This window comes from Mustela nivalis (assembly GCF_964662115.1).
Source record: "Mustela nivalis genome assembly, chromosome: 6".
NCBI classification, from domain to species: domain Eukaryota; kingdom Metazoa; phylum Chordata; class Mammalia; order Carnivora; family Mustelidae; genus Mustela; species Mustela nivalis.
Genome location: NC_139025.1, coordinates 123,355,878 through 123,500,056, shown reverse-complemented (window position 1 = coordinate 123,500,056; position 144,179 = coordinate 123,355,878). Strand labels below are relative to the sequence as shown.

Below are 144,179 nucleotides of genomic sequence, written 5' to 3'. Positions count from 1 at the left end.
AGAGGTGTTTTGCCTGGCCATGCAGGGCCTTGTGGCTGAGAGCAAGGGCGGTGGCGCTTGGCCCGGAATCCAAGCCCCTTCTCCTCTCACGAGGGCCTTGGAGCGGCGTCGGGCCAGCGCCCGATGTGCCAGGGCTTGCCGTTTCCGTGGGCGCCGGGATTTTGTCGGCGGTCGCCGAGGGTCTCTCTCCTGCGGTCACGCTGGGTGACGCTGGGGCAAGCGTCAGGGTGACAGAGTTCACATCGCTGTGGCCTCCGTCTCCTGCACCGGATGTGGCTAGCCAGAGCCGGCGTGCTCTGCGTTGCCAGGAGACCTTGGACACGCGTTCCGTCTGGCCTGATCCCGTCAGACCAAGGGGGTGACGAACGTGGCGCTCGAGGATTCCGTGGCACCAAACTTCCGGAGCAGCGTGCCAGGCCTGGAGGCCAGGGGTCCCTGTCCCGGGAGGTCTGTGAACGTGCGTGAGGCTCCCTCCAAGGGCGACCACCCCGTGGCCGCCCCGACTGCAGAAACGCGCCCACCCGCCACCGTCCTCCTACATGTCCACGTGTCCCACAAGGGCTCCTAGCCCCCACACGCCAGGGCCAAACGCAACCTTACACCATTTCCCCAAACAGGCTCACATGCGCACGCCCGTACACACACACACAAACAGACACACACACATATACACACACACACACACATACACACACACCCATCAACACACGCACGCACACTCTGCACACGCAGACTCACACCCGACCCCACGGAGACCCACGTGTCCGCGGCCTTGCCCGGCCGGCATGCGTGGCCTCCTGTCCGGCTGCCGCCAAGCCTGAGGGACAGAGGGTCCGCACCAGGCGGAGGCAAGGCTTCCCCCCAGGCTTGTTCTGAGAGGCATGGCGAGCGGTAACCCCTGGGTCCGTGGCTCACGCGTGCGTGCTACTTTTCCACACTTGTCAGGTGCGGTGGCCACGCCAGGCGGGCCCCCGGTCGGCCCAGAGAATATGGCCTTCCTGTCCTCGGATTGCGCGGAGCCTGGCCGGGTCTGTGGAAGACGTGCGGTCCAGCGCGTGCAGGCTGCGGACGGAACGGCGAGACGGTAAGCCTTTCCCTGTCTCAGGTGGAACTGGGGACGGCGGGATAGCTCGCGCCTGCCGCAGAGGCTGCCAGTGCGCGCCAGCCTTGCGGCTCCCGGCTCCCGGCTCCCGGTGCGAGGTTGCACCGTTCCTCTTGCTCAGGGGCGTGGGTCCGTACGGGCCGCTGCCGCAGGGCTCTGAGGCCAACGTCTTCCCCTCCGAGCCACCCTGCCTGGCCCGTTCCGTTGACCAGGCGGCCCCCTATGTGCTCGGATCGATGATGACTCCCTCATTCTGCATTCCTTGGAAAAGCTGAACAAAATGAGTGAGAACTCCCTACCGTCGTTCTCATCGAAACTGAGGTCCAGCACGTTTTCTCCCCCGGGGCAGAAGGTAGGAGCGAGGGACAGCTTCCCCTCGGTCACACGCCGGTAGCCACCACCACCACCACCACCAGCACTTCCACTACCAACACCAACACCACCACCTCCCCCACCGCCGCCGCAACCGCCGGCACCGCCAGCACCACCAACAGCCCCAGCTCTAACCCCCGAGGGACCTCGGCCAGAACAGCCGCGTGTGCGGCTCAGGGCCCGCGAGGCGTTTCCCCGCCTTAGCCGGTCGGAGGTCCTGGGAGGCGCAGCCGGGCTCTTGTGTCGAGTCGGAATGATGGTATCCCGTTCGTGGGAGTCCCCAAGGGAGGCGCTGGGTGAGGCCCTCTGAGCGCCTGTCACGGAGCAGCGTGGGCTGGGGTGGTGCTTCAGGCAGAGCTCCTGGGGGATCGTGAGGTAGCGGGTGCGGCGGCAGGCGCCTTGGGTTGCGAGGAGAGCCCCGGGGCCCGTCACCCTGTTGGCATCGTTGGTGTGCCCTATGTGCTTGTGGGTAGAGGGCAGAGGCCCTCGGCCAGGACGCTGTCCTTGACAGCCCCTGAAGTTAAGCCCCTGGAGGCCCAGTGGGGCCCCACAAGGCCCGTGCCGTGAGACCAGGGCGAACGTGGAGCCGCCGTGCAGGCTCTCGGCCGACCCAGAATAGGTTGGGACAGGGGAGGAAGGCAGGCGGGCTGCTGGCGGGGAGCTGCGTGGCCCGAGCCTCTGGCTGTAATCTGCCACAAGCGTTCAATGCTTTGGGGGCTGTGGGGGCCGTGCCCGACATCACCCGTCCCCAATGGGCAGCCACCTGGTGGCTCCGGGGACTGGCCCGGGGCACGTCGGGGCCGCGTTTCGGTCCCTTGTCGGAGTGGGCCCGGGGTCTCCGTCCGCGAGGAGCGGCGATCGGTGGGCGTCTCCAGGGACCCCAAGGAGTGCCATTGCGATGAACCCCAGCACGGAAGGGACGCTGTCCGCGGGCGCAAGCCACGGGAGCCGTGGAGGGCTTGCTCGCCACCGCCGGGCCTGGGCATGGGCAGCGTAGGTATTTCTGAGAGGGTCCCAGAGACTTGTGGCCCAGATGCCCCGATGCCCAGTGGGATGGGGAACGCTCGAGACCTGTCCTTGCTCGCCTGCGCCCTAGGCAGGATGGGGCAAGCCCCGCGAGCACGGTTCCCAGTCCAGCGCTATGGCCTGGCCGGACGTGGAGCTGGGCCAAGGTCAGCTGTGGTGGTGCTGGAGGAGAGGTGGCTTCCTTCCCTTGCTCCTCGCGCCTTACCGTGGGGTCGCAGCGGGTGAGCGATGACGCCAGGGCCAGAGTCCTCGGACGCACGCCGAGCGAGGGGCCCTGCCTGGCGTCCCGCCTGGTGTCTGACGGAAACGTCCACTGGGCTTGTGGCCGAGCGTTTCAAGATCCCTGCCTTGGAGGAGCGAGGCACGTGGGAGCTCAGGGTGGGCGGGACTTGCCGAGCCGGCGGAAGCCTGCGCACGTGGGGACCGAGCTGCGGGACGAGTGCTCGCTCCCTCAGGGGCGGGGCCCACGAAGACCACTGGTCGTGGACACACCCGTGCCCTGGGTGGGAATGGGCCCTGCTTTCAGTGGGAGGGTCAGCTGGCCCTCGGCGGGTCATGAGAACCGCTTGCCAAGAGGTGTGCTGCCTGGCCATGCAGGGCCTTGTGGCTGAGAGCAAGGGCGGTGGCGCTTGGCCCGGAATCCAAGCCCCTTCTCCTCTCACGAGGGCCTTGGAGCGGCGTCGGGCCAGCGCCCGATGTGCCAGGGCTTGCCGTTTCCGTGGGCGCCGGGATTTTGTCGGCGGTCGCCGAGGGTCTCTCTCCTGCGGTCACGCTGGGTGACGCTGGGGCAAGCGTCAGGGTGACAGAGTTCACATCGCTGTGGCCTCCGTCTCCTGCACCGGATGTGGCTAGCCAGAGCCGGCGTGCTCTGCGTTGCCAGGAGACCTTGGACACGCGTTCCGTCTGGCCTGATCCCGTCAGACCAAGGGGGTGACGAACGTGGCGCTCGAGGATTCCGTGGCACCAAACTTCCGGAGCAGCGTGCCAGGCCTGGAGGCCAGGGGTCCCTGTCCCGGGAGGGCTGTGAACGTGCGTGAGGCTCCCTCCAAGGGCGACCACCCCGTGGCCGCCCCGACTGCAGAAACGCGCCCACCCGCCACCGTCCTCCTACATGTCCACGTGTCCCACAAGGGCTCCTAGCCCCCACACGCCAGGGCCAAACGCAACCTTACACCATTTCCCCAAACAGGCTCACATGCGCACGCCCGTACACACACACACAAACAGACACACACACATATACACACACACACACACATACACACACACCCATCAACACACGCACGCACACTCTGCACACGCAGACTCACACCCGACCCCACGGAGACCCACGTGTCCGCGGCCTTGCCCGGCCGGCATGCGTGGCCTCCTGTCCGGCTGCCGCCAAGCCTGAGGGACAGAGGGTCCGCACCAGGCGGAGGCAAGGCTTCCCCCCAGGCTTGTTCTGAGAGGCATGGCGAGCGGTAACCCCTGGGTCCGTGGCTCACGCGTGCGTGCTACTTTTCCACACTTGTCAGGTGCGGTGGCCACGCCAGGCGGGCCCCCGGTCGGCCCAGAGAAGATGGCCTTCCTGTCCTCGGATTGCGCGGAGCCTGGCCGGGTCTGTGGAAGACGTGCGGTCTAGCGCGGGCAGGCTGCGGACGGATCGGCGAGACGGTAAGCCTTTCCCTGTCTCAGGTGGAACTGGGGACGGCGGGATAGCTCGCGCCTGCCGCAGAGGCTGCCAGTGCGCGCCAGCCTTGCGGCTCCCGGCTCCCGGCTCCCGGTGCGAGGTTGCACCGTTCCTCTTGCTCAGGGGCGTGGGTCCGTACGGGCCGCTGCCGCAGGGCTCTGAGGCCAACGTCTTCCCCTCCGAGCCACCCTGCCTGGCCCGTTCCGTTGACCAGGCGGCCCCCTATGTGCTCGGATCGATGATGACTCCCTCATTCTGCATTCCTTGGAAAAGCTGAACAAAATGAGTGAGAACTCCCTACCGTCGTTCTCATCGAAACTGAGGTCCAGCACGTTTTCTCCCCCGGGGCAGAAGGTAGGAGCGAGGGACAGCTTCCCCTCGGTCACACGCCGGTAGCCACCACCACCACCACCACCAGCACTTCCACTACCAACACCAACACCACCACCTCCCCCACCGCCGCCGCAACCGCCGGCACCGCCAGCACCACCAACAGCCCCAGCTCTAACCCCCGAGGGACCTCGGCCAGAACAGCCGCGTGTGCGGCTCAGGGCCCGCGAGGCGTTTCCCCGCCTTAGCCGGTCGGAGGTCCTGGGAGGCGCAGCCGGGCTCTTGTGTCGAGTCGGAATGATGGTATCCCGTTCGTGGGAGTCCCCAAGGGAGGCGCTGGGTGAGGCCCTCTGAGCGCCTGTCACGGAGCAGCGTGGGCTGGGGTGGTGCTTCAGGCAGAGCTCCTGGGGGATCGTGAGGTAGCGGGTGCGGCGGCAGGCGCCTTGGGTTGCGAGGAGAGCCCCGGGGCCCGTCACCCTGTTGGCATCGTTGGTGTGCCCTATGTGCTTGTGGGTAGAGGGCAGAGGCCCTCGGCCAGGACGCTGTCCTTGACAGCCCCTGAAGTTAAGCCCCTGGAGGCCCAGTGGGGCCCCACAAGGCCCGTGCCGTGAGACCAGGGCGAACGTGGAGCCGCCGTGCAGGCTCTCGGCCGACCCAGAATAGGTTGGGACAGGGGAGGAAGGCAGGCGGGCTGCTGGCGGGGAGCTGCGTGGCCCGAGCCTCTGGCTGTAATCTGCCACAAGCGTTCAATGCTTTGGGGGCTGTGGGGGCCGTGCCCGACATCACCCGTCCCCAATGGGCAGCCACCTGGTGGCTCCGGGGACTGGCCCGGGGCACGTCGGGGCCGCGTTTCGGTCCCTTGTCGGAGTGGGCCCGGGGTCTCCGTCCGCGAGGAGCGGCGATCGGTGGGCGTCTCCAGGGACCCCAAGGAGTGCCATTGCGATGAACCCCAGCACGGAAGGGACGCTGTCCGCGGGCGCAAGCCACGGGAGCCGTGGAGGGCTTGCTCGCCACCGCCGGGCCTGGGCATGGGCAGCGTAGGTATTTCTGAGAGGGTCCCAGAGACTTGTGGCCCAGATGCCCCGATGCCCAGTGGGATGGGGAACGCTCGAGACCTGTCCTTGCTCGCCTGCGCCCTAGGCAGGATGGGGCAAGCCCCGCGAGCACGGTTCCCAGTCCAGCGCTATGGCCTGGCCGGACGTGGAGCTGGGCCAAGGTCAGCTGTGGTGGTGCTGGAGGAGAGGTGGCTTCCTTCCCTTGCTCCTCGCGCCTTACCGTGGGGTCGCAGCGGGTGAGCGATGACGCCAGGGCCAGAGTCCTCGGACGCACGCCGAGCGAGGGGCCCTGCCTGGCGTCCCGCCTGGTGTCTGACGGAAACGTCCACTGGGCTTGTGGCCGAGCGTTTCAAGATCCCTGCCTTGGAGGAGCGAGGCACGTGGGAGCTCAGGGTGGGCGGGACTTGCCGAGCCGGCGGAAGCCTGCGCACGTGGGGACCGAGCTGCTGGACGAGTGCTCGCTCCCTCAGGGGCGGGGCCCACGAAGACCACTGGTCGTGGACACACCCGTGCCCTGGGTGGGAATGGGCCCTGCTTTCAGTGGGAGGGTCAGCTGGCCCTCGGCGGGTCATGAGAACCGCTTGCCAAGAGGTGTGCTGCCTGGCCATGCAGGGCCTTGTGGCTGAGAGCAAGGGCGGTGGCGCTTGGCCCGGAATCCAAGCCCCTTCTCCTCTCACGAGGGCCTTGGAGCGGCGTCGGGCCAGCGCCCGATGTGCCAGGGCTTGCCGTTTCCGTGGGCGCCGGGATTTTGTCGGCGGTCGCCGAGGGTCTCTCTCCTGCGGTCACGCTGGGTGACGCTGGGGCAAGCGTCAGGGTGACAGAGTTCACATCGCTGTGGCCTCCGTCTCCTGCACCGGATGTGGCTAGCCAGAGCCGGCGTGCTCTGCGTTGCCAGGAGACCTTGGACACGCGTTCCGTCTGGCCTGATCCCGTCAGACCAAGGGGGTGACGAACGTGGCGCTCGAGGATTCCGTGGCACCAAACTTCCGGAGCAGCGTGCCAGGCCTGGAGGCCAGGGGTCCCTGTCCCGGGAGGGCTGTGAACGTGCGTGAGGCTCCCTCCAAGGGCGACCACCCCGTGGCCGCCCCGACTGCAGAAACGCGCCCACCCGCCACCGTCCTCCTACATGTCCACGTGTCCCACAAGGGCTCCTAGCCCCCACACGCCAGGGCCAAACGCAACCTTACACCATTTCCCCAAACAGGCTCACATGCGCACGCCCGTACACACACACACAAACAGACACACACACATATACACACACACACACACATACACACACACCCATCAACACACGCACGCACACTCTGCACACGCAGACTCACACCCGACCCCACGGAGACCCACGTGTCCGCGGCCTTGCCCGGCCGGCATGCGTGGCCTCCTGTCCGGCTGCCGCCAAGCCTGAGGGACAGAGGGTCCGCACCAGGCGGAGGCAAGGCTTCCCCCCAGGCTTGTTCTGAGAGGCATGGCGAGCGGTAACCCCTGGGTCCGTGGCTCACGCGTGCGTGCTACTTTTCCACACTTGTCAGGTGCGGTGGCCACGCCAGGCGGGCCCCCGGTCGGCCCAGAGAATATGGCCTTCCTGTCCTCGGATTGCGCGGAGCCTGGCCGGGTCTGTGGAAGACGTGCGGTCTAGCGCGGGCAGGCTGCGGACGGATCGGCGAGACGGTAAGCCTTTCCCTGTCTCAGGTGGAACTGGGGACGGCGGGATAGCTCGCGCCTGCCGCAGAGGCTGCCAGTGCGCGCCAGCCTTGCGGCTCCCGGCTCCCGGCTCCCGGTGCGAGGTTGCACCGTTCCTCTTGCTCAGGGGCGTGGGTCCGTACGGGCCGCTGCCGCAGGGCTCTGAGGCCAACGTCTTCCCCTCCGAGCCACCCTGCCTGGCCCGTTCCGTTGACCAGGCGGCCCCCTATGTGCTCGGATCGATGATGACTCCCTCATTCTGCATTCCTTGGAAAAGCTGAACAAAATGAGTGAGAACTCCCTACCGTCGTTCTCATCGAAACTGAGGTCCAGCACGTTTTCTCCCCCGGGGCAGAAGGTAGGAGCGAGGGACAGCTTCCCCTCGGTCACACGCCGGTAGCCACCACCACCACCACCACCAGCACTTCCACTACCAACACCAACACCACCACCTCCCCCACCGCCGCCGCAACCGCCGGCACCGCCAGCACCACCAACAGCCCCAGCTCTAACCCCCGAGGGACCTCGGCCAGAACAGCCGCGTGTGCGGCTCAGGGCCCGCGAGGCGTTTCCCCGCCTTAGCCGGTCGGAGGTCCTGGGAGGCGCAGCCGGGCTCTTGTGTCGAGTCGGAATGATGGTATCCCGTTCGTGGGAGTCCCCAAGGGAGGCGCTGGGTGAGGCCCTCTGAGCGCCTGTCACGGAGCAGCGTGGGCTGGGGTGGTGCTTCAGGCAGAGCTCCTGGGGGATCGTGAGGTAGCGGGTGCGGCGGCAGGCGCCTTGGGTTGCGAGGAGAGCCCCGGGGCCCGTCACCCTGTTGGCATCGTTGGTGTGCCCTATGTGCTTGTGGGTAGAGGGCAGAGGCCCTCGGCCAGGACGCTGTCCTTGACAGCCCCTGAAGTTAAGCCCCTGGAGGCCCAGTGGGGCCCCACAAGGCCCGTGCCGTGAGACCAGGGCGAACGTGGAGCCGCCGTGCAGGCTCTCGGCCGACCCAGAATAGGTTGGGACAGGGGAGGAAGGCAGGCGGGCTGCTGGCGGGGAGCTGCGTGGCCCGAGCCTCTGGCTGTAATCTGCCACAAGCGTTCAATGCTTTGGGGGCTGTGGGGGCCGTGCCCGACATCACCCGTCCCCGCTGGGCAGCCACCTGGTGGCTCCGGGGACTGGCCCGGGGCACGTCGGGGCCGCGTTTCGGTCCCTTGTCGGAGTGGGCCCGGGGTCTCCGTCCGCGAGGAGAGGCGATCGGTGGGCGTCTCCAGGGACCCCAAGGAGTGCCATTGCGATGAACCCCAGCACGGAAGGGACGCTGTCCGCGGGCGCAAGCCACGGGAGCCGTGGAGGGCTTGCTCGCCACCGCCGGGCCTGGGCATGGGCAGCGTAGGTATTTCTGAGAGGGTCCCAGAGACTTGTGGCCCAGATGCCCCGATGCCCAGTGGGATGGGGAACGCTCGAGACCTGTCCTTGCTCGCCTGCGCCCTAGGCAGGATGGGGCAAGCCCCGCGAGCACGGTTCCCAGTCCAGCGCTATGGCCTGGCCGGACGTGGAGCTGGGCCAAGGTCAGCTGTGGTGGTGCTGGAGGAGAGGTGGCTTCCTTCCCTTGCTCCTCGCGCCTTACCGTGGGGTCGCAGCGGGTGAGCGATGACGCCAGGGCCAGATCCTCGGACGCACGTCGAGCGAGGGGCCCTGCCTGGCGACCCGCCTGGTGTCTGACGGAAACGTCCACGGGGCTTGTGGCCGAGCGTTTCAAGATGCCTGCCTTGGAGGAGCGAGGCACGTGGGAGCTCAGGGTGAGCGGGACTTGCCGAGCCGGCGGAAGCCTGCGCACGTGGGGACCGAGCTGCTGGACGAGTGCTCGCTCCCTCAGGGGCAGGGCCCACGAAGACCGCTGGTCGTGGACACACCCGTGCCCTGGGTGGGAATGGGCCCTGCTTTCAGTGGGAGGGTCAGCTGGCCCTCGGCGGGTCATGAGAACCGCTTGCCAAGAGGTGTGCTGCCTGGCCATGCAGGGCCTTGTGGCTGAGAGCAAGGGCGGAGGCGCTTGGCCCGGAATCCAAGCCCCTTCTCCTCTCACGAGGGCCTTGAGCGGCGTCGGGCCAGCGCCCGATGTGCCAGGGCTTGCCGTTTCCGTGGGCGCCGGGATTTTGTCGGCGGTCGCCGAGGGTCTCTCTCCTCGGTCACGCTGGGTGACGCTGGGGCAAGCGTCAGGGTGACAGAGTTCACATCGCTGTGGCCTCCGTCTCCTGCACCGGATGTGGCTAGCCAGAGCCGGCATGCTCTGCGTTGCCAGGAGACCTTGGACATGCGTTCCGTCTGGCCTGATCCCGTCAGACCAAGGGGGTGTCGAACGTGGCGCTCGAGGATTCCGTGGCACCAAACTTCCGGAGCAGCGTGCCAGGCCTGGAGGCCAGGGGTCCCTGTCCCGGGAGGGCTGTGAACGTGCGTGAGGCTCCCTCCAAGGGCGACCACCCCGTGGCCGCCCCGACTGCAGAAACGCGCCCACCCGCCACCGTCCTCCTACATGTCCACGTGTCCCACAAGGGCTCCTAGCCCCCACACGCCAGGGCCAAACGCAACCTTACACCATTTCCCCAAACAGGCTCACATGCGCACGCCCGTACACACACACACAAACAGACACACACACATATACACACACACACACACATACACACACACCCATCAACACACGCACGCACACTCGGCACACGCAGACTCACACCCGACCCCACGGAGACCCACGTGTCCGCGGCCTTGCCCGGCCGGCATGCGTGGCCTCCTGTCCGGCTGCCGCCAAGCCTGAGGGACAGAGGGTCCGCACCAGGCGGAGGCAAGGCTTCCCCCCAGGCTTGTTCTGAGAGGCATGGCGAGCGGTAACCCCTGGGTCCGTGGCTCACGCGTGCGTGCTACTTTTCCACACTTGTCAGGTGCGGTGGCCACGCCAGGCGGGCCCCCGGTCGGCCCAGAGAAGATGGCCTTCCTGTCCTCGGATTGCGCGGAGCCTGGCCGGGTCTATGGAAGACGTGCGGTCCAGCCCGGGCAGGCTGCGGAAGGATCGGCGAGACGGTAAGCCTTTCCCTGTCTCAGGTGGAACTGGGGACGGCGGGATAGCTCGCGCCTGCCGCAGAGGCTGCCAGTGCGCGCCAGCCTTGCGGCTCCCGGCTCCCGGCTCCCGGTGCGAGGTTGCACCGTTCCTCTTGCTCAGGGGCGTGGGTCCGTACGGGCCGCTGCCGCAGGGCTCTGAGGCCAACGGCTTCCCCTCCGAGCCACCCTGCCTGGCCCGTTCCGTTGAGCAGGCGGCCCCCTATGTGCTCGGATCGATGATGACTCCCTCATTCTGCATTCCTTGGAAAAGCTGAACAAAATGAGTGAGAACTCCCTACCGTCGTTCTCATCGAAACTGAGGTCCAGCACGTTTTCTCCCCCGGGGCAGAAGGTAGGAGCAAGGGACAGCTTCCCCTCGGTCACACGCCGGTAGCCACCACCACCACCACCACCAGCACTTCCACTACCAACACCAACACCACCACCTCCCCCACCGCCGCCGCAACCGCCGGCACCGCCAGCACCGCCAGCACCACCAGCAGCACCAGCTCTAACCCCCGAGGGACCTCGGCCAGAACAGCCGCGTGTGCGGCTCAGGGCCCGCGAGGCGTTTCCCCGCCTTAGCCGGTCGGTGGTCCTGGGAGGCGCAGCCGGGCTCTTGTGTCGAGTCGGAATGATGGTATCCCGTTCGTGGGAGTCCCCAAGGGAGGCGCTGGGTAGGCCCTCAGAGCGCCTGTCACGGAGCAGCGTGGGCTGGGGTGGTGCTTCAGGCAGAGCTCCTGGGGGATCGTGAGGTAGCGGGTGCGGCGGCAGGCGCCTTGGGTTGCGAGGAGAGCCCCGGGGCCCGTCACCCTGTTGGCATCGTTGGTGTGCCCTATGTGCTTGTGGGTAGAGGGCAGAGGCCCTCGGCCAGGACGCTGTCCTTGACAGCCCCTGAAGTTAATCCCCTGGAGGCCCAGTGGGGCCCCACAAGGCCCGTGCCGTGAGACCAGGGCGAACGTGGAGCCGCCGTTCAGGCTCTCGGCCGACCCAGAATAGGTTGGGACAGGGGAGGAAGGCAGGCGGGCTGCTGGCGGGGAGCTGCGTGGCCCGAGCCTCTGGCTGTAATCTGCCACTAGCGTTCAATGCTTTGGGGGCTGTGGGGGCCGTGCCCGACATCACCCGTCCCCGCTGGGCAGCCACCTGGTGGCTCCGGGGACTGGCCCGGGGCACGTTGGGGCCGCGTTTCGGTCCCTTGTCGGAGTGGGCCCGGGGTCTCCGTCCGCGAGGAGCGGCGATCGGTGGGCGTCTCCAGGGACCCCAAGGAGTGCCATTGCGATGAACCCCAGCACGGAAGGGACGCTGTCCGCGGGCGCAAGGCACGGGAGCCGTAGAGGGCTTGCTCCCCACCGCCGGGCCTGGGCATGGGCAGCGTAGGTATTTCTGAGAGGGTCCCAGAGACTTGTGGCCCAGATGCCCCGATGCTCAGTGGGATGGGGAACGCTCGAGACCTGTCCTTGCTCGCCTGCGCCCTAGGCAGGATGGGGCAAGCCCCACGAGCACGGTTCCCAGTCCAGCGCTATGGCCTGGCCGGACGTGGAGCTGGGCCAAGGTCAGCTGTGGTGGTGCTGGAGGAGAGGTGGCTTCCTTCCCTTGCTCCTCGCGCCTTACAGTGGGGTCGCAGCGGGTTAGCGATGACGCCAGGGCCAGAGTCCTCGGACTCACGCCATGCGAGGGGCCCTGCCTGGCGTCCCGCCTGGTGTCTGACGGAAACGTCCACTGGGCTTGTGGCCGAGCGTTTCAAGATCCCTGCCTTGGAGGAGCGAGGCACGTGGGAGCTCAGGGTGGGCGGGACTTGCCGAGCCGGCGGAAGCCTGCGCACGTGGGGACCGAGCTGCTGGACGAGTGCTCGCTCCCTCAGGGGCAGGGCCCACGAAGACCGCTGGTCGTGGACACACCCGAGCCCTGGGTCGGAATGGGCCCTGCTTTCAGTGGGAGGGTCAGCTGGCCCTCGGCGGGTCATGAGAACCGCTTGCCAAGAGGTGTGCTGCCTGGCCATGCAGGGCCTTGTGGCTGAGAGCAAGGGCGGTGGCGCTTGGCCCGGAATCCAAGCCCCTTCTCCTCTCACGAGGGCCTTGGAGCGGCGTCGGGCCAGCGCCCGATGTGCCAGGCTTGCCGTTTCCGTGGGCGCCGGGATTTTGTCGGCGGTCGCCGAGGGTCTCTCTCCTGCGGTCACGCTGGGTGACGCTGGGGCAAGCGTCAGGGTGACAGAGTTCACATCGCTGTGGCCTCCGTCTCCTGCACCGGATGTGGCTAGCCAGAGCCGGCGTGCTCTGCGTTGCCAGGAGACCTTGGACACGCGTTCCGTCTGGCCTGATCCCGTCAGACCAAGGGGGTGTCGAACGTGGCGCTCGAGGATTCCGTGGCACCAAACTTCCGGAGCAGCGTGCCAGGCCTGGAGGCCAGGGGTCCCTGTCCCGGGAGGGCTGTGAACGTGCGTGAGGCTCCCTCCAAGGGCGACCACCCCGTGGCCGCCCGGACTGCAGAAACGCGCCCACCCGCCACCGTCCTCCTACATGTCCACGTGTCCCACAAGGGCTCCTAGCCCCCACACGCCAGGGCCAAACGCAACCATTTCCCCAAACAGGCTCACATGCGCACGCCCGTACACACACACACAAACAGACACACACACATATACACACACACACACACATACACACACACCCATCAACACACGCACGCACACTCGGCACACGCAGACTCACACCCGACACCACGGAGACCCACGTGTCCGCGGCCTTGCCCGGCCGGCATGCGTGGCCTCCTGTCCGGCTGCCGCCAAGCCTGAGGGACAGAGGGTCCGCACCAGGCGGAGGCAAGGCTTCCCCCCAGGCTTGTTCTGAGAGGCATGGCGAGCGGTAACCCCTGGGTCCGTGGCTCACGCGTGCGTGCTACTTTTCCACACTTGTCAGGTGCGGTGGCCACGCCAGGCGGGCCCCCGGTCGGCCCAGAGAAGATGGCCTTCCTGTCCTCGGATTGCGCGGAGCCTGGCCGGGTCTGTGGAAGACGTGCGGTCCAGCGCGGGCAGGCTGCGGACGGATCGGCGAGACGGTAAGCCTTTCCCTGTCTCAGGTGGAACTGGGGACGGCGGGATAGCTCGCGCCTGCCGCAGAGGCTGCCAGTGCGCGCCAGCCTTGCGGCTCCCGGCTCCCGGCTCCCGGTGCGAGGTTGCACCGTTCCTCTTGCTCAGGGGCGTGGGTCCGTACGGGCCGCTGCCGCAGGGCTCTGAGGCCAACGGCTTCCCCTCCGAGCCACCCTGCCTGGCCCGTTCCGTTGGCCAGGCGGCCCCCTATGTGCTCGGATCGATGATGACTCCCTCATTCTGCATTTCTTGGAAAAGCTGAACAAAATGAGTGAGAACTCCCTACCGTCGTTCTCATCGAAACTGAGGTCCAGCACGTTTTCTCCCCCGGGGCAGAAGGTAGGAGCGAGGGACAGCTTCCCCTCGGTCACACGCCGGTAGCCACCACCACCACCACCACCAGCACTTCCACTACCAACACCAACACCACCACCTCCCCCACCGCCGCCGCAACCGCCGGCACCGCCAGCACCGCCAGCACCACCAGCAGCCCCAGCTCTAACCCCCGAGGGACCTCGGCCAGAACAGCCGCGTGTGCGGCTCAGGGCCCGCGAGGCGTTTCCCCGCCTTAGCCGGTCGGAGGTCCTGGGAGGCGCAGCCGGGCTCTTGTGTCGAGTCGGAATGATGGTATCCCGTTCGTGGGAGTCCCCAAGGGAGGCGCTGGGTGAGGCCCTCAGAGCGCCTGTCACGGAGCAGCGTGGGCTGGGGTGGTGCTTCAGGCAGAGCTCCTGGGGGATCGTGAGGTAGCGGGTGCGGCGGCAGGCGCCTTGGGTTGCGAGGAGAGCCCCGGGGCCCGTCACCCTGTTGGCATCGTTGGTGTGCCCTATGTGCTTGTGGGTAGAGGGCAGAGGCCCTCGGCCAGGACGCTGTCCTTGACAGCCCCTGAAGTTAAGCCCCTGGAGGCCCAGTGGGGCCCCACAAGGCCCGTGCCGTGAGACCAGGGCGAACGTGGAGCCGCCGTTCAGGCTCTCGGCCGACCCAGAATAGGTTGGGACAGGGGAGGAAGGCAGGCGGGCTGCTGGCGGGGAGCTGCGTGGCCCGAGCCTCTGGCTGTAATCTGCCACTAGCGTTCAATGCTTTGGGGGCTGTGGGGGCCGTGCCCGACATCACCCGTCCCCGCTGGGCAGCCACCTGGTGGCTCTGGGGACTGGCCCGGGGCACGTTGGGGCCGCGTTTCGGTCCCTTGTCGGAGTGGGCCCGGGGTCTCCGTCCGTGAGGAGCAGCGATCGGTGGGCGTCTCCAGGGACCCCAAGGAGTGCCATTGCGATGAACCCCAGCACGGAAGGGACGCTGTCCGCGGGCGCAAGGCACGGGAGCCGTAGAGGGCTTGCTCCCCACCGCCGGGCCTGGGCATGGGCAGCGTAGGTATTTCTGAGAGGGTCCCAGAGACTTGTGGCCCAGATGCCCCGATGCCCAGTGGGATGGGGAACGCTCGAGACCTGTCCTTGCTCGCCTGCGCCCTAGGCAGGATGGGGCAAGCCCCACGAGCACGGTTCCCAGTCCAGCGCTATGGCCTGGCCGGACGTGGAGCTGGGCCAAGGTCAGCTGTGGTGGTGCTGGAGGAGAGGTGGCTTCCTTCCCTTGCTCCTCGCGCCTTACCGTGGGGTCGCAGCGGGTTAGCGATGACGCCAGGGCCAGAGTCCTCGGACTCACGCCATGCGAGGGGCCCTGCCTGGCGTCCCGCCTGGTGTCTGACGGAAACGTCCACTGGGCTTGTGGCCGAGCGTTTCAAGATCCCTGCCATGGAGGAGCGAGGCACGTGGGAGCTCAGGGTGGGCGGGACTTGCAGAGCCGGCGGAAGCCTGCGCACGTGGGGACCGAGCTGCTGGACGAGTGCTCGCTCCCTCAGGGGCGGGGCCCACGAAGACCGCTGGTCGTGGACACACCCGTGCCCTGGGTGGGAATGGGCCCTGCTTTCAGTGGGAGGGTCAGCTGGCCCTCGGCGGGTCATGAGAACCGCTTGCCAAGAGGTGTGCTGCCTGGCCATGCAGGGCCTTGTGGCTGAGAGCAAGGGCGGTGGCGCTTGGCCCGGAATCCAAGCCCCTTCTCCTCTCACGAGGGCCTTGGAGCGGCGTCGGGCCAGCGCTCGATGTGCCAGGGCTTGCCGTTTCCGTGGGCGCCGGGATTTTGTCGGCGGTCGCCGAGGGTCTCTCTCCTGCGGTCACGCTGGGTGACGCTGGGGCAAGCGTCAGGGTGACAGAGTTCACATCGCTGTGGCCTCCGTCTCCTGCACCGGATGTGGCTAGCCAGAGCCGGCGTGCTCTGCGTTGCCAGGAGACCTTGGACACGCGTTCCGTCTGGCCTGATCCCGTCAGACCAAGGGGGTGTCGAACGTGGCGCTCGAGGATTCCGTGGCACCAAACTTCCGGAGCAGCGTGCCAGGCCTGGAGGCCAGGGGTCCCTGTCCCGGGAGGGATGTGAACGTCGTGAGGCTCCCTCAAGGGCGACCACCCCGTGGCCGCCCCGACTGCAGAAACGCGCCCACGCGCCACCGTCCTCCTACATGTCCACGTGTCCCACAAGGGCTCCTAGCCCCCACACGCCAGGGCCAAACGCAACCTTACACCATTTCCCCAAACAGGCTCACATGCGCACGCCCGTACACACACACACAAACAGACACACACACATATACACACACACACACACATACACACACACCCATCAACACACGCACGCACACTCTGCACACGCAGACTCACACCCGACCCCACGGAGACCCACGTGTCCGCGGCCTTGCCCGGCCGGCATGCGTGGCCTCCTGTCCGGCTGCCGCCAAGCCTGAGGGACAGAGGGTCCGCACCAGGCGGAGGCAAGGCTTTCCCCCAGGCTTGTTCTGAGAGGCATGGCGAGCGGTAACCCCTGGGTCCGTGGCTCACGCGTGCGTGCTACTTTTCCACACTTGTCAGGTGCGGTGGCCACGCCAGGCGGGCCCCCGGTCGGCCCAGAGAAGATGGCCTTCCTGTCCTCGGATTGCGGGGAGCCTGGCCGGGTCTGTGGAAGACGTGCGGTCCAGCCCGAGCAGGCTGCGGACTGATCGGCGAGACGGTAAGCCTTTCCCTGTCTCAGGTGGAACTGGGGACGGCGGGATAGCTCGCGCCTGCCGCAGAGACTGCCAGTGCGCGCTAGCCTTGCGGCTCCCGGCTCCCGGCTCCCGGCTCCCGGTGCGAGGTTGCACCGTTCCTCTTGCTCAGGGGCGTGGGTCCGTACGGGCCGCTGCCGCAGGGCTCTGAGGCCAACGTCTTCCCCTCCGAGCCACCCTGCCTGGCCCGTTCCGTTGACCAGGCGGCCCCCTATGTGCTCGGATCGATGATGACTCCCTCATTCTGCATTCCTTGGAAAAGCTGAACAAAATGAGTGAGAACTCCCTACCGTCGTTCTCATCGAAACTGAGGTCCAGCACGTTTTCTCCCCCGGGGCAGAAGGTAGGAGCGAGGGACAGCTTCCCCTCGGTCACACGCCGGTAGCCACCACCACCACCACCACCAGCACTTCCACTACCAACACCAACACCACCACCTCCCCCACCGCCGCCGCAACCGCCGGCACCGCCAGCACCACCAACAGCCCCAGCTCTAACCCCCAAAGGACCTCGGCCAGAACAGCCGCGTGTGCGGCTCAGGGCCCGCGAGGCGTTTCCCCGCCTTAGCCGGTCGGAGGTCCTGGGAGGCGCAGCCGGGCTCTTGTGTCGAGTCGGAATGATGGTATCCCGTTCGTGGGAGTCCCCAAGGGAGGCGCTGGGTGAGGCCCTCTGAGCGCCTGTCACGGAGCAGCGTGGGCAGGGGTGGTGCTTCAGGCAGAGCTCCTGGGGGATCGTGAGGTAGCGGGTGCGGCGGCAGGCGCCTTGGGTTGCGAGGAGAGCCCCGGGGCCCGTCACCCTGTTGGCATCGTTGGTGTGCCCTATGTGCTTGTGGGTAGAGGGCAGAGGCCCTCGGCCAGGACGCTGTCCTTGACAGCCCCTGAAGTTAAGCCCCTGGAGGCCCAGTGGGGCCCCACAAGGCCCGTGCCGTGAGACCAGGGCGAACGTGGAGCCGCCGTGCAGGCTCTCGGCCGACCCAGAATAGGTTGGGACAGGGGAGGAAGGCAGGCGGGCTGCTGGCGGGGAGCTGCGTGGACCGAGCCTCTGGCTGTAATCTGCCACAAGCGTTCAATGCTTTGGGGGCTATGGGGGCCGTGCCCGACATCACCCGTCCCCGCTGGGCAGCCACCTGGTGGCTCCGGGGACTGGCCCGGGGCACGTCGGGGCCGCGTTTCGGTCCCTTGTCGGAGTGGGCCCGGGGTCTCCGTCCGCGAGGAGCGGCGATCGGTGGGCGTCTCCAGGGACCCCAAGGAGTGCCATTGCGATGAACCCCAGCACGGAAGGGACGCTGTCCGCGGGCGCAAGGCACTGGAGCCGTGGAGGGCTTGCTCCCCACCGCCGGGCCTGGGCATGGGCAGCGTAGGTATTTCTGAGAGGGTCCCAGAGACTTGTGGCCCAGATGCCTCGATGCCCAGTGGGATGGGGAACGCTCGAGACCTGTCCTTGCTCGCCTGCGCCCTAGGCAGGATGGGGCAAGCCCCGCGAGCACGGTTCCCAGTCCAGCGCTATGGCCTGGCCGGACGTGGAGCTGGGCCAAGGTCAGCTGTGGTGGTGCTGGAGGAGAGGTGGCTTCCTTCCCTTGCTCCTCGCGCCTTACCGTGGGGTCGCAGCGGGTGAGCGATGACGCCAGGGCCAGAGTCCTCGGACGCACGCCGAGCGAGGGGCCCTGCCTGGCGTCCCGCCTGGTGTCTGACGGAAACGTCCACTGGGCTTGTGGCCGAGCGTTTCAAGATCCCTGCCTTGGAGGAGCGAGGCACGTGGGAGCTCAGGGTGGGCGGGACTTGCCGAGCCGGCGGAAGCCTGCGCACGTGGGGACCGAGCTGCTGGACGAGTGCTCGCTCCCTCAGGGGCGGGGCCCACGAAGACCGCTGGTCGTGGACACACCCGTGCCCTGGGTGGGAATGGGCCCTGCTTTCAGTGGGAGGGTCAGCTGGCCCTCGGCGGGTCATGAGAACCGCTTGCCAAGAGGTGTGCTGCCTGGCCATGCAGGGCCTTGTGGCTGAGAGCAAGGGCGGTGGCGCTTGGCCCGGAATCCAAGCCCCTTCTCCTCTCACGAGGGCCTTGGAGCGGCGTCGGGCCAGCGCCCGATGTGCCAGGGCTTGCCGTTTCCGTGGGCGCCGGGATTTTGTCGGCGGTCGCCGAGGGTCTCTCTCCTGCGGTCACGCTGGGTGACGCTGGGGCAAGCGTCAGGGTGACAGAGTTCACATCGCTGTGGCCTCCGTCTCCTGCACCGGATGTGGCTAGCCAGAGCCGGCGTGCTCTGCGTTGCCAGGAGACCTTGGACACGCGTTCCGTCTGGCCTGATCCCGTCAGACCAAGGGGGTGACGAACGTGGCGCTCGAGGATTCCGTGGCACCAAACTTCCGGAGCAGCGTGCCAGGCCTGGAGGCCAGGGGTCCCTGTCCCGGGAGGGCTGTGAACGTGCGTGAGGCTCCCTCCAAGGGCGACCACCCCGTGGCCGCCCCGACTGCAGAAACGCGCCCACCCGCCACCGTCCTCCTACATGTCCACGTGTCCCACAAGGGCTCCTAGCCCCCACACGCCAGGGCCAAACGCAACCTTACACCATTTCCCCAAACAGGCTCACATGCGCACGCCCGTACACACACACACAAACAGACACACATATACACACACACACACACATACACACACACCCATCAACACACGCACGCACACTCTGCACACGCAGACTCACACCCGACCCCACGGAGACCCACGTGTCCGCGGCCTTGCCCGGCCGGCATGCGTGGCCTCCTGTCCGGCTGCCGCCAAGCCTGAGGGACAGAGGGTCCGCACCAGGCGGAGGCAAGGCTTCCCCCCAGGCTTGTTCTGAGAGGCATGGCGAGCGGTAACCCCTGGGTCCGTGGCTCACGCGTGCGTGCTACTTTTCCACACTTGTCAGGTGCGGTGGCCACGCCAGGCGGGCCCCCGGTCGGCCCAGAGAATATGGCCTTCCTGTCCTCGGATTGCGCGGAGCCTGGCCGGGTCTGTGGAAGACGTGCGGTCTAGCGCGGGCAGGCTGCGGACGGAACGGCGAGACGGTAAGCCTTTCCCTGTCTCAGGTGGAACTGGGGACGGCGGGATAGCTCGCGCCTGCCGCAGAGGCTGCCAGTGCGCGCCAGCCTTGCGGCTCCCGGCTCCCGGCTCCCGGTGCGAGGTTGCACCGTTCCTCTTGCTCAGGGGCGTGGGTCCGTACGGGCCGCTGCCGCAGGGCTCTGAGGCCAACGTCTTCCCCTCCGAGCCACCCTGCCTGGCCCGTTCCGTTGACCAGGCGGCCCCCTATGTGCTCGGATCGATGATGACTCCCTCATTCTGCATTCCTTGGAAAAGCTGAACAAAATGAGTGAGAACTCCCTACCGTCGTTCTCATCGAAACTGAGGTCCAGCACGTTTTCTCCCCCGGGGCAGAAGGTAGGAGCGAGGGACAGCTTCCCCTCGGTCACACGCCGGTAGCCACCACCACCACCACCACCAGCACTACCACTACCAACACCAACACCACCACCCCCCCCCGCCGCCGCAACCGCCGGCACCGCCAGCACCACCAACAGCCCCAGCTCTAACCCCCGAGGGACCTCGGCCAGAACAGCCGCGTGTGCGGCTCAGGGCCCGCGAGGCGTTTCCCCGCCTTAGCCGGTCGGAGGTCCTGGGAGGCGCAGCCGGGCTCTTGTGTCGAGTCGGAATGATGGTATCCCGTTCGTGGGAGTCCCCAAGGGAGGCGCTGGGTGAGGCCCTCTGAGCGCCTGTCACGGAGCAGCGTGGGCTGGGGTGGTGCTTCAGGCAGAGCTCCTGGGGGATCGTGAGGTAGCGGGTGCGGCGGCAGGCGCCTTGGGTTGCGAGGAGAGCCCCGGGGCCCATCACCCTGTTGGCATCGTTGGTGTGCCCTATGTGCTTGTGGGTAGAGGGCAGAGGCCCTCGGCCAGGACGCTGTCCTTGACAGCCCCTGAAGTTAAGCCCCTGGAGGCCCAGTGGGGCCCCACAAGGCCCGTGCCGTGAGACCAGGGTGAACGTGGAGCCGCCGTGCAGGCTCTCGGCCGACCCAGAATAGGTTGGGACAGGGGAGGAAGGCAGGCGGGCTGCTGGCGGGGAGCTGCGTGGCCCGAGCCTCTGGCTGTAATCTGCCACAAGCGTTCAATGCTTTGGGGGCTGTGGGGGCCGTGCCCGACATCACCCGTCCCCGCTGGGCAGCCACCTGGTGGCTCCGGGGACTGGCCCGGGGCACGTCGGGGCCGCGTTTCGGTCCCTTGTCGGAGTGGGCCCGGGGTCTCCGTCCGCGAGGAGCGGCGATCGGTGGGCGTCTCCAGGGACCCCAAGGAGTGCCATTGCGATGAACCCCAGCACGGAAGGGACGCTGTCCGTGGGCGCAAGGCACTGGAGCCGTGGAGGGCTTGCTCCCCACCGCCGGGCCTGGGCATGGGCAGCGTAGGTATTTCTGAGAGGGTCCCAGAGACTTGTGGCCCAGATGCCTCGATGCCCAGTGGGATGGGGAACGCTCGAGACCTGTCCTTGCTCGCCTGCGCCCTAGGCAGGATGGGGCAAGCCCCGCGAGCACGGTTCCCAGTCCAGCGCTATGGCCTGGCCGGACGTGGAGCTGGGCCAAGGTCAGCTGTGGTGGTGCTGGAGGAGAGGTGGCTTCCTTCCCTTGCTCCTCGCGCCTTACCGTGGGGTCGCAGCGGGTGAGCGATGACGCCAGGGCCAGAGTCCTCGGACGCACGCCGAGCGAGGGGCCCTGCCTGGCGTCCCGCCTGGTGTCTGACGGAAACGTCCACTGGGCTTGTGGCCGAGCGTTTCAAGATCCCTGCCTTGGAGGAGCGAGGCACGTGGGAGCTCAGGGTGGGCGGGACTTGCCGAGCCGGCGGAAGCCTGCGCACGTGGGGACCGAGCTGCTGGACGAGTGCTCGCTCCCTCAGGGGCGGGGCCCACGAAGACCGCTGGTCGTGGACACACCCGTGCCCTGGGTGGGAATGGGCCCTGCTTTCAGTGGGAGGGTCAGCTGGCCCTCGGCGGGTCATGAGAACCGCTTGCCAAGAGGTGTGCTGCCTGGCCATGCAGGGCCTTGTGGCTGAGAGCAAGGGCGGTGGCGCTTGGCCCGGAATCCAAGCCCCTTCTCCTCTCACGAGGGCCTTGGAGCGGCGTCGGGCCAGCGCCCGATGTGCCAGGGCTTGCCGTTTCCGTGGGCGCCGGGATTTTGTCGGCGGTCGCCGAGGGTCTCTCTCCTGCGGTCACGCTGGGTGACGCTGGGGCAAGCGTCAGGGTGACAGAGTTCACATCGCTGTGGCCTCCGTCTCCTGCACCGGATGTGGCTAGCCAGAGCCGGCGTGCTCTGCGTTGCCAGGAGACCTTGGACACGCGTTCCGTCTGGCCTGATCCCGTCAGACCAAGGGGGTGACGAACGTGGCGCTCGAGGATTCCGTGGCACCAAACTTCCGGAGCAGCGTGCCAGGCCTGGAGGCCAGGGGTCCCTGTCCCGGGAGGTCTGTGAACGTGCGTGAGGCTCCCTCCAAGGGCGACCACCCCGTGGCCGCCCCGACTGCAGAAACGCGCCCACCCGCCACCGTCCTCCTACATGTCCACGTGTCCCACAAGGGCTCCTAGCCCCCACACGCCAGGGCCAAACGCAACCTTACACCATTTCCCCAAACAGGCTCACATGCGCACGCCCGTACACACACACACAAACAGACACACACACATATACACACACACACACACATACACACACACCCATCAACACACGCACGCACACTCTGCACACGCAGACTCACACCCGACCCCACGGAGACCCACGTGTCCGCGGCCTTGCCCGGCCGGCATGCGTGGCCTCCTGTCCGGCTGCCGCCAAGCCTGAGGGACAGAGGGTCCGCACCAGGCGGAGGCAAGGCTTCCCCCCAGGCTTGTTCTGAGAGGCATGGCGAGCGGTAACCCCTGGGTCCGTGGCTCACGCGTGCGTGCTACTTTTCCACACTTGTCAGGTGCGGTGGCCACGCCAGGCGGGCCCCCGGTCGGCCCAGAGAATATGGCCTTCCTGTCCTCGGATTGCGCGGAGCCTGGCCGGGTCTGTGGAAGACGTGCGGTCCAGCCCGGGCAGGCTGCGGACGGATCGGCGAGACGGTAAGCCTTTCCCTGTCTCAGGTGGAACTGGGGACGGCGGGATAGCTCGCGCCTGCCGCAGAGGCTGCCAGTGCGCGCCAGCCTTGCGGCTCCCGGCTCCCGGCTCCCGGTGCGAGGTTGCACCGTTCCTCTTGCTCAGGGGCGTGGGTCCGTACGGGCCGCTGCCGCAGGGCTCTGAGGCCAACGTCTTCCCCTCCGAGCCACCCTGCCTGGCCCGTTCCGTTGACCAGGCGGCCCCCTATGTGCTCGGATCGATGATGACTCCCTCATTCTGCATTCCTTGGAAAAGCTGAACAAAATGAGTGAGAACTCCCTACCGTCGTTCTCATCGAAACTGAGGTCCAGCACGTTTTCTCCCCCGGGGCAGAAGGTAGGAGCGAGGGACAGCTTCCCCTCGGTCACACGCCGGTAGCCACCACCACCACCACCACCAGCACTTCCACTACCAACACCAACACCACCACCTCCCCCACCGCCGCCGCAACCGCCGGCACCGCCAGCACCACCAACAGCCCCAGCTCTAACCCCCGAGGGACCTCGGCCAGAACAGCCGCGTGTGCGGCTCAGGGCCCGCGAGGCGTTTCCCCGCCTTAGCCGGTCGGAGGTCCTGGGAGGCGCAGCCGGGCTCTTGTGTCGAGTCGGAATGATGGTATCCCGTTCGTGGGAGTCCCCAAGGGAGGCGCTGGGTGAGGCCCTCTGAGCGCCTGTCACGGAGCAGCGTGGGCTGGGGTGGTGCTTCAGGCAGAGCTCCTGGGGGATCGTGAGGTAGCGGGTGCGGCGGCAGGCGCCTTGGGTTGCGAGGAGAGCCCCGGGGCCCGTCACCCTGTTGGCATCGTTGGTGTGCCCTATGTGCTTGTGGGTAGAGGGCAGAGGCCCTCGGCCAGGACGCTGTCCTTGACAGCCCCTGAAGTTAAGCCCCTGGAGGCCCAGTGGGGCCCCACAAGGCCCGTGCCGTGAGACCAGGGCGAACGTGGAGCCGCCGTGCAGGCTCTCGGCCGACCCAGAATAGGTTGGGACAGGGGAGGAAGGCAGGCGGGCTGCTGGCGGGGAGCTGCGTGGCCCGAGCCTCTGGCTGTAATCTGCCACAAGCGTTCAATGCTTTGGGGGCTGTGGGGGCCGTGCCCGACATCACCCGTCCCCGCTGGGCAGCCACCTGGTGGCTCCGGGGACTGGCCCGGGGCACGTCGGGGCCGCGTTTCGGTCCCTTGTCGGAGTGGGCCCGGGGTCTCCGTCCGCGAGGAGCGGCGATCGGTGGGCGTCTCCAGGGACCCCAAGGAGTGCCATTGCGATGAACCCCAGCACGGAAGGGACGCTGTCCGCGGGCGCAAGGCACTGGAGCCGTGGAGGGCTTGCTCCCCACCGCCGGGCCTGGGCATGGGCAGCGTAGGTATTTCTGAGAGGGTCCCAGAGACTTGTGGCCCAGATGCCTCGATGCCCAGTGGGATGGGGAACGCTCGAGACCTGTCCTTGCTCGCCTGCGCCCTAGGCAGGATGGGGCAAGCCCCGCGAGCACGGTTCCCAGTCCAGCGCTATGGCCTGGCCGGACGTGGAGCTGGGCCAAGGTCAGCTGTGGTGGTGCTGGAGGAGAGGTGGCTTCCTTCCCTTGCTCCTCGCGCCTTACCGTGGGGTCGCAGCGGGTGAGCGATGACGCCAGGGCCAGAGTCCTCGGACGCACGCCGAGCGAGGGGCCCTGCCTGGCGTCCCGCCTGGTGTCTGACGGAAACGTCCACTGGGCTTGTGGCCGAGCGTTTCAAGATCCCTGCCTTGGAGGAGCGAGGCACGTGGGAGCTCAGGGTGGGCGGGACTTGCTGAGCCGGCGGAAGCCTGCGCACGTGGGGACCAAGCTGCTGGACGAGTGCTCGCTCCCTCAGGGGCGGGGCCCACGAAGACCGCTGGTCGTGGACACACCCGTGCCCTGGGTGGGAATGGGCCCTGCTTTCAGTGGGAGGGTCAGCTGGCCCTCGGCGGGTCATGAGAACCGCTTGCCAAGAGGTGTTTTGCCTGGCCATGCAGGGCCTTGTGGCTGAGAGCAAGGGCGGTGGCGCTTGGCCCGGAATCCAAGCCCCTTCTCCTCTCACGAGGGCCTTGGAGCGGCGTCGGGCCAGCGCCCGATGTGCCAGGGCTTGCCGTTTCCGTGGGCGCCGGGATTTTGTCGGCGGTCGCCGAGGGTCTCTCTCCTGCGGTCACGCTGGGTGACGCTGGGGCAAGCGTCAGGGTGACAGAGTTCACATCGCTGTGGCCTCCGTCTCCTGCACCGGATGTGGCTAGCCAGAGCCGGCGTGCTCTGCGTTGCCAGGAGACCTTGGACACGCGTTCCGTCTGGCCTGATCCCGTCAGACCAAGGGGGTGACGAACGTGGCGCTCGAGGATTCCGTGGCACCAAACTTCCGGAGCAGCGTGCCAGGCCTGGAGGCCAGGGGTCCCTGTCCCGGGAGGTCTGTGAACGTGCGTGAGGCTCCCTCCAAGGGCGACCACCCCGTGGCCGCCCCGACTGCAGAAACGCGCCCACCCGCCACCGTCCTCCTACATGTCCACGTGTCCCACAAGGGCTCCTAGCCCCCACACGCCAGGGCCAAACGCAACCTTACACCATTTCCCCAAACAGGCTCACATGCGCACGCCCGTACACACACACACAAACAGACACACACACATATACACACACACACACACATACACACACACCCATCAACACACGCACGCACACTCTGCACACGCAGACTCACACCCGACCCCACGGAGACCCACGTGTCCGCGGCCTTGCCCGGCCGGCATGCGTGGCCTCCTGTCCGGCTGCCGCCAAGCCTGAGGGACAGAGGGTCCGCACCAGGCGGAGGCAAGGCTTCCCCCCAGGCTTGTTCTGAGAGGCATGGCGAGCGGTAACCCCTGGGTCCGTGGCTCACGCGTGCGTGCTACTTTTCCACACTTGTCAGGTGCGGTGGCCACGCCAGGCGGGCCCCCGGTCGGCCCAGAGAAGATAGCCTTCCTGTCCTCGGATTGCGCGGAGCCTGGCCGGGTCTGTGGAAGACGTGCGGTCCAGCGCGGGCAGGCTGCGGACGGATCGGCGAGACGGTAAGCCTTTCCCTGTCTCAGGTGGAACTGGGGACGGCGGGATAGCTCGCGCCTGCCGCAGAGGCTGCCAGTGCGCGCCAGCCTTGCGGCTCCCGGCTCCCGGCTCCCGGTGCGAGGTTGCACCGTTCCTCTTGCTCAGGGGCGTGGGTCCGTACGGGCCGCTGCCGCAGGGCTCTGAGGCCAACGTCTTCCCCTCCGAGCCACCCTGCCTGGCCCGTTCCGTTGACCAGGCGGCCCCCTATGTGCTCGGATCGATGATGACTCCCTCATTCTGCATTCCTTGGAAAAGCTGAACAAAATGAGTGAGAACTCCCTACCGTCGTTCTCATCGAAACTGAGGTCCAGCACGTTTTCTCCCCCGGGGCAGAAGGTAGGAGCGAGGGACAGCTTCCCCTCGGTCACACGCCGGTAGCCACCACCACCACCACCACCAGCACTTCCACTACCAACACCAACACCACCACCTCCCCCACCGCCGCCGCAACCGCCGGCACCGCCAGCACCACCAACAGCCCCAGCTCTAACCCCCGAGGGACCTCGGCCAGAACAGCCGCGTGTGCGGCTCAGGGCCCGCGAGGCGTTTCCCCGCCTTAGCCGGTCGGAGGTCCTGGGAGGCGCAGCCGGGCTCTTGTGTCGAGTCGGAATGATGGTATCCCGTTCGTGGGAGTCCCCAAGGGAGGCGCTGGGTGAGGCCCTCTGAGCGCCTGTCACGGAGCAGCGTGGGCTGGGGTGGTGCTTCAGGCAGAGCTCCTGGGGGATCGTGAGGTAGCGGGTGCGGCGGCAGGCGCCTTGGGTTGCGAGGAGAGCCCCGGGGCCCGTCACCCTGTTGGCATCGTTGGTGTGCCCTATGTGCTTGTGGGTAGAGGGCAGAGGCCCTCGGCCAGGACGCTGTCCTTGACAGCCCCTGAAGTTAAGCCCCTGGAGGCCCAGTGGGGCCCCACAAGGCCCGTGCCGTGAGACCAGGGCGAACGTGGAGCCGCCGTGCAGGCTCTCGGCCGACCCAGAATAGGTTGGGACAGGGGAGGAAGGCAGGCGGGCTGCTGGCGGGGAGCTGCGTGGCCCGAGCCTCTGGCTGTAATCTGCCACAAGCGTTCAATGCTTTGGGGGCTGTGGGGGCCGTGCCCGACATCACCCGTCCCCAATGGGCAGCCACCTGGTGGCTCCGGGGACTGGCCCGGGGCACGTCGGGGCCGCGTTTCGGTCCCTTGTCAGAGTGGGCCCGGGGTCTCCGTCCGCGAGGAGCGGCGATCGGTGGGCGTCTCCAGGGACCCCAAGGAGTGCCATTGCGATGAACCCCAGCACGGAAGGGACGCTGTCCGCGGGCGCAAGCCACGGGAGCCGTGGAGGGCTTGCTCGCCACCGCCGGGCCTGGGCATGGGCAGCGTAGGTATTTCTGAGAGGGTCCCAGAGACTTGTGGCCCAGATGCCCCGATGCCCAGTGGGATGGGGAACGCTCGAGACCTGTCCTTGCTCGCCTGCGCCCTAGGCAGGATGGGGCAAGCCCCGCGAGCACGGTTCCCAGTCCAGCGCTATGGCCTGGCCGGACGTGGAGCTGGGCCAAGGTCAGCTGTGGTGGTGCTGGAGGAGAGGTGGCTTCCTTCCCTTGCTCCTCGCGCCTTACCGTGGGGTCGCAGCGGGTGAGCGATGACGCCAGGGCCAGAGTCCTCGGACGCACGCCGAGCGAGGGGCCCTGCCTGGCGTCCCGCCTGGTGTCTGACGGAAACGTCCACTGGGCTTGTGGCCGAGCGTTTCAAGATCCCTGCCTTGGAGGAGCGAGGCACGTGGGAGCTCAGGGTGGGCGGGACTTGCCGAGCCGGCGGAAGCCTGCGCACGTGGGGACCGAGCTGCTGGACGAGTGCTCGCTCCCTCAGGGGCGGGGCCCACGAAGACCACTGGTCGTGGACACACCCGTGCCCTGGGTGGGAATGGGCCCTGCTTTCAGTGGGAGGGTCAGCTGGCCCTCGGCGGGTCATGAGAACCGCTTGCCAAGAGGTGTGCTGCCTGGCCATGCAGGGCCTTGTGGCTGAGAGCAAGGGCGGTGGCGCTTGGCCCGGAATCCAAGCCCCTTCTCCTCTCACGAGGGCCTTGGAGCGGCGTCGGGCCAGCGCCCGATGTGCCAGGGCTTGCCGTTTCCGTGGGCGCCGGGATTTTGTCGGCGGTCGCCGAGGGTCTCTCTCCTGCGGTCACGCTGGGTGACGCTGGGGCAAGCGTCAGGGTGACAGAGTTCACATCGCTGTGGCCTCCGTCTCCTGCACCGGATGTGGCTAGCCAGAGCCGGCGTGCTCTGCGTTGCCAGGAGACCTTGGACACGCGTTCCGTCTGGCCTGATCCCGTCAGACCAAGGGGGTGACGAACGTGGCGCTCGAGGATTCCGTGGCACCAAACTTCCGGAGCAGCGTGCCAGGCCTGGAGGCCAGGGGTCCCTGTCCCGGGAGGGCTGTGAACGTGCGTGAGGCTCCCTCCAAGGGCGACCACCCCGTGGCCGCCCCGACTGCAGAAACGCGCCCACCCGCCACCGTCCTCCTACATGTCCACGTGTCCCACAAGGGCTCCTAGCCCCCACACGCCAGGGCCAAACGCAACCTTACACCATTTCCCCAAACAGGCTCACATGCGCACGCCCGTACACACACACACAAACAGACACACACACATATACACACACACACACACATACACACACACCCATCAACACACGCACGCACACTCTGCACACGCAGACTCACACCCGACCCCACGGAGACCCACGTGTCCGCGGCCTTGCCCGGCCGGCATGCGTGGCCTCCTGTCCGGCTGCCGCCAAGCCTGAGGGACAGAGGGTCCGCACCAGGCGGAGGCAAGGCTTCCCCCCAGGCTTGTTCTGAGAGGCATGGCGAGCGGTAACCCCTGGGTCCGTGGCTCACGCGTGCGTGCTACTTTTCCACACTTGTCAGGTGCGGTGGCCACGCCAGGCGGGCCCCCGGTCGGCCCAGAGAATATGGCCTTCCTGTCCTCGGATTGCGCGGAGCCTGGCCGGGTCTGTGGAAGACGTGCGGTCTAGCGCGGGCAGGCTGCGGACGGAACGGCGAGACGGTAAGCCTTTCCCTGTCTCAGGTGGAACTGGGGACGGCGGGATAGCTCGCGCCTGCCGCAGAGGCTGCCAGTGCGCGCCAGCCTTGCGGCTCCCGGCTCCCGGCTCCCGGTGCGAGGTTGCACCGTTCCTCTTGCTCAGGGGCGTGGGTCCGTACGGGCCGCTGCCGCAGGGCTCTGAGGCCAACGTCTTCCCCTCCGAGCCACCCTGCCTGGCCCGTTCCGTTGACCAGGCGGCCCCCTATGTGCTCGGATCGATGATGACTCCCTCATTCTGCATTCCTTGGAAAAGCTGAACAAAATGAGTGAGAACTCCCTACCGTCGTTCTCATCGAAACTGAGGTCCAGCACGTTTTCTCCCCCGGGGCAGAAGGTAGGAGCGAGGGACAGCTTCCCCTCGGTCACACGCCGGTAGCCACCACCACCACCACCACCAGCACTTCCACTACCAACACCAACACCACCACCTCCCCCACCGCCGCCGCAACCGCCGGCACCGCCAGCACCACCAACAGCCCCAGCTCTAACCCCCGAGGGACCTCGGCCAGAACAGCCGCGTGTGCGGCTCAGGGCCCGCGAGGCGTTTCCCCGCCTTAGCCGGTCGGAGGTCCTGGGAGGCGCAGCCGGGCTCTTGTGTCGAGTCGGAATGATGGTATCCCGTTCGTGGGAGTCCCCAAGGGAGGCGCTGGGTGAGGCCCTCTGAGCGCCTGTCACGGAGCAGCGTGGGCTGGGGTGGTGCTTCAGGCAGAGCTCCTGGGGGATCGTGAGGTAGCGGGTGCGGCGGCAGGCGCCTTGGGTTGCGAGGAGAGCCCCGGGGCCCGTCACCCTGTTGGCATCGTTGGTGTGCCCTATGTGCTTGTGGGTAGAGGGCAGAGGCCCTCGGCCAGGACGCTGTCCTTGACAGCCCCTGAAGTTAAGCCCCTGGAGGCCCAGTGGGGCCCCACAAGGCCCGTGCCGTGAGACCAGGGCGAACGTGGAGCCGCCGTGCAGGCTCTCGGCCGACCCAGAATAGGTTGGGACAGGGGAGGAAGGCAGGCGGGCTGCTGGCGGGGAGCTGCGTGGCCCGAGCCTCTGGCTGTAATCTGCCACAAGCGTTCAATGCTTTGGGGGCTGTGGGGGCCGTGCCCGACATCACCCGTCCCCGCTGGGCAGCCACCTGGTGGCTCCGGGGACTGGCCCGGGGCACGTCGGGGCCGCGTTTCGGTCCCTTGTCGGAGTGGGCCCGGGGTCTCCGTCCGCGAGGAGAGGCGATCGGTGGGCGTCTCCAGGGACCCCAAGGAGTGCCATTGCGATGAACCCCAGCACGGAAGGGACGCTGTCCGCGGGCGCAAGCCACGGGAGCCGTGGAGGGCTTGCTCCCCACCGCCGGGCCTGGGCATGGGCAGCGTAGGTATTTCTGAGAGGGTCCCAGAGACTTGTGGCCCAGATGCCCCGATGCCCAGTGGGATGGGGAACGCTCGAGACCTGTCCTTGCTCGCCTGCGCCCTAGGCAGGATGGGGCAAGCCCCGCGAGCACGGTTCCCAGTCCAGCGCTATGGCCTGGCCGGACGTGGAGCTGGGCCAAGGTCAGCTGTGGTGGTGCTGGAGGAGAGGTGGCTTCCTTCCCTTGCTCCTCGCGCCTTACCGTGGGGTCGCAGCGGGTGAGCGATGACGCCAGGGCCAGATCCTCGGACGCACGTCGAGCGAGGGGCCCTGCCTGGCGACCCGCCTGGTGTCTGACGGAAACGTCCACGGGGCTTGTGGCCGAGCGTTTCAAGATGCCTGCCTTGGAGGAGCGAGGCACGTGGGAGCTCAGGGTGAGCGGGACTTGCCGAGCCGGCGGAAGCCTGCGCACGTGGGGACCGAGCTGCTGGACGAGTGCTCGCTCCCTCAGGGGCAGGGCCCACGAAGACCGCTGGTCGTGGACACACCCGTGCCCTGGGTGGGAATGGGCCCTGCTTTCAGTGGGAGGGTCAGCTGGCCCTCGGCGGGTCATGAGAACCGCTTGCCAAGAGGTGTGCTGCCTGGCCATGCAGGGCCTTGTGGCTGAGAGCAAGGGCGGAGGCGCTTGGCCCGGAATCCAAGCCCCTTCTCCTCTCACGAGGGCCTTGAGCGGCGTCGGGCCAGCGCCCGATGTGCCAGGGCTTGCCGTTTCCGTGGGCGCCGGGATTTTGTCGGCGGTCGCCGAGGGTCTCTCTCCTCGGTCACGCTGGGTGACGCTGGGGCAAGCGTCAGGGTGACAGAGTTCACATCGCTGTGGCCTCCGTCTCCTGCACCGGATGTGGCTAGCCAGAGCCGGCATGCTCTGCGTTGCCAGGAGACCTTGGACATGCGTTCCGTCTGGCCTGATCCCGTCAGACCAAGGGGGTGTCGAACGTGGCGCTCGAGGATTCCGTGGCACCAAACTTCCGGAGCAGCGTGCCAGGCCTGGAGGCCAGGGGTCCCTGTCCCGGGAGGGCTGTGAACGTGCGTGAGGCTCCCTCCAAGGGCGACCACCCCGTGGCCGCCCCGACTGCAGAAACGCGCCCACCCGCCACCGTCCTCCTACATGTCCACGTGTCCCACAAGGGCTCCTAGCCCCCACACGCCAGGGCCAAACGCAACCTTACACCATTTCCCCAAACAGGCTCACATGCGCACGCCCGTACACACACACACAAACAGACACACACACATATACACACACACACACACATACACACACACCCATCAACACACGCACGCACACTCGGCACACGCAGACTCACACCCGACCCCACGGAGACCCACGTGTCCGCGGCCTTGCCCGGCCGGCATGCGTGGCCTCCTGTCCGGCTGCCGCCAAGCCTGAGGGACAGAGGGTCCGCACCAGGCGGAGGCAAGGCTTCCCCCCAGGCTTGTTCTGAGAGGCATGGCGAGCGGTAACCCCTGGGTCCGTGGCTCACGCGTGCGTGCTACTTTTCCACACTTGTCAGGTGCGGTGGCCACGCCAGGCGGGCCCCCGGTCGGCCCAGAGAAGATGGCCTTCCTGTCCTCGGATTGCGCGGAGCCTGGCCGGGTCTATGGAAGACGTGCGGTCCAGCCCGGGCAGGCTGCGGAAGGATCGGCGAGACGGTAAGCCTTTCCCTGTCTCAGGTGGAACTGGGGACGGCGGGATAGCTCGCGCCTGCCGCAGAGGCTGCCAGTGCGCGCCAGCCTTGCGGCTCCCGGCTCCCGGCTCCCGGTGCGAGGTTGCACCGTTCCTCTTGCTCAGGGGCGTGGGTCCGTACGGGCCGCTGCCGCAGGGCTCTGAGGCCAACGGCTTCCCCTCCGAGCCACCCTGCCTGGCCCGTTCCGTTGAGCAGGCGGCCCCCTATGTGCTCGGATCGATGATGACTCCCTCATTCTGCATTCCTTGGAAAAGCTGAACAAAATGAGTGAGAACTCCCTACCGTCGTTCTCATCGAAACTGAGGTCCAGCACGTTTTCTCCCCCGGGGCAGAAGGTAGGAGCGAGGGACAGCTTCCCCTCGGTCACACGCCGGTAGCCACCACCACCACCACCACCAGCACTTCCACTACCAACACCAACACCACCACCTCCCCCACCGCCGCCACAACCGCCGGCACCGCCAGCACCGCCAGCACCACCAGCAGCCCCAGCTCTAACCCCCGAGGGACCTCGGCCAGAACAGCCGCGTGTGCGGCTCAGGGCCCGCGAGGCGTTTCCCCGCCTTAGCCGGTCGGAGGTCCTGGGAGGCGCAGCCGGGCTCTTGTGTCGAGTCGGAATGATGGTATCCCGTTCGTGGGAGTCCCCAAGGGAGGCGCTGGGTGAGGCCCTCTGAGCGCCTGTCACGGAGCAGCGTGGGCTGGGGTGGTGCTTCAGGCAGAGCTCCTGGGGGATCGTGAGGTAGCGGGTGCGGCGGCAGGCGCCTTGGGTTGCGAGGAGAGCCCCGGGGCCCGTCACCCTGTTGGCATCGTTGGTGTGCCCTATGTGCTTGTGGGTAGAGGGCAGAGGCCCTCGGCCAGGACGCTGTCCTTGACAGCCCCTGAAGTTAAGCCCCTGGAGGCCCAGTGGGGCCCCACAAGGCCCGTGCCTTGAGACCAGGGCGAACGTGGAGCCGCCGTGCAGGCTCTCGGCCGACCCAGAATAGGTTGGGACAGGGGAGGAAGGCAGGCGGGCTGCTGGCGGGGAGCTGCGTGGCCCGAGCCTCTGGCTGTAATCTGCCACAAGCGTTCAATGCTTTGGGGGCTGTGGGGGCCGTGCCCGACATCACCCGTCCCCGCTGGGCAGCCACATGGTGGCTCCGGGGACTGGCCCGGGGCACGTCGGGGCCGCGTTTCGGTCCCTTGTCGGAGTGGGCCCGGGGTCTCCGTCCACGAGGAGAGGCGATCGGTGGGCGTCTCCAGGGACTCCAAGGAGTGCCATTGCGATGAACCCCAGTACGGAAGGGACGCTGTCCGCGGGCGCAAGCCACGGGAGCCGTGGAGGGCTTGCTCCCCACCGCCGGGCCAGGGCATGGGCAGCGTAGGTATTTCTGAGAGGGTCCCAGAGACTTGTGGCCCAGATGCCCCGATGCCCAGTGGGATGGGGAACGCTCGAGACCTGTCCTTGCTCGCCTGCGCCCTAGGCAGGATGGGGCAAGCCCCGCGAGCACGGTTCCCAGTCCAGCGCTATGGCCTGGCCGGACGTGGAGCTGGGCCAAGGTCAGCTGTGGTGGTGCTGGAGGAGAGGTGGCTTCCTTCCCTTGCTCCTCGCGCCTTCCCGTGGGGTCGCAGCGGGTGAGCGATGACGCCAGGGCCAGAGTCCTCGGACGCACGCCGAGCGAGGGGCCCTGCCTCGCATCCCGCCTGGTGTCTGACGGAAACGTCCACTGGGCTTGTGGCCGAGCGTTTCAAGATCCCTGCCTTGGAGGAACGAGGCACGTGGGAGCTCAGGGTCGGCGGGACTTGCCGAGCCGGCGGAAGCCTGCGCACGTGGGGACCGAGCTGCTGGACGAGTGCTCGCTCCCTCAGGGGCGGGGCCCACGAAGACCGCTGGTCGTGGACACACCCGTGCCCTGGGTGGGAATGGGCCCTGCTTTCAGTGGGAGGGTCAGCTGGCCCTCGGCGGGTCATGAGAACCGCTTGCCAAGAGGTGTGCTGCCTGGCCATGCAGGGCCTTGTGGCTGAGAGCAAGGGCGGTGGCGCTTGGCCCGGAATCCAAGCCCCTTCTCCTCTCACGAGGGCCTTGGAGCGGCGTCGGGCCAGCGCCCGATGTGCCAGGGCTTGCCGTTTCCGTGGGCGCCGGGATTTTGTCGGCGGTCGCCGAGGGTCTCTCTCCTGCGGTCACGCTGGGTGACGCTGGGGCAAGCGTCAGGGTGACAGAGTTCACATCGCTGTGGCCTCCGTCTCCTGCACCGGATGTGGCTAGCCAGAGCCGGCGTGCTCTGCGTTGCCAGGAGACCTTGGACACGCGTTCCGTCTGGCCTGATCCCGTCAGACCAAGGGGGTGACGAACGTGGCGCTCGAGGATTCCGTGGCACCAAACTTCCGGAGCAGCGTGCCAGGCCTGGAGGCCAGGGGTCCCTGTCCCGGGAGGTCTGTGAACGTGCGTGAGGCTCCCTCCAAGGGCGACCACCCCGTGGCCGCCCCGACTGCAGAAACGCGCCCACCCGCCACCGTCCTCCTACATGTCCACGTGTCCCACAAGGGCTCCTAGCCCCCACACGCCAGGGCCAAACGCAACCTTACACCATTTCCCCAAACAGGCTCACATGCGCACGCCCGTACACACACACACAAACAGACACACACACATATACACACACACACACACATACACACACACCCATCAACACACGCACGCACACTCTGCACACGCAGACTCACACCCGACCCCACGGAGACCCACGTGTCCGCGGCCTTGCCCGGCCGGCATGCGTGGCCTCCTGTCCGGCTGCCGCCAAGCCTGAGGGACAGAGGGTCCGCACCAGGCGGAGGCAAGGCTTCCCCCAGGCTTGTTCTGAGAGGCATGGCGAGCGGTAACCCCTGGGTCCGTGGCTCACGCGTGCGTGCTACTTTTCCACACTTGTCAGGTGCGGTGGCCACGCCAGGCGGGCCCCCGGTCGGCCCAGAGAATATGGCCTTCCTGTCCTCGGATTGCGCGGAGCCTGGCCGGGTCTGTGGAAGACGTGCGGTCTAGCGCGGGCAGGCTGCGGACGGAACGGCGAGACGGTAAGCCTTTCCCTGTCTCAGGTGGAACTGGGGACGGCGGGATAGCTCGCGCCTGCCGCAGAGGCTGCCAGTGCGCGCCAGCCTTGCGGCTCCCGGCTCCCGGCTCCCGGTGCGAGGTTGCACCGTTCCTCTTGCTCAGGGGCGTGGGTCCGTACGGGCCGCTGCCGCAGGGCTCTGAGGCCAACGTCTTCCCCTCCGAGCCACCCTGCCTGGCCCGTTCCGTTGACCAGGCGGCCCCCTATGTGCTCGGATCGATGATGACTCCCTCATTCTGCATTCCTTGGAAAAGCTGAACAAAATGAGTGAGAACTCCCTACCGTCGTTCTCATCGAAACTGAGGTCCAGCACGTTTTCTCCCCCGGGGCAGAAGGTAGGAGCGAGGGACAGCTTCCCCTCGGTCACACGCCGGTAGCCACCACCACCACCACCACCAGCACTTCCACTACCAACACCAACACCACCACCTCCCCCACCGCCGCCGCAACCGCCGGCACCGCCAGCACCACCAACAGCCCCAGCTCTAACCCCCGAGGGACCTCGGCCAGAACAGCCGCGTGTGCGGCTCAGGGCCCGCGAGGCGTTTCCCCGCCTTAGCCGGTCGGAGGTCCTGGGAGGCGCAGCCGGGCTCTTGTGTCGAGTCGGAATGATGGTATCCCGTTCGTGGGAGTCCCCAAGGGAGGCGCTGGGTGAGGCCCTCTGAGCGCCTGTCACGGAGCAGCGTGGGCTGGGGTGGTGCTTCAGGCAGAGCTCCTGGGGGATCGTGAGGTAGCGGGTGCGGCGGCAGGCGCCTTGGGTTGCGAGGAGAGCCCCGGGGCCCGTCACCCTGTTGGCATCGTTGGTGTGCCCTATGTGCTTGTGGGTAGAGGGCAGAGGCCCTCGGCCAGGACGCTGTCCTTGACAGCCCCTGAAGTTAATCCCCTGGAGGCCCAGTGGGGCCCCACAAGGCCCGTGCCGTGAGACCAGGGCGAACGTGGAGCCGCCGTGCAGGCTCTCGGCCGACCCAGAATAGGTTGGGACAGGGGAGGAAGGCAGGCGGGCTGCTGGCGGGGAGCTGCGTGGCCCGAGCCTCTGGCTGTAATCTGCCACAAGCGTTCAATGCTTTGGGGGCTGTGGGGGCCGTGCCCGACATCACCCGTCCCCGCTGGGCAGCCACCTGGTGGCTCCGGGGACTGGCCCGGGGCACGTCGGGGCCGCGTTTCGGTCCCTTGTCGGAGTGGGCCCGGGGTCTCCGTCCGCGAGGAGAGGCGATCGGTGGGCGTCTCCAGGGACCCCAAGGAGTGCCATTGCGATGAACCCCAGCACGGAAGGGACGCTGTCCGCGGGCGCAAGCCACGGGAGCCGTGGAGGGCTTGCTCGCCACCGCCGGGCCTGGGCATGGGCAGCGTAGGTATTTCTGAGAGGGTCCCAGAGACTTGTGGCCCAGATGCCCCGATGCCCAGTGGGATGGGGAACGCTCGAGACCTGTCCTTGCTCGCCTGCGCCCTAGGCAGGATGGGGCAAGCCCCGCGAGCACGGTTCCCAGTCCAGCGCTATGGCCTGGCCGGACGTGGAGCTGGGCCAAGGTCAGCTGTGGTGGTGCTGGAGGAGAGGTGGCTTCCTTCCCTTGCTCCTCGCGCCTTACCGTGGGGTCGCAGCGGGTGAGCGATGACGCCAGGGCCAGAGTCCTCGGACGCACGCCGAGCGAGGGGCCCTGCCTGGCATCCCGTCTGGTGTCTGACGGAAACGTCCACTGGGCTTGTGGCCGAGCGTTTCAAGATCCCTGCCTTGGAGGAACGAGGCACGTGGGAGCTCAGGGTGGGCGGGACTTGCCGAGCCGGCGGAAGCCTGCGCACGTGGGGACCGAGCTGCTGGACGAGTGCTCGCTCCCTCAGGGGCGGGGCCCACGAAGACCGCTGGTCGTGGACACACCCGTGCCCTGGGTGGGAATGGGCCCTGCTTTCAGTGGGAGGGTCAGCTGGCCCTCGGCGGGTCATGAGAACCGCTTGCCAAGAGGTGTGCTGCCTGGCCATGCAGGGCCTTGTGGCTGAGAGCAAGGGCGGTGGCGCTTGGCCCGGAATCCAAGCCCCTTCTCCTCTCACGAGGGCCTTGGAGCGGCGTCGGGCCAGCGCCCGATGTGCCAGGGCTTGCCGTTTCCGTGGGCGCCGGGATTTTGTCGGCGGTCGCCGAGGGTCTCTCTCCTGCGGTCACGCTGGGTGACGCTGGGGCAAGCGTCAGGGTGACAGAGTTCACATCGCTGTGGCCTCCGTCTCCTGCACCGGATGTGGCTAGCCAGAGCCGGCGTGCTCTGCGTTGCCAGGAGACCTTGGACACGCGTTCCGTCTGGCCTGATCCCGTCAGACCAAGGGGGTGACGAACGTGGCGCTCGAGGATTCCGTGGCACCAAACTTCCGGAGCAGCGTGCCAGGCCTGGAGGCCAGGGGTCCCTGTCCCGGGAGGTCTGTGAACGTGCGTGAGGCTCCCTCCAAGGGCGACCACCCCGTGGCCGCCCCGACTGCAGAAACGCGCCCACCCGCCACCGTCCTCCTACATGTCCACGTGTCCCACAAGGGCTCCTAGCCCCCACACGCCAGGGCCAAACGCAACCTTACACCATTTCCCCAAACAGGCTCACATGCGCACGCCCGTACACACACACACAAACAGACACACACACATATACACACACACACACACATACACACACACCCATCAACACACGCACGCACACTCTGCACACGCAGACTCACACCCGACCCCACGGAGACCCACGTGTCCGCGGCCTTGCCCGGCCGGCATGCGTGGCCTCCTGTCCGGCTGCCGCCAAGCCTGAGGGACAGAGGGTCCGCACCAGGCGGAGGCAAGGCTTCCCCCCAGGCTTGTTCTGAGAGGCATGGCGAGCGGTAACCCCTGGGTCCGTGGCTCACGCGTGCGTGCTACTTTTCCACACTTGTCAGGTGCGGTGGCCACGCCAGGCGGGCCCCCGGTCGGCCCAGAGAAGATGGCCTTCCTGTCCTCGGATTGCGCGGAGCCTGGCCGGGTCTGTGGAAGACGTGCGGTCCAGCGCGGGCAGGCTGCGGACGGAACGGCGAGACGGTAAGCCTTTCCCTGTCTCAGGTGGAACTGGGGACGGCGGGATAGCTCGCGCCTGCCGCAGAGGCTGCCAGTGCGCGCCAGCCTTGCGGCTCCCGGCTCCCGGCTCCCGGTGCGAGGTTGCACCGTTCCTCTTGCTCAGGGGCGTGGGTCCGTACGGGCCGCTGCCGCAGGGCTCTGAGGCCAACGTCTTCCCCTCCGAGCCACCCTGCCTGGCCCGTTCCGTTGACCAGGCGGCCCCCTATGTGCTCGGATCGATGATGACTCCCTCATTCTGCATTCCTTGGAAAAGCTGAACAAAATGAGTGAGAACTCCCTACCGTCGTTCTCATCGAAACTGAGGTCCAGCACGTTTTCTCCCCCGGGGCAGAAGGTAGGAGCGAGGGACAGCTTCCCCTCGGTCACACGCCGGTAGCCACCACCACCACCACCACCAGCACTTCCACTACCAACACCAACACCACCACCTCCCCCACCGCCGCCGCAACCGCCGGCACCGCCAGCACCACCAACAGCCCCAGCTCTAACCCCCGAGGGACCTCGGCCAGAACAGCCGCGTGTGCGGCTCAGGGCCCGCGAGGCGTTTCCCCGCCTTAGCCGGTCGGAGGTCCTGGGAGGCGCAGCCGGGCTCTTGTGTCGAGTCGGAATGATGGTATCCCGTTCGTGGGAGTCCCCAAGGGAGGCGCTGGGTGAGGCCCTCTGAGCGCCTGTCACGGAGCAGCGTGGGCTGGGGTGGTGCTTCAGGCAGAGCTCCTGGGGGATTGTGAGGTAGCGGGTGCGGCGGCAGGCGCCTTGGGTTGCGAGGAGAGCCCCGGGGCCCGTCACCCTGTTGGCATCGTTGGTGTGCCCTATGTGCTTGTGGGTAGAGGGCAGAGGCCCTCGGCCAGGACGCTGTCCTTGACAGCCCCTGAAGTTAATCCCCTGGAGGCCCAGTGGGGCCCCACAAGGCCCGTGCCGTGAGACCAGGGCGAACGTGGAGCCGCCGTGCAGGCTCTCGGCCGACCCAGAATAGGTTGGGACAGGGGAGGAAGGCAGGCGGGCTGCTGGCGGGGAGCTGCGTGGCCCGAGCCTCTGGCTGTAATCTGCCACAAGCGTTCAATGCTTTGGGGGCTGTGGGGGCCGTGCCCGACATCACCCGTCCCCGCTGGGCAGCCACCTGGTGGCTCCGGGGACTGGCCCGGGGCACGTCGGGGCCGCGTTTCGGTCCCTTGTCGGAGTGGGCCCGGGGTCTCCGTCCGCGAGGAGAGGCGATCGGTGGGCGTCTCCAGGGACCCCAAGGAGTGCCATTGCGATGAACCCCAGCACGGAAGGGACGCTGTCTGAGGGCGCAAGCCACGGGAGCCGTGGAGGGCTTGCTCGCCACCGCCGGGCCTGGGCATGGGCAGCGTAGGTATTTCTGAGAGGGTCCCAGAGACTTGTGGCCCAGATGCCCCGATGCCCAGTGGGATGGGGAACGCTCGAGACCTGTCCTTGCTCGCCTGCGCCCTAGGCAGGATGGGGCAAGCCCCGCGAGCACGGTTCCCAGTCCAGCGCTATGGCCTGGCCGGACGTGGAGCTGGGCCAAGGTCAGCTGTGGTGGTGCTGGAGGAGAGGTGGCTTCCTTCCCTTGCTCCTCGCGCCTTACCGTTGGGTCGCAGCGGGTGAGCGATGACGCCAGGGCCAGAGTCCTCGGACGCACGCCGAGCGAGGGGCCCTGCCTGGCATCCCGTCTGGTGTCTGACGGAAACGTCCACTGGGCTTGTGGCCGAGCGTTTCAAGATCCCTGCCTTGGAGGAACGAGGCACGTGGGAGCTCAGGGTGGGCGGGACTTGCCGAGCCGGCGGAAGCCTGCGCACGTGGGGACCGAGCTGCTGGACGAGTGCTCGCTCCCTCAGGGGCGGGGCCCACGAAGACCGCTGGTCGTGGACACACCCGTGCCCTGGGTGGGAATGGGCCCTGCTTTCAGTGGGAGGGTCAGCTGGCCCTCGGCGGGTCATGAGAACCGCTTGCCAAGAGGTGTGCTGCCTGGCCATGCAGGGCCTTGTGGCTGAGAGCAAGGGCGGAGGCGCTTGGCCCGGAATCCAAGCCCCTTCTCCTCTCACGAGGGCCTTGGAGCGGCGTCGGGCCAGCGCCCGATGTGCCAGGGCTTGCCTTTTCCGTGGGCGCCGGGATTTTGTCGGCGGTCGCCGAGGGTCTCTCTCCTCGGTCACGCTGGGTGACGCTGGGGCAAGCGTCAGGGTGACAGAGTTCACATCGCTGTGGCCTCCGTCTCCTGCACCGGATGTGGCTAGCCAGAGCCGGCGTGCTCTGCGTTGCCAGGAGACCTTGGACACGCGTTCCGTCTGGCCTGATCCCGTTAGACCAAGGGGGTGTCGAACGTGGCGCTCGAGGATTCCGTGGCACCAAACTTCCGGAGCAGCGTGCCAGGCCTGGAGGCCAGGGGTCCCTGTCCCGGGAGGGCTGTGAACGTGCGTGAGGCTCCCTCCAAGGGCGACCACCCCGTGGCCGCCCCGACTGCAGAAACGCGCCCACCCGCCACCGTCCTCCTACATGTCCACGTGTCCCACAAGGGCTCCTAGCCCCCACACGCCAGGGCCAAACGCAACCTTACACCATTTCCCCAAACAGGCTCACATGCGCACGCCCGTACACACACACACAAACAGACACACACACATATACACACACACACACACATACACACACACCCATCAACACACGCACGCACACTCGGCACACGCAGACTCACACCCGACCCCACGGAGACCCACGTGTCCGCGGCCTTGCCCGGCCGGCATGCGTGGCCTCCTGTCCGGCTGCCGCCAAGCCTGAGGGACAGAGGGTCCGCACCAGGCGGAGGCAAGGCTTCCCCCCAGGCTTGTTCTGAGAGGCATGGCGAGCGGTAACCCCTGGGTCCGTGGCTCACGCGTGCGTGCTACTTTTCCACACTTGTCAGGTGCGGTGGCCACGCCAGGCGGGCCCCCGGTCGGCCCAGAGAAGATGGCCTTCCTGTCCTCGGATTGCGCGGAGCCTGGCCGGGTCTGTGGAAGACGTGCGGTCCAGCCCGGGCAGGCTGCGGAAGGATCGGCGAGACGGTAAGCCTTTCCCTGTCTCAGGTGGAACTGGGGATGGCGGGATAGCTCGCGCCTGCCGCAGAGGCTGCCAGTGCGCGCCAGCCTTGCGGCTCCCGGCTCCCTGCTCCCGGTGCGAGGTTGCACCGTTCCTCTTGCTCAGGGGCGTGGGTCCGTACGGGCCGCTGCCGCAGGGCTCTGAGGCCAACGGCTTCCCCTCCGAGTCACCCTGCCTGGCCCGTTCCGTTGGCCAGGCGGCCCCCTATGTACTCGGATCGATGATGACTCCCTCATTCTGCATTCCTTGGAAAAGCTGAACAAAATGAGTGAGAACTCCCTACCGTCGTTCTCATCGAAACTGAGGTCCAGCACGTTTTCTCCCCCGGGGCAGAAGGTAGGAGCGAGGGACAGCTTCCCCTCGGTCACACGCCGGTAGCCACCACCACCACCACCACCAGCACTTCCACTACCAACACCAACACCACCACCTCCCCCACCGCCGCCGCAACCGCCGGCACCGCCAGCACCGCCAGCACCACCAGCAGCCCCAGCTCTAACCCCCGAGGGACCTCGGCCAGAACAGCCGAGTGTGCGGCTCAGGGCCCGCGAGGCGTTTCCCCGCCTTAGCCGGTCGGAGGTCCTGGGAGGCGCAGCCGGGCTCTTGTGTCGAGTCGGAATGATGGTATCCCGTTCGTGGGAGTCCCCAAGGGAGGCGCTGGGTGAGGCCCTCTGAGCGCCTGTCACGGAGCAGCGTGGGCTGGGGTGGTGCTTCAGGCAGAGCTCCTGGGGGATCGTGAGGTAGCGGGTGCGGCGGCAGGCGCCTTGGGTTGCGAGGAGAGCCCCGGGGCCCGTCACCCTGTTGGCATCGTTGGTGTGCCCTATGTGCTTGTGGGTAGAGGGCAGAGGCCCTCGGCCAGGACGCTGTCCTTGACAGCCCCTGAAGTTAAGCCCCTGGAGGCCCAGTGGGGCCCCACAAGGCCCGTGCCTTGAGACCAGGGCGAACGTGGAGCCGCCGTGCAGGCTCTCGGCCGACCCAGAATAGGTTGGGACAGGGGAGGAAGGCAGGCGGGCTGCTGGCGGGGAGCTGCGTGGCCCGAGCCTCTGGCTGTAATCTGCCACAAGCGTTCAATGCTTTGGGGGCTGTGGGGGCCGTGCCCGACATCACCCGTCCCCGCTGGGCAGCCACCTGGTGGCTCCGGGGACTGGCCCGGGGCACGTCGGGGCCGCGTTTCGGTCCCTTGTCGGAGTGGGCCCGGGGTCTCCGTCCACGAGGAGAGGCGATCGGTGGGCGTCTCCAGGGACCCCAAGGAGTGCCATTGCGATGAACCCCAGCACGGAAGGGACGCTGTCCGCGGGCGCAAGCCACGGGAGCCGTGGAGGGCTTGCTCCCCACCGCCGGGCCAGGGCATGGGCAGCGTAGGTATTTCTGAGAGGGTCCCAGAGACTTGTGGCCCAGATGCCCCGATGCCCAGTGGGATGGGGAACGCTCGAGACCTGTCCTTGCTCGCCTGCGCCCTAGGCAGGATGGGGCAAGCCCCGCGAGCACGGTTCCCAGTCCAGCGCTATGGCCTGGCCGGACGTGGAGCTGGGCCAAGGTCAGCTGTGGTGGTGCTGGAGGAGAGGTGGCTTCCTTCCCTTGCTCCTCGCGCCTTACCGTGGGGTCGCAGCGGGTGAGCGATGACGCCAGGGCCAGAGTCCTCGGACGCACGCCGAGCGAGGGGCCCTGCCTCGCATCCCGCCTGGTGTCTGACGGAAACGTCCACTGGGCTTGTGGCCGAGCGTTTCAAGATCCCTGCCTTGGAGGAACGAGGCACGTGGGAGCTCAGGGTGGGCGGGACTTGCCGAGCCGGCGGAAGCCTGCGCACGTGGGGACCGAGCTGCTGGACGAGTGCTCGCTCCCTCAGGGGCGGGGCCCACGAAGACCACTGGTCGTGGACACACCCGTGCCCTGGGTGGGAATGGGCCCTGCTTTCAGTGGGAGGGTCAGCTGGCCCTCGGCGGGTCATGAGAACCGCTTGCCAAGAGGTGTGCTGCCTGGCCATGCAGGGCCTTGTGGCTGAGAGCAAGGGCGGTGGCGCTTGGCCCGGAATCCAAGCCCCTTCTCCTCTCACGAGGGCCTTGGAGCGGCGTCGGGCCAGCGCCCGATGTGCCAGGGCTTGCCGTTTCCGTGGGCGCCGGGATTTTGTCGGCGGTCGCCGAGGGTCTCTCTCCTGCGGTCACGCTGGGTGACGCTGGGGCAAGCGTCAGGGTGACAGAGTTCACATCGCTGTGGCCTCCGTCTCCTGCACCGGATGTGGCTAGCCAGAGCCGGCGTGCTCTGCGTTGCCAGGAGACCTTGGACACGCGTTCCGTCTGGCCTGATCCCGTCAGACCAAGGGGGTGACGAACGTGGCGCTCGAGGATTCCGTGGCACCAAACTTCCGGAGCAGCGTGCCAGGCCTGGAGGCCAGGGGTCCCTGTCCCGGGAGGGCTGTGAACGTGCGTGAGGCTCCCTCCAAGGGCGACCACCCCGTGGCCGCCCCGACTGCAGAAACGCGCCCACCCGCCACCGTCCTCCTACATGTCCACGTGTCCCACAAGGGCTCCTAGCCCCCACACGCCAGGGCCAAACGCAACCTTACACCATTTCCCCAAACAGGCTCACATGCGCACGCCCGTACACACACACACAAACAGACACACACACATATACACACACACACACACATACACACACACCCATCAACACACGCACGCACACTCGGCACACGCAGACTCACACCCGACCCCACGGAGACCCACGTGTCCGCGGCCTTGCCCGGCCGGCATGCGTGGCCTCCTGTCCGGCTGCCGCCAAGCCTGAGGGACAGAGGGTCCGCACCAGGCGGAGGCAAGGCTTCCCCCCAGGCTTGTTCTGAGAGGCATGGCGAGCGGTAACCCCTGGGTCCGTGGCTCACGCGTGCGTGCTACTTTTCCACACCTGTCAGGTGCGGTGGCCACGCCAGGCGGGCCCCCGGTCGGCCCAGAGAAGATGGCCTTCCTGTCCTCGGATTGCGCGGAGCCTGGCCGGGTCTGTGGAAGACGTGCGGTCCAGCCCGGGCAGGCTGCGGACGGATCGGCGAGACGGTAAGCCTTTCCCTGTCTCAGGTGGAACTGGGGACGGCGGGATAGCTCGCGCCTGCCGCAGAGGCTGCCAGTGCGCGCCAGCCTTGCGGCTCCCGGCTCCCGGCTCCCGGTGCGAGGTTGCACCGTTCCTCTTGCTCAGGGGCGTGGGTCCGTACGGGCCGCTGCCGCAGGGCTCTGAGGCCAACGGCTTCCCCTCCGAGTCACCCTGCCTGGCCCGTTCCGTTGGCCAGGCGGCCCCCTATGTACTCGGATCGATGATGACTCCCTCATTCTGCATTCCTTGGAAAAGCTGAACAAAATGAGTGAGAACTCCCTACCGTCGTTCTCATCGAAACTGAGGTCCAGCACGTTTTCTCCCCCGGGGCAGAAGGTAGGAGCGAGGGACAGCTTCCCCTCGGTCACACGCCGGTAGCCACCACCACCACCACCACCAGCACTTCCACTACCAACACCAACACCACCACCTCCCCCACCGCCGCCGCAACCGCCGGCACCTCCAGCACCACCAACAGCCCCAGCTCTAACCCCCGAGGGACCTCGGCCAGAACAGCCGCGTGTGCGGCTCAGGGCCCGCGAGGCGTTTCCCCGCCTTAGCCGGTCGGAGGTCCTGGGAGGCGCAGCCGGGCTCTTGTGTCGAGTCGGAATGATGGTATCCCGTTCGTGGGAGTCCCCAAGGGAGGCGCTGGGTGAGGCCCTCTGAGCGCCTGTCACGGAGCAGCGTGGGCTGGGGTGGTGCTTCAGGCAGAGCTCCTGGGGGATCGTGAGGTCGCGGGTGCGGCGGCAGGCGCCTTGGGTTGCGAGGAGAGCCCCGGGGCCCGTCACCCTGTTGGCATCGTTGGTGTGCCCTATGTGCTTGTGGGTAGAGGGCAGAGGCCCTCGGCCAGGACGCTGTCCTTGACAGCCCCTGAAGTTAAGCCCCTGGAGGCCCAGTGGGGCCCCACAAGGCCCGTGCCGTGAGACCAGGGCGAACGTGGAGCCACTGTGCAGGCTCTCGGCCGACCCAGAATAGGTTGGGACAGGGGAGGAAGGCAGGCGGGCTGCTGGCGTGGAGCTGCGTGGCCCGAGCCTCTGGCTGTAATCTGCCACAAGCGTTCAATGCTTTGGGGGCTGTGGGGGTCGTGCCCGACATCACCCGTCCCCGCTGGGTAGCCACCTGGTGGCTCCGGGGACTGGCCCGGGGCACGTCGGGTCCGCGTTTCGGTCCCTTGTCGGAGTGGGCCCGGGGTCTCCGTCCGTGAGGAGCGGCGATCGGTGGGCGTCCCAGGGACCCCAAGGAGTGCCATTGCGATGAACCCCAGCACGGAAGGGACGCTGTCCGCGGGCGCAAGCCACGGGAGCCATGGAGGGCTTGCACCCCACCGCCGGGCCTGGGCATGGGCAGCGTAGGTATTTCTGAGAGGGTCCCAGAGACTTGTGGCCCAGATGCCCCGATGCCCAGTGGGATGGGGAACGCTCGAGACCTGTCCTTGCTCGCCTGCGCCCTAGGCAGGATGGGGCAAGCCCCGCGAGCACGGTTCCCAGTCCAGCGCTATGGCCTGGCCGGACGTGGAGCTGGGCCAAGGTCAGCTGTGGTGGTACTGGAGGAGAGGTGGCTTCCTTCCCTTGCTCCTCGCGCCTTACCGTGGGGTCGCAGCGGGTGAGCGATGACGCCAGGGCCAGAGTCCTCGGACGCACGCCGAGCGATGGTCCCTGCCTGGCGTCCCGCCTGGTGTCTGACGGAAACGTCCACTGGGCTTGTGGCCGAGCATTTCAAGATCCCTGCCTTGGAGGAGCGAGGCACGTGGGAGCTCAGGGTGGGCGGGACTTGCCGAGCCGGCGGAGGCCTGCGCACGTGGGGACCGAGCTGCTGGACGAGTGCTCGCTCCCTCAGGGGCGGGGCCCACGAAGACCGCTGGTCGTGGACACACCCGTGCCCTGGGTGGGAATGGGCCCTGCTTTCAGTGGGAGGGTCAGCTGGCCCTCGGCGGGTCATGAGAACCGCTTGCCAAGAGGTGTGCTGCCTGGCCATTCAGGGCCTTGTGGCTGAGAGCAAGGGCGGTGGCGCTTGGCCCGGAATCCAAGCCCCTTCTCCTCTCACGAGCGCCTTGGAGCGGCGTCGGGCCAGCGCCCGATGTGCCAGGGCTTGCCGTTTTCGTGGGCGCCGGGATTTTGTCGGCGGTCGCCGAGGGTCTCTCTCCTGCGGTCACGCTGGGTGACGCTGGGGCAAGCGTCAGGGTGACAGAGTTCACATCGCTGTGGCCTCCGTCTCCTGCACCGGATGTGGCTAGCCAGAGCCGGCGTGCTCTGCGTTGCCAGGAGACCTTGGACACGCGTTCCGTCTGGCCTGATTCCGTCAGACCAAGGGGTGTCGAACGTGGCGCTCGAGGATTCCGTGGCACCAAACTTCCGGAGCAGCGTGCCAGGCCTGGAGGCCAGGGGTCCCTGTCCCGGGAGGGCTGTGAACGTGCGTGAGGCTCCCTCCAAGGGCGACCACCCCGTGGCCGCCCCGCCTGCAGAAACGCGCCCACCCGCCACCGTCCTCCTACATGTCCACGTGTCCCACAAGGGCTCCTAGCCCCCACACGCCAGGGCCAAACGGAACCTTACACCATTTCCCCAAATGGCTCACATGCGCACGCCCCTACACACACACACAAACAGACACACACACATATATACACACACACACACACATACACACACACCCATCAACACACGCACGCACACTCGGCACACGCAGACTCACACCCGACCCCACGGAGACCCACGTGTCCGCGGCCTTGCCCGGCCGGCATGCGTGGCCTCCTGTCCGGCTGCCGCCAATCCTGAGGGACAGAGGGTCCGCACCAGGCGAGGCAAGGCTTCCCCCCAGGCTTGTTCTGAGAGGCATGGCGAGCGGTAACCCCTGGGTCCGTGGCTCACGCGTGCGTGCTACTTTTCCACACTTGTCAGGTGCGGTGGCCACGCCAGGCGGGCCCCCGGTCAGCCCAGAGAAGATGGCCTTCCTGTCCTCGGATTGCACGGAGCCTGGCCGGGTCTGTGGAAGACGTGCGGTCCAGCGCGGGCAGGCTGCGGACGGATCGGTGAGACGGTAAGCCTTTCCCTGTCTCAGGTGGAACTGGGGACGGCGGGATAGCCCGCGCCTGCTGCAGAGGTTGCCAGTGCGCGCCAGCCTTTCGGCGAGCAGGTCCCGAATCCCGGTGCGAGGAGGCACCGTTCCAATTGCTCAGGGGCGTGGGTCCGGACTGGCCGGGCTGCCGCAGGGTTCTGTGGCCATTGGCCTCCCCTCTGAGCCACGCTGTCTGGCCCATTTGTTGGCCAGGTGGCCCCCAATGTGCTCGGAATGATGATGACTCCCTCATTGTGCATTCCTTGGAAAAGCTGAACAAAATGAGTGAGAACTCTTTACCGTCGTTCTCATCGAAACTGAGGTCCAGCACGTTGTCTCTCCCGCGGCAGAAGGTAGGAGCGAGGGACAGCTTCCCCTCAGTCACACGTCTGAAGCCACTACTGCCAACCGAACTACTTCCCCTTCCATAAACAACACTACCAGAACCACCAGCATCTATAGTCCTCGCAAATGACTGCCTCCTTCTCATTATTCCATGTTTCCAGTTGGATTTCCGCAGGCTGGATCCGCATGGGACCATGGTATGAGATTTGCTCTTTGACAGGACGCAGTCGAGATTGCAGAATGTGGTGGCTTGCTGACAATCGTTGCTGCCTGCTTGTCCAAGTCACATATGGTTCAACAGTGGCTTGCATTTTCGATAGATTTAGGGACGAGAGGCCTGTAGACAGAGGAGTTCTATTTTATGTTTGCAGTGCACCTGGTCAGAGGCTCAGCCTCCTGTGCCACCGAAGACCTGGGCATGCTTCACCACCCTGCGGGCATTTGCGGTCCACGTCCCAGTTCCCCAGCGGTTCTGGCTGCGCCATCATCCAAGTGTGCCAATTGGAGGCGGGGGACAGGCGGGTGGTATGGGAACTTGAGATAACCACTTCACGCAGCTTGCTTCTGAGCAGGCAGGAATGAGGGGGACATGACCTCCTGCGGGATGGGTTTGTCGTAGCCCCACAGGAACTGGGATATCTTGAGGATGGGGCAGGTTTCCTGTATGCCAGAATGGAGGACTCCGGTCCATGGCAGGGAGGGCAGCAGCTTTGGGGCCCACCTAGGGGAAGACATTTTCCCCCTACCTGAACACAGGCCCGTGTCTTTTCAGAGGCCTCCTTGGCCGAGAACAGCCCCCTTGGCAAACCGGTGGCCTGGAGCTGGGTGTTCACAAGGGCCGACGAGTCTGAGCTCAGAGGCCGTGCCTGGCTAGAGCCGGCCCTTTGAATGCTCCGTGTCCTGAGACGTGCTCGGATCGATGATGACTCCCTACAAATGCATTCCTTGGAAATCTGAACAAAATGAGTGACAATCCCTACCGTCGTCCTCATCGGAACTGAGGTCCAGCACGTGGTTCCCCGCCAGCAAATCCCAGAGAGAGATTCAGGACACCCGATATCCTTACCTCAAACTCGGAGTGCTTGGCACGTGGGAATGTCACTCCTCGGGCCGGGGAACTGCTCCGTGGCAGAGGGAGTATGCCCCCTCCTGTAGCAGATGGCCAGCGGGAACCAGGGCTCTCTGGGGCCAAAGGTCTGGCTGCTTCCAGAGAGGCCAGGGAGGTCGTGCGTGCCAGAGGTCCACCGCCCACGTGGTCCAGAGGCCCGGAGGGCCTCCCTGCCACTCACCGCTCACCGCCAGCAGCACCGCTGTCCTCGCCGCGGTCCCTGGCCTTTGTGCCTCCAACTCCCTTGTGCCTTGTCCACTGAGGGCAGAGAGGTTTTAGACACGGAATGGGAAGAGGATGCTGGGCCAGGAGTGGAACATACTTCATCTGCAACGGCTCCACGTCGGAGGGCTTGAGGCCCACCGTGGCGGCTGGGCATCCTCAGGGAGTTCCGGGACTGGGTAGGACGGTGACTCCGATGACATCGCCTGTGCCAGAGGGTCCATCTTTTGGCCCCGGCCACCATGGAGTTTTACATGGGGGCGGGAGGGAGGCTACAGGGATGCGGACATGGGGGCTGGGAGGAAGCCCTGGGCAGAGACCAAGGCAGGTAGAAGTGTCGTTCCGGTAAAGACTGGGCCACGTGATGCTGGGATGGGAGGCGGCGGCACCCCCGCCGCAGGCCATTTCTCCCTGTGCAGAGGTTCACATTGATTAAGGCTTCCCAGGTGACTGTGAGCCACGAGTGTGCGTGGAGTCTAACCATGGGGTGTGATGGGTTTCTCACGGTTGGAGGCGGCAGCACCTGCGCACCCAAGTGGCGCCCAGCTAGGTTCGGTGGGGCAGGTCATATCTGGAAAGTGACGCCCTTTGCTACGCCTTGTGCTGACTTGGCAGTGGAAGCATTCGTGGAGAGGCTCCTTCAGGGTGGGTTGCCGGCACCTGCCTGCTTCCCACAAGTCTGTGTTGCCAGATGGACTGCAGCAGGCAGAATCCGGGTGGGGACCTGGGCACGAGAATGGCTCTCATACGGTTGGCAGGCGAGGCTGCGGGATATGGGAGTGTGCCGACAAGGCCTTGCTGCCTGCTGGTCCCAGTCTCATGTGGTTCTGCAGTGGCCTGCATTTGCGTTAGATTTAGGGACCCCGGGCCCGGAGACACTGGGTCCTGTGGCAGGCCAGGCAGTGCTCCGGGTCATAGGCTCACCCTCCTGTGCCACCGAAGACCAGGGGCGTGCTGCCCCGACCCATGGGCAATTTCGGGCCACGTCCCAGAGCCCCAGAGCTGCTGGCTGCGCCAGCTACCAGGGTGCTAATGGGAGGCGGGGGGTCGTGCGGGTGGCATGAGCGCACGGGGTCACCGCCTCTCGCGGTTTGCCCCAGAGCCCACAGGAAGGATGTGGACGTGACTTTCTGCGGGGTGGGTGTGTGGTCACCCCCTCGGGATCTGGGGTTTCTTAGAGCTGGCATGGGTTTTCTCTATGGAGGAAGAGAGGGGATCGGGCAATGGCACGGGGGGCCGTCGGGCCCCACCTGTGGGAGTCCACTTACTCCCATCCCGAACCCGGGGCTCATTGCTCCTAAGGTGATTGCACTGGAGCCAAGGGGATTTCCGTCGGGTTGGTTCACTGATGCCGCATCGTGTTGCTAGGTCGTGCATCTACTTGTTGGGCTGAGTAGGTGCTGGTTGCGTGGTGGGTACCAACGTTGGGATGCGGCTGGTTGGGGAGACGCTCGCTCTGGGCTTATACCCCTCTGGGTAAGGCGAGGTCACACGGATGCCCCTGGTGCTCGCTGGGGATGCGCCACACGCCGGCCATTTGTTCCACCGATGGAGAAGTCAGGTGTTGCCGTATGTGGTCTAGGGATTCGTTTCCATTAAAGGACACAGTGTGCGTGCTGTCCCTCGTCTCAAACCCACTGTGCGCACCTCCCCCCAACACTCTCTCCCCTTCCTGCCACCCTGCCCTCCATTTTCCCCCGCCCGGCCCCGTGCCTGCATACTTGGATGCTTCCATGTGTAGACATTGGTCCTCAGGCACGGGACCAAGCACTGCCCATCGTAGGGAGTGGTAGAGCAGAGTGTCCCCACTGGGTAGAACCTGCATGGAGCCCCACAGACGTATCCCTGGGCTATGGCGCACCTGTCACTTCTCCCCATGTCCCAGGTGGAGTTGGCTGCACGGGCGTGTCGGTGACTGTTGGCGACTCCCATTTTCCTGATCCGCGATGCCCTACCTGTGAGGAGAAGACGCACCTGGAGAGGCACAGTGTGTAGGCTGTGGTCAGCTGGGAGTCGCCCACATCTGCAGTAAGTGTCTCACCTTTGCCACCACATGCTCGGGTCTTCCCCTGGGCCTCCTTGGCCTAGAATGGCCCGCTGGGCAACCCCATGGCCTGGGGCTGGGTGTTCACAAGGGCCGACGAGTCTGAGCTCAGTGGCCGTGCCAGGCTAGAGCCGGCCCTTTGAATGCTCCGTGTCCGGAGACGTGCTCGGATCGATGATGACTCACTTCAAATGCATTCCTTGGAAATCTGAACAAAATGAGTGACAATCCCTACCGTCGTCCTCATCGGAACTGAGGTCCAGCACGTGGTTCCCCGCCAGCAAATCCCAGAGAGAGATTCAGGACACCCGATATCCTTACCTCAAACTCGGAGAGCTTGGCACGTGAAAATGTCACTCCTCGGGCCAGGGAACTGCTCCGTTGCAGAGGGAGTATGCCCCCTCCTGTAGCAGATGGCCAGCGGGAACCAGGGCTCTCTGGGGCCAAAGGTCTGGCTGCTTCCAGAGAGGCCAGGGAGGTCGTGCGTGCCAGAGGTCCACCGCCCACGTGGTCCAGAGGCCCGGAGGGCCTCCCTGCCACTCACCGCTCACCGCCAGCAGCACCGCTGTCCTCGCCGCGGTCCCTGGCCTTTGTGCCTCCAACTCCCTTGTGCCTTGTCCACTGAGGGCAGAGAGGTTTTAGACACGGAATGGGAAGAGGATGCTGGGCCAGGAGTGGAACATACTTCATCTGCAACGGCTCCACGTCAGAGGGCTTGAGGCCCACCGTGGCGGCTGGGCATCCTCAGGGAGTTCCGGGACTGGGTAGGACGGTGACTCCGATGACATCGCCTGTGCCAGAGGGTCCATCTTTTGGCCCCGGCCACCATGGAGTTTTACATGGGGGCGGGAGGGAGGCTACAGGGATGCGGACATGGGGGCTGGGAGGAAGCCCTGGGCAGAGACCAAGGCAGGTAGAAGTGTCGTTCCGGTAAAGACTGGGCCACGTGATGCTGGGATGGGAGGCGGCGGCACCCCCGCCGCAGGCCATTTCTCCCTGTGCAGAGGTTCACATTGATTAAGGCTTCCCAGGTGACTGTGAGCCACGAGTGTGCGTGGAGTCTAACCATGGGGTGTGATGGGTTTCTCACGGTTGGAGGCGGCAGCACCTGCGCACCCAAGTGGCGCCCAGCTAGGTTCGGTGGGGCAGGTCATATCTGGAAAGTGACGCCCTTTGCTACGCCTTGTGCTGACTTGGCAGTGGAAGCATTCGTGGAGAGGCTCCTTCAGGGTGGGTTGCCGGCACCTGCCTGCTTCCCACAAGTCTGTGTTGCCAGATGGACTGCAGCAGGCAGAATCCGGGTGGGGACCTGGGCACGAGAATGGCTCTCATACGGTTGGCAGGCGAGGCTGCGGGATATGGGAGTGTGCCGACAAGGCCTTGCTGCCTGCTGGTCCCAGTCTCATGTGGCTCTGCAGTGGCCTGCATTTGCGTTAGATTTAGGGACCCCGGGCCCGGAGACACTGGGTCCTGTGGCAGGCCAGGCAGTGTTCTGGGTCATAGGCTCACTCTCCGGTGCCACCGAAGACCAGGGGCGTGCTGCCCCGACCCATGGGCAATTTCGGGCCACGTCCCAGAGCCCCAGAGCTGCTGGCTGCGCCAGCTACCAGGGTGCTAATGGGAGGCGGGGGGTCGTGCGGGTGGCATGAGCGCACGGGGTCACCGCCTCTCGTGGTTTGCCCCAGAGCCCACAGGAAGGATGTGGACGTGACTTTCTGCGGGGTGGGTGTGTGGTCACCCCCTCGGGATCTGGGGTTTCTTAGAGCTGGCATGGGTTTTCTCTATGGAGGAAGAGAGGGGATCGGGCAATGGCACGGGGGGCCGTCGGGCCCCACCTGTGGGAGTCCACTTACTCCCACCCCGAACCCGGGGCTCATTGCTCCTAAGGTGATTGCACTGGAGCCAAGGGGATTTCCGTCGGGTTGGTTCACTGATGCCGCATCGTGTTGCTAGGTCGTGCATCTACTTGTTGGGCTGAGTAGGTGCTGGTTGCGTGGTGGGTACCAACGTTGGGATGCGGCTGGTTGGGGAGACGCTCGCTCTGGGCTTATACCCCTCTGGGTAAGGCGAGGTCACACGGATGCCCCTGGTGCTCGCTGGGGATGCGCCACACGCTGGCCATTTGTTCCACCGATGGAGAAGTCAGGTGTTGCCGTATGTGGTCTAGGGACTCGTTTCCATTAAAGGACACAGTGTGCGTGCTGTCCCTCGTCTCAAACCCACTGTTCGCACCTCCCCCCAACACTCTCTCCCCTTCCTTCCACCCTGCCCTCCATTTTCCCCCGGCCGGCCCCGTGCCTGCATACTTGGATGCTTCCATGTGTAGACATTGGTCCTCAGGCACGGGACCAAGCACTGCCCATCGTAGGGAGTGGTAGAGCAGAGTGTCCCCACTGCGTGGAACCTGCATGGAGCCCCACAGACGTATCCCTGGGCTATCGCGCACCTGTCACTTCTCCCCATGTCCCAGGTGGAGTTGGCTGCACGGGCGTGTCGGTGACTGTTGGCGACTCCCATTTTCCTGATCCGCGATGCCCTACCTGTGAGGAGAAGACGCCCCTGGAGAGGCACAGTGTGTAGGCTGTGGTCAGCTGGGAGTCGCCCACATCTGCAGTAAGTGTCTCACCTTTGCCACCACATGCCCGGGTCTTCCCCTGGGCCTCCTTGGCCTAGAATGGCCCGCTGGGCAACCCCATGGCCTGGGGCTGGGTGTTCACAAGGGCCGACGAGTCTGAGCTCAGTGGCCGTGCCAGGCTAGAGCCGGCCCTTTGAATGCTCCGTGTCCGGAGACGTGCTCGGATCGATGATGACTCACTTCAAATGCATTCCTTGGAAATCTGAACAAAATGAGTGACAATCCCTACCGTCGTCCTCATCGGAACTGAGGTCCAGCACGTGGTTCCCCGCCAGGAAATCCCAGAGAGAGATTCAGGCCACCCGATATCCTTAAGTTAACTCGGAGTGCTTGGCACGTGGGAATGTCGCTCCTCGGGCCGGGGAACTGCTCCGTGGCAGAGGGAGTATGCCCCATCCTGTAGCAGATGGCCAGCGGGAACCAGGGCCCTCTGGGGCCAAAGGTCTGGCTGGTTCCAGAGAGGCCAGGGAGGTCATGCGTGCCAGAGTTCCACCGCCCACGTGGTCCAGAGGCCCGGAGGGCCTACCGCCACTCACTGCTCACCGCCAGCAGCACCGCTGTCCTCGCCGCGGTCCCTGGCCTTTGTGCCTCCAACTCCCTTGTGCCTTGTCCACTGAGGGCAGAGAGGTTTTAGACACGGAAGGGGAAGAGGATGCTGGGCCAGGAGTGGAACATACTTCATCTGCAACAGCTCCACGACGGAGGGCTTGAAGCCGACCGTGGCGGCTGGGCATCCTCAGGGAGATCAGGGAATGGGCAGGACGGTGACTCCGATGACATCGCCTGTGCCAGAGGGTCCATCCTTTTGGCCCCGGCCACCATGGAGTTTTACATGGGGGCGGGAGGGAGGCTACAGGGATGCGGACATGGGGGCTGGGAGGAAGCCCTGGGCAGAGACCAAGGCAGCTAGAAGTGTCGTCCCGGGAAAGACTTGGCCACGCGATGCTGGGATGGGAGGCGGCGGCACCCCCGCCGCAGGCCATTTCTCCCTGTGCAGAGGTTCACATTGATTAAGCCTCCCAGGTGACTTGAGCCACGAGTGTGCGTGGAGTCTAACCATGGCGGGTGTGATGAGTTTCTCGTGGTTGGAGGCGGCCGCACCTGGGGACCCTAGTGGCGCCCAGCTAGGTTCGGTGGGGCAGGTCATATCTGGAGGGTGACGCCCTTTGCATCGCCTTGTGCTGACTTGGCAGTGGAAGCATTCGTGGAGAGGCTCCTTCAGGGTGGGTTGCTGGCCCCTGCCTGCTTCCCACAAGTCTGTGTTGCCAGATGGACTGCAGCAGGCAGAATCCGGGTGGGGACCTGGGCACGAGAATGGCTCTCATACGGTTGGCAGGCGAGGCTGCGGGATATGGGAGTGTGCCGACAAGGCCTTGCTGCCTGCTGGTCCCAGTCTCATGTGGTTCTGCAGTGGCCTGCATTTGCGTTAGATTTAGGGACCCCGGGCCCGGAGACACTGGGTCCTGTGGCAGGCCAGGCAATGCTCCGGATCAGAGGCTCAGCCTCCTGTGCCACCGAAGACCAGGAGCGTCCTGCCCCAATCCATGGGCAATTTCAGGCCACGTCCCAGAGCCCCAGAGATGCTGGCTGCCCCAGCTACCAGGGTGCTAATGGGAGGCGGGGGGTCGTGCGGGTCGCATGAGCGCACGGGTCACCGCCTCTCGCGGTTCGCCACAGAGCCCACAGGAAGGATGTGGACGTGACTTTCTGCGGGGTGGATGTGTGGTCACCCCCTCGGGACCTGGGGTTTCTTAGAGCTGGCATGGGTTTTCTCTATGGAGGAAGAGAGGGGATCGGGCAATGGCACGGGGGGGTGTCGGGCCCCACCTGTGGGAGGCCACTTACTCCCACCCCGAACCCGGGGCTCATTGCTCCTAAGGTGATTGCCCTGGAGCCAAGGGGATTTCCCTCGGGTTGGTTCACTGATGCCGCATCGTGTTGCTAGGTCTCCTTGTTGGGCCGAGTAGGTGCTGGTTGCGTGGTGGGTACCAACGTTGGGATGCGGCTGGTTGGGGAGACGCTCGCTCTGGGCTTATACCCCTCTGGGTAAGGCGAGGTCACACGGATGCCCCTGGTGCTCGCTGGGGATGCGCCACACGCCGGCCATTTGTTCCACCGATGGAGAAGTCAGGTGTTGCCGTATGTGGTCTAGGGACTCGTTTCCATTAAAGGACACAGTGTGCGTGCTGTCCCTCGTCTCAAACCCACTGTGCGCACCTCCCCCCAACACTCTCTCCCCTTCCTGCCACCCTGCCCTCCATTTTCCCCCTCCCGGCCCCGTGCCTGCATACTTGGATGCTTCCATGTGTAGACATTGGTCCTCAGGCACGGGACCAAGCACTGCCCATCGTAGGGAGTGGTAGAGCAGAGTGTCCCCACTGCGTGGAACCTGCATGGAGCCCCACAGACGTATCCCTGGGCTATGGCGCACCTGTCACTTCTCCCCATGTCCCAGGTGGAGTTGGCTGCACGGGCGTGTCGGTGACTGTTGGCGACTCCCATTTTCCTGATCCGCGATGCCCTACCTGTGAGGAGAAGACGCCCCTGGAGAGGCACAGTGTGTAGGCTGTGGTCAGCTGGGAGTCGCCCACATCTGCAGTAAGTGTCTCACCTTTGCCACCACATGCCCGGGTCTTCCCCTGGGCCTCCTTGGCCTAGAATGGCCCGCTGGGCAACCCCATGGCCTGGGGCTGGGTGTTCACAAGGGCCGACGAGTCTGAGCTCAGTGGCCGTGCCAGGCTAGAGCCGGCCCTTTGAATGCTCCGTGTCCGGAGACGTACTCGGATCGATGATGACTCCCTACAAGTGCATTCCTTGGAAATCTGAACAAAATGAGTGACAATCCCTACCGTCGTCCTCATCGGAACTGAGGTCCAGCACGTGGTTCCCCGCCAGGAAATCCCAGAGAGAGATTCAGGCCACCCGATATCCTTACCGCTTACTCGGAGTGCTTGTCACGTGGAAATGTCGCTCCTCGGGCCGGGGAACTGCTCCGTGGCAGAGGGAGTATGCCCCCTCCTGTAGCAGATGGCCAGCTGGAACCAGGGCCCCCTGGGGCCAAAGGTCTGGCTGCTTCCAGAGAGGCCAGGGAGGTCGTGCGTGCCAGAGGTCCACCTCCCACGTGTTCCAGAGGCCCGGAGGGCCTCCCCGCCACTCACCGCTCAACGCAAGCAACACCGCTGTTCGCCGGGGTCCCTGGCCTTTGTGCCTCCAACTCCCTTGTGCCTTGTCCACTGAGGGCAGAGAGGTTTTAGACACGGAATGGGAAGAGGATGCTGGGCCAGGAGTGGAACATACTTCATCTGCAACGGCTCCAAGTCGGAGGGCTTGAGGCCGACCGTGGCGGCTGGGCATCCTCAGGGAGATCAGGGAATGGGCAGGACGGTGACTCCGATGACATCGCCTGTGCCAGAGTGTCCATCATTTTGGCCCCGGCCACCATGGAGTTTTACATGGGGGCGGGATGGAGGCTACAGGGCTGCGGACATGGGGGCTGGGAGGAAGCCCTGGGCAGAGACCAAGGCAGCTAGAAGTGTCGTCCCGGGAAAGACTTGGCCACGCGATGCTGGGATGGGAGGCGGCGGCACCCCCGCCGCAGGCCATTTCTCCCTGTGCAGAGGTTCACATTGATTAAGGCTTCCCAGGTGACTGTGATCCACGAGTGTGCGTGGAGTCTAACCATGGCGGGTGTGATGAGTTTCTCGTGGTTGGAGGCGGCCGCACCTGGGCACCCTAGTGGCGCCCAGCTAGGTTCGGTGGGGCAGGTCATATCTGGAGGGTGACGCCCTTTGCAACGCCTTGTGCTGACTTGGCAGTGGAAGCTTTCGTGGAGAGGCTCCTTCAGGGTGGGTTGCCGGCCCCTGCCTGCTTCCCACAAGTCTGTGTTGCCAGATGGACTGCAGCAGGCAGAATCCGGGTGGGGACCTGGGCACGAGAATGGCTCTCATACGGTTGGCAGGCGAGGCTGCGGGCTATGGGAGTGTGCCGACAAGGCCTTGCTGCCTGCTGGTCCCAGTCTCATGTGGCTCTGCAGTGGCCTGCATTTGCGTTAGATTTAGGGACCCCAGGCCCGGAGACACTGGGTCCTGTGGCAGGCCAGGCAATGCTCCGGGTCAGAGGCTCAGCCTCCTGTGCCACCGAAAACCAGGGGCGTGCTGCCCCAATCCATGGGCAATTTCAGGCCACGTCCCAGAGCCCCAGAGATGCTGGCTGCCCCAGCTACCAGGGTGCTAATGGGAGGCGGGGGGTCGTGCGGGTCGCATGAGCGCACAGGTCACCGCCTCTCGCGGTTTGCCCCAGAGCCCACAGGAAGGATGTGGACGTGACTTTCTGCGGGGTGGATGTGTGTCACCCCCTCGGGACCTGGGGTTTCTTAGAGCTGGCATGGGTTTTCTCTATGGAGGAAGAGAGGGGATCGGGAAATGGCACGGGGGGCCGTCAGGCCCCACCTGTGGGAGGCCACTTACTCCCACCCCGAACCCCGGGCTCATTGCTCCTAAGGTGATTGCCCTGGAGCCAAGGGGATTTCCCTCGGGTTGGTTCACTGATGCCGCATCGGGTTGCTAGGTCTCCTTGTTGGGCCGAGTAGGTGCTGGTTGCGTGGTGGGTACCAACGTTGGGATGCGGCTGGTTGGGGAGACGCTCGCTCTGGGCTTATACCCCTCTGGGTAAGGCGAGGTCACACGGATGCCCCTGGTGCTCGCTGGGGATCGCCACACGCCGGCCATTTGTTCCACCGATGGAGAAGTCAGGTGTTGCCGTATGTGGTCTAGGGACTCGTTTCCATTAAAGGACACAGTGTGCGTGCTGTCCCTCGTCTCAAACCCACTGTGCGCACCTCCCCCCAACACTCTCTCCCCTTCCTGCCACCCTGCCCTCCATTTTCCCCCGCCCGGCCCCGTGCCTGCATACTTGGATGCTTCCATGTGTAGACATTGGTCCTCAGGCACGGGACCAGGCACTGCCCATCGTAGGGAGTGGTAGAGCAGAGTGTCCCCACTGCGTGGAACCTGCATGGAGCCCCACAGACGTATCCCTGGGCTATGGCGCACCTGTCACTTCTCCCCATGTCCCAGGTGGAGTTGGCTGCACGGGCGTGTCGGTGACTGTTGGCGACTCCCATTTTCCTGATCCGCGATGCCCTACCTGTGAGGAGAAGACGCCCCTGGAGAGGCACGGTGTGTAGGCTGTGGTCAGCTGGGAGTCGCCCACATCTGCAGTAAGTGTCTCACCTTTGCCACCACATGCCCGGGTCTTCCCCTGGGCCTCCTTGGCCTAGAATGGCCCCCTGGGCAGCCCCGTGGCCTGGGGCTGGGTGTTCACAAGGGCCGACGAGTCTGAGCTCAGTGGCCGTGCCAGGCTAGAGCCGGCCCTTTGAATGCTCCGTGTCCGGAGACGTGCTCGGATCGATGATGACTCACTTCAAATGCATTCCTTGGAAATCTGAACAAAATGAGTGACAATCCCTACCGTCGTCCTCATCGGAACTGAGGTCCAGCACGTGGTTCCCCGTCAGGAAATCCCAGAGAGAGATTCAGGCCACCCGAGATCCTTACCGCTAACTCGGAGTGCTTGGCACGTGGGAATGTCTCTCCTCGGGCCGGGGAACTGCTCCGTGGCAGAGGGAGTATGCCCCCTCCTGTAGCAGATTGCCAGCGGGAACCAGGGCCCTCTGGGGCCAAAGGTCTGGTTGGTTCCAGAGAGGCCAGGGAGGTCGTGCGTGCCAGAGGTCCACCGCCCACGTGGTCCAGAGGCCCGGAGGGCCTCCCCGCCACTCACCGCTCACCGCCAGCAGCACCGCTGTCCTCGCCGCGGTCCCTGGCCTTTGTGCCTCCAACTCCCTTGTGCCTTGTCCACTGAGGGCAGAGAGGTTTTAGACACGGAATGGGAAGAGGATGCTGGGCCAGGAGTGGAACATTCTTCATCTGCAACGGCTCCAAGTCGGAGGGCTTGAGGCCGACCATGGCGGCTGGGCATCCTCAGGGAGTTCCGGGACTGGGTAGGACGGTGACTCCGATGACATCGCCTGTGCCAGAGGGTCCATCCTTTTGGCCCCGGCCACCATGGAGTTTTACATGGGGGCGGGAGGGAGGCTACAGGGCTGCGGACATGGGGGCTGGGAGGAAGCCCTGGGCAGAGACCAAGGCAGCTAGAAGTGTCGTCCCGGGAAAGACTTGGCCACGCGATGCTGGGATGGGAGGCGGCGGCACCCCCGCCGCAGGCCATTTCTCCCTGTGCAGAGGTTCACATTGATTAAGGCTTCCCAGGTGACTGTGAGCCACGAGTGTGCGTGGAGTCTAACCATGGCGGGTGTGATGAGTTTCTCGTGGTTGGAGGCGGCCGCACCTGGGCACCCTAGTGGCGCCCAGCTAGGTTCGGTGGGGCAGGTCATATCTGGAGGGTGACGCCCTTTGCAACGCCTTGTGCTGACTTGGCAGTGGAAGCTTTCGTGGAGAGGCTCCTTCAGGGTGGGTTGCCGGCCCCTGCCTGCTTCCCACAAGTCTGTGTTGCCAAATGGACTGCAGCAGGCAGAATCCGGGTGGGGACCTGGGCACGAGAATGGCTCTCATACGGTTGGCAGGCGAGGCTGCGGGATTTGGGAGTGTGCCGACAAGGCCTTGCTGCCTGCTGGTCCCAGTCTCATGTGGCTCTGCAGTGGCCTGCATTTGCGTTAGATTTAGGGACCCCGGGTCCGGAGACACTGGGTCCTGTGGCAGGCCAGGCAATGCTCCGGGTCAGAGGCTCAGCCTCCTGTGCCACCGAAGACCAGGAGCGTGCTGCCCCAATCCATGGGCAATTTCAGGCCACGTCCCAGAGCCCCAGAGATGCTGGCTGCACCAGCTACCAGGGTGCTAATGGGAGGCGGGGGGTCGTGCGGGTCGCATGAGCGCACGGGTCACCGCCTCTCGCGGTTTGCCCCAGAGCCCACAGGAAGGATGTGGACGTGACTTTTTCTGCGGGGTGGGTGTGTGGTCACCCCCTTGGGACCTGGGGTTTCTTAGAGCTGGCATGGGTTTTCTCTATGGAGGAAGAGAGGGGATCGGGCAATGGCACGGGGGGCCGTCGGTCCCCACCTGTGGGAGTCCACTTACTCCCACCCCGAACCCGGGGCTCATTGCTCCTAAGGTGATTGCCCTGGAGCCAAGGGGATTTCCCTCGGGTTGGTTCACTGATGCCGCATCGTGTTGCTAGGTCTCCTTGTTGGGCCGAGTAGGTGCTGGTTGCGTGGTGGGTACCAACGTTGGGATGCGGCTGGTTGGGGAGATGCTCGCTCTGGGCTTATACCCGTCTGGGTAAGGCGAGGTCGCACGGATGCCCCTGGTGCTCGCTGGGTATGCGCCACACGCCGGCCATTTGTTCCACCGATGGAGAAGTCAGGTGTTGCCGTATGTGGTCTAGAGACTCGTTTCCATTAAAGGACACACTGTGCATGCTGTCCCTCGTCTCATACCCACTGCGCACCTCCCACCAACACTCTCTCCCCTTCCTTCCACCCTGCCCTCCATTTTTGCCCGCCCGGCCCCGTGCCCGCCTACTTGGATACTTCCATGTGTAGACATTGGTCCTCAGGTACGGGACCAGGGACTGCCCATCGTAGGGAGTGGTAGAGCAGAGTGTCACAGACGTGTCCCTGGGCTGTGGCGCACCTGTCACTTCTCCCCATGTCCCAGGTGGAGTTGGCTGCACGGGCGTGTCGGTGACTGTTGGCGAATCCCATTTTCCTGATCCGCGATGCCCTACCTGTGAGGAGAAACGTCCCTGGAGAGGCACGGTGTGTAGGCTGTGGTCAGCTGGGAGTCGCCCACATCTGCAGTAAGTGTCTCACCTTTGCCACCACATGCCCGGGTCTTCCCCTGGGCCTCCTTGGCCTAGAATGGCCCCCTGGGCAGCCCCGTGGCCTGGGGCTGGGTGTTCACAAGGGCCGACGAGTCTGAGCTCAGTGGCCGTGCCTGGCTAGAGCCGGCCCTTTGAATGCTCCGTGTCCTGAGACGTGCTCGGATCGATGATGACTCCCTACAAATGCATTCCTTGGAAATCTGAACAAAATGAGTGACAATCCCTACCGTCGTCCTCATCGGAACTGAGGTCCAGCACGTGGTTCCCCGCCAGGAAATCCCAGAGAGAGATTCAGGCCACCCGATATCCTTACCGCTTACTCGGAGTGCTTGTCACGTGGAAATGTCACTCCTCGGGCCGGGGAACTGCTCCGTGGCAGAGGGAATATGCCCCCTCCTGTATAGATGGCCAGCTGGAACCAGGGCCCCCTGGGGCCAAAGGTCTGGCTGCTTCCAGAGCGGCCAGGGAGGTCGTGCGTGCCAGAGGTCCACCGCCCACGTGGTCCAGAGGCCCGGAGGGCCTCCCCGCCACTCACCGCTCACCGCCAGCAGCACCGCTGTCCTCGCCGCGGTCCCTGGCCTTTGTGCCTCCAACTCCCTTGTGCCTTGTCCACTGAGGGCAGAGAGGTTTTAGACACGGAATGGGAAGAGGATGCTGGGCCAGGAGTGGAACATACTTCATCTGCAAAGGCTCCACGACGGAGGGCTTGAGGCCCACCGTGACGGCTGGGCATCCTCAGGGAGTTCCGGGACTGGGCAGGACGGTGACTCCGATGACATCGCCTGTGCCAGAGGGTCCATCCTTTTGGCCCCGGCCACCATGGAGTTTTACATGGGGGCGGGAGGGAGGCTACAGGGCTGCGGACATGGGGGCTGGGAGGAAGCCCTGGGCAGAGACCAAGGCAGCTAGAAGTGTCGTCCCGGGAAAGACTTGGCCATGCGATGCTGGGATGGGAGGCGGCGGCACCCCCGCCGCAGGCCATTTCTCTCTGTGCAGAGGTTCACATTGATTAAGGCTTCCCAGGTGACTGTGAGCCACGAGTGTGCGTGGAGTCTAACCATGGCGGGTGTGATGAGTTTCTCGTGATTGGAGGCGGCCGCACCTGGGCACCCTAGTAGCGCCCAGCTAGGTTCGGTGGGGCAGGTCATATCTGGAGGGTGACGCCGTTTGCAACGCCTTGTGCTGACTTGGCAGTGGAAGCTTTCGTGGAGAGGCTCCTTCAGGGTGGGTTGCCGGCCCCTGCCTGCTTCCCACAAGTCTGTGTTGCCAGATGGACTGCAGCAGGCAGAATCCGGGTGGGGACCTGGGCACGAGAATGGCTCTCATACGGTTGGCAGGCGAGGCTGCGGGATTTGGGAGTGTGCCGACAAGGCCTTGCTGCCTGCTGGTCCCAGTCTCATGTGGCTCTGCAGTGGCCTGCATTTGCGTTAGATTTAGGGACCCCGGGTCCGGAGACACTGGGTCCTGTGGCAGGCCAGGCAATGCTCCGGGTCAGAGGCTCAGCCTCCTGTGCCACCGAAGACCAGGAGCGTGCTGCCCCAATCCATGGGCAATTTCAGGCCACGTCCCAGAGCCCCAGAGATGCTGGCTGCACCAGCTACCAGGGTGCTAATGGGAGGCGGGGGGTCGTGCGGGTCGCATGAGCGCACGGGTCACCGCCTCTCGCGGTTTGCCCCAGAGCCCACAGGAAGGATGTGGACGTGACTTTTTCTGCGGGGTGGGTGTGTGGTCACCCCCTCGGGACCTGGGGTTTCTTAGAGCTGGCATGGGTTTTCTCTATGGAGGAAGAGAGGGGATCGGGCAATGGCACGGGGGGCCGTCGGTCCCCACCTGTGGGAGTCCACTTACTCCCACCCCGAACCCGGGGCTCATTGCTCCTAAGGTGATTGTCCTGGAGCCAAGGGGATTTCCCTCGGGTTGGTTCACTGATGCCGCATCGTGTTGCTAGGTCTCCTTGTTGGGCCGAGTAGGTGCTGGTTGCGTGGTGGGTACCAACGTTGGGATGCGGCTGGTTGGGGAGATGCTCGCTCTGGGCTTATACCCGTCTGGGTAAGGCGAGGTCGCACGGATGCCCCTGGTGCTCGCTGGGTATGCGCCACACGCCGGCCATTTGTTCCACCGATGGAGAAGTCAGGTGTTGCCGTATGTGGTCTAGAGACTCGTTTCCATTAAAGGACACACTGTGCATGCTGTCCCTCGTCTCATACCCACTGCGCACCTCCCACCAACACTCTCTCCCCTTCCTTCCACCCTGCCCTCCATTTTTGCCCGCCCGGCCCCGTGCCCGCCTACTTGGATACTTCCATGTGTAGACATTGGTCCTCAGGTACGGGACCAGGCACTGCCCATCGTAGGGAGTGGTAGAGCAGAGTGTCACAGACGTGTCCCTGGGCTGTGGCGCACCTGTCACTTCTCCCCATGTCCCAGGTGGAGTTGGCTGCACGGGCGTGTCGGTGACTGTTGGCGAATCCCATTTTCCTGATCCGCGATGCCCTACCTGTGAGGAGAAACGTCCCTGGAGAGGCACGGTGTGTAGGCTGTGGTCAGCTGGGAGTCGCCCACATCTGCAGTAAGTGTCTCACCTTTGCCACCACATGCCCGGGTCTTCCCCTGGGCCTCCTTGGCCTAGAATGGCCCCCTGGGCAGCCCCGTGGCCTGGGGCTGGGTGTTCACAAGGGCCGACGAGTCTGAGCTCAGTGGCCGTGCCTGGCTAGAGCCGGCCCTTTGAATGCTCCGTGTCCTGAGACGTGCTCGGATCGATGATGACTCCCTACAAATGCATTCCTTGGAAATCTGAACAAAATGAGTGACAATCCCTACCGTCGTCCTCATCGGAACTGAGGTCCAGCACGTGGTTCCCCGCCAGGAAATCCCAGAGAGAGATTCAGGCCACCCGATATCCTTACCGCTTACTCGGAGTGCTTGTCACGTGGAAATGTCACTCCTCGGGCCGGGGAACTGCTCCGTGGCAGAGGGAATATGCCCCCTCCTGTAGCAGATGGCCAGCTGGAACCAGGGCCCCCTGGGGCCAAAGGTCTGGCTGCTTCCAGAGCGGCCAGGGAGGTCGTGCGTGCCAGAGGTCCACCGCCCACGTGGTCCAGAGGCCCGGAGGGCCTCCCCGCCACTCACCGCTCACCGCCAGCAGCACCGCTGTCCTCGCCGCGGTCCCTGGCCTTTGTGCCTCCAACTCCCTTGTGCCTTGTCCACTGAGGGCAGAGAGGTTTTAGACACGGAATGGGAAGAGGATGCTGGGCCAGGAGTGGAACATACTTCATCTGCAAAGGCTCCACGACGGAGGGCTTGAGGCCCACCGTGACGGCTGGGCATCCTCAGGGAGTTCTGGGACTGGGCAGGACGGTGACTCCGATGACATCGCCTGTGCCAGAGGGTCCATCCTTTTGGCCCCGGCCACCATGGAGTTTTACATGGGGGCGGGAGGGAGGCTACAGGGCTGCGGACATGGGGGCTGGGAGGAAGCCCTGGGCAGAGACCAAGGCAGCTAGAAGTGTCGTCCCGGGAAAGACTTGGCCATGCGATGCTGGGATGAGAGGCGGCGGCACCCCCGCCGCAGGCCATTTCTCTCTGTGCAGAGGTTCACATTGATTAAGGCTTCCCAGGTGACTGTGAGCCACGAGTGTGCGTGGAGTCTAACCATGGCGGGTGTGATGAGTTTCTCGTGATTGGAGGCGGCCGCACCTGGGCACCCTAGTAGCGCCCAGCTAGGTTCGGTGGGGCAGGTCATATCTGGAGGGTGACGCCGTTTGCAACGCCTTGTGCTGACTTGGCAGTGGAAGCATTCGTGGAGAGGCTCCTTCAGGGTGGGTTGCCGGCCCCTGCCTGCTTCCCACAAGTCTGTGTTGCCAGATGGACTGCAGCAGGCAGAATCCGGGTGGGGACCTGGGCACGAGAATGGCTCTCATACGGTTGGCAGGCGAGGCTGCGGGATATGGGAGTGTGCCGACAAGGCCTTGCTGCCTGCTGGTCCCAGTCTCATGTGGCTCTGCAGTGGCCTGCATTTGCGTTAGATTTAGGGACCCCGGGCCCGGAGACACTGGGTCCTTTGGCAGGCCAGGCAGTGCTCCGGGTCAGAGGCTCAGCCTCCTGTGCCACCGAAGACCAGGGGCGTGCTGCCCCGATCCATGGGCAATTTCAGGCCACGTCCCAGAGCCCCAGAGATGCTAGCTGCGCCAGCTACCAGGGTGCTAATGGGAGGCGGGGGGTCGTGCGGGTCGCATGAGCGCACGGGTCACCGCCTCTCGCGGTTTGCCCCAGAGCCCACAGGAAGGATGTGGACGTGACTTTCTGCGGGGTGGGTGTGTGGTCACCCCCTCGGGACCTGGGGTTTCTTAGAGCTGGCATGGGTTTTCTCTATGGAGGAAGAGAGGGGATCGGGCAATGGCACGGGGGGCCGTCGGGCCCCACCTGTGGAAGGCCACTTACTCCCACCCCGAACCCGGGGCTCATTGCTCCTAAGGTGATTGCCCTGGAGCCAAGGGGATTTCCCTCGGGTTGGTTCACTGATGCCGCATCGTGTTGCTAGGTCTCCTTGTTGGGCCGAGTAGGTGCTGGTTGCGTGGTGGGTACCAACGTTGGGATGCGGCTGGTTGGGGAGATGCTCGCTCTGGGCTTATACCCGTCTGGGTAAGGCGAGGTCGCACGGATGCCCCTGGTGCTCGCTGGGTATGCGCCACACGCCGGCCATTTGTTCCACCGATGGAGAAGTCAGGTGTTGCCGTATGTGGTCTAGAGACTCGTTTCCATTAAAGGACACACTGTGCGTGCTGTCCCTCGTCTCATACCCACTGCGCACCTCCCACCAACACTCTCTCCCCTTCCTTCCACCCTGCCCTCCATTTTTGCCCGCCCGGCCCCGTGCCCACCTACTTGGATACTTCCATGTGTAGACATTGGTCCTCAGGTACGGGACCAGGCACTGCCCATCGTAGGGAGTGGTAGAGCAGAGTGTCACAGACGTGTCCCTGGGCTGTGGCGCACCTGTCACTTCTCCCCATGTCCCAGGTGGAGTTGGCTGCACGGGCGTGTCGGTGACTGTTGGCGAATCCCATTTTCCTGATCCGCGATGCCCTACCTGTGAGGAGAAACGTCCCTGGAGAGGCACGGTGTGTAGGCTGTGGTCAGCTGGGAGTCGCCCACATCTGCAGTAAGTGTCTCACCTTTGCCACCACATGCCCGGGTCTTCCCCTGGGCCTCCTTGGCCTAGAATGGCCACCTGGGCAGCCCCGTGGCCTGGGGCTGGGTGTTCACAAGGGCCGACGAGTCTGAGCTCAGTGGCCGTGCCTGGCTAGAGCCGGCCCTTTGAATGCTCCGTGTCCTGAGACGTGCTCGGATCGATGATGACTCCCTACAAATGCATTCCTTGGAAATCTGAACAAAATGAGTGACAATCCCTACCGTCGTCCTCATCGGAACTGAGGTCCAGCACGTGGTTCCCCGCCAGGAAATCCCAGAGAGAGATTCAGGCCACCCGATATCCTTACCGCTTACTCGGAGTGCTTGTCACGTGGAAATGTCACTCCTCGGGCCGGGGAACTGCTCCGTGGCAGAGGGAGTATGCCCCCTCCTGTAGCAGATGGCCAGCTGGAACCATGGCCCCCTGGGGCCAAAGGTCTGGCTGCTTCCAGAGCGGCCAGGGAGGTCGTGCGTGCCAGCGGTCCACCTCCCACGTGGTCCAGAGGCCCGGAGGGTCTCCCCGCCACTCACCGCTCACCGCCAGCAGCACCGCTGTCCTCGCCGCGGTCCCTGGCCTTTGTGCCTCCAACTCCCTTGTGCCTTGTCCACTGAGGGCAGAGAGGTTTTAGACACGGAAGGGGAAGAGGATGCTGGGCCAGGAGTGGAACATACTTCATCTGCAACGGCTCCACGACGGAGGTCTTGAGGCCCTCCGTGGCGGCTGGGCATCCTCAGGGAGTTCCGGGACTGGGCAGGACGGTGACTCCGATGACATCGCCTGTGCCAGAGGGTCCATCCTTTTGGCCCCGGCCACCATGGAGTTTTACATGGGGGCGGGAGGGAGGCTACAGGGATGCGGACATGGGGGCTGGGAGGAAGCCCTGGGCAGAGACCAAGGCAGCTAGAAGTGTCGTTCCGGTAAAGACTGGGTCACGCGATGCTGGGATGGGAGGCGGCGGCACCCCCGCCGCAGGCCATTTCTCCCTGTGCAGAGGTTCACATTGATTAAGGCTTCCCACGTGACTGTGAGCCACGAGTGTGCGTGGAGTCTAACCATGGGGTGTGATGGGTTTCTCACGGTTGGAGGCGGCAGCACCTGGGCACCCTAGTGGCGCCCAGCTAGGTTCGGTGGGGCAGGTCATATCTGGAGGGTGACGCCCTTTGCAACGCCTTGTGCTGACTTGGTAGTGGAAGCATTCGTGGAGAGGCTCCTTCAGGGTGGGTTGCCGGCACCTGCCTGCTTCCCACAAGTCTGTGTTGGCAGATGGACTGCAGCAGGCAGAATCCGGGTGGGGACCTGGGCACGAGAATGGCTCTCATACGGGTGGCAGGCGAGGCTGCGGGATATGGGAGTGTGCCGACAAGGCCTTGCTGCCTGCTGGTCCCAGTCTCATGTGGTTCTGCAGTGGCCTGCATTTGCGTTAGATTTAGGGACCCCGGGCCCGGAGTCACTGGGTCCTGTGGAAGGCCAGGCAGTGCTCCGGGTCAGAGGCTCAGCCTCCTGTGCCACCGAAGACCAGGGGCGTGCTGCGCCGACCCATGGGCAATTTCGGGCCACGTCCCAGAGCCCCAGAGCTGCTGGCTGCGCCAGCTACCAGGGTGCTAATGGGAGGCGGGGGGTCGTGCGGGTGGCATGAGCGCACGGGTTCACCGCCTCTCGCGGTTTGCCCCAGAGCCCACAGGAAGGATGTGGACGTGACTTTCTGCGGGGTGGATGTGTGGTCACCCCCTCGGGACCTGGGGTTTCTTAGAGCTGGCATGGGTTTTCTCTATGGAGGAAGAGAGGGGATCGGGCAATGGCACGGGGGGCCTTTGGGCCCCACCTGTGGGAGGCCACTTACTCCCATCCCGAACCCGGGGCTCATTGCTCCTAAGGTGATTGCCCTGTAGCCAATGGGATTTCCCTCGGGTTGGTTCACTGATGCCGCATCGGGTTGCTAGGTCGTGCATCTCCTTGTTGTGCCGAGTAGGTGCTGGTTGCGTGGTGGGTACCAACGTCGGGATGCGGCTGGTTGGGGAGACGCTCGCTCTGGGCTTATACCCCTCTGGGTAGGGCGAGGTCGCATGGATGCCCCTGGTGCTCGCTGGGGATGGGCCACACGCCGGCCATTTGTTCCACCGATGGAGAAGTCAGGTGTTGCCGTATGTGGTCTAGGGACTCGTTTCCATTAAATGACACAGTGTGCGTGCTGTCCCTCGTCTCAAACCCACTGTGCGCACCTCCCCCCAACACTCTCTCCCCTTCCTGCCACCCTGCCCTCCATTTTCCCCTGCCCGGCCCCGTGCCTGCATACTTGGATGCTTCCATGTGTAGACATTAGTCCTCAGGCACGGGACCAGGCACTGCCCATCGTAGGGAGTGGTAGAGCAGAGTGTCCCCACTGCGTGGAACCTGCATGGAGCCCCACAGACGTATCCCTGGGCTGTGGCGCACCTGTCACTTCTCCCCATGTCCCAGGTGGAGTTGGCTGCACGGGCGTGTCGGTGACTGTTGGCGAATCCCATTTTCCTGATCCGCGATGCCCTACCTGTGAGGGGAAGACGCCCCTGGAGAGGCACGGTGTGTAGGCTGTGGTCAGCTGGGAGTCGCCCACATCTGCAGTAAGTGTCTCACCTTTGCCACCACATGCCCGGGTCTTCCCCTGGGCCTCCTTGGCCTAGAATGGCCCCCTGGGCAACCCCGTGGCCTGGGGCTGGGTGTTCACAAGGGCCGACGAGTCTGAGCTCAGTGGCCGTGCCAGGCTAGGGCCGGCCCTTTGAATGCTCCGTGTCCTGAGACGTGCTCGGATCGATGATGACTCCCTACAAATGCATTCCTTGGAAATCTGAACAAAATGAGTGACAATCCCTACCGTCGTCCTCATCGGAACTGAGGTCCAGCACGTGGTTCCCCGCCAGGATGTCCGAGTGAGGGAGTTTGGCCTCCTGATATCATTACCGTGAATTCGGATTGCTCCGCACGCGTGGATGTCACCCCTCTGCCTGGGTCATTGCTTTTTTTTGGAGGGAGATCGCTCCCTCCTGTAGCAGATACCAGCGGGGACCATGGTCCTGATCCACTGAATCCTCCTTATGTAGGCATCGGTCCTCAGTCCCTGCACCGGTCCCCCGTTGTAGGGTTAGGTGGAACAGATTTTCCCCACTTCTGTCTGTGACTTGGTTCTCCACAGACGTGTCCACCTTGCTGTGGCGCTCCTGTCACTTCTTCCCATGCCCCAGGTGGTGTTGTATATATCAGTGAGTCCCATTTGCCTGATTCTCGATATCTGGCCTGCCTGGAGAGGATAGCCCTTTAGAGTCATGAGGTGTGGTTTTCGGTTATCTTAGAGTAGCCTGTGTCTGCAGTAAGTGGCTTGCCCCTTTCACCTCCTGCCCTGGTCATTCCTGCGGCCTTCTGTACCAAGGATCACTCCCCTGGCCATGCTTTGGCCTAGCCATTTGTTTTCATGAGGGCCGACATGCCTGAACTCAGTGGCTGTCCCAGGCTTTAGCCCTACCCTTTTCATGTACCATGTTTTTAGATGATCTCAGATTGGTGATGACTCCCTACAAATGCATTCCTTAGAAATCTGAACAAAATGAGTACCAATCTGTACTGTCATCCTCACTGGAAATGAGTTCCAGCACGTGGTTCTGCACCCAGGCCACCTGAGAATTTTGCTGGAGCTAGTAGTGCTTGGCACATTGAGATGGCACCTGGGAACATCTCCATGGCAAAGGAAGACCTGTCCCCTCCTGTAGTGGAGGGGGCCTCTGCCCCTCCCTTGCCCTTTTGCCTTGTCTTTTCCAGGGCTGTGAGGTTTTGGATACAGGATGGGAGGAGGGCCCTGGGCCAGGCATGGCTGCTCTGCATCAGAGTTCACACAGCCCACCATGCTTGCTGTGTAGGCTCAGGGGGTTCTGGGCCTGGGCAAGGTCGGTGACTCTGATTGCATCCCCTGGGCGAGTGCGTCCACCCCATAGACTTTGGCCAGTGTGAAGGTTTACAGGGACGTGGGAGGGATGTCACAGGGCTGTGGCACATGGGGGCCCTGAGGAAGCCCTGGGTAGAGGCTGAGGCAGCTAGAACCAAGAGCAACCTGGCCTTGTGAAATCAATATTTGTGTCTTGTGGATTCCCCGTGCTTGGGTTTTGGATAGGAGCCTGGAGGACTATCCAAGGCTAGGGGTGGGGCAGGCTTCTTCATCTGTTGTGTGGCAGAGGGCACATGATATGCTGTTATGTTTCCTTGTGGTTGTCTAGTATATTTAGTGTCATTTGGGTCTTGATCTTTTTGCATTTCTGTCTACCCTGCCTGGGATATACCATCTTTTTAGAGTGTGTTTTTTTGCCTCTTATTTCATTTTCCCCTTTAAATGCGTATCTTCTTTTTTTCAGTCTGCCTGTCATCTTCACTTGCTTAGGTAGGATCACAGTATAAATGATTATTTTCAACTTTTTACTTACTAGATGTGTTATAGTATTTGTGTGATTTTTCTTTCTCTCATCTTCACACTTTGTACTGCAAAATTTTTTGTCTTTTTTTAATTTTCTGTGTTTCCATATATGCTGTTTATTTTTTTCACTTTTAGAAATCATGAATTTTTAAAATTTATTTTTATTTATTTTCAGCATAACAGTATTCATTATTTTTGCACCACACCTAGTGCTCCATGCAATCTGTGCCCTCTATAATACCCACCACCTGGTACCCCAACCTCCCACACCCCCGCCACTTCAAACCACTCAGATTGTTTTTCAGAGTCCATAGTCTCTCATGATTCACCTCCCCTTCCAATTTCCCCCAACTCCCTTCTCCTCTCCATCTCCCTATGTCCTCCATTCTATTTGTTATGCTCCACAAATAAGTGAAACCATATGATAATTGACTCTCTCTGCTTGACTTATTTCACTCAGCATAATCTCTTCCAGTCCCATCCATGTTGCTACAAAAGTTGGGTATTCGTCCTTTCTGATGGAGGCATAATACTCCATAGTGTATTTGGACCACATCTTCCTTATCCATTCTTCCGTTGAAGGGCATCTTTGTTCTTTCCACAGTTTGGCGACCAAGGCCATTGCTGCTATAAACATTGGGGTACAGATGGCCCTTCTTTTCACGACATCTGTATCTTTGGGGTAAATACCCAGTAGTGCAATAGCAGAGTCATAGGGAAGCTCTATTTTTAATTTCTTGAGGAATCTCCACACTGTTCTCCAATGAGGCTGCACCAACTTGCATTCCCCCCAACAGTGGGAGAGGGTTCCCCTTTCTCCACATCTCCTCCAACACATGTTGTTTCCTGTCTTGCTAATTTTGGCCATTCAAACTGGTGTAAGGTGATATCTCAATGTGGTTTTGATTTGAATCTTCCTGAGGGCTAGTGATGATGAACATTTTTTGCATGTGTCTGATAGCCATTTGTATGTCTTCATGGGAGAAGTGTCTGTTCAAATCTTCTGTCCATTTTCGATATGATTATCTGTTTTTTTGTGTGTTGAGTTTGAGAAGTTCTTTATAGATCCTGGATATCAACCTTTTGTCTGTACTGTCATTTGCAAATATCTTCTCCCATTCCGTGGGTTGCCTCTTTGTTTTGTTGACTGTTTTCTTTGCTGTGCAGAAGCTTTTGATTCTGATGAAGTCCCAAAAGAAATCATGAATTTTTTAGTGACGGACTTTTTTTGTTTCATTTGGCATTTCTCCTTAAGTTATTTTTATTTTTATGTGTGTATTTCTGCTTTATTTTTACATCGTATTATTGATCTCCAATAATTATAACTGTGAATCTTTAGCCAAATGATTTACTTTTATGAAATATTTATTTTCCTAAATATCTTGGTGTTGATATTTCCCAGTCCTTTTTGTATTTGTTTTTTCCAGTGGAGTATACTGCACTGTGTTTGTCCTATTAACTGTGCTTTTAAATGTTTTTTGTACAGTTCAGGTAGCCATGTTCCTTCAGTTGCTAGTGTTCTTGCAGGGTCACTTTTGATGATGACAATCTCATGGTTTTGTGGTCTTGTTCTTTCAAGTGTAGTTGTTTTGAATGTTACCTGAGGCTCTCGGTCCACATTTTATCAAATTTATATTTGGAACAATATATTCAGTAACATTTTTAGTTTCCATGGAAGGTAGTAGATTTTATTGAAGTCTATCTCTATCTTTTTTAAAGATTTTATTTATTTAACACAGAGACACACAGAGAGAGAGGGTATACAAGCAGTGGGAGATGGAGAGGGAGAAGCAGGCCTCCTGACAAGCAGGGAACATGATGCAGGGCATGATCACAGGACCCTAGGATCATGACTGGAGCCAAAGCAGACACTTAACCAACGGACCCACCCAGGTGCCCCTGTAGTTTATCTCTTATATTTAGGTCATACAATGTGTCATGATTCACATTCCCATATGTTAGATATTAATATTCAGATATATGGTTACTTATTGTGAATTCAGGAAGCTTTATATAACCAATATATTATACTTTGATTAATTTCACTCATATTTAACTTTCTACATATATACGTATCTATCCATTACTTTCTATAGTCAATTATTTATAAAATGTTAATGGAATTGAACTTTTCTCATTTGTTTTCCAAATATCCTTTTTTTACTGAAATGTCAGATGAATAATTTTTGTTTTTGTTAGTGAAATCATATTTTTAGGTTTATATTACCAATGTAGTTTTCTGTTTGACTTTCATCATATTACCATATTTCTAATGATGTCATATTGAGAATCTTAATTTATCATGTTATTTTTGTGAATGTTTTTAGGTTAAGTTCTTTTTCCCATGATTAGATAAAATCCATTGATTCATACTAAATTCTTTTAATATTTTCCTGTTTTGTCTACATGAATAATGAGCCCATCTGGTGAGAATTTTATATCATTTAAAGTTTCTTTCTTTTTTTTCTTTTCTTTTCTTTCTTTCTTTTTTTTTTTTTTTTTTACAAATTCTCCTTGTTGTCTGAAGTTAACTTTATTTTGTTTCTATAGATCTTGTGATTACAAAATAAATGTTTATCATCACAAATTTAAAATCTTTGTGAGACTACTACATCATGATTTTTAATCTTTTTTTGGCATCTGCTGATTTTCTCTTCTCTTTCTATTGTACTGTGAAGACATTATAATCTATTCATGCTCTCTTTTTTAAAATTTCCAGTATTTTTGCTCTTTTCTTCTTAAAATATTTAAAAATATCATAGTAAGTTAATTTATATAGTTAAATTTAATTGTATATATGCAGTGGATTTTACTGTCTTTTGCTTGGTTGACAAAATGTATGATATGTATATTTTACTATAGTTCAAGGTGGACAGAAGTGGGTTTCATAAGTTTATCCTTTGTTGTATTACATAAAGGAGCTCTTCATGTATAGTTCTGCCAAAATATCTTCAAATGCCAATGGAAATTCTCATGTCAGTAAGCATTTTGTCCTGAAAACACTGACATTTCTCTCAGGGCATTGTGGCACTTTAATGGCAATGAGACTCTGGCTATTCTAATCAGTAAGATTAGATCTGGATCATCAGTGATTCTGGTCTCCATGATCAAGTTAGTATGGATCAAGGTCTCCTAGGGTAAGAAAATCCTGAGTGCTAAGTGTCACCATGTATCTCATTCTGATGGTTGCTTCTATAAATTTTCATGGATAAATTATGACTCCACAGATGGATCTTGTTGAAATATGAATGCAGTGAGTAACAAAAATAACTTCTATAAGTGAAGGCATTCCAACCCATAGATCATGCTAAACAAAAATGTGAAGGGAAGTTTAATTTGGTCCGCAAGTATTACCAAAAAAAAAAAAAAAATGTACTGTGGTATTTGAAAAATAACATGCTGGCATGTGCTAGAGGAAATGAACTGTAGAAAGGTCTATATAACCAATTGCAAAATGTTACTATAACTTTTGGCTGCCAGTACCTACAAGTCTACAAGACAAGTATCTATAAGTCATAAATAGATCCTGTGGGATCACCACTTAAATGATAAATTCTGTGAGAAATATCTGTGACTACCTTTGATCTATTTATATGTTTGACTTGCCAGAATCTTCTGAGTCATGATCAGTGTCTCTAGTGTGACTGGATTATTAAAATCCAAAGATACTATTAAATTTTATTTATCATTTTCTATTAAGTGGAACAATTGTATTTAAATTGAAAAGTAGGTACCCTATGTACAATCTTCATATTTTAATTTGCTTGTCATCCCAGTCACTAGGGATGATTGGAACAGTTGTTTACATATGTTTTATTTTTTTCTATAACCTGAGCAAGAAATTTCATATACTTTCAAGTGATGGCTTCAACTACATGCTAGGTTAAACATTTTTAGATGTGAGATGATTATATTTAAAATTATTGGATTCTTACATGAATTTCATTGGCCACTTTCATATATCATCAGTGGGTTTCTAATGTGTTTATAGAGACACTCTAGTTATAATACATGATTTTGTATGAGCGTGCTGGGAAATTTTTGAGAAAAATATCTTAGAAGCAATTATTTTTGTACTACTTTGATCAAAATTTCTTGTCATCAGATGGTCAAATGACTATCCATTATGAATTCTTATAACTTTTTATACTAAATATTCCACTAGGAAAATTTTGTTTTGCAATTTCTCTATTTTCCTATGTAATTTGTAGACTGAGTGTAGTATTAGAATTCCATGGACTTTCATCACTGCACCAATGAAGTGCTTATTTTGAAATGCTCCCTTATCTGGAAAGGAAAGAAACAATTGACCCCTGATACAACACACAGTTTATAGTAAATTTATGTATCTCTCTTATTATTTTTTAAGTAATCAAAAATTTAATTGAGTTAGTGGACAGTTAATACAAACTATTATTAGCATCAATAATCCATTGGGTTATGTGAAGCTTCAGTCTCCCTTATTTTCCATATTTGATTCTTTCCCCTACATCAAATAATCAGAAACATCCTACAGGTATAATAAATTAGTATATTTTTACATAAAGGTACATAGTAAGTCTTGTCTTTTGCCATTTTGGCAGATGGTCATATAATACCTTTTAGATTTCCACATTTATACTTTTACCACAGGCAAGTGTGGACCAAACACTGAGTTCCATATAGATGGTTTATTCCTTCTCCTTGATGTATGACATGAAGAAAAGTATTGAGAATAATTCTTCCTCCCATCCTTAAGGGCCATTGGGAATTTTAACATCAGTAAGCATTTTGTCCTGAAAGTGCTGACATCCCTCTTAGTGAATCGTAACAATCCAATAAGACTGGCTATGCTAGTCAGCCATGATGCCGGGTCAGCATTTCCCAGGTTGATAGAATCCTGATTGCTCTAGTATCTATCACAGCTCTCATTCTAAATATCTATTTTATAAATGTGCTTCTATCAGTAAAGTCTTCGAAAATGGGTCTTGTAGAAATCTTAACAAAATGAGTAACAAATCACTTCTATAAGCTGAACTCCAGGATAGGGACCATGCAAGGCATAAACTCTGGAAAATTCAGTTGATGAGATAGTAGTACCAACAGGGTATTTGAAAGCTAACCAGAATGCATAAATTAAGGGAACGTAATTCTATAGTTGTCTACAAGTATCTAATTGTTGGGGAAAATGGCACCATTTTATTTGCCTCATGGGTAGCATCTATGTACTCATAGTAAACAGACCATGGATAACCAACTCATGAATAATGAACTCAGTGGAAAATGGCTGTACATACCCTTAAGTCATTCATGCTATTTTCTTAGATGACTCTTCTGAATGAGGAGCAGTATATTGAGATCTATTAGAGAACCTATTTGAAAGAACTTATGAGTCTCATTTGTCCTTTATCTCAAGTAAAACAAATGAATGATGATTTTCGAGTTGATTTTATTCCTGTGAATGTTTTAGAATGCATTTTAATTAGATTGGTTATATAGTCATGGGAAGTGGAATAGCTTTTGTTTCTTCTTCTTCTTATCATCCAAGGGGCAATTTTCTAGACGTTAGAGTAAAGGGTTCAGGTAGATAGTACATGAAACATTTTTTAAATAATTAAATAAATAAATTTCTTATTCTTGGTATTCAGATATATTTCACTGGCTGATATTTCTTCAGATGATTTTATAAGTATTTAAAGCTGGATTATAGTCATAATGGATGACACTAAGGGGGATAATTGGGGAAATTTTGATACCAGTGTCTTCTAAATAAAAGATGACGTTCTATGCTACTCTCTTTCAAGGAGTGAATATAATTTTCTTGTCAGGTAGGTTGTCTCATGCATATCTATATATTTAATTCCTTGGAACCTGTTAATTACAGATATTTAATTAGGAAGGTTTTCTTTTCAATGCTTCCCCCAAGCATTATTGTTTGGAAGTGACTTTGAAATTGCCTGAAATTGTTCTTTCTACACCACAGGAAATGTTGTTACTTTTACAAATACCCCTTTCTAGAAATGACCAGAACACTGATTTCCAAAGATAACATTACAACTTTTTTTGGCTTTTTTGAAAAACTTAATTTCTTTTCAGTGTAACAGATTTCATTGTTTATGCACAACACCCAGTGCTCCATGCAATACGTGCCCTCCATAATACTACCACCACCAGGCTCATCCAACCTCCCATCCCCCTCCCTTTCAAAACCCTCAGATTGTTTTTCAGAGTCCATAGTCTCTCATGGTTCACCTCCCCCTCCAATTTCCCTCAACTCCCTTCTTCTCTCCATCTCCCCATGTCCTCCATGTTATCCCTTATGCTCCACAAATAAGTGAAACCATATGATAATTGACTCTCTCTGCTTGACTTATTTCTCGCAGCATAATCTCTTCCAGTCCCATCCATGTTGCTACAAAAGTTGGGTATTCATCCTTTCTGATGGAAGCATAATACTCCATAGTGTATATGGACCACATCTTCTTTATCCATTCATCTGTTGAAGGGCATCTTGGTTCTTTCCACAGTTTGGCGATCGTGGCCATTGCTGCTATGAACATTGGGGTACAGATGCCCTTCTTTTCACCACATCTGTTTCTTTGGGGCAAATACCCAGGAGTGAAATTGCAGGGTCATAGGGAAGCTCTATTTTTAATTTCTTGAGGAATCTCCACACTGTTCTCCAAAGTGGCTGCACCAACTTGTATTCCCACCAAAAGTGTAAGAGGGTTCCCCTTTCTCCACATCCTCTCCAACATATGTTGTTTCCTGTCTTGCTAATTTTGGCTATTCTAACTGGTGTAAGGTGGTATCCCAATGTGGTTTTGATTTGAATCTCCCTCATGGCTAGTAATGAAGAACATTTTTTCGTGAGTCTGATAGCCATTTGTATGTCTTCATTGGAGAAGTGTCTGTTCATATCTTCTGCCCATTTTTTGATATGATTATCTGTTTTGTGTGTTTTGAGTTTGAGAAGTTCTTTATAGATCCTGGATATCAACCTTGTGTCTGTATTGTCATTTGCAAATATCTTCTCCCATTCCGTGGGTTGCCTCTTTGTTTTGCTGATTGTTTTCTTTGCTGTGCAGAAGCTTTTGATCTTGATGAAGTCCCAAAAGTTCATTTTCACTTTTGTTTCCTTTGCCTTTGGAGACCTATCTTGAAAGAAGTTTCTGTGTCTGATATCAAAGAGGTTACTGCCTATGTTTCTTTTGAGACATGAAATGAAGGAAAGTTTGGGAGGAATTCTGCATCCCATCCTCAAGGGCCAGTGGGAATTTTTATGCTGGTAAGCATTTCTTTTTCTGAAGGTATTGTCATTCCTCTCAGGAAATTATAACCTCTACTGATACAATTTTGACAAAGCTCATCAGTCATGAGGCTAGATCCTTGACTGTAGTGGAAAGTCTCCATAACTGAATAGTATGGTTCAGTGTGTCCTAGGGAAACAGAATCCTGAGTATTCAGTGTCTGCCATATATCTCAGGATTAAAATCACTTTTGCAAATGTGCTTAGAAGAATGATGGCTTCACAAATTGGTCTTGTTGAAATCTGAATAAAATGAGTGACAAAAATCAGTTCTATAAGCTGAGGAGCATGGTACTAAGCAAAAAATGTGAAAGAGAATTCAATTTGGTCAGCAAGTGGTACCAAATAAAAAGGATTATGGCATTGGAAAGCTAGCATGATATCAAATGCTGGAGGACATGAATGGTACATAAATAACCACTGCAGAATGACATAGCAACTCTGAGTGCTTGCCTGATAGCCTTCATACACCCACAGTAGGCAATGTATGCAAAAACATGAGTAGTGAATACTGGGAAATGGCTGTGTCTAGTCTTGAGCCATTTATACCATTTTCTCAATCACAGTAATTTGTGAGAATCAACGTATTTAGGTCTTATTAGATAGAAATAAATTATTCATGTTTTTGCTTGCCATTTATCTCTTAAATATAATATGAGAAAGTTGAAGAGTAAGCATATCATGTTTATTGGATGATCTTACTATGTTTTAATTTGCTTTTTAGGCTAGTTTCAAGAATAGAGCTTCTTTTTTCTTTTTTCTCACTCAGGGAGAAATTTTCTAGATATTTGATGGCAGATTAAATGAGATATTTCACTGAACATTTTAACATAAAAAGATTAAATTTCCAAATCTTGGAATTTTATGGTGACATCATTGCCTAACATTCATATTCCATCAGTGGGTTTATGTGTATAAAGATAAGTTATAATTTTAGTTAGTAATGCTTGGGAGATGGGCTTTGGGTCAGCTTTGAGACCGAAGTTTTAGAAAATTTGATTTTCTATACTACATTTTTCCTGAGGAAAGAATAATTTTTCTAGTTATGTAGATGGTCAAGGGAACATCTTTGATTCCTTAATTATCTATTATCAGTAAACATTCAACTGGGAAGAGTTTGTTTCACAAATTTTTAAATTTCCTGTGTTTTTGTGGAATGTGATTTTTTAATGACATAGAATACTCATCACCATAACAAAGAAGTGCTGATTGTGTCATTTTTATCAGTTTCTTTTCTGAGATGGACCAAAACAATGGATTCCAAGGGTAACAACCAATTTTAAATAAGTATACTTTTATGGCTTATTTTAAAAATATTTTTCTGTAGTCAAGTAGATAATTGGTTTTGTGAAGTATCTGTTAATCCAGGCAATGTGAGTTATTATTTATCTGGTGAAATGTGAAATATTTTGTCTCTTTTATTTCCAGGATTTTTATGACTTCTCTCTTTGAATAATAGCAGAAACATCCTAGTAAAGTAATATGAGTTCATTTGATATGAGGGTATATTATAATCTCTTCTGTATTACGCATGTTTGACAAATGGACTTCACATGTTTCCATATTTTACTCTATTTTAACAGGTTGACATGAACCATTATATGGGTCTCATATAATTTATTCCTTCTTCCTGAGAGAATTCCATTGGGGGGGGGTGTCCCTGGATGGCTCAGTTATGCTTCTGTGTTTGGCTCAGGTCATGATCCTGGAGTCCCAGGTTCAATCATGTCCCACATCAGGATCCTTGCTCAGTGGGGAATCTGCTTCTTCCCTTCCCTCTGCCCCTCACCATGCTGCTTCTCTTTCTCTCACTCTCTCTTTCTATCAAATAAATAAATAAAATCTTTTTAAAAAGAGAATTACATCAGTAAACATTTTGTCCTGAAAATACTGGCATTCCTCTTGGGATACTCAAACATTCATATGATAGTAAAATTCTGACTGTACTAATCAGTTGTTAGGCTGTCATTGACTGTGATGACTAGTCTCCATGATTAAGTAGTAGGGGTGAGTGTGTCGCAGGGAGAGAGAATCTGGAGTGCTTAGTGTTTGTCACATATCTTAGGATCAGTATCCTTTTTTAAATGTTTGGTTTTTTTTTTTTTTTATTTGTTTGTGTGAGAGAGAGAGAGAGAGCATGCGCGCAAGTACAAGCAGACAGAGTGGCAGGCTAGAGGCAGAGGGAGAAGCAGGCTCCCTGCCGAGCAAGGAGCCCGATGTGGGACTCGATCCCAGGATGCTGGGATCATGACCTGAGCTGAAGGCAGCCACTTAACCAACTGAGCCACCCAGGCATCCCTGGATCAGTATCCTTTTTATAAATGTGACTGGATCAATGATGAATTAAAAAGTGGATTTCATTAAAATCTGAAAAAAAATGAGTGACAGAAACAATTCTGTGAGCTGAGGTCTGCCAAAGGACCATATAATGCAAAAAATTATGGATAAAGTTCAGTTAATGAGGTAATAGTAACAGCTAGGTCTGTGGTATTTTAAACCTAAACTTATTGCATACATTAGGAGAAAAAGATTATACAGAGATCTATAAATATCTGATTTGGAAATGACATGGTAATTCTTTGAGTGCTTGGCTGGCAGCATGCATACACTCATAATAACCAGACACTGGGGAACCTGCACATGAGTATTGAGACTGATGAGTCACATTTTTGTCTACCCTTAAGCCATACATATGATTTCCTAAGATGCTGCAGTCTTGTGAGTGAGGCATAGTCCATTGTGGTCAAATAGATAATTAAAAAGATATTATAATTAATTAGTTGTCAATTATTTTTTAGATAAAGAAAATATAATAGAAGCTGAACAATGGTTTGTATTTATGGGAATAACTCAGTGTTTTAATTTGCTTGTTAACCCAGTCACAATAATTCATACAGAATTTTTTCTTGTCACTCAAAGAGAAATTTTCTAGACATTTGAGTGATGGATTCAAGTATATATTGTATTAATTTTTTTTTTTTAGAAGAGAGGGAGTGGGGGGTAGGCTAGCCAGGTGATGGGTATTAAGGAGAGACATGTTATGATGAGCACTGGGTGTTATACACAACTAATGAATCATTGAACACTACATCAAAAACTAATATTGTACTATCTGTTGGCTAACTGAACAAAATTAAAGAAATAAAAAATAAATATTTATAACTGTGAAATGATTGCCAGTTATTTCCAAATCTTGGAATTTTATTGGTTAATATTGATATTCCTTCAGTTTTTTTCCTTCTGTTTAAAGGAAGGTCCTTGGAGAAACTTTGACTAGGTTTTAAAACAAATTACTTTCTATACCATTCTATTCCATGGAGCAGGGTACTTTTTATTCTTGTCATATAGGTGATCATTGAAAGTATATAATTAATTGCTTATAAGCTCTTGTCAATAAACTTTGAATTTGAAAGTTTTTCTTCCTTAGCTTCTCTGATTGTCCCTGTGGTTTGTAGGTTGGAAGTAAGATGGCAGTTGCATGGAATTCTTGCCACTTCACCAAAGAATACTTGATTTTGTCACTTTTACCAACTCCCTTATCTGAGAACAATGATGCACTCTTAAGGTAATACCCAAATTTTTATGAACTTTTTCCTGGGTTATTTTTTATTATTTGTTTAAGTAATCAAGAATTAATTAATGTTGTATAGAGTCAATTTAAACACTGTGAGGCTTTAATAATCTAGATTCTTCAAGATTTTTGTTTATTTTTTCCAGAATTTTTGCAGTTTCTCAGTCTTTCCATTAATGCCTAATAATTCCTGTTAGGCACAGAAATGATGGCAAGATTTTTTCTCACCAGTGTAGCAGTGTTCATGCCAAAAAGTGTGCTTACCCAAATGCCATTAGTACTTAGCAGTGTATCTTTGTGAACACCACACTAAAAATAGAATGAGAAGTATTTTAATTAAGAGGGTTCAGTGTCTGAGTTTTCGGGGGTATTGCTCAGTGGTAGAGCATTTGACTGCAGTGTCTGAGATTTCTGTATACTCTGAACCCCTCTAGTCATGTGTCATATGTATTATGCCTGTGTGAGCCCTGCATGCATTGCTGTGACCACACTGTGGAATTAGGTGTAGCATAACCCTATGTGTCCTCTGAAAATTGCCATGTTCCTGAGCTCAAGAAGATTAAGTGCTGTAAGTAATTTTTAAACAACTGGCCTTTATTTCTCTATAATATCTTTTTGTGATTTCCTCCTCTCCAAATCACTGGATTATCTTTGAGGATAAAATAATTCTGAGGTTGAGTTACTGGAGATATATGTGCATCTTTGTGATTGAAATTTTCACCAGACCAACATTTTCTTGGAACTTTAAGCATACTCAGATACTCTGGTTGCTCATTTAATTTGTATAGCAGAAAATGTTGGACAAAATTTGCTCTGATGGAGGCTATAAATTAACAAAATTAATGTATTTTTGGAATATCATTGGAAACATCCTAAGATAGCAGTATATTAGGTTATTCAATAAGAGGTACATTATTGAACCCTCCTACCTTGTGCCTCTGGCAGGCTAATGAACATATTTATTACTCATCTTTCTACGTATTTACTCTATCCCCACAGGTCAATGAAGATAAAGCTCAGGTTTCACACAAAAATGTTTTTTCCTTACCCTTGAGATATGACACCATCCTCAAGGGCCAGTAGGAATGCTCAATAATTTTTAGTTAGCATTTGTCCCTAAAATATTGATCTTTCTTTTAGTGATTATGTGATACTTCAGTTATCATAAGGTACTCTATGATAGTCAGCTAGAAAACATGAATCATTAATGTTGGGGCTGGTCTCCATGACTGAATAGGGACTATTTCCCAGGGTAATGAATTTCAGAGTACTCAGTTTCTTTTGTTTTCTGAGGTACACAATATCCTATTTTAGGAACTTGTATGTATCAGTGGTGACTGTAATTGAGGTCATTGAAAAATCTGAACAAAATAAGTTATGCAATTGTTTCTGTGAAATTGAGGTCCATCACAGATATCCATTGTAGAGAAAATATGTACAAGGAGGAGATTTGTGTTTTCATTTGTGTGGTATCAGCAATAACTGCAGTATTAGAAAACCATGGTATTGATTTTTTAAAAGATTTCATTTATTTATTTGACAGATGTGAGAGAGGGAATGCAAGCAGGGAGAGTGGGAGAATAAGAAGCAGGCTTCCCACTGAGCTGTGAGCCTGGTACAAGGCTTGATGCCAGGGCCCTGGGATCATGACCTGAGCCAAAGGCAGACACTTAATTCCTAAGCTATGCAGGTGCCCCAAAAGCTGCTGAATTCTTAAGATGGTGAAGTAGTAGGGGGATTATATTCTTGCTTCATTCTTCAAATGCAGCTAGATAGATATCAATCAATCTGAATACCCAATAAATTCATCTGAGGACTGAGAATAAAACTGCATACATAGAGGAGGAAAAATAGCCACATTGTGGAAGGTAGGTGCTGTGGAGAGTTGATTTGGGGGAGAAAAGAATTGCAGGTGCTGCAGAAGTGATGGAGCCCTGATCACAGAGAGAAGGGAGAGAGAGAGAGAAAGAGAGGAAGAAAGAGTGAGCACAGTATACAGGGAGTTGCACAAGAAAAACTCTTCCCGAAAACCATTTACTGAGAAAAGGAGAAGAGCTGACTGTCAGAAGATTTTATAAGCAGTGGAGCTGAAAGTCTGAAGCTTTAGAAGTCTCTGCTATCACCAGGGTCATGCCTGACAGGCTTAGGAGTGCTCCTATGGGGAAGGAAGGCAGAAAGCCAAGAGGAGACAGCATCTATGGATCCCCTAAGACACAGTAAAAGAGGCAGTGCATTTGGGAAATATAGCCCTCTCTCGGGACAAAAAAGATGGCAGGCGTGATTAAGCAAATCTTTAATTAGCATACCAGCAGAGGCATCTCCTGAAGGCAGCTAACCTGGAAACCATCTTTTTGCTATGCTTTACCATAAACTCTGAGCCCCTGTGTGGTCATGTGGCTACTTTTCTGGGACAAATGGTACCAACCACACCACAGCAAAACCATAATTCAGAGGACCAGTGTGGGTATGAGTTGTGCCGGGTCCCTAGAATTTGGAGTTTTGAAACCCCGCCATGTGACTGAGATAAAACACAGAAGCACTGTGCTGCCACACAGACAGTTAGCTCAGACGCACACAGGGTGAGGGCAGGGTTCTGATGGAAACCAGGACACAGGAGGGGAAAGAATTTGCTCTTCTGTGAGGGCTCCCTAAATAGCTGCAGGTGTGAACTCCCCTCTCTGGGGACACGAGAGTGGGATGACACCCTTTCCTCCAAAACCTATCAGTAAAGACATATTTCAGTGAACAGCATAGCACCCCCAGTGGAGATTAGAGCTATTTAAACCAATGCTCATCTCACTGTGCCCTGTGGATGCATCTTTTTTTTTTTAATTTTAATTTTATTTTATGTTTTATTTTATGTTTAAAACATAAAATGTTTTAATTCATAAAAACATAAAATGGGATGGGATGAAGGGCAGAAGGAGAAGGAGAAGGAGAGAGAGAATCTTAAGCAGATCCAGCACAGAGCCAAAGCAGGGCTTGACCTCATGACCATGAAATCGTGACTGGAGCCAAAATCAAGAGTTGGTTGCTTAACCATATGAGCCACCAATATGACCCTGCAGGCCAATCCTTACTAGGTCAAGTCTGCCTGAGAATCAGAACAGTAGGTCCATCCCCCAGAAGACCTGCACAGCACAACCCTCTAGACATACACACATGCGTGCATGCGCACACACACACACACACACACACACACATATCAATTCTACTGGTCATGAAGTGCAGCAAATCTTCAGCTATAGGCAAAGTAGAATTAGCCTTTTCTAACAAGCAGACCAAAACATACCTAATTAAAACTTACCACACAGTGGACCAGGTCCAAACACACCCCACTGAAGGCAACTTCCTGAAGCACAAGGCCCTAGACAGAATATGACCTCCTCTTAATATAGCCATTACTTTCAAGAGCATGAAACATAACAAGTTTACTTAACATACAGAAGAAGGAGGTCTAGGCAAAAATGCCAGATGGAGGAATTTATCCCAAAATAAAGAACAAGAAGCAATCACAGCCAGTGTCTAATCAAAACAGAAGGAAGTAATATATGTGAATGATAATTTAAAAAAACAATAATAAGGATTGTAGCTGGGATAGAAAAAACATAGAAGACTCTAGGAAGTCTTACTGCAGAGATAAAGGAACTAAAAACTAGTCAGGCCAAAATAAAAAATGTTATAACTGAGATGCAAAACCAACTGAATATATTGGCAAGGATGGGAGAAGCAGAGAAATTAGTCAGTTATATAGAAGATAAAATTATGGAAAAAATGAAGCTGAAAGGAAGAAAGAAAAATATTGCATCATGAATGTAGACTTAAGGAACTCGATAAGTCCATAAAGAGTAATGACATTCATATCACAGGAGTCCCAGAAGAGGGAAAAAGAGGGGCAGAAGGTTTATTTGAACAAATTATAGCTAAAAACTTCCCTAATCTGGGGACAGAAACAGAGAATTCCCATCAAATTCAACAAAAGCCAGCCATCAAGACAAATCACAGTAAAATTGGCAAAATACACAGAAAAGGAAAGAATCCTGAAAGCAGCAAGGGGAAATTGTCTTTAACCTACAAGGGTAGACAAATGAGGTTTGCAGCATATCTGTCCACAGAAACTTGGCAAACCAGAGAAAAGTGACATGATACATTCAATGAGCTGAATAAGAAAAATATGGAGCCAAGAATACTTTATCCAGCAATGCTGACATTCAGAATAGAAAGAGAGATAGACTATTAGCTATAGAGAATTAAGTGAGGATTGGTGGTGGGAAGGTGTGTGGGGAAATGGGTTAATTGGGTAATGGGCATTAAGGAAAATGGTTAAAATGAATGCTAAGTCTTACACATAATGATGAATCACTGGATTCTACTCCTGAAACTAATACTACACTGTGTGTTAACCAACTTAAATTTAAATACAAACTTGGGAAAATGAACATACAGAAAAAGAAGGAGAGATAAAGAGTTTCCCAGACAAATAAAAACTAAAGTAGTTCCCAGACCAATAAACCAGCCCTGCAAGAAATATTAAAGGGGACCTTTCAAATGTGAAAGAAAGATCAAAAGCAACAAAGAAAGGAACAGAGAAAATCTCCAGAAACACCAATGTTACAGATAATACAATTGGACTAAGTACGTGTCTATCACTAATCATCCTAAATGTAAATGAACTAAATACTCCAAAAATGGATGGAGTATTCTGAATGGATAAAAGGATAAGACTCATCTATATATTGCATACCTCATCTATATATTGCTTACAAGAGACTCACTTTAAACCTAAAGAAACCTCCAGATTGAAAGTGAGAGTATGTAGAACCATCTATCATGCCAAAGGACATCAAAAGAAAGCCAGAGAAGCAATACTTACATTCGATAAACTAGATTTTAAACCAAGGAATGTAATAAGAGATGAAGAAGGACACTATATCATAATTAAGGGGTATATCCAACAAGAAGTTCTAGCAATTGTAAATATTAATGCTCCCAATTTAGGAGTACCCAGATATATAAATCAATTAATAATAAATGTAAAGAAACTCGATGACTTATTATGGTAATACTCGGGGACTGTAACACCCCACTTACAGCAATGGACAGATCATTTAAGCAGAATACCAACAATGAAGCAAAGGTACTTAATGGATATATCCAGAACATGTTATCCTAAAGCAGCTTTTGTAGGTCACATGCTACATTCTCCAGAGTAGATCACGTACTGGGTCAAGTAAAAAAGGATGTATAAGTAAAATAAGATTGAGGTCATACCATGCATATTTTCAGACCACAATGCTATGAAACTTGAAATCAATCCTCTCCCCCACACACACACCAAAAAATAAAGTTGGAAATACACAAAAACATGGAGGTTAAAGAATATCCTACTAAAGAATGAACAGGTTAACCAGGAAATTAAGGAAGTAATAAAAAATACATAGAAGCAAATGACAATGAAAACATGATAGTCCAAATTCTTTGGAATTCAAAGGGACATATATAGCAATACAGGACTAACTGGTGGCCAGTTGGTTGAGCATCTGCCTTTGGCTCAGGTCATGATCCTAGGGTCCTGGGATCAAGTCCTACATTGGGCTTCATGCTTAGCAGGCTGCTGGCTTCACCCTCTGCCTGTTCTGCCTGCAGCTGTCTGTGCTTCTGCTCTCTCTCTATGACAAATAAATAAATCTTAAACAAACAAGCAAAAAAGTCTCAGATATACAACCTAACCTTACAACAGAGGGAACTAGAAGAGGAAGAGCAAATAAAACATAAAGGCAATAGAAGAAGGAAAATAATAAAGATTAGAGCAGAAATAAATGACATAGAAACAAACAAAAAAGCTGGAGAACAGATCAACAAAACTAAGATCTTGGTCTTTGAAAGAATTAACAAAATTGATAAACTCCTAGCCACTTACCAAAAAGCAAAGAGAAGGGAACAAAATAAATATAATAATTACTTTAGGAGAGATCATAACTAATACCATAGAAATACAAACAATTATAAGAGAATTTTATGAATAATCATATGCCCATAAACTGTAGGCAATCTGGAAGAAAAGGATAAATTGTTAGAAACATGCAAGCTACCAAAGCTGAAACAGGAAGGAACAAAAAATTTGAACAGACCCATAACCAGCAAAAAATTGAATCAGTTATCAAAAGTTTCCCAACAAACAAAAGTCCAGGAGCAGATGATTTCCCAGGGGAATTCTACCAGACATGTAAAGATGAGTTAATACAGTTTCTTCTCAATCTGTCCCAAAAAATTGAACTGGAAGGAAAACTTCCACACTCATTCTACAAGCTAGCATTACCTTGATTCCAAAACCCACAAGAACCCCCACTAAAAAGGAGAATTACAGACCAATATCCCTGATGAACACAGATTTAAAAATTCCCATTGAGATATGAGCAGATCTAATACAACAGTACATTAAAAGAATTATTCACCATGGTCAAGTGAGATTTATTTCTGTGCTTCAGGAGTGGTTCAATATCTGCAAATCAATCAGTGTTATACACCACATTAATAAAAGAATAAGAACCTTATGGTCATCTCAAAAGATGCATAAAATCATTTGATAAAATATAGCATCCATTCTTGATTAAAATCATCAACAAAGTAGGGATAGAGGTAACATACCTTAGCATCATAAAGGCCTTGTATGAAAAAAACACAGCTAATATCCTCACTGGGGAAATCTGAGAGCTTTTGTTCTAAGGTCAGATAGAAGAGAGAGATGTCCTATTTAACATAGTACTGGAAGTACTGGCCTCAGCAAAAAAGACAACAAAAAGAAATAAAAAGCATTCAAATTAGTAAGGCAAAAGTAAAACGTTCACTATTCACAGAGGACATAATACTCTATGTAGAAAACCTGAGAACTGATACAAAACTTCAGCTAAGTCTCAGGATATAAAATCAGTGTACAGAATTCAGTTGCATTTCTATACAGCAATAATGAAGCAGCAGAAATAAAACTCAGGGAAGCAATCCCCAAAACCAAAAGATACCTAGGAATAAACCTAGACAAAGAGGTAAAACTCTGTAAACCATATAAAACATATGAAAGAAATTGAAGATAACACAAAGAAATGGAAAAACATCTCATGCTTATGGATTGGAAAAATAAATATTGTTAAAATGTCTATAATATCCAAAGCAATCTACACATTTAATGCAGTCCCTTTCAAAATACCACCAGCATTTTTCACAGAACAAGAACAAAAAAATCTTAAAATTTGTGTGGAGCCACAGAAAAATCCTGAAGATCATTCTTAAAAAAGAAAAATTCTGGGACGCCTGGGTGGCTCAGTTGGTTAAGCAGCTGCCTTTGGCTCAGGTCATGATCCCATCGTCCTGGGATCGAGTCCCACATCAGGCTCCTTGCTCCGCAGGGAGCCTGCCTCTCCCTCTGACTCTGCCTGCCACTCTGTCTGCCTGTGCTCGCTCTCTCTCTCTGACAAATAAATAAATAAAATCTTTAAAAAAAAAAAAGAAAAATTCTATAACTTGCAGCTATATTACAAAGCTGTAGTCATCAAGATAATATGGCACAGACACAAAAACAGATACACAGATCAATGGAACAGAAGAGAAAACCCAGAAATGAGCCCACACCTGTATGATCAATAATCTTTGACAAAGCAGGAAAGGATATCCAATGGAAAAATAGTCTTGAATAAATGTTGGAAAAACTGGACTGCAGCATGCAGAACAATGAAATTGGACCACTTTCTTACAACATACACAAAAATAAATTTAAAATGGTTGAGAGTCCTAAATGTGATAAAGTAAACCATCAAAATACTTAAGGATATCACCGGCAGCAACCTCTTTGATCTAGGTTGTAGCAAATTATTAGTAGACATACCTTGGGAGACAAGGAAAACAAAATTGAAATGAACCATTGGGACTTCATCAAGACAAAAAGCTTCTGCACAACAAAGAAAACAATCAACAAATGTAAAAAACAGCCTATGGAGTGGAGTAAGATATTTGCGAATGACATATCAGATAAAGAATTTATCATACTCAATACCATAAATAAATCCAGTTGGGAAATGGGCCAAAGACACGAATAGACACATTTCCAAAGAAGGCATCAAAATGGCCAAGAGACACATGAAATGTTGCTTAACATCACTGAGCATCAGGGGAATATACAAATCAAAACCACAATGAGATACCACCTCATACCTGTCAGAATGGCTAAAATTAACAGCATAGGAAACAGCATAGGTGCTGGCAAAGATATAGAGAAAGAGGAAACCTCTTACAATCCATTGTATAAATGCAAAATGGTGCAGTCACTTTGTTCAAAATATTCAAAACAGAAGTACCCTATTGCCCTCTAATTGCACTGCTAGCTATTCACTCAAAGGTTTAAAAAAAATACTGGTTTGAAGGAGGATATGTCTCCTGATGTTCATAGCAGGATTATAAACAATAGCCAAATCATGCAACGAGCCCAAATGTCCATCAACTGATGAACAGATAAAGAAGAGATTATATATATACATATATATATGTATATATATACAATGGAGCAGTCATGAAAAGTCATCAGTCATCAAAAAAAATTAAATCTTGCCATTTGCAACAACATGAATAGAGCTTGTGTGTTAAACAAAATATATCAGTTCAGAGAAAGATACCATATGATTTCAGTCACATATGGAATTTAAAGAACAAAGGAGACAAACACAGGAGTAGGGGGAGAAAGAGAAGCCAACCATAAATGACTTTTTAAAATTTAAATTCAGTTACTTAAAATAAAGAATATTTTTGATTCAGATATAGTGTTCAGTGATTCATCAGTCGTGTATAAAACCCAGTACTCATCACATCACATGCCCTCCTTAATGCCCATTACTCAATTACCAACTCAAAATAGATGAAAGACCTAAATGTGGGACAAGAATCCACCAAAATCCTAGAGGAGAAACTAGGCAGGAGCCTCTTTGACCACAGCCACAGCAACTTCTCACTTGACACGTCTCCAAAGGCAAGAGTAAAATGAGCTAAAGTAAAAATGAGCTATTGGGACTTCATCAAGATAAAAAGCTTCTACTCAACAAAGGAAACAGTCAACAAGACTAAAAGGCAACTTACAAAATGGGGAAAAGATATTTGCAAATGACAATACAGATAAAGGGCTAATATCTAAGATCTATAAAGAACTCATGAAGCTCAAGAGCCAAAAAAACCAAATAATCCAGTCAAGAAATGGGAAGAAGACATGAACAGATATTTCTTGATGGTATTTTCATTGGAATTTCATGAATGTGTAGATTGCTATGTGTAGCATAGACATTTTAACAGTATTTATTCTTCTAGTCCCTGAGCATGGAATGTTTTTCCATCCCTTTGTATCATTTTCAATTTCTTTCATAAGTATTCTATAGTTTTTAGAGTACAGATTCTTTATCTCTTTGATTAGGTTTATTCCTAGGTATCATATGGTTTTTGATGCAATTATAAATAGGATTGATTCCCCAATTTCTCTGTCTTCAGTCACACTATTAGTGTATAGAAATGCCACTGATTTCTGTGCATTGATTTTATATCCTGACATGTTGCTGAATTCCTATATGAATTCTAGAAATATTGGTGTTGAGTCTTTTGGGTTTCCACATAAAGTATCATGTCATCTGCAAAGGGTGAGAGAATTACTTCTTCTTTACCCATTTGAATGCATTTATTTCTTTTTGCTATGTGTGTGCTGAGGCTACGACTTCTAGTACTATGTTGAACAACAGTGATGAGAGTGGATATCCCTGTCTTGTTCCTGACCTCAGGAATAAGCTCTCAGGCTTTCCACATTGAGAATGATATTCACTGTGGGCTTTTTATATATGGCTTTTATGATTTTGAAGTATGTTACCTCTATGTGGAGAATTTTAATTAAGAAAGAATGTTATATTTTATTAAATGCTTTTCTGCATCAATTGAGAGGATCATATTATTCTTGTCCTTTATTTTATTGTGATGTATCAAGTTGATTGATTTGTGAATGTTGAACCAACCTTTCAGCCCAGTAATAAATCCCACTTGGTTGTGGTAAATAATCCTTTTAAAATACTTTTGGAACCTATTGGCTAATATCTTGGTAAGAATTTTTGCATCCATGTTCATCATGATATTGATCTATAATTCTCCTTTTTGGTGGGGGTCTTTAATTTGGGGATCAAGGTAATGCTGGCTTCATAGAACAAGTATGGAAGTTTTTCTTCCTTTTCTGTTTTCAAACAGCTTCAGAAGAATAGGCATTATTATTATTTTTTAAAGTTTGGTAGAAATCCCATTGACAGCCATCTGACCCTGGACTCTTGTTTTTTTGGAGATTTTTTAAATTACTGCTTCAATTTCCTTGATGGTCATGGGTCTGTTCAGGCTTTCTATTTCTTCCTATTTCAGTTTTGGTAGTTTGCATGTTTCCAGGAATGTGTCCATTTCTTCCAGACTGCCTAATTTGTTGGCATAGAGTTGCTCAGGTTTTCTTAAAATTATTTGTATTTCGTTGTCGTCAATTGTGATCTTTCCTCTTTCATTCATGATTTTATTAATTTAGGTCCTTTCTCTTCTCTTTGATAAGTCTGGCTAGGGGGGTTATCAATCTCATTAATTATTTCAAAGTATTAGCTCCTAATTTCATTGATCTGTTCTAATTTTCTTTTGGTTTCTATTTCATTGATTTTTGCTCTGACATTTATTATTGCTCTTGTCCTGCTTGATTTAGGCTTTATTTGCTGTTCTTTCTCCAGCTCCTTTAGGTGTACTTTAAGATTGTTTATTTGAGGCTTTTCTTGTTTCTTGGGACAGGCTTATGTTACTATGTATTTCCTTCTCAAGACTGCCTTTGCTGCATCTAAAATGATTTGAACATTTGTGTTTTCATTTTCATTTGTTTCCATGAATTTTACAATTCTTTTTAAGTTTCCTTATTTACCCATTCATTCTTTAGTAGGATGCTCTTGGACCTCCTAGTGTTCGAGTTTCTTCAAAAGTTCCTCTTATGTGGCTGATATGGAAGAGATTACTGCCTATGTTCTCCTCTAGGATTCTGATGGATTCCTGTCTCACGTTGAGGTCTTTTATCCATTTGGAGTTTATCTTTGTGTACGGTGTAAGAGAATGGTCGAGTTTCATTCTTCTACATATAGCTTCCCAGTTTTCCCAGCACCATTTATTGAAGAGACTGTCTTTTTCCACTGTATATTTTTTCCTGCTTTGTCAAAGATTATTTGTCCATAGAGTTGAGGGTTTATATCTGGGCTCTCTACTCTGTTCCACTAGTCTATATGTCTGTTTTTATGCCAGTACCATGCTGTCTTGGTGATCACAGCTTTGTAATAAAGCTTGAAATCAGGTAACGTGATGCCCCCAGTTTTATGTTTGTTTTTCAACATTTCCTTAGCAATTCGGGGTCTCTTCTGATTCCATACAAATTTTTGGATTATTTGCTTCAGCTCTTTGAGGAATATCAGTAGAATTTTGATCAGAATGGCATTAAAAGTGTAGATTGCTCTAGGCAGTATAGACATTTTAACAATGTTTATTCTTCCAGTCCAAGAGCATGGAATGGTCTTCCATCTTTTTGTGTCTTCTTCAATTTTTTTCATGAGTGTTTTGTAGTTCCTTAAGTACAGATCCTTTACCTCTTTGGTTAGGTTTATTCCCAGGTATCTTATGGTTCTTGGTGCTATAGTAAATGGAATTGATTCTCTAATTTCCCTTTCTGTATTTTCATTGTTAGTGTGTAAGAAAGCCACTGATTTCTGTACATTGACTTTGTATCCTGCCACATTGTTGAATTGCTGTATGAGTTCCAGTAGTTTGGGTGTGGAGTCTTTGGGGTTTTCCATATAAAGAATCATGTCATCAGCGAAAAGAGAGAGTTTTACTTCTTCATTACCAATTTGGATACCTTTTATTTCTCTTTGTTATCTGATTATTGTTGCTAGGACTTCTAATACTATGTTGAACAAGAGTGGTGAGAGTGGGCATCTTTGTTGTGTTCCTGATCTCAATGGGAAGACTGCAAACATTTTCCCATTGAGGATGCTATTTGCTGTGGTTCTTTCATAGGTGGATTTTATGAAGTTCATGAATGTTCCCTCTATTCCTATACTTTGAAGCGTTTTAATCAGGAATGGATGCTGGATTTTGTCAAATGCTTTTTCTGCATTGATTGAGAGGACCATGTGGTTCTTCTCTCTTCTCATATTAATTTGTTCTATGGGCCACAGCAACTTCTTTCAAGATATATCTCCAAGGCAAAGGAAACAAAAGCAAAAATAAACTTTTGCACAGCAAAGGAAACAGTCAAAAAAACAAAGAGGCAACCCATGGAATGGGAGAAGATATTTCCAAATGACAGTACAGACAAAAGGTTGAAATCCAGGATCTATAATGAACTCCTCAAACTCAACACACACAAACAGACAATCATATCAAAAAATGGACAGAAGATATGAACAGACTTCTCCAATGAAGACATACAAATGGCTATCAGACACATGAAAAAATGTTCATCATTACTAGCCATCAGGGAGATTCAAATTAAAACCACATTGAGATATCACCTTACACCGGTTAGAATGGCTAAAATTAACAAGACAGGAAACAACATGTGTTGGAGGGGATGTGGAGAAAGGGGAACCCTCTTAGACTGTTGGTGGAAATGCAAGTTGGTGCAGCTACTTTGGAGAACAGTGTGAAGATTCCTCAATAAATTAAAAATAGAGCTTTCCTATGACCCTGCAATTGCACTCCTGGGTATTTACCCAAAAGATACAGATGTAGTGAAAAGAAGCAGCAATGGCCATGGTCACCAAACTGGAAAGAACCAAGACGCCCTTCAACAGACGAATGGATAAGGAAGATGTGGTCCATGTACACTATGGGGTATTATGCCTCCATCAGAAAGGATGAATACCCAACTTTTGTAGCAACATGGATGGAACTGGAAGAGATTATGTTGAGTGAAATAAGTCAAGCAGAGAGAGTTAATTATCATATGGTTTCACTTATTTGTGGAGTATAACAAATAGCATGGAAGACATGGGGAGTTAGAGAGGAGAAGGGAGTTGAGGGAAATTGGAAGGGGAGGTGAATGATGAGAGACTATGGACTCTAAAAAACAATCTGAGGGGTTTGAATTGGAGGGTGTGTTGGAGGTTGGGGTACCAGGTGGTGGGTATTATAGAGGGCACGGATTGCATGGAGCACTGGGTGTGGTGAAAAAATAATGAATACTGTTATGCCAAAAATAAATTAAAAAATAAATTTAAAAAAGAGAAAATCTTAATAAAATAAACTGAAATGTAAAAAAAAAAAAAAGTTCCTCTTATGATTGAGGTTAAGTTTTAAAGCACTGTGGTCTGAAAACATGCCGGCAATAATCCCGGTCTTTTGGTACTGTTTGAGAATTGATTTGTGACCCAGTATGTGATCTATTCTGGAGAATGGTCCATGTGCACTTGAGAAGAATGTGTATTCTGTTGCTTTAGGATGGAATGTTTTGCATATATCTGTGAAGTCCATCTAGTCCAGTGTTTCATTCAAAGCCCTTGTTTCCTTGTTTATATTCTGCTTAGATGATCTGTCCATTGCTGTGAGTGAGGTGTTAAAATCCTCTAGTATTTTTGTATTATTATCAATGTGTTTCTTTAATTTTGTTAATAATTGGATTATATAATTGGCTACTTCTAAGTTAGGAGCATGAATAATTATAACTTTTAGACCTTCTTCTTGGGTGGATCTTTTAAGTATTATATAGTGTCCCCCTCCTTCCCTTACTATAGTATTTTGTTTAAAGTCTCATTTATCTCATAGGATTGCTATCTCAACTTTTTTAAAATGTCTATTAGCATGATAAATGGTTCTTTGGGTCTAAAATGAATCTCTTGTAGACAGTGTATGGTTGGGCCTTGCATTTTTATCCAGTCTGACACCCTGTGTCTTTTGATTAGAGCATTTAGCCCATTTACATTGAGAGTCATTATTGAAAGATATGAATTTAGTGTCATTGTATTACCTGTAAAATCACTCTCTGTATTTTTTCTGTGATCCTGTCTGGCCTGTATTGCTTTTGGTCTCTCTTTAACTTACAGGATCCCCCTTAAATATTTCTGCAGGTCTGGTTAAATGATCACAAGTTCTTTTAGATTCTGTTTATCCTGAAAGCTCTTTATATCTTCTTCCATTCTGAATCACAGTCCTGCTGGATAAAGTATTCTTGGCTGCATGTTTTTTCTCATTTATTACCCTGAATATATCATGCCAGCTGTTTCTGTCCTGGCAGGTCTCTGTGGATAGATCTGATGCCAGTCTACTGTTTCCATCCTTGTAGGTTAAGGAACTTTTATCTTGAGCTGCTTTCAGGATTTTCTCTCTATCTCTGAAATTTGCAAGGCTCACTACAATATGTCTGGGTGTTGATCTATATTTACTGATTCTGCGGAGGGTTCTTCTTGTCTTCTGGACACGAATGTTTGTTTCCTTCCCCGGATTAGGCAACTTCTCAGCTATTATTTGCTCACATATACCTCTCTCCCTTTCTCTTTCCTCTTCCCCTGGGACCCCAATTATTCTAATATTGTTTCACTTCATGGTGTTGCTCATTTCTTGAAGCCTCCATTCATGATCCAGTAGTTGTTTATCTCTTTTTCTCAGCCTCCTTACTTTCTGTCATTTGTCTTCTGTGCCATTGACTCTGTTCTGTCTCATTTACCCTAGCCATTAGAGTGTCCATTTAGACTGCATCTCAGTTAAAGAAATTTTTTGACTGATTATATCTTAGTTCTTTTATTTCTGCACTAAGGGGTTCTATAGTGTTTTATATGCTTTTAAAAAAATCTATCTAGTATCTTTGTAATCATTCTGAATTCTAGGTCTGATATCTTACTTATATCTACGATTAAATCTATAACAGATAGTATTACCTCTGGTTCTTTCCTTTGATTCCAGAGAAATGTACACTAGACAAATCTGAAGAGATTAGAAACCATAAAAGAAAAGAAAAAAGGAAAAAGAGATTAGAAACCAGAAAAGAAAAGGAAAAAGGAAAAAGACCTATCTAATAGGTGGATAAAAACACTTGGTCCTGGATGTATTCTAGTCTGTGTGTTAGAAGACACTAGGTCCCAAAATTGTAATTAAACTCAGATATGTAAATACAGAAGAAAAAAATGTGTACAGTGAAAGGAAGCCAAAATGAAGAATATATCTATAAATGGTAAAAGTAAAAATAAAAATTAAAAAAGTAATTTAACAAAGATTTGATAAGTTTAAAAAAACTAGTTGAAAGTAAAATAAAAGATAAAAAGAGAAGAAGAAAATTTTAAACTGAAAGACTAAGGAATCATGAGAAAAACCCCTCAAATTCTATATACTGCTTCACCCAGTGTAGGAGTTTTTCAGTTCTCTGTGATCCATAAACTTGGCATTAGCCTAATGTTCCTGCTGGTCTTTTGTGGGAGGAGCCTGTTCCATTGATCCTCAGGTGTCTTCTCCTGGGTGGAGTTGCAGAACCCCTTGTTAATTGGCCAGGCTCAGTTTAATTTGAACTGGGTTGCTCTATGTGGCTTTTGTTCCCTGGAGGCTTTTCTTGCCTCTTGAGAGAATAAAGAAAATAATAAATAAAATAAAAATGGTGGCACCCTGATTTCCAGCCCTGAAACTGGAAGATCATGGCTTGCACTCTTCACTTTACCCTCTGGCAAGAGCAGTTAGTTACTTTTATGTGCCCCAAAGTCTGCAGAGTTCTATAGTGCACACCCCCATTTATCTTCCCAGGGGAATGAGGAAGGTCTTACTGATGTCCTGCCTCTTGTTGGGTCCCTGCTCAGATAGCAGCTGCCCAACTGTGCCATGGTTCATGGTGTGACAACACTGATTCGAGAGCCCACTCCTGGGATTAGTGAACATAGCTGGCTTCCTCATTCCAATGACTGGAAATTCTGCCACACTCAGACACCTCTGTTATTTCTGTGACCCCAGGGACCTGAGTCCACACTGGTCCACTTAGGATTCTGCCCCACATCACCATGTGAACACATTTCTGGTATGGATGTCCCTAACAGGTGCAGACTTCTAAAAGTTCTGATTTTGCACACCACTGCTATACCTCTTTCTGGTAGCGAGTTTATGCAGGCTCACACCCCATGGTGATTTATCATCCAATATATCCCCTCCAACTCACTTATCCACACCTCCTACCTTGCAAAAGTGGTTGCTTTTCTATTTGTAGAATTACATAAATTCTTTTCTTAGATCTCAGGTTGAATTCACAGGTGGTCAGAATAATTGGATAGCTATCTTGCTGAATTCAAGGGACCAGATGAAACGAGGGTCCCCTATTCTTCCACCATATTCCCTGCACATCAAGATCTCAAGATACTCCTTATCATACAGAAGAATCTGAGGGCTGATGGAGGGGAGGTAACTGGGGGATGGGCAAAATGGGCAATGGGTATTAAGGGAGACATTTGTTGTATTTAGAACTGGGTGTTATTTGTAAGTGATGAATCACTAAATTCTATTCCTGAAACTGATATGAAACTACATGTTAACCCAATAGAATTTAAATATTTGTAAATAAAAAAAGGAAGGCTAAGCCATTTATATGCATTAGAGGGATTAAATTATACTGTGATCTATACATATCCAATTCATGGGTGAAGCTATTTATTTGAGTGCATAGATGGCAGCCTAAATATACTTGTAGTAAAGAGACCTGGGGAATTATCACATGAACACTGAAAATTTGAGAAATAGTTCTGTCTACATGTGAGCCATTTACACATTTGTCTGTGCTGATGGAAACTTCTCAGTGTTCATTGGTCTTTGGGGGACTGTTGGTCAAAATCCAAAAAGATTATAGATTTATTTTTCTCTAGTAAGTGAAACAAATATATGAAAATTAAAGAGTAGGTATGCATTTTGTTCCAAGAATACTGATATTTTTCCAGGGAATTATAATGCTCCAAATTGCAGTAAGCTTCTGCTTACATTGGCTAGCCATTGATTGTATTTGCTATTCTCCCTGACTTCAAGATGTGATCCTAGTGTCCAATGATCACAAAATCCTTAACGTTTAGTGTCTGTCACTTATCTCAGATGGTCAGCCACTTACAAACATGCCTGGGTCAATGACGACATCAATAATTTGTTGGAAAACCTGAATGGCAAAAACATTTCTCTGAAACTGAGTTCAAGACATATAAAGACCACATAACAGAGTTAGTGTTGACCTGAAATAGATAGCGGTAACTTAAAATCTATTTTATTGGATAAAATAGATATCAGGAAAATAAAGGCACAGGATAAATACCAAGTAATAACACAAAATTACTACAGGGAGGGTGTCTGGTTGGCTCAGTTAGTTGATCATCCAACTCTTGATTTCAGCTCAGCTTTTGATCTCAGGGTCATGAGTTCAAGCCCCACATTGGGCTCCATTCTGGGCGTGGAGCCTACTTAAATATATATAATTACAAAATGATCCCTAAATGATTTAAATAGTACAATAGCAAAGTACCCATTTAATAAAAAAAAAGAAAGCAGCTAAGAATGAATAGCAGGGCCAAAATGATGCAAGATATATAGAAGAAAGAAGAAGGGGGAACATAAATCCAACCATATGACTATTAAGTTTAAAAGACAGAAAGTGGGAGATCCATCAAAAATTAAACAGCTATACTCACAGTCTTCCCGTTGAGATTGGGAACATGACAAGGAAGCCAACTCTCAGCACTCTTGTTCAACATAATATGAGAAGTCCTAGCAATAGCAACCAGACAACAAAGAGAAATAAGTATCCAAATTGGCAATGAAGAAGTCAAACTCTCTCTTTTCACAGATGACATGATACTTTATATGGAAAACCCAAAAGACTCCACCCACAAACTCCTAGAACTCATACAGCAATTCAGTAACGTGGCAGGATACAAAGTCAATGTACAGAAATCAGTGGCTTTCTTATACATTTAACAATGAAAATACAGAAAGGGAAATTAGAGAATTGATTCCATTTATAAGTACCTGGGAATAAACCTACACAAAGAGGTAAAGGATCTGTACTCGAGGAACTACAGAACACTCATGAATGAAACTGAAGAAGACACAAAAAATGGAAGAACATTCCATGCTTATAGATCAGAAAAATAAACATTGTAATAATGCCTAAACTCACTAGAACAATCTATAATTTCATTGCCATTCTGATCAAAATTCCACCAGCACTTTTCAAAGAGCTGGAGCAAACAATCCAAAATTTATATGGAATCAGAAGAGACTGTGAATTGCTAAGGAAATGGTGAAAAAGAAAAACAAAACTAGGGGCATCACGTTGCCTGATTTCAAGCTTTACTACAAAGCTGTGATCTAACAGCATGGTACTGGCATAAAAACAGACACATAGACTAGTGGAACAGAGTAGAGAGCCCAGATATGGACCCTCAACTCTATGGGCAAATAATCTTTGACAAAGCAGGAAAAAATATACAATGGAAAAAAGACAGTCTCTACAATAATTGGTGCTGGGAAAATTGGAGAGCTGTATGTAGAAGAATGAAACTCGAACATTCTCTTACACAGTACACAAAGATTAACTCAAAATGGATAAAAGACCTCAATATGAGACAGGAATCCATCAGAATCCTAGAGGAGAACATAGGCAGTAACCTTTTTGATATCAGCCACAGCAACTTCTTTCAAGATATGTCTCCAAAAGCAAAGGAAACAAAAGTGAAAATGAACTTTTGGGACTTCATCAAGATCAAGTGCTTCTGCACAGCAAAGGAAACAGTCAAAAAAACAAAGAGGCAACCCAAAGAATGGGAGAAGATATTTGTAAATGACAGGACAGACAAAAGTCTGATATCCAGGATCTATAAAGAACTTCTCAAACTCAACACACAAAAAAACAGATAATAATGTCAAAAAATGGGCAGAAGATGTGAACAGACACTTCTCCAATGAAGACATACAAATGGTTAACAGACACATGTAAAAAATCACTAGCCATCAGGGAGATTCGAATTAAAACCACAATGAGATATCACCTTATACCAGTTAGAATGGCCAAAATTAACAAGACAGATAACAACATGTGTTGGAGGCATGTGGAGAAAGGGGAACCCTCTTACACTGTTGGTGGGAATGCAAGTTGGTGCAGCCACTTTGGAGAACAATGTGAAGATTCTGCAAGTAATTAAAAATAGAGCTTCCCTATGACCCTGCAATTGCACTCCTGGGTATTTACCCAAAAGATACAGATGTCGTGAAAAGAAGGGCCATCTGTACCCCAATGTTTATAGCAGCAATGGCCATGGTCGCCAAACTGTGGAAAGAACAAAGATGCCCTTCAACGGACGAATGGATAAGGAAGATGTGGTCCATATACACTATGGAGTATTATGCCTCCATCAGAAAGGATGAATACCCAACTTTTGTAGCAACATGGATGGGACTGGAAGAGATTATGCTGAGTGAAATAAGTCAAGCAGAGAGAGTCAATTATCATATGGTCTCATTTATTTGTGGAGCATAACAAATAGCATGGAGGACATGGGGAGATGGAGAGAAGAAGGGAGTTGAGTGAAATTGGAAGGGGGGATGAACCATGACAGACTATGGACTCTGAAAAACAATCTGAGGGTTTTGAAGGGGCTGGGGATGGGAGGTTGGGGGTCCAGGTGGTGGGTATAATGGAGGGCACATAAGACATGGAGCACTGGGTGTGGTGCATAAACAATGAATTCTGTTATGCTGAAAAGAAATTAATTTAAAAATTAAGCAACTATACATTATTTTTGAAAAAGACAATTTAGAATAAAATACACAAATTGTTTGAAAGTTAATGGTGGGTAAAGCTATATTATGCAAGGGATATCCAGAAGAGAACTGGAGTTTCTATTCTGATATAGAAAACAGGCCTTAAGTTAAAATATTATTAGAAACGAAAACATATATTATATAATGATAGATGGCTAAATCTGTTTTTTAAATTTAACTTTATTTTTTCAGTGTTCCAAGATTCATTGTTTATGCACCACACCCACTGTTCCATGCAATATGTGCCCTCCTTAATTCCCACTACCAGGTTCACCTACTCCCTTCCAAAACCCCAGTTTGTTTCTCAGACTCCACAGTCTCTCTTGTTTTATTTTTGTGTATGTTATAAGAGAATGGTCAAGTTTCCCTCTTCTGTACATAGCTGTTCAATTTTTCCAGCACCATTTCTTGAAGAGACTTTGTTTCTTTCACTGGATATTTTCCCCTGCTTTGTTGAACATTATTTGGCCATGGAGTTGTGGGTCCATTTCTGGACCCGCTACTCTCTTTAACTGGTTCATGTGTTTTTGTGCCAATACCACGCTGCCTTTAGGACATGAGCATTGGTTCCATTCCCCAGATTGGGGAAAATTTTTATCCAGAATTTTTTCAACTTTATCTTCTAGTCTTCTCTCTCTCTCTCTCCACTCCATCAGGGATCCCAATAATTCTGACATTGGAACATTTCATGGCATCATTTATTTCCTTAATTCGGTTTTCATGTTTTCTAAGCTGTTTCTTACATGCCTCCTCCTGATCCTTTTTCTCTATCACTTTGTTCCCTAGACCACTAATTCTATATTCTGCCTCAGTTACCCTAGCTGTTAGAGTATTTAGATTAGATTGGATCTCATTGATAGCATTTTTAAGTTCTCCCCAGGCAGCTTTCACTTCTTCCCTTAGAGGTTCTATGTTGTCACTAATGGTTTTCTCCAACCTAGCCATTGCCTGGATAACTGTTACCCTGTTTTCCCTTTCCAACATACTGTTTATATCCAATAGTTCTGATGGAGAGGGCACAGTCTCTGAATTTTTCCTCTGTTGGGTGTTCCTCCTTCTAGTCATTTTGGGGAGAGGTGGATGAGAGAATGTATAGCTGAATGTAACAACTGTGATCCAGGCAAGGTGCACCCTGGAACATTTTGGAGCAATCAGAGGTCACCACCAAAAAGAAAGAAGAAAGAAAAAAAGAGAGAGAAAGAGAACCACAACAACAACAAAATAAAACCCAGCCAAAATGTGCCCGAAAAGTAAGATTTATAAGGTATATAAACAAAAACTAACAAACAAAAGGACCGACAAAATAAAGGACAGGGAAAAAAAGAAGAGCCCAGCCAAAATGAATCCCAAGAATATGATTTATATGATCTCAGAACAAAACAAATACACAGAAACACTAACAGAAGAAGAAGATAGGAGGATGGTTATAAATCCTTGATATGGGTGAGGAACGTTATTTTGTTTTTTTCTGGGTGTATCTTGATATCTTTGTTAAAGGATTCAATAGCCAGAGATACAGGGAGATAAAACTGGTTTATATATAAGGGTAGTATTGAATAGGGAAAAAAGATTACCTTAAGCTTATATCTATATGTATATTTAAAAAAAGAAAAGAAACAGAAACACAGGTTTATGTATGAAAAAAGTTCAAATTAAAAAGTCAGTCATCATATGACTTCACTTATTTGTGGAGCATAACAAATAGCATGGAGGACATGGGGAATTAGAGAGGAGAAGGGAGTTGGGGGAAATTGGAAGGGGAGGTGAACCATGAGAGACTGAGCTCTGAAAAACAATCTGAGGGTTTTGAATGGGTGGAGGGTGGGAGGTTGGGGTACCAGGTGATGTATTATAGACAGCAAAGATTGCATGGAGCACTGGATGTGGTGAAAAATAATGAATACTGTTATGCCGAAAATAAATAAAAAAATAAATAAATAAACAACAACAACAAAAGTTATTATGGGTTGACCTGGGTGTCTCAGTGGATTAGGCCTTTGCCTTTGGCTCAGGTCATGGTCTTGGGGTCCTGGAATCAAGCCCACATCAGGGTCTCTGCTCAGCAGGGAACCTGCTTCCCCTCTCTCTCTGCCTGCCTCTCTGCCGACTTGTGATATCTGTCAAATAAATAAATAAGATTTTTTAAAAAAGTTATTATGGAATATGTTGCATTAAACCTCTAGTTGTAATGGTAAGTAGATTTTAAAAAATTAAAAGAACAAGAATCATGAGTACAAATTTTTTAAAAATTATCTATGAAATATGCAGGTTTTTAAAAATTTATTTATTTTTTTCAGCGTAAGAGTATTCATTGTTTTTGCACCACACCCAGTGCTCCATGCAATCCATGCCCTCTATAATACCCACCACCTGGTACCCCGACCTCCCACCCCCTGCCCCTTCAAAACACTCAGATTGTTTTTCAGAGTCCATAGTGTCTCATGGTTCACCTTCCCTTCCAATTTCCCCCAACTCCCTTCTCCTCTCCATCTCCCCATGTCCTCCATGCTATTTGTTATGCTCCACAAATAAGTGAAACCATATGATAATTGACTCTCTCTGCTTGACTTATTTCACTCAACATAATCTCTTCCACAAAAGTTGGGCATTCATCCTTTCTGATGGAGGCATAATACTCCATAGTGTACATGGACCACATCTTCCTTATCCATTCGTCCGTTGAAGGGCATCTTGGTTCTTTCCACAGTTCGGCTACCATGGCCATTGCTGCTATAAATATTGAGATACAGATGGCCCTTCTTTTCACATCTGTATCTTTGGGGTAAATACCCAGGAGTGCAATTGCAGGGTCATAGGGAAGCTCTATTTTTAATTTCTTGAGGAATCTCCACACTGTTCTCCAAAGTGGCTGCACCAACTTGCATTCCCACCAACAGTGTAAGAGGGTTCCCCTTTCTCCACATCCTCTCCAACACATGTTGTTATCTGTCTTGTTAATTTTGGCCATTCTAACTGGTGTAAGGTGGTATCTCATTGTGGTTTTAGTTTGAATCTCCCTGATGGCTAGTGATGATGAACATTTTTTGCATGTGTCTGATCTTCCACCCATTTTTTTTATATGATTTTCTGTTTTGTGTGTGTTGAGTTTGAGAAGTTCTTTATAGATTCTGGATATCAGACTTTTTTCTATACTGTCATTTGCAAATATCTTCTCCCATTCCTTGGGTTGCCTCTTTGTTTTGTTGACTGTTTTAGGGGAATACCATGAGCTTAATATATTGTTTTCCCCTGGTGTTAGGGTTTTACAGTTTTATGAGGACCCTGTTTTGTTTTGGCTTCTCTGGGTGGGGGAGTGCTGCTGCATTGTTCTCCTGTCAGTCTTGCTTGGGTTGAATTGCCCTGTAGGTTATCAAGGGGTTGGGCTCTGTGGAAACCAGTTTTTCAGGCTTTTGTTCCCTGGAGGTTTTTGTTCTTTGGTGGTTTTTGTGGATTTTTGGAGGGTCAGAGCAAAGAAAGTATCTGTCTGCACCCAGACCTCTGCCTCAGAGAAAAGCCTCAGACTGTTCCCCTCTGGGTGGTCCACAGCACACACACAAACTTCCTCTCTCTAAACCACTGAAAAGTGCAACCACCCATAGGCTGTGTGTACCCCAAGTCACCATCCCAGTGGTCACCTGAGGCCCCTTCTTTATTCTGCACCCCCATTCCACTAAAACTGTGAGAGATAGTGGTCTAGGGAGCTGTCTAGGTGGCTGCCTTTGCCGGGACTGCTGTCTGGAGTCTAGGGCCATACCAGGTGTGCTCAGACCCATTGGTCATGCAGGTCATGGAGGGCTGCCTGCTGAGGGATTCTGACCTGAGGTTGCACTGGCTTCTCTCAGGCATGGGCTGGGAGCGTCTGGTCCTGTGGCTGGTTGTGGAAGTCTGCAGTCCTAGAGAACACTGGCTGGCGCCCACATCTGGTTCTCTCAGGTACGAGCGGGAGTGTGTTCAGCCTGAATTGTGGCGCAAGCAGCAGAAAGCCATGGGCTCAGGGACCATGGACCGGAGGCCCCGCTTGACCCCGCTGGACTCTCCGGCCTGGGTAGTCACCAGCAGTGACTGTCCTGGGAATGTGGGCTTTGGCCTATGCCCATGACTGCCTGATTCCACCAGTTGCCCCTTAAGATGTTTTGCTCTTTTTGAGTGCTTTTAACCAGACTCCAAGTTAATGATGGTCCCCAATCACAGGGCACTTTTTTTTTTAAAAGATTTTATTTATTTATTGGGGGGTGGGGAGAGAAAGAGCACAGGCAGACAGAATGGCAGGCAGAGGCAGAGGGAGAAGCAGACTCCCTGCTGAGCAAGGAGCCCGATGTGGGACTCGATCCCAGAATGCTGGGATCATGACCTGAGCCGAAGGCAGCTGCTTAACCAACTGAGTCACCCAGGCGTCCCACAGGGCACTTTTTTATTGGGTATTTCTTTCCAATGGGTCACTTCTGGTGGCTTGCTCCCCTTCTGATTATCCTCCCACATCAGTCCAAGCATTTCCACTGTGTTTTACCTCTCCATTGATGTCTTCTGTCCCCAAAGAGATCCAGAAGTGTATAATCTTATATCTCGGGCTGATTTTGTAGGTGTTCAGAGTGTTCTGGTAGACATTCAGCTCACTTTAGGGGACCAGTTGAAACAAGATCTCCTAATTCTCCACCATCTTGCCCATTACCCAAGATTTATAGTTTTAAATGACTATGAGAAAAGAGTAAATATATCAAATAAATAATCTAAACTCTTATCTTAAGATACAAGAAAAAGACTCAACTAGAAAATCAAGTGTAGGAGTAAATAAATATTTGAACAAAGTCAATGAAATACAAATAAAACCTCCAAAAAACTGTAAAGAAAACCCATGAGACCAAAAGTTACATTTCTTCAAAGGTTAATAAAACTCTAAAATCTAAAAAGACTTTAATTAGACTGAACAAGAAACCAAAAAAGTTAGGAATGAAAGAGGGGCATTGCTAATGACCTCTAGATTCCATCAGAAATATTATTTACCTCTCTATCTCCCCATGTCCTCCATGCTATTGAAGAGAGTTGGGGGAAATTGGAAGGGGAGGTGAGCCATGAGAGACTATGGATTCTGAAAAACAATCTGAGGGTTTTGAAGGGGCGGGGGCTGGGAGGTCGGGGTACCAGGTGGTGGGTATTATAGAGGGCACGGATTGCATGGAGCACTGGGTGTGGTGCAAAAATGATGAATACTGTTATGCTAAAAATAAAAAATAAATTAAAAAAAAGAAATATTATTTACCTTGTGTTTTCTTGAGGGGAGATGGATATGGAGGAATCCAAGGTATAGTTTCACTTAAGACTCAACAATGTGCCACTGATTAGATTCCAATCAATATCAGTGCTTATCTCTGTGAAACTTCCAGAAGGTCCCTTGACACTATCGTATAACCCATTCATATTTATCTATGTTTCTAGCCAATGTCTGTTTTAATTAGTCAATAACTTAATTTTAGGAGACCTTTCATAATCTCAACTTTAGATGCATACATTAATGATATTGTGAGTCCTCCATATTTTCCATTCCTATGGATTCTAGGATTTGGGGCATTTTTGTATTTAGACCAAAGCATAAAAGCATAGTTTTTTTCAGTCAAGAAGATGACATTGGACAAAGTAAGGTATGTGATTGAGAGAACATCCCTGAGCCCTCAATAGTGTGTCCTGTTGGGTACAAGCATTAGAAAAGAATAAAAAACTACTGTAAACACATTTCATGACAAGCTGGAAGACTGTATGCACTCCCAACCTGTTTAGTTATTTTCCTCAATTTACTGTACACCTTGGCTCTCAAAAGAGTTGATGTCATATTTCTGAGGTGAAAATTAGTTCTTGGGAGCAAAAGAAATCTCAAATATTAAGTGCATCATGGCCCTCCAGACAGCCACCATACATGAGTGATATAAAATGTATCTATGGTATTAAAGTTTAAGGGTATGAAAACTAGGGGGAGATGTCTAAAAAAGATATCCATGAAGGTGATAATAATTTTTTTAAATGTTGAGAAACACTATCATACAAGTCTAAAGAAAATCTATTTCTGCCATCTAACTGTAAGAATCAGATGTGATGGAAGCTAGAGCAGTTGCTACAGTTGGTCAAGATTTCCTCAGTAGTAGCAGTTTTTTCAGTGACAGTGGTTCTTTTCCCATTTAGATTCATTTAATATCTTTTTCTTCCAGGATATATTATTCTAACTTAGATCTTAAATATTTTCTGAAGAACTGTATCTGTGTGGTTCCTTTGAAAGGAAAGGCTTTTGTCTTTCATTGGGACTTTGAGAAAACCCCAAGGTCCACATCTATTTATTTGCTAATAGCAATTTTCAGAATCAAATTTACTCTGAGACCAGAGAATTATATATGCACAATGTTATCCCATTATTTTGGCCCCTGAGATTTATAAACTTTTGTTCAGCAGGAGCCAAACTTCTGTTGGAAATAAATTATCTAGAACTACTCTCATATATGCCAATACATTATTAAATATATGGATCTTATAAAAATAACTCTTTAAAATATCTGTTGTTAAAATATTTACTAAGATAATTTTGGTGAAAATATATTTGAAAATATAATTATAAGATACCACATAATGATAAATATCTCTAAATTTGTCAGTAGACAGGAACTGAAATAAAGAAGACAGTGGTATTGTATCAATATGTTTATATTCAGAAGACAAATACACTTTGTAACAATTATGGGTTTTTTTGCTTAGTTTTTCTTTAATAAAAAGGTTAACATTTTATACCTCTACATAAATTTAGTACTTCAAGATATTTTAATGGTTTACATGTTAAAAGAAGAAAATCTAAATATATTTGATTAACTTTGTGATATGATGTTCTACAGATGACTTCAGAAAGACATTTTAGGACATTGCTTTAAGATAGACATAGTTCTAGTTCACTGAGTAATCAGTAAATTTGAGATTTAAGAAAATAACTTTGTTTTGTGGCAAATATTAGACTGTTGTTATAAAAGAGTAATTTAGTTTAGTCTAATTTTTCCAAATATTTGTATGTTATTGATGTGTGTATTTTCTTCTGAAGATGGTCTTGAAAACATTGATAAATAACAATTTTCTTTTGTAATTGGAATTGTTGGGAAAGTCCCTTGGACTTCACCAGATAGTAATAGAGAAACCATATTTTTAGTGATCTATGTATAATAGTAAAAATGTTTTGTAACATGCAGTCTTAATAGGATAAGAATATTTTACTTTGCTAAAATAATTATTAGCCAGCCAATTTTTGGGTCTATTGGATCTCAGGGGAAGGGAGAGCAGTACAAATTTGAAGGTTGTGCCCATGACACATAAAGACTTAGTAATATCCACCCTTCAAAATCTGTAAAACATGATACCCACAATTTGTGAATATTTTATTGCAAAATGTGATTACATACACAGCTCTTTGTGTATATAGATAAATTTATATTTATATCTGCATATTTTTTCTTAATTCGTTATTTTTCCTCTTTTTTTTTCCTGCCAGATAATGATGGATGCATATGCCATTTCCAGAGAGTGAGATGACAAATTATTTTTAAGTCAGTGGTTCTCCATTGCTACCTGTGGCCTTTTGGACGCCCTTGCAGGTATGACTACATTATCAGGAACTGCATAATTACTGGGAAAAAAAAATCCCAAGAGGGACAGCAGTTGATAGATCTTACTCTTCTTAAGCTTGATGACATTTGGTTGTAACGAAATATCATTAAAAACCCATCCAAGATCCAGGTAATAGTGGGCACAAAAACTGGGAGTTGTATCTGTGGGTCCTGACAGGTCTTACCAAATAGGGGACTTCCTCAACAATCACTCCTAAAACAGAATCAACTTCTATAAGACTATTTACTAAGTTCCTTCTCAGGTCTTTATTTCTATGTTTGACTAATCAAATAGGCTTTTATTTCTTATGACCTGATTTTTTTTTTCAGCGTAACAGTATTCATTATTTTTTCACCACACCTAGTGCTCCATGCAATCCGTGCCCTCTATAATTACCACCGCCTGGTACCCCAACCTCCCAACCCACCACTTCAAACCCCTCAGATTTTTTTCAGAGTCTATAGTCTCTCATGGTTCACCTCCCCTTCCAATTTCCCCCAACTCCCTTTCAATGACCTGATATTTTTAGTTTACTTTTGTGATACAAGTACCTATGGATTGCCAGGCATAGAATAGGTTCTCAATGAACTTTTATTGAATATAGATATATAAGTAGATTATTTAAGTGATTTTGTAAATAACCTGGCCAACTAAGCAGAAAGTGATAAATTATGGAGGGGAAAGAGGCATGATTTTCAGTGGGATTCAAGAAATTCAGGCTGTCTTGGAAATGCACAGGAGAGAAAGGTTCTGATAAAATATGTTGATATTGAAATGTATAGAGTTATAGTGCAAATAGCTGTAGTTTCAGAGCTGTATGAGAGTAAGAAGCAGCTCCCAAATGAAATTAATATGAAAGAGTACCAAAGAATAACTTCCCAGTATCCAGCTGATTAATCTTTTTCACTAGAAGTGGTATTTCTCATTTTTCTCCCTCAGATTACTTCTTGGGAACTCTTGGGTATGAATGATACCAGTAAATCTCTGAAACAAGACTCTTCAGACAAGGAGACTGTGATCTGAGGACCACACTTTGAAGGTAATGTTTTTTTCAGAATAGTTCTTGATTTCTAGGAGCAATCATATTTAAGTAGGAAAATATATGTTAGTTTTCTGAAGATTGATGATTTGGCTATATTCTAATTGAAGATTGATGATTTTGGCTATATTATAATGGACTCAAGGGCCACAATGCATCGGAGTTAAGAGATACAGCTTCTCAGGTGGTGCAGTCTGTTAAGTATCCAACTCTTGGTTTCCACTCAGATTGTTATCTCAGGGCCCTGTATCAGGATCCACACTCAGTGCCGAGTTTGCTTAAAACTCTCTCTTCCTCTCCCTCTTCCTTTCCTCTCTTCTCTCTCTCTCTCTATTTCTCAAATAAATAAATAAATATATTTTTAAAAAGAGATACAGCTTTTTTTTATATACCTTCATAGATATTCTATATTTCTATTAGTGTGTTTATGGTGAATATGAAAGATTTCCTTAGCTTTTCTTATCCAATGAACTAAGCTCCTACTTGGCTGAATTCATTCTGTTAACAGAAAGTGGTTGTGTGCATGAGATTTAGTGGTTTTCAGTATCTATTAGACTGGAAGGAAGAATAATAGTTTTGTCTGAAATAATTGATCAAATGAATGAGTGACCTAGAATTTTAAGGTCCAATACAGAGAGAAAGAGATAAAATTCTTAGTTAATTGAAGATATCTATTAGTTTTTAGCTTGGTGAAGAAGAAAAAGTAGCACTGATGTTGATTTAGGAAGGTTTAAAGTAATTTTTCTGGCCACATGGTGAATGCAGCATCTGAAAATGTGGCTTTCTTTTTGTCCTCTGAGTAGATTCTACATAGCACATGTAGACGTAGAGTATATAAGGATTTCATAGTCCTCAGTGTGCTCCTTAGAAAATGTCTCTCACCTTTGCCATTTTTTCCTCTGTATCCTTGCAGGTGGTGGCCACCAATATGAGGTCGATTTGTTATTGAGGGTGCCATTACTTCTACCACCAACTGCACCAAAACAATGATACACTCTTCTTTATGCTTGGCGATTCCTCTCTTTCCCGTGTTGCAGTGGACACCTCCTGCAGATAAGAAATGCTTAACTGAGAAATGCTCATGTTGGGATATCATCGATGAGACTTTAATTTGGGCATGGTGACTGTTTCCCTTGCTGCCACTTGACTCAATCCCAGGAGCCTCAGTAGAGGAAATATTATTATACAAGAAACTCAAAATGGTGGAATTTCTCAGTGCTCCCATAAATATACATTTATAATTTCCATTTACCATATGGTAAAAATTTTAAATATGATATATTAAAATAAACTGCACAATTTTTTTCAAAAATTCAAAGCATATTTAAATATCTAATATATAAATTATGTGCCCTTCTCTCTGCCAGTTCTCTCCCCCAGAGTTTTCTTCTCTTAAGAGTTGTGTGCATTCTTTAAATGGATAGATGCACACACACAAACACACATATACACAAACTATTTAGAGGGGTTCTGGAAGTGGGGCCATACTGTACACATTCTTGTGCAAATTGCCTTTCATTTTACAGTTTTAATACCCTTTTCTATTTCAATAATATACATCTTTGTCATTTGTTGAATGACTGCATGACTGTTTTGTAGATGAAATATAATTAAATGTTATAAGACTTTCTCATCCATAGATATTTGTTAGCACAAAATTTTTGTGCAGTGAACCTCCCTATCAATAATTTTGCATTTGTCTCTTATATCATAATAAATTACTTAGCAGTTGAAATACTGGGATTATGCACATTTAAAATTATTACAAGATTTCCTTAAAATGTGTTAACTACTTTATCTTCAAATGGCAATGAATGAGATTGCCAGCTTTCCCGCAACTACACAGATAATGGATTTTATAAATATTTAAACTTTTTGCAAATGTGATAGCCCAAACTATTGTCTTAAATTGTATTTCTTTTGTTTTTGAGTTTGATCATTTTTTCATATGTTTATTAGCCATTTGTATTCTTTAATTTCCTCTTTATGTCCAATTTTGGGGGTGGAGGTTTAATCTTCTAATTTTGAAGAGCTAATTTATTATTGAGGAAAAAAGGTTTGGATTGTTAAGCTTTACAGATATTTTTTATGCACTTTTAAACTTTATTTTTGTTATAAGAATGTGTATGATTGTTATATGTCCAAGTATAACCATGTTTGCTTTAATAGCTTATGAGTTTCATGACATTTTGGAAAAAGATTTATACTGATTTCATAAAACCGTTCACCTATGTTAACTTTTATTCTTTTGTCTTTCTTTTATTCAAATTCTTAAATCATGAGAAATTTTTTTGATTTGAAATCTTAAAGTTGCCAAGTTATTTGCCATTACTTGCGATTATTTGCCAATAATTGCCCATTTATCTGTAATGCCATCTTGCACACGTGCTGTATTCTCATCTGTGACTGGCACCATTTTTGTTCTGTGGATCTGTGTGTCTCTTCTTCTGCCTCCTGTTTCATGTGTCTTCTCGTTGAAAGAAATTACAGTTTAGACTGCAATTTCATCAACTTTAATAAATTAATTTAGGGGAGAATTTGGTTTTTAATAATATAAGTCTTCCTACCCAAGAATAAGGTATGTCTTTCATTTTATTAAACAATTTTAATTACTGTTAATATTTTCACTTTGTGATGGGGGGTTTATTTTCTCCCTTGATATTTTTTCTACATCTGAAAGTTTTGCTTTGGGGGGTAAGTGCTCACCTTACCCTTTCTCATGACTTTTCAGATTTTTCCAAAATACATACCAAAACCTTTGCAAATACTGATCACCTTGATTCTTTTCTTCCAAGTGATATTGATTTATTTATATTGATAATGTTCACTGACTGGTACTTTCAGAGCACTTACATGCGAAATTATTACCCATTCTTAATTTAATCAGTTTTTAATGGAATGTTTCTCAGGTTTGACCAGTACATTGTTGCTGGTTTATTACCCCAAAAGACTCCAAGGAAAAAAAACTATAATCAACAAAAGCTGAGTGTGTTAAACTTACTGCAGCAAGGGAAAACACCATTTTGACAATGTTTAATAGTGTTCTAAAAGTTGGCTTTGAGGTCTGGGCTGATGTGATTTAAGATGGGCTTTTCAAAACATAGAACTGGCTAAGAATGGACAAAATTTGTGAAGCAGTAGTATAAGGTTGGCAAAAGAGTAGCATGAGGTCCTTGATGTGAGTCTAGGAAAACAAATTGTTGTCTGATGAGCTGTATGCCTATGCAAGTAAGATGTTTTCAATGCTAGAAGAGATATTAGCTTATATGAGAAAACTGTAAATGTATTTATTTGTTTGCAGTTCTATCTTTTGTATAGGACTCTACTAGGGGTGGTATCAAGCCCTAGTCCCAATAGGTAAGTTATTTTGATTTAGGTGGTCTCAACCATCAATGAAATAGGTGAATTTTAAATTTGAAATGTTTTTGTGTATCATGTTAGGTAAGTCTTCCACTTTATATATATTTCTAAGAAAATTTAATCAGAAACAGGTTGTAGATGTAATAAATGCTTTTTGCATAAAATTTGTATTATTCTTCAAACTTTTATTATTGTGAAATAATTCTATTATTGAAATTTTCTTTTATTCCTTAAATGGGAAAACCCTATTTGGTACCAAAAAGTTGCTCTAAATTTATTACTAAATTATGAGTATCTTAATTTGATTTTGACTTTTTGCAAGTATGCTATTAAATGGAGTTGATCTGCAATTTTTTTTCTTTTTTTAAATTTCTTTTCAATGTTCCAGAATTCATTGTTTATGTACCACACTCAGTGTTCCATGCAATATGTGCCCTCCATAATACCCACCACCAGGCTCATCCAACTTCCCACCTCTCACCCCTCTATATATTTGCCATATTTTGATTTCAGATGCTCTGTTTGCATTAAGTAATTTCTAGGATTTTGTTTTTTATTCAATTCTGTAGAATGGGTTGAAAATCTTTAGCATTAAAATGAATAGTTAAGTGAACACATCAATTAAATAATCTGACCTCTCCTTTGATTTTGGTGGTTTGAAGTAGAACTGAGGCTATCTAGAAAATTTTCTCACCTTTTTCCACAGTAATTCCTTTTTTTTTTTTTTTCAACTTTTACTTAACTTGTTTCATCCTAGAAAATCGTAAGTCAAGCATATTTTCCAACACAGTGACAGGAAGTTATGCAAAGTGTTCTTTCATCACTCTTATTAAATTCTCATTTCAATTAATATTAATTTTCATCCCAGTTTTGGTTATTTTTGCTATGCTTTTTCTTTTTAATGAAGTCTAACTCATGGGATTTTAGCAATATTAGCTCTTCCTTTTCTTTTCCCACATTCAGCTTTTTGGTGTAACTTATCAGTGTGGGGTTTTTTTATGTTCTAATTTATTTATATATTTTTTCTGTAGTCTTTTGTATTTTTTAAATAAATTCTAAACATGTATAATACTCCTATTTTCACTTGTTTTGGTAATGAAAGATTGTTCTATTGTAACTTTTATAAAACTTCTCTCATTATGAACACAGTGTAAACATGCAGAGTGTGAAGAGAAAAGAACAGTAAATTTGCAGACATCAAGAAACCAGGGTCCACCATTATCAACAGTTTGCCATATTTACTTCATGTTAATTATAAGGTATTGTCAAATAACTTACAGAAATTATAAAACTTCTCTTTCCCAGAATTATTTTTAAAATTGTATATTTTTACAGGTAGTATATGTTACAAAATTCCAAAACTTACAAAAGTATATTCAGCAAAAGTAATTCAGCTCAATTCTGTGCTTTATAACTACCCAATTTCCCGTTTTTGGAGAAAACTAGCCTTATAGCTTCTTGTTTCTCCTCTCAGACACACACACACACACACACACATTTTGTAATGTTGTGTTTCTTAGTTTTCTGTATTTATGTACTACATAAATCTTTTACTATTTCTAGGGACACTTGGATGGCTCATCTGGTTAAGCATCTTCCTTCAGCTCAGGTCATGATCCCAGGGTCTGGGAACTAAGTTCTGCACTGGACTCCTTGTTCAGTGGGGAGCGTACTTCTTCCTCTGCCTCTGCCACTCCTCCTGCTTGTTCGCTCTCCTTTTCTCACAAAAATACATAAATAAATCTTTTTAAAAAAGGAATATTATACTATTTCTAGCAAATCAATTAATATAAGAATTGAGAAGCTATTTAAATATTTATATTCTCACACAGCTAACATTTCCATAGTTAAATGCAGAGATCTTAACTGTATAATTCATTGAGTTTTCTAAGTGCATACCCATGCAACTACTACCTTAATCAGGAAGTAGAATCTTTTTATTACTTGAGAACCTCCTCTGCTGCTTCAATCACATCTATTTCTCATAGGAAACAGTGTTCTAATTTCTATAATAGATGAGTATTATCTGTTCTTGAGATTAACACAAATTGAATCACACAGTATGTGCTCCTTTCACCTATCATGATATTAGAATTCATCCATGTTATTCTGTATATTAATGGATTTTAAAACTTCCAACTGCAGGGTAACATTTAACTGAATAGGCATATTATAATTCACTTACCTATTCTTCTGTTGATGGAGAATAGGTAATGGGCTGTTTCTAGCCATTTTGAATATGTTAGCAGGTCTCTTATATAATTGCTTAAAAATGGAATGTGCTTGATCATAAGATAGAATTTGCTTAACTTTATAGGAAACTTCAAAAATGTACTCTAATATTTGGCAGATTTTTACACTCTCAACCCATGATATATGATATTTTCAGTTACTATACATTATCACTAACCTTGGACATTGTCATTCTCTTAAATTTTATCTATTTCAGTGGGTGTGAAGTGGTATCTTACTGTGACTTTAATTTTCAATGTGTTTATTTAAAAAGATAAACAATTTTTCATGAGGTTAGCTGCCAGTTATATATATTATTTGTTAAAATTTCTGTTTCTTTTTTCCAAAGTTTATTTTTTTCTTCCAAGCTTTTATTTAAATTACAGATGGTAACATTCAATGAAAAATTTGATTCAGGTATATAATTTAGTGATTCAACACTTATATACAATACCAGTTCTCATCACAGCAAGTGCATTTTTTTAAGTCTTAAATAATGTATCTTTTTTAAATTTTCAGCATAACAGTATTCATTGTTTTTGTACCACACCCAGTGTTCCGTGCCCTCTATCTACCCACCACCTCATTCCCCCAACCTCCCACCCCCTGCCCCTCAGATTTTTTTTCAGAGTTCATAGTCTTTCATGGTTCACCTCCCCCTCCAATTTCCCCCAACTCCCTTCTCCTAACTCCTTTTGTCCTCCATGCTATTTGTTATGCTCCATATGATAATGACTCTCTCTGCTTGACTTATTTCACTCAGCATGATTTCTTCCAGTCACGTCCATGTGGCTACAAAAGTTGGGTATTCATCATTTCTGATGGAGACATAATACTCCATAGTGTATATGGACCACATCTTCTTTATCCATTCATCCATTGAAGGGCATCTTGGTTCTTTCCACAGTTTGGCGACCGTGGCCATTGCTGCTATAAACATTGGGGTACAGATGGCCCCTCTTTGCACTACATCTGTTTCGTTGGGGTAAATACCCAGGAGTGCAATTGCAGGTTCATAGGGAAGCTCTATTTTTAATTTCTTGAGGAATCTCCATACTGTTCTCCAAAGTGGCTGCACCAACTTGCATTCCAACCAACAGTGGAAGAGGGTTCCCCTTTCTCCACATCCCCTCCAACACATGTTGTTTCCTGTCTTGCTAATTTTGGCCATTCTAACTGGTGTAAGGTGATACCTCAATGTAGTTTTAATTTAAATCTCCCTGATGGCTAGTGATAATGAACATTTTTTGCATGTGTCTGTTAGCCATTTGTATGTCTTCATTGGAGAAGTGTCTGTTCATATCTTCTGCCAATTTTTTGATATGATTATCTGTTTTATGTGTGTTGAGTTTGAGGAGCCCTTTATAGATCCTGGATATCAACCTATTGTCTGCACTGTTATTTGCAAATATCTTCTCCCATTCCATGGGTTGCCTCTTTGTTTTGTTGACTGTTTCCTTTGCTGTGCAGAAGCACTTGATCTTGATTAAGTCCCAAAAGTTCTTTTTCACTTTTGTTTCCTTTGCTTTTGGAGACATATCTTGAAAGAAGTTGCTATGACTGATATCGAAAAGGTTACTGCCTATGTTCTCCTCTAGGATTCTGATGGATTCCTGTCTCACATTGAGATCTTTTATCAATTTTGAGTTAATCTTTGTGTACAGTGTAAGAGAATGGTCAAATTTCATTCTTCTACATACAGCTCTCCAATTTTCCCAGCACCATTTATTGTAGAGATTGTCTTTTTTCCATTGTATATTTTTTCCTGCTTTGTCAAAGATTATTTGCCCATAGAGTTGAGGGTCCATATCTGGGCTCTCTACTCTGTTCCACCAGTCTATGTGTCTGTTTTTATGACATTATCATGCTGTCTTGGTGATCACAGCTTTGTAGTAAAGCTTGAAATCAGGTAACGTGATGCGCCCAGTTTTATTCTTGTTTTTCAACATTTCCTTAGCGATTCCGGGTCTCTTCTGATTCCATACAAATTTTTGGATTATTTGCTCCAGCTCTTTGAAAAATGCTGGTGGAATTTTGATCGGAATGGCATTAAAAGTGTAGATTGCTCTAGTCAATATAGACATTTTAACAATGTTTATTCTTCCAATCCAAGAGCATGGAATGGTCTTCCATCTTTTTGTGTCTTCTTCAATTTCTTTCATGAACGTTCTGTAGTTCCTCGAGTACAGATCCTCTTTGGTTAGGTTTCTTCCTAGGTATCTCATGGTTCTTTGTGCTATAGTAAATGGAATTGATTCTCTAGTTTCCCTTTATGTATTTTCATTGTTAGTGTATAAGAAAGCCACTGATTTCTGTACATTGACTTTGTATCCTGTCATGTTACTGAATTGCTGTATGAATTCTAGTAGTTTGGGGGTGGAATCTTTTGGTTTTTCCATGTAAAGAATCATGCCATCAGCAAAGAGAGAGAGTTTGACTTCTTCATTGCCAATTTGGATACCTTTTATTTCTCTTTGTTGTCTGATTGCTGTTGCCAGGGCTTCTAATACTATGTTGAGCAAGAGTGGTGAACGTGGGTATCCTTGTGTTCCTGATCTCAACAGGAAGGCAGCAAGCCTTTTCCCATTGAGGATGATATTTGCTGTGGATCTTTCATAGATAGATTTGATGAAGTTAAGGAATGTTCCCTCTATCCCTATACTTTGAGGCATTTTAATCAGGAACGGATGCTGGATTTTGTCAAATGCTTTTTCTGCATCAATTGAGAGGACCATGTGGTTCTTCTTTTTTCTCATATTAATTTGTTCTATCACATTGATTGATTTGCAAATGTTGAGCCATCCTTGTAGCCCAGGAATAAATCTGGTCATGGTGGATAATCTTTTTAATGTGCTGTTGGATCCAATTTGCTAGGATCTTGTTGAGAATCTTAGCATCCATGTTCATCAGTGATATTGGTCTGAAATTCTCCTTTTTGGTAGGGTCTTTGCCTGGTTTGGGCATTAGGGTAATGCTGGCTTCATAGAAAGAGTTTGGAAGTTTTCCTTCTGCTTCAATTTTTTGAAACAGTTCAGGAGAATAAGTGTTATTTCTTCTTTGAAAGTTTGGTAGAATTCTCCAGGGAATCCATCATGTCCTGGGCTCTTGTTTTTTGGGAGGTTTTTGATCACTGCTTCAATCTCATTACTAGATATCAGTCTATTCATGTTGTCAGTTTCTCCCTGGTTCAATTTTGGGAGTTTACAGTTTTCCAGGAATGCATCCATTTCATCTAGGTTGCTAAGCTTATTGGCATATAACTGTTGATAATAACTTCTGATGATTGTTTCTACTTCCTTGGTGTTAGTTGTGATCTCTCCCTTTTCATTCATAATTTTATGAATTTTGGCTTTCTCTCTTTTCTTTTGGATTAGTGTGGCCAATGGTTTATTGACCTTATTGATTCTTTCAAAACACCAGCTTCTAGTTCATTGATACATTTTACACTATCTCTGGTTTCTACCTCATTGATCTCAGCTCTAATCTTGATTATTTCCCTTCATATGTGTGGAGTTGGTTTGATTTGTTGTTTGATTATCCAGTTCTTTAAGATGTAGAGACAGCTGCTGTGTTCTGGATTTTTCAATCTTTTGAGGGAGGCTTGGATGGCTATGTATTTCCCCCTTGGGACCACCTTTGCTGTATCCCATAGGTTTTGGACTGAAGTGTCTTCATTCTCATTGTTTCCATGAATTGCTTCAGTTATTCTTTGATCTCCTGGTTGATCCAAGCATTCTTAAGCATGGTGGTCTTTAGCTTCCAGATGTTTGAGTTCCTTCTGAACTTTTCCTTGTGATTGAGCTCCAGTTTCAAAGCATTGTGACCTGAGAATATGCAGGGAATAATCTCAGTCTTTCGGTATCAGTTGAGTCCTGATTTGTGACCCAGTATGTGGTCTATTCTGTAGAAGGTTCCATGTGCTCTGGAGAAGAATGAGTATTCTGTTGTTTTAGGGTGGAATGATCTGTCTATATCTATGAGGTCCATCTCGTCCAATGTGTCATTCAATGCTCTTGTTTCTTTATTGATTTTCTGCTTCAAAGATCTATTTCTGAGAGAGGTGTGTTAAGATCTCCTACTATTAATATATTCATATCAATATGACTCCTTATCTTGATTATCAGTTTTCTTATGTAATTGGCTGCTCCCATATTGGTGGCATAAATATTTACAATTGTTAGATCATCTTGGTGGATAGTCCCTTTAAGAATGATGTAGTGTCCTTCTACATCTCTGACTACAGTCTTTAGTTTAAAATTGAATTTATCTGATATGAGAATCGCCACCCTGGCCTTCTTTTGAGGCCCATTGGCATGAAAGATGGTTCTCCATCCCTTCACTCTCAGTCTGGGTGTATCTTTAGGTTCAAAATGGGTCTCTTGTAGACAACATATGGATGGGTCCTGTCGTTTTATCCAATCTGCAACCCTGTGCCATTTTATGGGTGCATTTATGCCATTCACATTGAGAGTGATTATTGATAGATATGTTTTTAATTGACATCATGTTACCTTTGAAGTCTTTCTTTCTGTATATTGCCTCTATATTTCTGTTCAATGCTATTCTTATTATTTTTCCTCTTTTATAGAACCCTCCTTAATATTTCCTGAAGTGTCAGCTTGGTGGTTGCGTAGTCTTTTAAGCTTTGCTGGTCTTGGAAACTCTTTATCTCTCCATCCATTTTGAATTTCAGTCTTGCTGGATAAAGTATTCTTGGCGGCATGTTCTTCCTCTTTAGTGCCCTGAATATATCTTGCCAGCCCTTTCTGGCTTGCCAGGTCTCTGTGGACAGGTCTGACGTTATTCTGATGGGCTTTCCTCTGTGAGTAGGAAATCTCTTTGTCCTAGTGGCTTTCAAGAGATTATATCTACAATTATGATTCCTCAATTTGACTATCAGGTGCCTTGATGTTTTTTTGGAATCTATAATCTTGGGTGGAGACCATTCGGCCCCTAGTACATGAATGCTGGTTCCATTCGTGAGATTGGGAAAATTTTCATGAAGAACTTGTTCCACCATATCTTCTAGACTTCTTTCTCCTCCCATTAAGGGATTCCAATAATTCTGACATTGGAACATTTAATGGCATCATTTATTTCCCTGATTCTGTTTTCGTGGCTTCTATGCTGTTTGTTCCAGACTTCCTCTGATCCTTTCTCTCTGTTTGTCCTCCAGATCACTAATTCTATCTTCTGTCTCAGTTACCCTAACTTTGAGAGAATTTAGATTAGATTGGAACTCACTGAGAGCATTGTGAACCTCATCCCTGGTAGCTTTCAGCTCTGCCATAAGATTGTGAACATCATCTCTGGTCGCTTTCAGATTGACCCTAATCAATTCCATTTTGTCATCATGGCATTCTCCAACCTAGCTATTGCCTGGATAATTGTTAGGCTGAATTCTCTTTCCAACATATTGTCTATGTTGATAGCCATTAGCTCTGTTGCAGAAGGCCCATCCTCTGTATTATTCTTCTGTTGGGCATTCCTCCTCCTAGTCATTTTGGTGAAAGATGACTAAACGGATATAGCTGGATGTATCAACGATGGTGCAGTCAAGGTGCACCCTGGAACACTTCTGAGCAATCAAAATGCTCCTCCCAAATGAGAGGAAAAAAGAAAATAAAAAGAAAAGAGAGAGAGAGAGATTGAGACAGGAAAGAAAGGGAAGATGAAAGAGAAGGTTCATCCAAAATGGGCCTGAAGGTAAGATTTATGAAGTATACAAAAAAAAAAAAAAGACAAAAAGATTGAATAAAGTATATGACAAGATAATTATATATATATTATATATATAATCATATATATAATATATATATTTGCATATATATATATATATGCAAATAAAGAAAGAACCTCATCAAAAAGAACCCCAAGTGTAAGATTTATATACTATAAGGACAAACACAAAAACACAGAAACACTGGTGGAAGAAAAAGGTAGGAGAGTGGTTAAAAATTTTCAGTGTGGGCAAGGAAGTTTGTTTTGATTCTTTCTGGATTCATCTTGATATCTTTGTTAAAGGACTCAACTTTCCTAAGATAATGGGGGATTAAAAATTGGTTTACCTATAGGGGCAGTATTTATTGGGGAAAGGGGATTACTTTCGAGTTTAACTCTATATGACTATTAGAAAATATAAATAAAAAAGGAATAAACTAGACTAAACTAAAATTAAAAAAAAGAAATTTAAAAAATAGAAATGCAAAAGAAAAACACAGGTGTATGTATCAAAAAGTTCAAGTTAGAAGGAATGGAATGGAATGGAATTTTATGTACTGGACAGCTCACTGTGATGATAAATAAGTGTAAAAAATGATCTATATAAAAAAAATGAGCCAGAATAGTGGGAACAAATTAAAAATAAAAGTTGTCCTATGAAGTAGTTGTGGTTGTTCTCTTGTATTCTTTTTTTTTTTTTTTTTTTCTTTCCTGGTTGGTTTTCTTGGGGAGGGGCCTGCCATGTGGGTTTTCAGTCAATGATGTTCCCTGAGTTAAGTCCTCCTGCACCCCTCAAGGGGGTGGGCTCTGAGGAAACCGGTTTTTTCAGGCTTTTGTTCTCTGGAGGTGTTTATGTTTGTTCACTTTTTTTTTTCTTTCACCTTGACCACTTTTGATGGTTTTTGTAGGTTTAGAGTAAAACAAACTGCACCCTGACCTCCCTCTCAGAGAGAAGCCTCAGTCTGCTCTTCTGTGGGTGTTGTAGAGCCCATATAAATTCCCCCTTGGCCGCTGGCAGAGCAGGTTCGGAGTCGCGGTCCCTGGGGACGCAGGATCTTCTGCTTGTACCCAAAACAACAGCAGCGGTGGCTATCTGGGCAGCTCCAGACTGCCAGAGAGTTTCTAAGCAGCGATCGCACACTGAGATTTTCCTGCTGGCCCAGGCTGGGAGTTCCTGGTCTTTCTGGGTCTAAGAGTGCCCGGCTTGTATGCACCTCTCTCAGGGGAGAGTTTGGGGCATGCATCTCAGGCTCTGAAACAATGGCGCGGGTCTAAAAGCGCGGGTGGGCCTTTGTGCACCTCTCTCAGGGGAGGGTGAGGGGCACGTGTGTCTCAGGCTCTATAGCAGGGTTCGGCGTTCTGCCATCTCACAGGAGCCAGACCCCATGCAATCTCCGGTGCACTGGCAGCTCAGGGACCAAGACCTGGTTTCTCCGCTGCACTCTCTCTGGCTCAGCATGAGGGGAGGTTGTCCTGGGTCCGGGGACCTAAGGCCTAAGACCTAGGTGGTTGTCCCTAGCCACCCCGATTCCCACAAACCCCCCCGCAATCCTTTGCTCTTTTGCAGTGCTTTCAATCAGTCTCCAAATTAATGCTGGTCCCCAGATGCAGGGTACTCTATTATTAGGGGTATTACTTTCCAACCGGTCACCTCTGGTGGCTCCCTCCCCCTTTTGTTTATCTTCTGATATCAGTCTGATGTTCCCACTCTGCTTTACCTGCCCACTGGTGTCTTCTTCCCCTGTAGAGATCCAGATGTGTATAATTCTGATATCAGGCTGATTTCATGGATGATTGGAGTGCTTTGGTAGGTAATCAGCTCACTTTAGGGTACATGTTGAAAAGGTGCCTCCTCCTACCTCCCCGCCATTTTGTCTCCCCATCAAGTGCATTTCTTTATTCCTCATCACCTATTTAACCCATCTGTCCACCCACCTCCCCTCTGCTAACCATCAGTTTGTACTCTATAGTTAAGAATCTGTTTCTTGGTTTTCCTCTCTTTTCCCTCCTATGTTTTTTGTTGTTGTTGTTGTTGCTGTTTTATTTTGTTTATTAAGTTCCACTTATGAGGGCGCCGGTGTGGCTCAGTGGGTTAAGCCTCTGCCTTCAGCTCAGGTCATGATCTCAGGGTCCTGGGATCGAGTCCCACATTGGGCTCTCTGCTCAGCAGGGAGCCTGCTTCCCTTCCCCTCTCTCTCTCTCTGCCTGCCTCTCTGCCTAGTTGTGATCTCTGTCAAATAAATAAACAAAATCTTTAAAAAAGAAATTCCACATATGAGTGATGTCCTGTGATATTGTCTTTCTATGACTCACTTATTTTCCTTAGTATAATACCCTCTACGTCTATTCATGTGGTTGCAAATGGCAAGATTTCATTATCTTTGATGGCATGGTAATATTCCTTTGTGTTTGTATGTGCGTGTATATATAAAAAGATTTTATATCTCTATATAGATGTAAGAAGATTTTATATCTATATACATATACCTATATATCTATATACATATACCTTTATACATTTATATAAAATCTATAAAATCTATGTATATCTATATCTATGTATATAGATATAAAATCTTCTTTACCCATTTATCAGTTAATGGACATTTGGGGTCTTTCCATAATTTGGCTACTGTTGATAATTCTGTTATAAACATTGGGGTGCATGTATCCCTTTAAATTAATATTTTGTATCCTTTAGGAATTTTGCAAATGATATATCTGATACTGGGCTAGTATAAAAAGCATATAAAGATCTTATAAAACTCAACACCCAATAACAAATAATTCAGTTAAAAAATGAGCAGAAGATGTGAATAGACACTTTTCCAAGGAAGACATACAGATGTCCAACAGACACATGAAAAGACATTCAACATCTCTCATCGTCAGGGAAATACAAATTAAAACTCCAAAGAAATATCACTTCACACCAGTCAAAATAACTAAAATTAACAACACAGGATGTAGAGAAAGAGGAACCCTCTTGCACTGTTGGTGGGACTGCAAACTGGTGCAGCCACTCTGGAAAACAGTATGGAAGTTCCTCAAAAAGTTTAAAATAGTAATATGCTATGATCCAGCAATTGCATTAGTAAATATGTAATTTATAGTAAGTTTTCAAAAAATAGTAAAGTTCATATGTATTATTTACTCTGCTTTCCTAATGTTAACATCTTATGTAATTATTGTAACATTGATACATAAAACAATTATTGAAATATATTAACATTGACATAATACTATTAAAAGGTCTGAGGACCATATTTTAATTTTGTTAGTTGCCTACTATCATTTTTTTTCTAGTTCAGAATCCAATTCAAAATCCCACATACATTTATTCATTGCATTTCCTTGTCTTACTACCCAACCCTCAACTCCCCTGATGGCAGAGTTCCTCAGTCTTTCTTTGCATTTCATAACCTTGACACATTTGATGAAAACTAGATTGTAATCTTGTATGATAGTCTTCAATTTGAATTTTTTAAATATTTTCTCATGACTAGATTGTGGTTATGCATTTCTGGTAAAAAGAAAAAAGAGTGTTAATGGTGTGTAGTTTTCAGTGGATCATATAAGAAGTATATGATGTCATTATGCTTTATTTCTGTTGATGTTAAATATATTCATTTGGTTAAAGTGATGTATACAAGATTTCTCTACTACAAAGTTGCTGTTTTCTCTTTGTAGTTAGTAAGTATGTTGAAAGAGTTATGCAGATATCTTCTTTTTCATCATATATTTACTAACTAATTTTAGCAGCCATTGATGATTCTTGCCTACAGCAATTATTATCCTCTTCCTTCCTTCTCATTTTTTTCCCTTACGGTGTTGGTTGTTGGTTCTTCATTTTTTATTTTATTTGTGTTTTCTCTCTTTTTCTTAATGAGCTTAAGATTTATCAATTGTGTTTATCTTTTCAAAAAGCAGTACCTGATTTCATTGATCGGATCTATGGTTTTTTAAGTCTCTATTTCATTTATTTCTGCTCTAATTTTTATTATTTCTTTCCTGCTATTAGCTTTGAGTTTTATTAGTTCTTTTTCTAGATACTTTAGGTATAAAATTAAGTTGTTTACTTGAGATTTTACTTATTTCTTTTTTTTAAGATTTTATTTATTTATTTGACAGAGAGAGAGAGAGACCACAAGTAGGCAGAGAGGCAGACAGAAAGGGGGAATCAGGCCCTGCTGAGCAGAGAGCCTGATGTGGGGCTCCATCCCAGAGCCCTAAAACCATGACCTGAGCTGAAGGCAGAGGCTTAACCCACTGAGCCACCCAGGCACCCCAACATACATTGTTATATTAGATTCAGAAGTACAGTGTAATATTTCAACAATCTTATGTATTTCTCAGTGCTTATTAAGATAAGCATACTCTTAATCTCCTTTACATATTTCACCCATTCCCCACCCATCTTCCCTCTGGCAACCACCAGTTTCTTGTGTGTATGTGAAAGTCTGTTTTGATTTGCTTGTCATTTTTTGTTCATTGGTTTTTTTTTTTAATTTTATGTATGAAGGATATTGTATGGTATTTGTCTTTCTCTGATTTATTTCACTTAGTATTATCCCACGCATGTCCATCCAAATTGTCACAAAGGGCAAAATTTCATTCCCTATGCTTACTGAAACATTATTTATTATAGCTAAGATATGGGAAACAGTACAAATGTCCTTCAGTGGATGAATATATAAAGAAGGTATGTGTGTGTGTGTATATATTTATACATGCATATACTCAGCCATAGATAAGCAGGCATTACTAATTTTGATGAAGATCCAGTGTATCAATCTGATTCTTTCATTTTTAGTGGTTATTATGAACTCACTATTAACTCTTTGCTTACCCCAAGTTTCCAAATATGTTCTAAGTTTTCTTCTAGAAGCTTTACATTAATAGCTTCTCCACATAAGTGTAATATCTATCTCAAAACATTCTTTTTTTAAGTTTTTTATTTTTTTATTTCTTTTCAGTGTTCCAGAATTCATTGTTTATGCACCACACCCAGTGTTCCATGCAATATGTGCCCTCCATAATACCCACCACCAGGATCACCTAACCTCCCACCTCTCCCCTCCAAAACCCTCAGTTAATTCCTCAGAGTCCACAGTCTCTCATGGTTCATCTTCCCCTCCAATTTCCCCCAACTCCCTTCTCCTCTCCATCTTCCCATGTCCTCCATGTTTTGCCTTATTCTCCACAAATAAGCAAAACCATATAATTGACTTTCTCTGCTTGACTTACTTCACTCAGTATAATCTCTTCCAGTCCCATCCATGTTGATACAAAAGTTGGGTATTCATCCTTTCTAATGGAGGCATAATACTGCATAGTATATACGGACAACATCTTCTTTATCCATTCGTTTATTGAAGGGCATCTTGGTTCTTTCCACGGTTTGGGGGTTGTGGCCATTGCTGCTATGAACACTGGCGTACAGATGGCCCTTCTTTTCACTACATCTGTATCTTTGGGGTAAATACCCAGTAGTGCAATTGCAGGTTCATAGGGAAGTTCTATTTTTAATTTCTTGAGGAATCTCCACACTGTTCTCCAAAAAGGCTGCACCAACTTGCATTCCCACCAATAGTGGAAGAGGGTTCCCCTTTCTCCACATCCCCTCCAACACATGTTGTTTCCTGTCTTGCTAATTTGGGCCATTCTAACTGGTGTAAGGTGATATCTCAATGTGGTTTTAATTTGAATCTCCCTGATGGCTAGTGATGATGAACATTTTTTGCATGTGTCTGTTAGCCATTTGTATGTCTTCATTGGAGAAGTGTCTGTTCACATCTTCTGCCCATTTTTTGACATGATTATCTGTTTTGTGCGTGTTGAGTTTGAGGAGCTCTTTATAGATATTAGATTTCAGCCCTTTGCCTATACTGTCATTTGTGAATATCTTCTCCCATTCCGTGGGTTGCCTCTTTGTTTTGTTGACTGTTTCCTTTGAAACAGAAGCTTTTTATCTTAATGAGGTCCCAAACATTCATTTTTGCTTTTGTTTCCTTTTTCTTTGGAGACATATCTTGAAAGAAGTTGCTGTGGCTGATGTTGAATAGGTTAACACTTACGTTCTCCTCTAGGATTATGATGGAGTCCTTCCTCACATTTAGGTCTTTTATCCATTTTGAGTTTATCTTTGTATGGTGTAAGAGAATGGTTGGGTTTCACTCTTCCACACATAGCTGTCCAATTTTCCCAGCACCATTTATTGAAGAAACTGTCTTTTTTCCACTGCATATTTTTTCCTGCTTTGTCAAATATTAGTTGACCATAAAGTTGAGGGTCCATATCTGGGCTCTTTACTCTCTTCTACTGGTCTATGTGTCTGTTTTTGTGCCAGTACCATGCTGTCTTGGTGATCACAGATTGGTAGTAAAACTTGACATCAGACAATGTGATTCCCCCAGTATGGTATGTTATCAGGGTCAAAGTTCATTTTTTTTTCCTTCTGTATTTGAAGTTTTTATTTTTATTTATTTTTTTACACTCCCTCTTTTTTTAAGATTTTATATATTTATTTGACAGACAGAGATCACAAGTAGGCAGAGATATAGGCAGAGAGAGAGAGAGAGGAAGCACCTGCTGAGCAGAGAGCCTAATGTGGGGCTCAATCCCAGGACCCTGTGATAATGACCTGAACCTAAGGCAGAGGCTTTAACCCACTGAGCCACCCAGACGACCCTCACATGCCCTCTTTAATGTCCATCACCAAGTTATTCCACCTCCCACCAACCTCCCTTTCCGCAATCTTGTTTGTTTCCTGGAGTCAAATTCATTTTTAATGTGTTCTTCTAATTGTTCCAGAATTATTTACTGAAAATATTTTTTTAATTTGGTTAAATTTTAATTCAATTGACATATAGTGTATTATCACTTTCAGAGGTAGAGTTCAGTGATTCATCATTTACATCTAACACCCAGTGCTCTTCACATTATGTGCCCTCCTTAATGCCCATCACCCAGCTACCCCATCCACCCACGTATCTCCACTCCAGCAACCCTTGTTTTTTTCCTGTAGTCAAGAGTCTCTTATGGTTTGTCTCTCTCTGATTTTGCCTTATATTATTTTTCCCTCCCAACCTCTATAATCCTCTGCTTTGTTTATTAGAGTCACATATTAGAAATCATATAATTGTCTTCCTATGATTGACTTATTTTGCTTAGCATAATACCTTCTGGTTCCATCCACATCTTTGCAAATGTTAATATTTCTTTTTTTTTTCTTTTGATGGCTGGGTAATGTTCTATTATATATATTATACAAATATATATATAAAATATTGTATTTATATATAATGGAATTTATATATGATAGATATATAATTCCATCAAATATAATTATATATATTTATATGTTTAATATTTATAATATATAAATGTATATATGTATTTTACATTTATATATTATATGATAATATAATATATAATATTCTTGTGTGTGTGTGTGTGTGTGTGTGTGTGTATAACATCTTCTTTATCCATTCATTTGTCAGTGGACAGCTGGGCTTTTCCATACTTTGGATATTGTAGACATTGCTGCTATAAACACTGGGGTGCAGGTACCCTTTTGAATCACTATGCTTGTATTGTTTGAGTAAATACTTAGTAGTGTGATTTCTGGGTCATAGATTAGCTCTATTTTCATCTTTTTAAGGAATCTTCATACTGTTTCCCAGAATGGCTGTACCAGCTTGCGTTCCCATCAAGAGTGTAAGAGGGTTCTTCTTCCTCTGCATCTGTGCCAACATTTGGTGTTTCCTGACTTGTTAATTTTAGCCATTCTGACTGCTGTCAGGTGTTATCTAGTTGTTTTGATTTTTATTTTCCTGATGCCAAGCGATGATGAACATTTTGAAGGGAATTTTCTTTTTCTGTTTAGTTATCTGGTGCCTTGTTTGAAAATAAATTGACTATAGATGAATGGATCTATTTTGAAATCTGTTTTAAACTTTGTGTCATTCTTTTTCATTGAAACTTCATAATAAATCATAGTAAATCTTGATATAAGATTGTATATGTCCAAACTTTTGTTCACCTATTCAGAAGAATTACTATTAGAATAGTAATACCAGCTTTCTTATGATTACTGTTTCTCTGATATATATTTTAAGTATTTTGAAATTTTTTGACCTATTTACATTAAATATACTTATGGACATATTTGGATTTATGCCTGCTATTTGGTTACTTTTTTCCATATTTGTCCCTTTTAGTTTATTTCTCTTCACCTGTTTTGTTTCCTTTTTTTTTTTTTTGGCCAAAAATTAAGTAAGTGCCAAATTGTGAATTAATTGAATGTATTTTAGGTTTCCATATTAAGTTTTTTATTTACGTTTTAGCTTTACTTTTATGTGTTTTTGTTTAAGAGTTCCCATATGGATTATAATGTGTAGCTATAAATTATGATAGTTTTAGGATTAATATTGTATACTTCATTTAAAATATAAAAACCTTTAGCAAAATAGTTAAACTTTGTACTCTTTCATCCTTTGTGTTCATCATATTTTATATCTACATAAGATATAAAAATCTATATGTTAAAATTACCCTTTCTGCAATCAGTATTTTAAATCAACTGAGGAGATATTGAAATTTACTTATATGTTTATCATTTCTACTTTTTCTTAAGCCTGAATAACTTCTTTTAGTATTCTGAGAGTGGAGGTGTATTAACAACAAATTTTCTTACCTCTATTTTTGAAAATATGTTTACTTTCATTTTTACTGAATATATACAATTATAGGTTAACATTTTTCTCCTTTTAATACCTTAAGTATGGAATTTTATTCTTTTCTGGCCTCCATTGTTTTTTGAGAATACAGACATTCCTTGAATTATTATTTATTTTTACCTATTTTAATTTTTTTCCTCCATCTACTTTTAAGGTTTTCTCTATTTTTTTATTTAAGTGTGGTTTTATTTGTATTTATCCTGTTTGGTGTTCAAACCTTTAGATGTGCAGACTGACTTCCTTCATGAAATTTGAGATACTTGTGGGTGTCTGGTTGGCTCTGTTGGTTAAGCAGCTGCCTTTGGCTTGGGTCATGATGCCTGAGGCCTGGGGTTGAATCCCACATCAGACTCCTGGCTACATGGGGAGTCTGCCTCTCTCTCTGAGCTTTTCCCCTCTCATACTCTCTCTCACTGTCTCTCTCTCAAATAAATAAATACAATTTTTTTTTAAAAGCTTGATATACTTGTTCCCTTTGTTTCTTCTAGTATTTTTTCCTCCTTACCACCCCTCCCCTTCTCATCATGGACTACAACTATACCTTATGTTGAAATACTTTCAGATTTTACACAGATTAGTGATGCTCTATTCATTTTATATTTATTTTTTACTCATTATTAATTATTTAAATATCTTATTTATTTATTTCAGAGAGAAAGAGAGAGATAACAGCTGCAAAGGGAGAGGGAGAGGCAGAGTTACCACTGAGCATAGAGCCCAATATGATCATGATCCCAGGACCATTTGATAATGACCTGAGCTGAAGGCAGATGTTTAACCAATTGAGCCACCCAGGCACCCCTTATTATTTATTTAGGAAGGAATTGAGGGTGGGGCAGAGAAAGAATTTTAAGCAGGCTTCATGTCTAACACTGAGCCCAATGTAGGGCTCAATCACACAATGCTGAGATCATGACCTAAGCCAAAATCAAGAGTTGGGTGCTTAACTGACTAAGCCACCCAGGTGCCCCTGTGTTCTTTTTTTTTTTCTTTAATCTTTTATTAATTAATTAATTTATTTATTTATGTGAGATTTTACAATTCAGTAATACCTATTGAGATGTCTTCTCGTTCACAGACTATGTCTTCTTTTTTCAATCTTACTTTATTATTATTTTTTTTTACTTTTGTATTTGTCTTTCTTAGTTCTAGAACATTCATTGGCTCACTTTTATAACTTCAGTTTATCTGCTTATATTCCCATCTATTCATTCATTATGAGCATATTTTCCTTCAACCATTTTGAACATATTTTATGAGTTCTTTAAAGTCCTTTTCTGTTAATACCACATTTAGATCATCTTAGGATGTTTCTATTGACATAAATGTATTTGGAGTCTTGGGGATAAAAGGGAGGACAGAAAAATAATTTAGGATATATGTTGGTTAATAAAAAAGATGTTTTTTTATCTTTTCTTTCAATATTGGAAGCCATATTACTATTATCATTAAAACCTAAAATTATAATACTGTTCTTTGGTGTTGTAACACATATAAATATAATCTGTAATACAACAAGAGTACATAAGATAGAGCAAGGATGAATGTAACTATAGTAGTGCATATTTTTTATATTTTACATAAAGCTATACTACATAAAGTTTATGTAGACTCTGATAACATACATATGCATACTATAACCTTAGAACAAATACTAAGAAGTACAGAGAATTATAGGTAAAAAGCCAATAGCAGGATTAAAATATGAGGATAAAAATACTTGGTTTAACTGAAACTAAATCAGGAAAGAATGAAGGAAGAAACTAAATACAAGAAGTTATATAGAGAACAAATAATAAAATGGTGGACCTAAAGCCAACCATAGAGGTAATTACTTTAACTATACTCTTATTTGTAATTTCTTTGATTGGACAAATACTGAGTAAAGTATTTTAAACTTTGTAGTATTCCTTAAATTTCATGGAACTTGTACAATTTTTGTTTTTATGAATTTTGATGCTATGATATTTATCATTAATGGGGTCAATACATTTTTTAAAAATTTTTATTTATTTATTTGACAGACAGAGACCACAAGAAGGCAGAGAGGCAGGCAGAGCAGCAGGCAGAGAGAGAGGAGGAAGCAGGCACCCCACTGAGCTGAGAGCCCGATGCAGGGCTTGATCCCAAGACCCTGAGATCATGACCTGAGCTGAAGGCAGAGGCTTAAACCCACTGAGCCACCCAGGTGCTCCAATGGGATCAATACATTTTATCTTCTTGTGGATTATACTTTTTTTTCCCATTCTCATTTGTAATTATACCTACTACATAAACCATAGTAGCCCTGAGGACTGCTGGGGAAATTTTTTTTCCTTTTATTTAAATTTTACTTAGTTAACATACAGAACAATATTGATTTCTGGAGTAGAATCCAGTGATTCATCACTTAGATACATCACCCAGTGATCATCACAAAAAGTGTCTGTCTTAATACCCTTCACCCATGTATCCTATCTCTCATATACCTCTCCCCATCAACCCTGTTTGTTCTCTATCATAAGAGTTTCTTATGGTTTATATCCCTCTCTCCTTTACCCTTTTTATCATATGTTTGTCTTTTTTCTTTCTTGAATTCCACATATGAGTGAGATCATATGGTATTTGTCCTTCTTTGACTGACTTATTTCAATGAGCTTAATACACTGTAGCTCCATCCACACCATTGCAAATGACAAGATTTCATTCTTTTTGATGGCTGAGTAATAGGCCGTGTATGTGTGTGTGCACACATGCATGCACATGCGCGTGTGCACACGTGTGTGTAACATCTTCTTTCTTTTTATTATGTTATGTTAGTCACAATACAGTAAATCATTAGTTTTTGATATAGTATTCTGTGATTCGTTGTTTGTGTATAACACCCAGTGCTCCACACAATATGTGCCATCTTCTTTATACAATTTCAGTGGACATTTGTGCTCTCTCCATAGTTTACATATGCTGTTGTTGGTAATGCTGCTATAAACATTGAGGTGCATGTACTCCTTTGAATCTATTTTTTCCCATCCTTTGGATAAATACCTAGTAATGCAGTTGCTGGATAGTTCTATTTTAATTCCTCGAGGAACCTCCATACTGTTCTCTAAAGTGGCTGCGGAGCTTTGCATTCCCACCAACAGTGCAAAAGGGTTCCCTTTTCTCCTCCTCATCATCAACACCTGTTGTTTCCTATGTTGTTAATTTTAGCCATTCTGACAGATGTGAGGTGGTAACTCTTGTGGTTTTGATTGTATTTCCCTGATGATGAGTGATGTCAAACATCTTTTCATGTGTCTCTTAGACATCTGGTTGGGGAAGAGTTTTAAAACATGAGAAATTTTTACCACCTTTGTGACATTATACTGCCATTTAATATATTTAATCAAATGTCATCAGAGTTGACCAGCATATTACATGCTGTGATTAGCTTTCTATAAACAACTTTGCTTTCTGTGTACAAATCAGTGTCAATGAAAAAATACATATACTAGATAAAGGTTTTTATTAATCTTGTCTCAAACTTTATCCTCAGGCTTCTTCAGCTTAATTAACTGCAAAGAATGAATTATGTATAAGCAAAGAGTGGAGCAGTGGCATAATTTGATTCATTAAGACATCTACTGACTCTGGGTAGTTTGGTCACAACCCCAGTGGAGCTATGGCAACCCATAATTATCAATTGTCTACCAGTATTTCATAGTCTGAAAGAGAATGTTCCCTAAGAGAAAAGGAAAGGGAGTGAGTTGTAAACATGACCAGGCAACTATAATGTATACTTATCCCTACCCACCACAAGTGTGCTATGTGCTCTAATGCAAGTCTTAATGACCATATACATCATATTAATAATTACCACCAGCTTACATGATCAAACAAACCTACATACCACCAAATATGCATTAGAGCCTGTTAGACAACAGCAATAAATTTCAACTGAAATGAGTTAATTGGCCAATTAATCTACCTGTTCCTATTTGCTTTTGTGGAATAACTTAATTTTCTAGTAGGCTTAAAAGCTGTATAATGACAGTGGTGGGGAGTTCCTTCTCTGTGAACTATCATGACTTAGAAATTCCTTTTATCAATGCTTCAGGGAATTGCTATTCTTTGGTGGTTAGGGTTTTAGTTTCCAATTTGCATATTTAATTCCCCTGAAGCACCGGACTGACAGGCAGTTTGACTGAGGGAACTCCGTGGGATATAAAAACATTATCAGGCACCATTATTAAGCAGGGTGCTTAAATTAGGACTCCACCTTTAGAGAGAAAATGGTTCTTTCTGCCTTGGCCTCAGGCTGCTGAAGTAATAGAGAATAGTAAGCATCACTTTCTTTCTGAGGCAAAGACCTATTAAATGGATTGTTTTAAAGGCTAGTGATGTATGCTATCCATTAAGGAAGAGAGTGTGTATCTAGAGATATTGAAAAATATTTCTCATCTGAATTTTTTGGGGAATATGTTTATGACAAATTTTCTATTTCCATGACCATTTGACACTCAGGTTTCTTAGTATTTTGTAGGAAAAAAAAAGCTTCCCCACAAAGTTATTTGCTATTCTCTGAATCTAGAAGGGCAGTTGGAATGGCACTTATTTATTCATGGTAACCTCATCATGAATAATTACCTTACCCTTAACATCATTATATGTTTTGATAAAGATTCTAAGGCCCTAATACATGAATATCCAAATATTATGTCACTGCACTGCTTGATATCATTTCAAAATAATTGCCAGCTTTCCATTGGAAAGCCCATTCAGTTAGACATGAGATAGTAGAATAAAGTAGAACTTCCTCAAATGAGCTATAAAGGTGAAGAAGGTAATATATGTGAGGCACACAAATTACTGTTCTTTTGTCCTTTGATTCCTTCCCACTGAATTATGTTTAAGCCCCACCTAGCTGCCCATCCATCACCTCAGTGATACTTTTCAGGCAGTTGTAGAATTGGGTGTGTAAAATTAAATTACCATGTCATCTCTTAACACTTAAAATAAAAGGAAGAAATTTGATAAGGAAACCACATATCTGATATATAGAAATGGGCCATTACCTCTACTACAGATGGAAGGGTTTCATACAGATAAAATAAAACAGTAGCGTTAAAGGAATACACAGGCATCATTGACTTCTCTAATTGTACCCAGAGTATAGGATTTAAAATTTTAGAGGCAGACATAAATGCTATATTAGCAACTATTACCTTGAAGATGTGATTCCTGGTATCCTGGGTAGACCACAAGGAAAATGGTATTAATTTCATGCTATATTTATACAATTAAAAGTGGAATTGCTGGGTATTTTCTCTCTTTCCTCCCATGAAAACCCTGTTCAAGACACTCATAGCTTGTGTGATACCATAGTTAACTCTCTTTAGCATGTTCCACACCCTTTAGGGAAGGACAAGATTTTTTTCTACTCTAGCTTGGAGAATATTGCATTCATTACTGACAAAATTAAATGTATAATTTAAGAAAAATAGGGAAAAAATCCTCTAAATAACACTTCAGGAAAAAAATCAAAACATTATTCTTAGAACTGTTTGTAATTTCACCCAGTTATCACTTTTATTTCAATTACTGTCAATGTTTTCTTATTCTTGATAATCTATAAGCTTTTTATTTATTTATTTGTATAGATCATTTATGCTTTTTTTTTATTATGTTATGTTAGTCACCATATGGTACATCATTAGTTCTTTTTAAAATTTATTTATTTGACAGACAGAGGTCACAAGTAGGCAGAGAGGCAGGCAGAGAGAGGGGGGGGGGAGCAGGCTTCCCACTAAGCAGAGAGCCCGATGTGGGACTCGATCCCAGGACCTGGGATCATGACCAGAGGCGAAGGCAGAGGCTTAACCCACTGAGCCACCCAGGCGCCCCCCCCCCCAGACATTATTATTAGTTTTTGATGTAGTGTTCCATGATTGTGTACGGCACCCAGTGCTCCATGTGATATTTGCCCTCTTTAATGCCCATCATCAGGCTTACCCACTCCCCCCTTCCCCTCCAAAACCCTCAGTTTGCTTCCTGTAATGGGGAAGGATCAGAGGGGGAGACAGACCATGAAAGACTATGGACCCTGGGAAATATAAGCTTCTTTAGATTTTTTTTTTCATATTCTATTGTAAGTGCTTCCCACATCTTGTACTTAATAAATGCAACTTCAATACATTGGATAATTTATTATTAAATTATTGAAGGAATGGGCAATTATATATGCTTAATTATATGTAGAATATGTTATATATCCAGGCATATGTGTGTATATTATACATACACATATGTAAAAATTATAATCTCATGAATGTGCAACTGTATACAGACATAGAAACACACACGTTCACACACATATATATACCATTCTTTAATTAGTGTGACTTTTAGTGAGTATGCATGAACATGTAAAGTTCAAAAGGTAGAATAAAGCTTATTGGAGGTGTGTATCAGAGATACAAGTGATATAATATAATGAGCAAAAGGACATTGACAACTTCATATTGGCTATCAGCACTATTTTGAGCTTCATGAAAAAAGCCAGAGGAAGGGTTTTACTCTTCTTGTGTCTGGTACAATACCTGGCATAGAAGAGATGCTACAGCAATGTTTGTCTATTGAATTAATTACCAAAAAAATATGAATGATTGAAAAACTGGGTAAAATAATTTTTTGCCTACCTTCTGTCTGAAGCTTTTTTGTAGCTGTTACCTCCATTAAAAAGCTGTATTAGGAGAGATCTTATAGCTAAAACTATGATGAGACCTAATTTTTGAAGTCATGGATTTTTTAACCTATTATAAGTGAAGAAGTTTAAAAACATATTATTGCATGTGCTTAAACTGACAGTTATTTCATTTTTACTACTTGTTTGATGATTATTAATTTGATTATTTGTTGTTTGATTTATATTCTGTATTGAATGAGTTAATAGATGCAGAGGTAAATATGGTAATACTAACTATCTTATTACTACCATTTCTTGAGGTCTTGCCATATGGAAGCCACATACTTTACCCCCTGTCTATGTGATATTAATATATATATATGGCTTAAACTCACTTAATTGAGGAAAAACTCCAATATTGAGAGATCAAGAAAGGGCATCTGGAATATACTTTGCCCTAGTGGCCAAGCAGCTTACCATAAACATTTGAGAAGATCCCCACCCTTGGAATAAAACTACTAGCTTACTCCCTCATATACTCTACATAGTTTTCCTTTTAATTTCTAATTCTGGGTAGGATGTGTTAGAAACACATGTGGTTATGGTCCACTTCATATGTAATCTCCAGAAACTCAGGTAACAACCTCCAACATTAAAAAATGAAACAAAAATAACATAAATAAAATCTATGAATAGGGGAAAAAAAGAATAAAATAATGAGTACTGTGTATTATATGCAGCTTATGAATCACTAAAATCTACCTCTGAAAACAATAATGCAATTTATGTTAATAAATTTAATTTAAATAATTTTTTTTAAAAACTAAAACTACAGTACAGATTTTTTTTTAATGTTACTAAAGAACCATGAACAAGCTGAAGAAAGTAAGGGAATATGCCATTTGATAAAATCATACAGGAAGAAGAGTACTGGGGTGAAAATGATACAAGAATTATTGTCATAATCATCATCATAATAATAGATACATTTTGTATTATCAAGTCTATTCCAGCACCTGTGGTTGCTGATTTGTATAATTCTACCTTATATCCTTTAGCATGAACCAAAATAACTCCTTCACTACAAATATGAGGAAAAGATAATTACTAAATAGCATACCTATTATTGTAATTTTGACTACTGGATTCAAAGCCCATGTTCTCAGATACCACTAAGTGTACCAACATGGGATGTTTTAAACCCATTCACCCTAAAAATATTTTTGGAGCATATAAAATGAGACAGAAATTGTTCTAGGCAGCAGGGAAATAGATATGGGCAAGGGGGTAAAGCTCTCTGTAATCATGAAAATAGATTTAATTAATAGTTACAAATGAATTTTAATTAATGGAATGGATATTGGAATTCATTGCCTGGATTCAAAGACCCATTCACCATGTCTTCCTTTTGTTGCCTCTGTGGTGAGAAATGAGATATGCCAACTATTACCAAAATTAAATGAGAACTCTTGGTGGAAGATTTATTTTAGCACAGCATCTATTGCATTGTGTGTTCAATAAATATTACTTGTGAATATTTGAGGACACATACATTTAACAATCATTTTTTATGTTATGAATGTCAAATTCTGGCTACTGAAAAAATATCACTCAAAATACCATGCTATCTTTTGATAGTACGAGAGAGTCCACCTTGGCAGAGTCTCAGCAGTATATAAAAAATGAGAAGACATTTTGAAGCTTCACTGGAGGTGGATCTGTCAGTGTGGGAGACTTGAAGATAAAAAGAAAGGAATGCATAATTCTCCTTGAGTGGTAGAGCTTTGAATACAACATCAAGACCTGGCTTTTCTTTTTCTAAAATGAAGTTATGTAAGGATGTCTTCTTAGAAGAGAAATTAATTGTCCAAATTACAACCCAGGTGATATCAGAGAATATACTGAAAGCAGACTTTAATTTACCAAGGTAACAAGTTCCAGTCCAGAGTACAGGAAATAGCCCAGGAGACTTTTTTTTCACCAATCCAGTAAAAGTCTTTCAGAGATACTCAGCGACTTTTTAAAAGCTAAATACTCCCGGGGTATCTAAGTGTCTGATTTAATTTTGGCTCAGGTCATGATCTAAGAGTGGTGAGATAGACCCCCCACCCTGCAAAGATCCCTGCTCAGTGCAGTCTGCTTGAGTTTTTTTCTCTCCCCATACCCCTCCTTCCCCTCAGTCTAAATAAATTAAATAAATAATGAATAAATAAATAAATAGAATCTTAAAAGAATTATTCCTATGAGATGTCCAAATAAGGCTGTAATGTTTTTAGTACTACTCATCAAGAATAGTTTAATGTAACCAGTAATGTAACCAGTAAATTTTGTGTTTTCAATATCATTTATTGATCTAAAACAACAAAATAAAAATCTGGATCTTATTACTTACTTACTTACTTACTTACTTACTTACTTACTTATAAGATCTGAGAAATTGAGATACCTCTGAATAAAACCTCTCCAATTTCAAGTTCTTATGTAAGTTATAGTCCTCTGAAAGTTTAGTTAGAAAAGCTAACTTCCACCCCAAATCCTCCAGTCTTGATTTGGTAGACACAGGAAACTCATTTTGGCAAGACAGGAATTTTGAAATTTCTGGTTGTCGAGGATGTTGTTGTGTTTGCCTGGCCATCTATTTGTTAAGCCTTAGTTACTGATTCATTTTAAGGAATTAGAACCAATATAAATTGGGTGCCTCACAAAGGAAAATGTGTACAAACCCAACAGCCAACTTGATTTTATGCACTAATCACTTCACACATAAATCCTATCCAGGTACCAGACTTATACTAAAGAGTAACTGAAATGCAAAATAAATAAAACAATACAAATAATAAATGTTTTATAAGTAACATAGTTAAATGTGACTTTAAATGATATAGATAAGAAAAGAAACAATAAAAGACTGCAGATTAAAATATGACAATTTATAATATTGTTCTGTGGACCTTGAGTGGAAGTTGGGACCCATCAAAGCATATAGATCTATATTTCATACAGTCATCTACTTGGTTGCAAGGTCTTAGGTAGAAGCCATTTTCCTCCAAAGACCATCTGCTTTGAATTGGTCCCTAGGATTTCCCAGTCTGAGGTCTCCAGAAATTATTTAAGATGACTTATCCCTCTTCAAAAGAAGCTTTCTTGGGGCACCTGGGTGGCTCAGTGGGTTAAGCCGCTGCCTTTGGCTCAGGTCATGATCTCAGGGTCCTGGGATTGAGTCCCACATTGGGCTCTCTTCTCAGCAGGGGGTCTGCTTCCCTTCCTCTCTCTCTTCCTGCCTCTCTGCCTACTTGTGATTTCTCTCTGTCAAATAAATAAATAAAATCTTTAAAAAATTTAAAAAGCTTTGGAATGATATAATTCTAAGTACCAAACTTATGGAATTTTACTTATGCACTAATTTGAACTGTACCTGATTGGGTCCTTTAAGTTTGAAGGCTGTCCTCCTCTCTTAAATTTTAGACCATGTCTTTAAAATTTAGTAGCTGTTTAGGAGAATATTAAGGAAAGGTTATTTGTGTGTTGTGGTTTTATAGAAAGCCTTAATCTCAAACCAAGCCAGCAGTGTTCAATGGTTTAACTGTTTCCACTGGGTCAAAACAGATATTTTGGTAAGCTGATGTCTGAGAATTCTAATGAAGTTGTCATAACACCAAATTGGTAGAAAATTTTATTACAATAACAATTGGATGAATTGCCAAAGTTACCTGAAATATCTGGCCATGATTGCTTACAGTAGTTTGGAGTCTAATATCAAAGGTGATATTCCTAGAGTCATAGTTGTTCTGTTATTAACTCAAAAGGAAAAATTCAATGAACTCCAAAAGAAGTTATGTTAACTGTCATTAAAGCAAATCTTATGCTTATTGGGAGTTTGAGAGTCTTTGAAAATGTTGTCAATATGAGCCGAAGACTTCTGTTTATTCTATCTTTTCTGAAGATTGGAGTGTAATGGATGATAGGGGTACCATCTGAGTAGCAGAACTGTACAGAACTCTCTAGTTATAGTTTCAGTAAAATGGTTGTGTCCAGTATTATAAAGATAATTTGGGAACACAAAATCATGTCATATATTGCAATTAAAAATCTGGAAATCTCCAATGAGGCTTATGTCTCAAAGAAGCAGAAAATTACAATACATAATCAAAATGCATTGCAGAAATTATGAATTATGAGATCTGGGATTGTTCAGCTCTTTCCCATGTCTCATTCTTATGGTTTTATAAATAATGGCAAATGATATGTACACTGTACGCACTTTCAGTAATTCTAGAATGTTTCTTCACCAATACTGACTGAGTGCAGTAGCCAAATTGTCCTTGCTATGGGGGAATAAGTTTATGTTAAATTTTTGCAATTTTCCATTTGAGGTCCTCTGGCACTACTAAGTGTCCATGCTGAGAATGTCAAAAGTTATTCTCATGTAATTTATTTCTGGTAACTCTTTGCTGACTCTGGAGCCAATGTCTGGCATTTTATAATAACCTATTTGAATCTCTCAACATATTTAATTATGAAGGACAGGATCTTAGTGCCTGCTGGGGCATTTCCTCTAGCTTCCATAGTATCCCCTTTTGTATGAGTGTCTACTTTTATTTATTTATTTTTAATTTGTTGACAGAGATCACAAGTAGGCAGAGAGGCAGGCAGAGAGAGAGAGAGAGAGAGAGAGAGAGAGCAGGAAGAAGTCTCCCTGCTGAGCAGAGAGCCTGATGCAGGGCTCAATCCCAGGACCCTGGGATCATGACCTGAGCTGAAGGTAGACGCTTTAACCAACTGAGCCACCGAGGTGCCCCTGAGTGTTTACTTTTTTAAAAAATATTTTATTTACTTATTTGACAGAGAGATTGTGTGCACACAGGCAGGCAGAGCAACAGGCAGAGGGAAAGGGAGAAGCAGCCTCCCTGCTGAGCAGAGAACCCAATTCAGGGTTGATCTCAGGACCAAGGGATCATGACCTGTGCTAAAGGCAGACACTTAACCAACTGAGCTACTCAGACACCCCAAGTGTTTACTTTTTATAATACCCACTTCTTCAGGAAATTTCAGATCATTCAAAGGTTATTTTACTATTCTCGGTTGAGTCTTCTGATGAGATCAAAACACTGTTCACTTATGAAGCATTCCAAAACCATGGAATACACTCAAATTATACTTAACATCAGTGTTTCTAGTGACATTCCTATCTCCAGCTGACCAAATCTTTGGATGCAATGACTTCTACATCTGAGAAGATTCTGCTATGAGTCATAGTACAAATATTCTGTTGATTTTCTTGAGTAGACAGAGGGACACTAACAAAAAAGTAGAACAAAATACAACCACTATAACATAAATACATCACTATAACATACACAGCTTCAAGAAGTTACCAAAATAAAATGGTATATGGGTGTGGCGTAGGGAATATCTATTGTCTGTATGGGTGTGATGTAGGAAATATGGTGTGGCGTAGGAAATATCTATTCTATGTATGGCTCTGAGGACTTGAACAATCCATCTACCAAGTGGGTTTTAAAATTGGAGGGTAAAAGAATGACAAGTACTGCTACAAATTTTTGGCTTTTGTTTTTAGTCTTTTTCAATTCCTGGTTTTAGAAGATGTGCAAGTTTGGGTAGCAGTTTAGATGGATAAATCTAAACCTCACTGTGTTTATCCAAGATAACCCTACCTATATTAGTAGGAATTTTTGTGCATGAAAATGTTAACTACTTTATTGAGATCGTCAATTTGAGATAAATTTAGATACAAAAGTAGTAGTAAATCAATTGTCAATTATCTATGGATGTTTTATGAGGAGGGGAATCTTCAAAGAATTGAGGTCTAGACCATTCAGAGTATTTAGTTTGCAATGACATTTGTACAGAAAACACCTACGTATCAAGTAAGCAGATGTGGTGTTACAGTGAAAGAAATTAATTTAAAGTCTGAGTGTAATTCATAATAGTCTGGGACATTGGGAACATTTGAGGATAACTGGAAAAACCTCCACCTCTATTTTTTTGTCATTTTTGAGGAAGGGGTGTAATAGTAGTAGGGTTTAAAAATTAATGCTGTAGCTTCCATATAAATTTGAAAAATTATACATTTATATTTTAATATTTAAAAATAGTTTTTCTTTTGATTTTAAGAATAAAATGAATAATTAGGTGCTTAGTACTCAGTTGAAGCACCTAGATTTCTTATTTCATTTTTTCTTTTAGATTCTCAACTAAGGCCATGATAACTTATTTTCCCAGGGTACCTAATGTTTACAAGTGTCTGGGATGGAAAGATGTAATTTGATCTCTGTCTGATTTTGTTTTTATTATAAAATTCTTTTAATATATTTAGTGAGTTTTTGGAGATCTTATAGTCTCACAACTTTCTATTCTAGTTTTTTCTTGCATATTGTATCTTCTGTTTCTGGTTGACATTTATGTCTTTCCATGACTTTGGGCACTTATTATCTAATATAATGTATATTTAATTATTTTTTAATTAATGGTTTCTTGTACTAGAATGTAAGCATCCTGAGCATATAGATTTTTGAATGTGCCTTTTATTGCATTAATCCCAAGTTTCTGGCTCTGACTACAAAACAAGTAAAAATTAACGTTGAAAATCAGGAGCTAAATTAGATTCAAATTATTGATCTGGTAATGGAAAAACTTCAATAGGAATTTCAACTTTTTGGTTCTTGGAGAAAGAAGCAATGTTATAAAGAATTTTGAAAATGGGTGAAATTTAGGTAAAATCTATAATAAGCAGTATTTTTTAAGTAAAATAAAGATGGAACTGATTGAATGGACTTTATTTGATGAAAGCCAAATGAGGATCATTGAAAGAATTACATAGCAGGTCAGTTAAAGTAGTACTTGCTGATTGTGGGGATTTATCTAAAACTCAGTTGTGACCTTTTTGCCGCTTCCTGAGTACTGGGGAATCCTGTTGTTCAGGTGAGAGTAGAATTTACAGATACTTTTGTACATGTGGATAGTGTCCTTCAGTCAAAGGTAGTATTTTTTCTTATCATCAAGACCTGGTAATGTATAGGGAAGGTATAACAATGTTCATAGTCATTTAGATGCTCTATATACATTTGTAGAT

General features: G+C 50.3%; 1 long non-coding RNA gene across 5 annotated transcripts; it reads left to right on the top strand.

Moving 5' to 3' along the window:
* The first annotated feature begins 25,633 nt into the window (after positions 1 to 25,633).
* LOC309867597 lies at positions 25,634 to 112,632 on the top strand. Of its 5 annotated transcripts, none has more exons than XR_014313255.1 (14): positions 25,634 to 25,665; positions 50,759 to 50,901; positions 53,388 to 53,530; positions 56,008 to 56,150; positions 58,628 to 58,770; positions 61,223 to 61,364; positions 63,816 to 63,957; positions 66,408 to 66,549; positions 69,037 to 69,179; positions 78,146 to 78,281; positions 81,758 to 81,867; positions 109,235 to 109,337; positions 110,290 to 110,389; positions 111,303 to 112,632. It is a non-coding gene; the product is annotated as an uncharacterized lncRNA (long non-coding RNA). The 5 variants fall into 5 exon arrangements; XR_014313258.1 differs by lacking the exon at positions 25,634 to 25,665 and adding an exon at positions 44,050 to 44,110; XR_014313257.1 differs by lacking the exons at positions 25,634 to 25,665; positions 78,146 to 78,281 and adding an exon at positions 44,050 to 44,110.
* The last annotated feature ends 31,547 nt before the right edge of the window (positions 112,633 to 144,179 follow it).